Here is a 111,377-nt window from a genome sequence, read left to right as displayed (position 1 = left end):
TTTAAGAACTGTTCACTGAAGGGTTCTTTGGGGAACCAAAAATGATTCTTCTCTATGGCATTGTTGCGAAAAGAAAACCCCCTTTCTGAACCTTTACTTTATGTATACAGGCCTGTATGCTGTCTTGTTGCTTGGCACGATGAACTATATATGCTTATTATAGTTCTGTTCTGACAAAGAGATATAGAGAAATTCCTCTTGATTTGTATCTGTTTATGTGTTGTATCCCACATATCTGTGTTGGTATCTTTGATTCTTATCAGTTTATCAACTTGTGATGCGACTGCCAATAGATAACCATTCACTTTTCCTTTTAAACGATCTGTAGTTTTGGAAAATATATTATGCTTTGCGTGTGAACTGAGCTCAAGTAACCCGCTCGGCATCAAGCATTTATTTGGAAAAAGTTTTTTTTCTTTTTCTTGCTTTGGTTATCCAGTGTAATGCATAGTTTGCTGCTTGAGTCAAACCCTGGGAAACACCTGCTCTTTCTTCACAGCGGGACGGCGTTGTGGCTGCCCTAGGCCCTGCTTTCGAGAGAGAAGGAAACCGAGAGTCCTGCCAGAAAGTGCGCGAGTGAGAGTTTGAGACGGAATGGGATTCTGAGCAGGCCTTTATATACGCAACTATTTTTAACCCCACTCCCTCCCGCCTATCACAGGGCTTCCTCTCTCGGACGCTCAGGAAGCAAGCCTGGCTCGGCTTCCTGCCTTCATGCCGGGCTCTTCAGAGCCAATCAGGGAAGGATAGCGTTGTGATGACCAGGCACTGACTCAAAAGGAAAAAGAGTTAAAATCATGCCACATATTTGTGTGATTAGATTTCAGTGGAGCAAGTGGTCATCTGAGAGGGAGGGTTTTTTTGAACTTTCTAGATTAATGATGAACTCAAACTGAAATAATTTGTGTGTCATGCTGCCACTAACAGTATTTATTTCTCCTTAATCAGTGTTTCCCAATATTTTTGTCTAATGTACCTCCACAACCACATAAGTAAGTCCTCCTAAGAAAGAGCCTATGCATGTACAGTATGTGTACAGTATGTGTATATATAATAATAATAATAATAATAAACATTTATTTGTATAGCACTTTTCATACATGGAATGCAACGCAAAGTTCTTCACAAGCATAAAAACAAATTCACACAATGTCAATATAATATATATAAATAACAGATAAAATAAGAGACTTATACACAACTTCACATAATAATATTAGTGTACTGATAAGCAATTTTAAAAGGGTATGTCTTAACCTGCCTTTTAAAAATATGAATGCTAGTAGCCTCTTTCATTTCATTTGGTAAAGAATTCCACATTTTTGGAGCATAGTGGCTAAAAGAAGCACCATCTGATCGTTTATGAATAACTATATAATGTGCCGGAAGATTAGCATTAGAGGATCTTAATCTATGATTTGGAACATATCTTGACAGACAGTCTGAAATGTATAAAGGTGCCAGATTGTGTTGAGTTTAAAAGAAAGGGTTAGGGTTAGGGTTACCCTTAAAATCGATCCTTTGATGAACTGGTAACCAATGTAATTCCATTAAAACCGGTGTAATATGTTCTCTCCTTTTTAATTTCATTAGTACTCTGGCTGCTGCATTTTGTATCAATTGTAACTTTGCTATAGAGCCCTTAGGTAGGCCAGTGTATATAGCATTACAAGAATCAAGATGAGAGAAGATTACAATAATAGCGCATGAATGAGTTTCTTAGCATCATCCAAAGATAAAAAAGGACGAATCTTAGCTATATTTCTCAGATGATAAAAACATGTTTTTGTCACTTGATTAATATGAGACTTAAAATTCAGGTCACAGTCCAAAATGACACCTAGGCTCTTTACTTCTTTCTTAGATTGTAGGGCTAAGGGATCTCACTCATGTTTTGGGCCCACAATAAGAATTTCAGTTTTGTCTTCATTCATATATATATATATAGGCCTGCTATGTTGCAGCATATATCCAAATGTACAATAATGGTTATGTACCAATACTTAAGAATACTAATGAGTAAAAGTTTACAAATAACAAAATGGCTATTAACATTCAATCTGACTTCCTCTTAATGCTCACATTTCTCCGTCCCATCCTATCACTTTCAAGTCCTGCCATACATTCTTTTTTTCATTTGGAAATACTCCACATTATGAGTTTGCAAACAAATTCACATTGATTTTAAGTACCACCCTGGTGTAGACTGCAGCTAAAACACTTTCAAAACCAATTTGTTTACCGACGACACTCAGAAATGCATGTCTGTATATTCTCAGGTCAACATCAACAAGGAGTTTCATAAACATCTCGTCGTAGCATTCATCTCCTCTAGGATGGAGGAGGAGTTGACAGCGCAAGATAGATCGTATTCCGTGGGGGGAGTTTTTCCAATTCTGTTTTTTTTTTTCGGTCGGTTCATGTGGATTTAATTGGTTTGGTAATTCTCCTGAGAGGCGGCCAATTTATAGCCTGTTAACACTTGACATCATGCAGGTCGTGCGTTATGAGAGCAATTTGCGAAGTTGGCTGTGAAATATGTTTGCAGTGAAGATGTTTACAGCAATTAATCAAGAAACTTTTTTTTTCTCTCCCTTACAATGTCCAGACGACCTCCTAAGTGGTCCATTTTGGCTGTGAAAATGTAACGACAAACCTATCAGTGGCTTCTGGATAGCATGTTCCTAATTTTTGTTATTTTACGGCCTCAAAATGTTTCCAGGGTTTGATATGGTGTTGATTCTGCGGCCCTTGGAGAAAACGGACTACGTCCAATCTCATACTTTAGACCGGTCACAGCTGTAGCTTGACCAAAACATAAATTGAAGTCATGTGCGATTTCAATTAATCTCCAAGCAACTTTTCTTTTACTCCTCGTCAAAGTGATACCATGAGAACATTACAGAATTGTGTTGTGAGTGATGAATCCAGAGACGGCGGATTGGGAAATTATAAGCTTGGGTTGAAATGTTTTGCAGTCGAACCTGGCAGCGTTCGTGTAATTTCAACATCTCCCTGTTTCACTGTTATAAGTCTTAAAGCCACAGGAATTGCCATGGTGGGCTGCCAAAATCCAGTTCCTTTTTATGCAGAAGTAGGAATTATGGACAAAGAAAGCGAGGGAGTTACAATAGAGAGTTGAGTCTCTAAAACCAGGCGAGTTTTTATACGCCAGCCTGACCACAAACGTGTCCGCGTTTCCTTAAATCTTGCCAGCTGCGTAAATACACCAGCCTGCAGTTACACACAGGTCCCTTTCTATTCCGGCTTTGAACTCCGTTCGTCTATGTTGTGACTGTAATGTCATGTATACACCTAAAATGGAAGGCCCAAACCACAAATTCGCCAGACATTCCTGAGTCACATGACCCTCAAGGTTACTCGTACTGTAGAAGTTACTAAAGTACAGAAATATCAACAATGTTTTCATGATAAAGGTACGTGTTACGAATTAAATATGTGCACGTTATGTGCCCAAACACTAGGCTATTTGTCCGTTGGCGCCTTGCGAACCGTTTATTAAGTTCAATTAAAGTACATTGTGTGCCACCATTCATGTTTACTGTCTTGCCTAGTTTCTATGTCCTATGTAGGAATGCAGTGTGGTATGTCTTTCCCTCCCATCAGAACGTAGTGACACACATTCGCCTCACATGAATAATAGCTCTCAGGCAACATAAACTCTTCGTGCACAATCGTGCGCTGGGGAACAGCAAGTTCTGCGGTTTTTCTCCCAGGCCATTCCTGATGATTTTCCAGGATTGTTGTTGAGGCATGCTCTGTTTGAAAGACGACATGCCAAGGCTTGTGTTTTTAAATATTCTCTTCATTGACTGACGTTTTTTGGACTGATTCAATATCTAATGGGCATGTACCGATGGGCATCCCTTATCGAACATTTTCAACAATGTAAACAAAAATATGGTTTAAACTTAAAAAGTTCCAGCTCTTACTGAGAAATGCACTTTTTGGATATCTCTGCTCTACTAAAGAGCTGATGATATAAATCAGGCCTTGTGGTTCACCAGGACCAGGATTGAAAACCACTGCAGAAGACGCACTTGATACTCTGTTATCAAACGATACATACAACCATCTGAAGAACCTATAATGAAACAAAGAAGGTTTTTGGTCTGCAAAAAGGCAATTTAAGATTATTTATTAGAAAAAGGTTCTTTACGGAAGGTGCTGCAAGGTAGTGTTAATTTCGTCAGCCATTTTGTTCTTAGTCTTGTGTCAAATGTACTTTTTAGATTTGTCATATTTTGGCAACCTTGTGTTTTTGTTTAGTCAAGTTTTAGTTGACTAAACATCTGGGCCTTTTAGTCAAGGAAACATTTCCATCATTCTGCGTAATGTTTAAATTAATAATCTTGATTATTTTATTTGTCTGTGTTTTCGGATCATTGGTGGCATTTCTGCAGTCCAGAGAGTTGCCAGATTGCAAGGAATAAGTAAAGTTCTTATGGCAGATGCATCTTTTTTAACAGAAAAGCTCTGGTGGATTTTAACTCTTGACATTTGCTTTGAAGAGTCTGTAATATTTTGTCTTCTCTTTTTTTTTTTTGGTAAAGTTTTTATTTTACACCTACATTTTAATCTAGTCTTTTTTCCTCAGCGATATTGCATGTTGTCATAGTCACAGTTATCGTTGATCGTATGACCTTGGTGTCATCTCGTCATCGTCTCGAGTTTTTTAAAACTTGTTTTCCAGTAAAAATATTTTTAAAAATTCGTTCTATCTTACAGAGTGTTGCTTTTAAAGTAAATTCGTCCTTTAAAAAAAAAATTCCTTTTATTGGAATGTAAAAATGGAAACATTTTTTTGTGCAAACAAAAGTTCAAAACAAGGTAAATAACTTTGCATAATCTATAAAGACTTGTTTTCATGGATTGCATGTGTTGCTTCTCAATTCAATTGATTTTTAGATGCTTTTATTGGAATATAAAACTGGAAAATACTTATTTGCCGTGTAGGAACTGTGTGCAAGCAAGTATGGATCGACGCAAGGCTTCGCATAAGTGAAGGTCAATCCGGCGACTAAAAGTTGTTGCAGAATAACACTGATGTAGAAGCACCTAACCCTTGCTGTAAGCCTAAACTTGACATCAGCTGTAAGCTTGTCCCATACATCTGATTGGTTGATTGGAATGTAGTTTCAGGATCAACAAAGCCGTTAATCCAGGAACATGTTGTACCTGGTGAAATCAGGTTCTCCAAACGTGGGTCAAATTGTGCTTTCAGAATTCTAAATCGGTGTTCCCCACTTCAAACATACAGTGCTTTTCCACGCCCTCTAAACTGTTTGTATGTATTTTTTAACACCCAGTGCTCAGTTCTTTACTGCATAAACACCCTTAAGGGGCCATTCACACCGAACGTGTTTTTGCATTCCACTGTTCTGCTTTTCTGCATTTTTAAGGATTTTTATGCATTGTGGGTATGGTGCGTTTCAAGGATGTAGAGGATTGACGCAATGCTTTGCAAAAGTGATGACCTCAATCTACCAAAATAACTTTTTTCAGTAAAACAAAATCAGAAAATCATTAAAACTAGTTAAAGTATGCAACAAGTCTTAATATCTTATGCAGTGTTGCTTTGCAAATAAATGTATCTTGTTTTAAGGATTTTTAGATTCTTTTACTGGAAAATACTGGGGAAAAAAACTTGTTTGCAGTGTGGGAATGGTGCATTTCAAGGATATAGAGGAACGAGGTGATGCTTTGCGAAAGTGACGACCTCAATTCGACTACCAAAAGTTGTTGGAACCGCACTCTAACATCCATCGAGGTGGGTCCATTTGTGTTCCCGCTTGATTTCAAACAAACAGGGCATTTGCACGCTCTAAAAGGAGTTCTTACGCATTGTTATCCATCTTTGAGATTTCTCAATCACATTAATAAAGCTTCACATGCACGAGCATTAAAAGGAAACCAAATCATGACAATAGAAGAAAAAAGGGTGCATCATGCTTCATCACATTAGATAGCGGTTAACAGTTATCACCTATTCACATATTTTGACTCATGTTTTTTTGGAATCAGTTGGATAAAGCCTCTCAGTGAAGCATATGTGTGACAGTTTGATTCTCACGAAAAGCTGACGGGGTGTAGTAAACAGATCGAGCTCTTTTAAAGCTGTGTTTTTCATTTTTAGTGTGAGCCAGGTATACCATTTGTGGTTTTGCACAATGCTTGATCAGATAGACTAGGCCTCCCTGTACCATTGGTTCACACTTCAGCCTGGTGCACTCGCTGCGTAGTGTGTGTGTGTGTGTGTGTATGAGCGAGGGTTTTCAGCTTGTGCATCTACAGGATGTGTGGTCTGTTAAACCGCACCAAGTTTCAGTACAGACCAGCTCTCGTAGCAACCATGTGCCCCACACCCAAAGCTGCACACTCTCAGAGAGATGCTAATGTCAATTTTTGTCACCTTTGTAAGACAATGGAAACATGATCATGCTTTTTGTCGTCTTGTTGTGTCAGAGAACTCATCTGGTTTGGGTTTCTGTAAGGGATTTGTTGCAAAACACTTCCATTCTCCAAGCTTATACTTTGAATGTGAAGGAAATAAAAGTATGATAAATAACAAGGAGGAGTAAAATGATAAACACTTCCTCTGTGGTTTGCATAAAGGCCTGATGTGCTTTTGTATTCTTTGAATTCACTTCTATCTCACTTCATCTGAGGAGCAATGTTTGCATAATGTATAATGGTGTTGCCTGTAATATTTAAAATAATGAACCTTCAGTAGATCAACCGTGATACCAGGCGTGCTGCGTAAAAGCGTAAACAACACGAGGAATTAGCTCGGAGGCTAACAGCAAAGTGCTGCAGTAGAAAATCACATCAGACAGCAGGTGAGTTGGATTAATGCTTTTTAGCACTGAAAAAAAGGTTCAGTGGTTCAGTCCCCTTCACTCACTTCCCATCATGCACTAGGGCGTGAATAATTAATATGGCCCCATTGAATGTTTGCTATTTTTATTCACACTGTTGTTGAGTTTGTTGTCATGTTAAGGAACATATTGTCTTCTGATGTCAGGATGATCTTGTTTCTCTACTTAAAAAGAACATATTAGTTGGTTGTTGCCAATCGTGTGTTTAGTGTTGAGGGTTGTGTGTCGCATTTTAAAGGGATACTCCACTTTTTTTGGAAATAGGCTAATTTTACAACTCCCCCAGAGTTAAACAGTTGAGTCTTACCGTTTTCGAATCCATTCAGCTGAACTCCGGGTCTGGCGGTACCACTTTTAGCATAGCTTAGCATAGATCATTGAATCGGACAGGACCATTAGCATCTCTCTCAAAAAAATGACTAAAGAGTTTCGATATTTTTCCTATTTAAAACTTGACTCTTCTGTAGTTACATCGTGTACTAAGACCGACGGAAAATGAAAAGTTGCGATTTTCTAGGCTGATATGGCTAGGAACTATACTCTCATTCCTGCGTAATAATCAAGAAACTTTGCTGCCGTACCATGAGTCCAGCAGGAGTAATGATATGACGCAGCGCCTGAAAATAGGTCTAATAGGTTTGACAAATTTAGTCCCGGTCACGTTGGAAGCTACCGAACTGGGGAATATTTTCAGGCGCTGCGTCATATCATTACATATCAAACTTTTCATTTTCCGTCGGTCTTAGTACACGATGTAACTACAGAAGAGTCAAGTTTTAAATAGGAAAAATATCGAAACTCTTTGGTCATTTTTTTGAGAGAGATGCTAATGGTTCTGTCCGATTCAATGATCTATGCTAAGCTATGTTAAAAGTGGTACCGCCAGACCCGGAGTTCGGCTGAATGGATTCGAAAACGGTAAGACTCAACTGTTTAACTCTGGGGGAGTTGTAAAATGAGCCTATTTCCAAAAAAAGTGGAGTATCCCTTTAAGGTATTTTGTGTTTTTATATCTGGTGTTTTCTTAGACACATATTTTGCTCTATAAGATGTTTATCCTCAGAACTTTTTTTTTTATTACTTTATTGTATTTACTTTTTTACTGTTTTAAAAAAAATCTAATTTCTAATACATTTTTTAATCTTTGTTTTATTTAACCTTATTGTATCATTTTATTATCTTGTTTATATATATATATATATAGTTTATATATATATATATATATAGTTATTTCTTATTAAAAAAAATCCGTATTTATATCTTATTTTTTCCTGTATATTTTTTTCCTGTATTTTATTTTAATTTGTCAATTTCTTAAATATTTTTTCTCATTTTATTTTGTCCTATTTTGTATTTAATTTTTTAGATTTAATTTTATTATTATTTCTATTTATTTTTTGTATTTTTATTTTATCATCTCATTTATCTAATTTGTTTTATCCTATTTTTATTTTATTTTATCGTATGGTATTTTTATTATCTAAACTCTTTTTGTGGTTAGAATTTTTTTTGAATTAATCTAAATATTTCATTTTTGCAATGTCGTCAGGTTTTAAAGGGGAACTTGGCAACTATTTCAACTTAATAAATCTGTTTATAAATCATTTGGATGGTTAAATAACCTGTTCTGGTGAGAATGGTGACTTTCCCCGCACCCCCCAGCGTTCCCCGGCGGAAAACCAACCTTGCAACATGGGGACTAACGTCCTGGTAAGTTGGAAATATGAAGTCTCGTGAGAAGCGAGAACGAGCGAGAAACACAAACTGCTGTATGGCAATTCAACATAAACACACACGCCACATGATACTGTGTATGATGTATTACCCACCTCGGTAGACATAGCTCCACACGATAAAGTTGGCCGGCTCCCATAATAACAAATGCACATGAGCAGCGGTAGAAAGGGGGATGAGGGTGCCGCAAGAGAGATTTTTTACTACAGTGTTGTGAAATACACGGCCCACAGCAGTAGGGGGAGCTCGTTGAGAAAACACGCGACAATAAAAGGGAAAATCAGCGAAGAAATGGCTACACTTGCCATGTTCCCCTTTAAGTCATTGCAGCTTGACCTTATGGTCAGTCATGACATTTAAAAAAATCAATATTCAAAAGCTATATGCAAACTGTTTACCTTCATTTTTTGAACATCTACAAACTCCATTTTTACAGTGTCGGTGTGTCACAACTGTATGCAGCCATTTGTTCAGCAATACCACTAATGGCCTACAAGTTACAGGGGTTGATGTGAAGGCTAGAGCGGCGGAGGGTCTAGCTGGGTGTTCCACGTGCAAGCACCAGGCGGCCATGTGTCTTTAAACCCAATAGCTGTTTTATTAGTGCAGTAATTACACGTCAGCTAGATGGGGGGTCGGTCGGGACCTCAAGGCACTTGCAGCCACTTATTACAGCTCAGATCAACGTCTCGATATAATGGCCTCAAACCGCTAGCGTGGCCTCTCTCGGGGGGTTTGGGCTTTGAATACGCAGGTCCCACTTATCTGGGGTTTGACAGTGCCTTCCTGCCCCGAGCCGACTGTCCCCTGATCTGTGATTACACCGTAATTAAGCGTCTGCGTGATGGGACATCAAACAGAACACAAAGTGTATTTTTTGATATTCTCTTCAGAAGATCAGAAGAGGAAGATGTTTCCGCAAAGAAAATCGGTGAAAAGTCACCAAGTCATTCAAGTAACTGAAGCTGTGACTGAATGACTCACAATATCACACAATAAGATGATTCGGCAACAGAAAGTGTCTGAAATTGCTCACTGCACTAATGAAACGTGCACAGATGTGGACCTTTTATACTCCCTCGGAAACGTGGTGACTTTCAGAAGCGGTAATTGCTTCCGTTTAACTGTTAGAAGAAGGAAGGTAGAAAACGCAAGCTTGATATTATTCATATCACTTAAAAATAAAGGTTTATGGTTCCATGAAGAACATTTAACATCCTATTACCCAAAAAGTTATTTATTGTGGATAACGGTTCTTTAGATTTATGTTTCTTTTAAGAATTGAAAGGTTCTTTGGGGTGGAAACCCCCTTTTGGAACCTTTGTGTTTTTAAACCTTGTGCTTATAATCTGCACTTTTAGCTCCCAGCAGGCGGTTCTGCTTATGCTAACGTTGATGTAACGCTTTCAAAATGTTTGGCTCGGACTGTTTATGTGGGATCATATGCTTTTCTCTTACATCAGGGCCAGAGCTTATGTCTTTCATTCGCTTGGTAATTATGTCAGCATCCAAGTGCCTGCACAACATAGTAATAAGTTGCCCATGTGAGCATGGAATGTTTTTAGATTCACAGTGTAGTTGCTTAGCAACACCAGATGTTTATAGGCTGATGTTGGTTTTGTTGCGTCAAGAAAATGCATGTTTTTAGCCTTGTGTAAGTGCAGTGAGATTACAGTGGAGCATGTTCCTGCTGAACTAACTTGTGCACAAGTTGAACTTAAGCCGAGATGAATTCCTCCATGGTCACTGTGGTCGCCTTATCTCAGAGAAAACATCTGGCAGAAACTCAAAGCTCGTAAAACTGGATCATCGTGATGAGGACCAGTGAAGTGGACAATCTTCATTTTCAAAATGTTAATTATCTGATCCATCAACTTTGTTCATTTTATATATCTGCCTTTAATGTGAAGATATTAACCTCACCATCCAAAGAGTTTTAAAATACAAACATATTCATCTTCAAGAAAAGTGCACTTTGTATTTTTGTCTTTATTAAATAGTGAATTTAATTGTCCTATAATGTGCATAACCATTACAATCTTGGCAAGTTTTTCAATTAATACTAGACGTTGAGTGCTTCCTGTTTTTCCTCAGCCTTTTTTGTTTATATTTGCTCTGGCTCGAGATTTAGTGAAATCTTACGACTCTGCTGTCAAGCTTCAGATTTCAACCAATGATAAGGCTTTGTTTTCCTTCAAAATGTAAGTGAAAGCAGGTGTGTATGTGTGTTTTCCTTTTGAATTGTAACCACTTCCCTTTCACTTTGCGTTTGCAGATATCTGAAGTCCGTTCTTCTTCTGAACGTCTCTTACACCCATTATAACCAAACAGATTGTAACCAACAGCGGTGCTAACGTATGTACGGAAACACCCATTCCTGTCAATAGGGCCTCTAACAGAGCTGGTACACATATGTAAAATAACACTCATTCCCATGTACTGTATTTGTTACTTTTAAATAGGGCTGCACAATTCATCTAAATGAAATCTGAAATGCTTTGTTTCATGCTTTATTTCAGTGGTCTCAGAGTAGTTCATACTATATACAGTAACTGTCCTACATGCTTAAAGTTATTGTGGTTTACTTCAGTTGCATCTGCTTTATTTCACTTATTAGTTTCTTCCTGCTGCCAAACACCTATTCAAATCTACTGACAACATTTCACTAGATTAGGAATGAGAAGATTAATATATTGAAAATGCTTGTCAATTACAAACACATTCCTTAAAGCTCTTCTGTTTTCTTATAAAAAATAAAGGCCAGGTGGTTTAATTTGGACCATTTCAGCCTGAAGGAGCAAGTGGAAAGGGAAAATATTGAGACGGAAATGTATTACTAGGTTCCAAAAAGGGTCGAGGTACAGTGTGAATGCACAGGAAAGTGGGTTCACTTGGTTCACTATTGGGATACTGGTCAATTTAATCACAAGTGGACGATGCTAAACACAGGTGTAAACGGGGTCTTAGACGTTTTGATCTTGTCCACTTTCTGCCACTTCCAGAGGTAGTCGAAAACGCATTTAACCGGATTACTTTTGTAGTGTAGACACTTGTGGTCGAATGTGTTCGAACAGCCAAAAAAACTATTCTCCACCTACTGACCTAATGTGTAAACATTATGAGAAGAGCGCTAGCCCGACAGGATTTAAACTTACAAAAAACTTACCAAGCACATTGTTCTCTCAACATTCCTGATTTCTAACACGTATTCACCACGTTCGTCGTGGCCTTGCGTCTGTCAGAGCTGAAACCAAAGCTGATGCTCTCTGTGTGTTTTTCCTTCGTCTACAGTCACGTTAATATGTAAATTGCGCGAGCTTATTTCATCCATTAGATTGAAAGATTTGAAAACCTCATACATTTACCCACCCATAAACCCTCGCCTCGAAGAAATCAAGACAGAAGGTCGAAAGTTTCCCTCGTCTACTGATCCAACCAAAACGCATCTTAAAAGCGCATAGCGTGGTAGTGAATTTGTGGGCGGAGCTATCAAGATAGGGGTGTGATCCTTTTGGAAAGGGGTGTATGTTTTGGTGATTTCAAATATCAACAATTTTTCAGAAATCGCTTACTGCACCTTTAATAAACAGGGCCTTAAAGGACAGAAGTTTCAGACTCTTTCCATTGGAAGTAGTGTGTGAGGGAAACATGATTTAGCTTGAAGACAAAGGCATGTTTTGTATAGCCTGAACATGAAAGCTGTTGTTTCATTGTGATTTTATGATTTTTGTTCTTTTAGCTTTGATATCGAAGCAGCAATATGAGATGTTAAATGTTTATCAATGTTCATCTGCTTGCACGATTGGATGAAATGAAACACAATCTCTTTTGTTTTCTTTAGAGCGTTTGTTTTGGTGGCTTGTGTCTGTGTGGATGGACATTATTTTGGAAGGAAGTGGGCCTGACAGATGTTGGTGTCTCTCTGGAAGCATGGTGACACTGTGAATCTCCTCTGTGGTAAGATCTCAATCCACAGTCATGCAGAAAAACAAGCATTTCTCAAAGCGGTTCTGCCTAAAACCCAATTCACTAAGAGCTCAACCTCCATTTTCCCTTTTGCTTCACCACGTCACGATTGATAAACATCGCAAACTGCCGTGAAGGTTTTGTACGCACTATATACACACATACTAAGACTTGTGTTGAGTGGTTAGACCTTTTCAATGAGTCGATGTGAGTGCTGCAGAAATGAAACAAGACTTTATTGCAAAGTGCTGATTAGTGGTTTCATTCAGTCAGCAGCACCTGCTGTTTTCTGTGATGTTACTGTGAAGTAGAAGTTCATGCCGTTTAGACCCTCAATTATGCTGTATTCTCGGACTACAGGGAACTGAGCAGAAAAAAATGGGAATATTACAAAATGTAAATTTTTGTAGGCGGTGATCTCACTCCGTTTAACGCCATAGTATATATCAGGGATAGGCAACTTCGGTCCTGGAGGGCCACTGTCCTGCAGAGTTTAGCTTCAGCCCTGATAAAAACTCACCTGTCTGTATCTATCTAGTAATCCTGAAAGCATTGATTGCCTTGTTCAGGTGTGCTTAATTAGGGTTGGAGCTAAACTCTGCAGGACAGTGGCCCTCCAGGACCGGAGTTGCCTATCCCTGGTATATATGGTAATGTATACTATAAGTAAGCCATTTGTATAGGTTCATTTCCCAGAAGTCTGTAAACCCTGCTTTCAATGTTTCTCTGTTTGTTTGAGCGTCCCAACCAATGTTGTCTTAAATACCTGTAGAAAACTATTCCCATTCATCTCAATGGGAGTTGCTCTGCTATAATGGGACTTCTATAATCCAGAAGTATATGATTTGATGGCTGCTAAGCAGATGGAAAAATGCAAGTCTATTTAATTTCTATTTCAGCCCCAAAAGAAAAAATGTTGGCAGCAAAATGTTACAGTTTACGGCATCTATACTAAATGGCTCATGCTAACCACCCACACAGTGTTTGGCTGGACAGTATGGGCTAGTTAGCTGGTATTGATCTCGGTATAGAAACAATTAGGGTGCTTTCACACTTGGTTTGATTGCCTGATCCGAACCCCAGTATAGCCGCGTTTCCACCGAAATTATCCATCGCAGTCTAAAGTAACGTGAAGATTAGGCAAATTAGTCCGTTGACGTAGGACTGCGTGCGACTTTCCAATTCCCGCTGGATTTCGTCCTCCGCATATAAGCTTAATAAAGCCAGAACCTCGTTGTTGGTCCATCGTTCGTATTTTTTAAACGTTCGTATTTCGAATAGCAAACAACTCTTACTGCACGCACCGCAACAGACTTTTAAAAATGGTGGTTGAAATAAAATGCTGCGTGGAGTCAACCAATCAAAATGCTGCGTGAACTCAACCAATTAGCATGTTCAGCTCCCAAGTCCCACTTCCGAAAGTTCCTGAACTTTGAAAAAGTACTACCTCACAAGCAGGGACTTTCTGAGGGGGAAATTGTTACCCGGAACTTAATTTAGACCCTGGTCCCTGCGGTCGAAATGCGGCTTTAGATTGTTCCCCTCTCCCCTGCCCCCCACTGGATTGTGTTCACATTATATTATTTGGGTCCGAAACGGAGTGAATTTGTGTCATCAAAGCAGCAGCTGTTTCCCCTGTTGGTTGGTAACAACAATGTAAATTATTTTGCTGCAATTAATAATAACTTAAAATATGTTGAGATAACATAAATATCCAACTAAACAAAAGTTAACTAAACTTAATATTTTAAGTCAAGCACGAACACATACTTTAAGTTGAAACAACACATATTATTTATCCTAATGTTGAATTTTAAGTTGTGATCAATAATCACAGCAATCATTATTTGCAGTAAACAAAGCAGGAGAAGGCAGCAAAATGCATAGCGTTGTTCACCTCACTTTTATATTTTGGTTTTTGATTACGGCACTTGCATCCATCTGCCACGAATGTACAGCAAATTTTCTAAAGAATGTGGGAGTCCATTTCTTCTCTCTGCTTGCGGTGCGTCAGACACGTTTGCCAGAAAAGGGAGTGAGAACACACAAACTCACAGTTTTATCAAATCATACGTCACTTCCACAATTCACATGAATTGTGAAGAGTTCACATGAACGTACGCCAGACCACCCTTTTTATTCAGACTCGGGTACGGTTCGGAAAGGGTGAGAAGTTCGGAAAACAGCGTTTACATCATCCAATCAAACCAAACTATGGTGTCAATCGAACCCAGGTGTGCACCAAAAATGCAAGTGTGAAAGCCCTAAGTAACAGAAATAGTATGATTTCAGCCGCACTAACTCTAAAAAAGCGAATTACTGCTTAATTCCAAATGAAATCAAACTTTTAAAGCACATGTAAACGAATCTACGGAAATATTACCATAGTTCAGTTTGCATTTTTGTAAACCAGCAGTACACACACATGCTTATTTAGCAACTATATTATTACCTTTGCACAAGTACAAGCATGGATTATTATGGGTAACAGCTGGAGGTTTTGCAATAGGAGTCTACCACTAGCTGGTACTAACTCTGACTGATTTGGCAGTCCCTGGTAGAATCGTTTGTCTTGAGACATTCCATATGCGAAGATAGCATGCTTTTCGACCTCAGCCAAACCGTGATGATAGCGATAAGTTCTGATTGGGTTGGCGCAGTGTAGAGTCGTGTGCTGTATATCTGTACCTCCATGTCACGTTTTATGAAATGTTCATGCGTTGGAACTACACGATTGATAGCAGAAGAATGCGTCCGAGCGGGAGTGTTCGCAAGCCCCTGCCAGGAGTTTGATAAAGCGGCATGTCGCGCACTGAAAGTTGAATCTTTCTTGAATGTTTTCTTATAACAGAGAGCATCACGAGTTCCCAAGAATGCTGAGAGGATCCGAACATTAGCCCGCACACAGCATTCTCCTAAGGGGAAGATGTAGAAGTGAGGGGAGGAGGGGAATTGCTCCATCCAGCGCTGTCAAAGAGCTGCCAACTCCTGTTGGCCACACATCTGCTGTGCATTAAGGCCTGGACTCTTCGGTGATGAAACCCAGCCTTGGCTCGCAGGGGGAAAGCCTGTGATTGGAGCACCGGCGCTCTGTCGACTCCGGGGCTCGGAGCCCAACTCAGTCCTACAGCTGGGTGGGTTTCCCCCTCTGTTGCCATGGTTTTCCTGCAAACACGAAAATCAGGCGCCTTGCAAAAGCATCTGGGCCCCCTCTCTTCATGCCTCAGTGTTACATCATGTGGATTCCAGCACTTTATCTTCCTCTGGTTGGTGTCCATCTCCCATTGCGTCCTCGGGCAGACCCACTCTGTTTTGATTGTTCGGTTTCTGTTGTGCTACTATGACTAAGCGGTAACACTGTATTTTACAGTGTCCTTGTTACACATGTTACATGTACTTACCATAGTAAATGTTACATGTACTTACCATAGTAATAACAGTAAATGATGCAGTATTACATGCAACTAACCCTCAACCAAATCCTAATCCTACCCTAACCCTACAGTAAGTACATGTAGTTAATTAATATTACTCAGTACTTAAATGTATAATTACACTGTAACAATAACCTTAAAATAAAGTGTAACCCTTACTAATTGGGATTTGGAAATTGCAAGGACATTTATGCTACGTCCACATTAATCAGGATAAGTTTGAAAACATCTTTTTCTTTATGTTTTGAAACAAAACCATCATTTTCAAATATATCCAGATAGCCTAAGCATGTGTAACACTCAAAAACATCTTGATTCCTGTGGTTTGACTCGATACACAATGTGTAACAAGTGTGTGAAAGGTGCTTCTACCCCAAGCAGAAGGTTCATGCAGCTGCGCATACCACTTTGGTATCCCACACCTGCCACTGCTTACAAAGAATCAGGTCAGTGTTAGCTGCATGCACCATTGCGGTTTTAGTAGAAGTGCTAACTCAAGTACTAACGTTATGGCAACCCCCTTGTAAAACAAAAGAACAAGTGTGCATCTGTGCATAAATGCGGTCTGGAAGCAACCAAACACTGGTACACTTTACCCTGCATTAGGGTGTGGAACTTAACCAGCTCAGAATCGGAGGACGAGGCTAACCTGTGATTCGTGGCCATCTAGAGTGTAACAGTTTGATAATACAACTTTTTAGATGTTGTTTTAGGATTGCTCAAGTGGGAAATATCCCTTTGTCCTTTCATTCAACTTTGATGACAGATACTCTTCGCATGACAAACTTCCCCTTCTAAGAAACTCTGAGGGTTCCTGCTTGATGGAAAGTTGCAGAATGTGAATATGACGCTGGTTTCAGACAGAATTTCAAGCCTTCTGCATTGACGCTGTCCAATTCTACATTCCCCCAAACCAACTACCTCAAAAACCCAGAAGGAAATAGTTTTCATTACATTCTTTACAATTAAATCAGTTACTTCATGTGACCCTGACCTTTTTACTGTGTTGCCTTGAGGTACGCCTCATTATATTTTTAGGAATGTCATTTTAGCTTATTGTTCTTTTTTTGCACGTACGTTTTACATGTAAGAAATGCTTTTAATAAGAAATGTTGGTAACACTTTAGTTTAGGGTCCAATTCTCAGTATTAAGTAGTTGTTATTAGCATGCATATTATGATATTGGCTGTTTATTAGTACTTTTAAAGCACATATTAATGCCTTATTTTGCATGACCTACATGCAAACATCATGGGACAAGGTTGTCGCAACAAGGGATTCTACATCCCTTAATTCTGTCCAATACCCAAACTTAACAACTACCTTACTAACTAATAATAAGCAGTAATTAGGAATTTATTGAGGCAAAAGTCATAGTTAATGGTTAGTTAATAGTGAGAATTGGACCCTAATCTAAAGTGTGACCGAAATGTTACTTTCAGAGCATTAAAGCTTGAAGTTCCACCATGTTTTTTGCTCTTCTTAAGAACTGTTGCTCATTGATGGTTGGCCACGCAGTGCTTGTAATAGCATGATTTAAAGCAATGTATGCAGTTCCGGTTTTCTAGTGAGTGAAAAAGTTAAGAATTATGCATAGGACTTTACATGACAATTACATGTAACTACAGCAATGGCATTTAACACAGATTTGGAATATACACTGTATATATATAGTGAAGTTAACTGAAGTTGAAAATGAACCAATAAATTGATGCAATGGAAAGAATGTAGTCTACGATGACTTCTGGAATATGGTGATGCAACCACAGATGAGACACCTTTAAAAAGACAGTTGTGAAATCCCTCATAAAGCTTTCACACTGATCTCTTTAACCTGCCCCCCCCTGTAAAAGGCAACAAAACAGGTGGAACATACTTCACAGTGTTAAGCAGGTGGACAGCTATGACACAAGAGGAAAGAATTGGGCACTGGTGTAAACAGATTTTAAGAGAGGAATTGCCTCATCAGATCCATAAACTGGTGAGCTCCCAGACCACAAACTGATCAAATCACAGGAACTACTTTGATGGCAGTCCATGAACTAGTGGATCCAGTTCCCATGTGTCTCTTGCCTGCATATCCCACATCAGTATTATCTTTATTTATTTTTCCAAACACCCCTTTTGATGTGTCTTTGCTATGGAAAAGCTGACACATAGCCACAATCTGAGGATTTATTCTGGATACTTTGCATGCTTCCAAAAGCCTGTCAGCAATAATGTGACTGAATAAATTATTTAATGTAACTTAACAGAGTGTTTTTTTTTTATGTAACTTTTTACAGTTTTTTTCATCCCCGTACACTGTAAAAAAAAAAGAAAAGTTTCTGCCTTAAATTTTAATCAACTTGGATCATTTGGGTCATTTCAACCTAAGTTACATTAACCTGACTTTAAAAATCAGTTGAATCTTGTATAGCTTGAAAGTTGAATAGTTGAAAATGACTTAACTTAATTTTGATGAGTTAAAGCAATGTAAAAAATATATGTTGTCATAACGTATTGATCATCACATTTGTTACAGTGTAGTCCTGACAGTGATTGAAAAGAGTTTGTGTTACTAAAAGGGATTTGAAGTATTTCAAAACAGTATATTTGTGCTACAGATATGAACACTAACTTGACTTATGTGGCTTGATGCAGTATTAGGGTGTGCTATTCTTTTTTAAAAGTGAATAGACTTACATTCTTTGTCTGACAGATGATAAAACGTCCAGAAATCTTATAAACCTCCTTGAATGAGGGTCTGGAGCCATATCTAGAGATCCCAATGTCATGGCGATTTCAGCTGGACTCTTTGCCAATTTTCTTTGGAAAATTTAGTTTTGCACTGTTATTTTGTTGTAGCAATGATTGGCGACTAGCCCACGCGCAGAAAGGGAACATCAAATAAACATTTAATCGTTTAGTATTTGCCCGGAAATTGAAGCACACAAAAGATCAGATCTTGGTCATGTATGTTTCACTTCAAGCTAGCTACCCTTCTCGACATGCTAAGCTAGGTTCAGGCTTAGCCAGGCTAGTAAAAATTCCTGGGTGCAGGTGTGCAGCAATAAAGTAAAAGGGCAAAGCCTATTTTCCACCACTGCTTTTCCACTACGGCAAACCAACCGTCACTTTCACCAGTAACCATGACTCACACAACTCTCTCAGACAACACTGCAACTTTTCAGCGTTGAGCCGCAGAAACAGGTGTCACAGTAGCCGATGACAAATGCCGTATGTCATTTCTATCAGTAACCACAACACTTAGAAAATTCTGTGACTCCTCAATGTGACAAAATAATAGTTAGCTCATGGCAAGATATCCATATGTCTAGAAAACACTTGATTGTCATTGTGAAGAAAAACATTTTCCACACAGAAAAACGGTTGCTAACACGCCCAGCGGATTTCATAGACTTCAGGGTTTATAGAGAAGCTTAAAATGTACTAAACAAATCAAATTGCTTTTTAAACTAAATTAACTTCAACTGTTGGTGTTTGCATTTAGCCTGGGTAGGAATTGGCAAATACTGCCATGGAGCGCCAGTAGCCATGTTTTGATTACGGAAACGTTGATAGTTGTTGTTGTAGGCACGCCGTTTGCAGCAACAGGCGCCAAGTAATTGTAATGTGCATTTTCAATAAAAGCTGCTTTTGTGCTCCTGATTTCTCACAATCTATATTTGTGTAAGTGTTTTAAGACAACCCCCGATAAGACAACCACTGGATTTCCCAGCACTGATAAAGCATTCCAGGCGTAATCTTGACCCTTAGTAGCTTGCTAATGAAGGGATTTCAAAGCTCATTGCTGGTGTTGTATTTACAATCACTCTCTTGTTGAAAAGCCTTGTGTATACACATTTGACTGTGATGCCTTGAGCTTTTTTTAAGCGCTCTTTGATTGATGCAAAAAGCCTCACTCTCTACTTCCGAATGAAAACATTTGTTGTGCCATTTGATGAAAATATGTGCTAATTTGGTCAACGGAAGTAGGCTAATGTTATATACGAAATCACTGTTAGCAAACACTATATCTTATCTACTCCTAATATTAGTACCTTAAAGATGCATAGTACCTAATATGTACTACTAAGGTACTAATATGCACCTTTTAGGGGAAGATAAAGTACAATGATGCTGTTTTGGTGCTGCCCCAGTGACATTATGGCCTTTACCATACAGGTTAAATCCTTTTGGACGTTATACTAGTAGTTATTCATATTTTACTTAAGAGCACAAGGAAGACTTTCAGAAAAAAAAGGTAATATTTGTACCTTTTTGGGGCAGTACCGTAAAAAGTACCCTTGTGTACCTCTACCTCTAAAATGGTTCTCTATAGGGTTCATATTAGTACTTTATATGCGCCATTAAGGTAATAACATGCAGTAACACTTAACGCAGATTATATTTGTTTAAATATAAACATTGTTTGACAGTTCCGAGCTGTTGATTTCATTTTCATATTTCAGTAACACTTTATTTTACTTTGCAACTACATGACAACTAACTCTCATTAGAGTATTAGTAAACTGTCTGCTTAATATCTGCTTTGTGTTGGTCCTCCAACAGACATTATACTGACTATAAGTAACTTTGCAAGTACATGTCAACTTATTCTAACCCTACCCCTACTAATACTCTACTAACACTCGAGTAGGTGCAACGTTACTTAAAGTCAACAGAATGTGGTAAAGGGACCATCAAGATAAAGTGAAACCCATATTTCTTTAAAAATTACTTTTAAATTGCATTTTTGTTTTTGGGAGAAAGCATGTCAATTTCAGCATCTGTTAACTGTTAAAGGATGATTATTTTTGGTGTTTTAGCATTGTATACCCCAATGTACACTACATCATAATACTTGACATTGGCATTGATTACCTGTGTTTATACCATGACATTTAGTTACTGATCCTGATTGACTGAGAAACACTGGAAGCTGTTGATTAATCTGAAAGTTTGCATTATAGTTTCATATCACTTTCCATAGCGGACTTTATGAGGATGGAAGTCAACAGAATGTGGTAAAGGAACCATTAAAATAAAGTGAAACCTAGGGGTAGATAAGATACAATCATGCAGTTTTGAGGGTATTGCCCTTGTGACAATGTTTGGATGGTATACTAGTAGTTCTCCTCTACATCTTTTGCTATGGAGTTTGAGAGAAGACCAGATTTAGCAAGTAAGCCATGAGCAATGAAAGGTCTTGTGCAACACTAACTTTATGACTGATTTGTCGTATGTAAGCCTTTGCAAACTCCCTTCGCATTACTCAGTTCCCAGTTTACCAGGAAACTTCTACTACCAACTACCTCATCCAAACTCTGCCGCATTGACTCGAAGCAAGTCTGCTTATATAGCCTCTCCCAAAATAGCTGCGCCCTCATTGGTGGAACAAAGGTTCTCACTGAATCACTTTGGACCAATTAGAGAGTAGCACTTCCTGTTCTGCGAAAGATGTTTCCTGTTGATAGCCAGGCGCCGAGGGACAAGACATTGCAAAGCTGGCCGTGTTTTGCTGACCTTTGTGAGGTCTGTAGAAACACAGTTGGTGATAGCAGTGTGCCGTGTGCAGGAACACATGGCTCCGTCAGCTGCGTGAGAGCCAATGTTTTGGTCCGAGTGTAAACACACGCGCTGATGAGGTGCCTTGACTGTAAGCACATGTGTCTACGCTGGCTTCCCGGTGGCTCGCTATGACACTAATGATACATCAAGGTCTTCTATTTGAGCTAGTAATGCATTAGCAAAGGATTACAAGGACTAAACAGTGTGTGGTTGTATACAATGGAGAGTTTGATTGGATTATTTGTTGAATCTTGATTCCCAAACTTGCTCATATTTTCCAAAGAGTCTCCCATTAAGGGTTGACAATGCAAGGTTAAAATGTGATGCTTTCATTCGTGATGTTTATGTAAAGTCGGTGCGTTAACATACTCAATTTATCACCAAGAAATTAAGAAGTGTTTGGAAGCTTAGGGTTGTTGATTACAAGGGTCTTCAAAAAGGATCGATTTCGAAATGGGTTTTCTAGTTTGACAGCACCAGACACCTGGCGTCCCTTTGGGTAGCGATCAACACTCAGCCGTTTTTTTTTTTTTTTTTTTTTTAAACCGAAAGCTTTTTCGAAGTCATCCAGAGCCAAGCACAAGACGTCCAGGATTCAGGAAACAGTGTAGTATCCTGAGACCGATTTCTTGTGGAAAATTCTCTGTTGTGAAAACATTGCATTTCCTTGTTCTTAAAACAGACAAAATGAATGGCTAAAGCCAACAATGCAACTTTCACAGCACTTTAAAAGGGAACTGCCACTTACAAAGTGCACTTCACACATTCTGAAATGCATGGTCAATTGTGTGGCGTTGTTCTCTGGATGTATTACGCAAGTTAGAGAATTTATTGCGACAAGCCTGTTGAACTGGTTATTAATATTGTAAACATTACAATGGTAACTGTCCCTAACGTTTATTTTTATTTTTAAGCCGATTATATTTGTCTAAATATAAACAATGATTGACAGTTCTGAGCTGCTGATTTAATTTTCATATTTCTGGCAACACTTTATTTTGATGGTCCCTTTTGAAAATTCTGTTGACTATAAGTAACTTTGTAACTACTGTCTGCTTAATATCTGCTAACTCTTTATTCTGATGGTCCTCCAACAGACATACTGACTATAAGTAACTTTGCAAGTACATGCAAACTTATTCTAACCCTACCAGTCTACTAATACTCTACTAACACTCTGAGAGTAGGTGCAACGTTACTTAAAGTCAACAGAATGTGGTAAAGGGACCATCAAAATAAAGTGAAACCCATATACCTTAAAAATTACTTTTAAATTGCATTTTTGTTTTTAGGAGAAAGCATGTCAATTTCAGCATCTGTTAACTGTTAAAGGATGATTATTTTTGGTGTTTTGGCATTGTATACCACAATGTACACTACATCATAATACTTGACATTGGCATTGATTACCTGTGTTTATACCATGACATTTAGTTCTTGATCCTGATTGACTGAGAAACACTGGAAGCTGTTGATTAATCTGAAAGTTTGCATTATAGTTTCATATCACTTTCCATAGCGGACTTTATGAGGATGGAGCGCGCACATAATTCATTTTCCATAATTCATCGGTCTGTCGTCCACACTTGTTTATCCAGGCTACGATGGCAAAAAAAAGAGAGACTTTTTTATTGATGTTAGTGATGATTCATTTATTTGTTGGGCTGTCGAAGGATTGAGAAATGTTTTTGTTTTGTTTCCAAAAGTGCACACACACACGTAGGCCTACATACTTTCACACACAACTATCACTTATATCCTAAGCATGCATGCAATGTCCTTGCGGCTTCAACAATAACTACGTGAATGCATAATAATTATGCAGCAGTTTGTGTGTTGTGTCAACTCTGTTGAGTTTTATTCTTCATGCATGATTTTGTTATTATTTTTTGTAATTATTTATATATATTTTAGATTGTACTTTCATGGATGTACAAGGTGTGTATGCATTTCGTATTATAGATGTAGCTTTTTGTACGTTGTAATAAGCGTTTTGCAGTCACACTAGCTCGTTCCATGTTACTTTCTGGTTAGTTTACCTGCAAATGAGGCGAATATGAATGAAATGCTCTCCTTTTTATTTCCAAGCCGCTGTTTGACATAGGATTGCGTGAAGCAATGACGTCCTTTCTTTGTGTGCCAAGAACTGTTCTGATATGAAGCCAAATTAGCGTTAGTCATTGAAGATGGCTGAGTATTCCCGAAAAAGCTACGTTAAGCACAATAGGCCTTCCTTTTTTTATCATGTTCACAGGAATCACACACAGAGGCCTTTTCTTTTTTCTCAAACAATGGCTGATTGGCTTGACGTTCTCACATTGTGTCAATGTTTGAGTGTGCATTGAACTCTGGCGGTGAGGTAATATCCTCAGCACAGCAGCACGTTTGATGTTTGCTGCATTGAAACCGAGTCTGAACATTGACATCATGGCTAACTTTGGCTTGCGGGACAATACTGGGTTTTCTAGAGAGCTTACGTGGTGTAATATCATATAATTGGTCGTAACTGTGGCATCCCAGTGCAAATTAACCTTTGATGGCACTAGTAAGTGACTGTACGCAAACCCACACCGCTACTAAAAGCGACAGATGGTAAGTGAAGTCTCTAAATAGGCCTTTGAGAGGGAAGGATTGCTATATGTAAACATACCTGTACTGTTGACCCACACTACATAAAGGCACTTTGGACGAGTACATGTGCCATAAAAGAGTCCTTTGTGTTAAAAACAAAAGCTTCAGAGTTTTTCTTGCACCTTTACCTACAGCTTTACAGTTATTTGGTAAGATTAATGACTGTAGGAATAAAGAGTTGTGTTTACCTTAGTTGTGTCCTGCTAAATGGCTAAAAAAACACTAGCGATCAAAAGTTTGAGGTTGGGGTTAGTATGATTTTTTTTTGTGTGTGTGTTTTCTAAAAGAAGTCTCTTATGCTCACCAAAGCTACGTTTATTTGATCAAACGGAATATTGTAAAATATTATTACCATTTAAAATAACTGTGTTTTGGATTATGATTTGGTGCTCAAGAAACATTTCTTACTATTGTCAATGTTGGAAACAGTTGCACTGCTTAATATTTTTGTGGAAACCATGATATCTTTTTTCAGGATTGCTCGAAGAATAGAAATGAAAAAACAGCATTTATTTGAAATGGAAAACTTTTGTAACATAAATGAATTTGCTGTCCCTAATGCACCCTTACTGAATAAAATTCATTTCTTAAAAAGAAACATTGACATTTCACAGCGTTGTGAGTCCATTTAGTCTGTTACATAACCTGTCTTGCATCTTTAGACCTCAAATAACCTAAACTAAATAAGACATACTGTAATGTGGCTTAGGACCGGTTTGGTGAATGCACCTCAAGAGTACAGGATCAGAATGTAGTAATTATTGTGTTGACAATTATTCTTAGAATTTTGGAGCATTGTTATTCAAACAGATTGTCCTGTCCCAAACGCTTACCATTGGTTTCTCAACTTCCTCTATTATGCAAAAAAAAAAAAAAAAAGCATCTTTCAACCTAAAGACACACTGTACTGTACATTAAGACAGGTTTGGAGAATGTAGTTCTAGGAATTCCATATAATCACAGCGTACAGGATCAGAATGTATCTGAGCCTTATGTTACTCTAAGCTAAGACCATATTGTAGGACTTTTATTCTCAAAATTTTGACGTTTTGGAGCATTGTCAGTCCAACGGATTGTACTGTGCCACTCTCATGCCAACACCATTTTCCGGTCTTAGCTTTTGCCCAAAACCCCTTCTTAAACCAACAAACAGAGCAGAATGCAATATCAATTAAAGACCAGAAAACCATTGGTTTTAAGCTACTTTTTGACCTTTATTCCTAAAAAAACATTGACATTTTACAACATGTCAGTCCATTTATCCTGTGAACATCTTGCATCTTTAGATCTCAAAAAAACTAGCCTTAATAGGACACACTGTACTGAACATTAGGGCAAGTTTGGTGAATACAGTTCCAGGCATCCCAGGTAATCACAGAGTATAGGATATGAAGGTATCAATTATTTTTACGAGTGTTTGTTCTCATTTTGCAGCATTGTCATTCCAGCAGATTAATTTGTCCCAAACCCTTGTCACTTTCTCCAATGTCTGTTCATTATTATTTATTGTTATTATTATTATTATCAATAATTTATTATTATTATTATTATTATTATAAAAAAAATAAAAAAAGAGTCTTAAACCAGCCTAAGATGGCTTTCGGTCTTTTTAAAACCAGCCAACCAGACCAGCTTGCAAGATCAACTACGAGTTGAAATTGATCTTAGGTGGTTTTAAGATACCTTTTGGATCTTTGTTTTCAAAAACGTTGACATTTTGCAGCATTGCCAGTCTGTTTAGCATGTGCTCGTCGCTATGTGATTATCTTGCATTTTTAACCCTTAAATAACCTAAAGACACACTGTACTGTACATTAGCACAGGTTTGGAGAATGTAGTTCTAAGAATTCTAGATAATTACAGGATCACAATGTACCTATTGTGATATTGGCCAATCCATGTTACTCTAGAGCTAAGGCCATCTTGTAGGACACTTATTTGGGAATGATTATTCTCAAAGATTTCCTCCAATATTTGTCCAATTATGTCAAACCTGTAACATCAAACATTTAGAAACAAACCAAACCTTAAAATAAATATCTTATTCTAAGTGTGAAGAATATTTAAATGATCTAAAGAACCTTTTTTCCACCATAAAAAACTTTTTGTGAAATGAATATTTAAGTTATATATATAGGCCTATATATATATATAAATAAATAAAAAAACTCAGATTGTGTTTGACTGAAAGAAGAAAGTCACATAGGATGGCTTGAGGGTGAGTAAATTATGGGATATTTAAAAATGTTGAAACCCCCCCGGCTTAAACCATCCTAAGATGTTAGTCTTAGCTTTTGCCCAAACCCCATTTAAAACCAGCAAACTAGACCAGACTTCATAAACTTTGACATTTTGCAGCGTCATCAGTCTGTTTAGCCTGTGCACATTGTCTATCCTGCGTCTTTAGACCTCAAATAACTTAACCTAACTAAAACACACTGTAGCCTACTCTACATTTGGACAGGTTTGATGAATGAAGTTCCAGGCATTCCAGTACATGTCTGCATACAGGATCAGAATGTATTTTGCAACCTTAAATAACCTAAAGACACACTGTACTGTACATTAGACTATACACAGTTTTGGAGAATGTAGTTCTATAAATTCCATGTAATCACAGAGTACATGATCACATATCCGTTCCAGAACAGATAGCAAGATCAACTAAGACCAGCATTGTACACTTACAAGCCTTTTTCGTTCCCCAACGAACCATTTTTTTCTTAATGTAAAGAATATTTGAATAATCTGAAGAAACTTGTCCACTATAAAGAAGCTTTTGCACAATGGAAAGTTTCCATGGACATTAAAGGTTCTTCATTGAACCATCAATGCCAATGAAGAACCTTTATTTTCAAGAACCTAAGTAGCTTTTAAGCTTAGTTTTGGACCTTTATTCTTTAAATCATTGACATTTTCCAGTCTCGTCAGTCTGATTAGCCTGTGCACATCATGTACATTGTGTCTTTAGACCTCAGATAACCTAACCTAAATAAGACCTACTGTACTGTACATTAGGACAGGTTTGGTGAATGCAGTGCCAAGAACTCTAGTTCATAGATCAGAATGTATCCTTGCTTTGAACTGTTTGTTCTAATAACGTGTAATTGTCTGATCTGTGTTATGTGCCTGCGGCGCTTGCTGCTACTCCATGTGAAGACACTCTGAGTTCCTTGAAAGAATGATGAAATTAAACTCAGAGGTATCTGGGTCAACTTGAACCTGAACGCGTTTTTGTTCTATTCTTGTATTAGTCCGATCACTACAGTATGACTTGAACGTGATTAAAGACCACGTCGCTCAATAAAACGATCAAAACTCAATCAATGCTGCCAAAGCCATATCGAGCTCTTAATATCTAACTTGCTGCATGGCAACCACGTGTTTGTTTGGGTTTTGATCTGAAGCACAATCAATAAGGGAAAGAAAGGAGAGATGGACTGCGAGCTTTGAGCCTGGAAATGTATTTCACCATCCCTGCCGCATTCCTTCGGATCGTTTGATGAGAACCACTCACTGGGAGAAAAAAAGGCTCTTACTTGCAAGTGTTTGCTGAATGAGTCATTTGCGGTGTAAGTACATATTTGTAAAAGGTCTCATAATGACAACAGTGCGAGTGACAGGCTGAACAGGAAGCCCAGCAGGAACCTTTGCACAAACAGAGCAGCCGTTTTTTTATATGCTGACCTGATGGCAGGAGGGAAATAAATAAAAATTTTTTTTTTTTTTTTTTTTTTTAAGTTTAAGGTATAAAATGCAGATATAACAACATATAAATAACATGGCAAAGTTCATATTTTCAAAATTTTCTGTAAATTAATTTTACTAATTGAAAGATAAAATTATCTTTTGTACCATTGCCCATAGTAGTACAGACCTGCTATATGGCAATGTTTGCCTATGTATAAATGTTTTTGTTTTTTTTATCCATCCTAATCCAATCCATCCATCCAAATCCAGTCCCTTCCATCTGTCAAAAAATAAAAATAAAAAATTATTAGATCCATTTTGTGTCAAAAAATAAAATGAGTAAATTAGAGCATAATATTACATTTAATATTTATATTTAATATTAAATAATTTTATTGACTTGACTGCACTGACACTATTGGTTCAGAACTGAGCTGGAAGATGACATCACTTTTTTTTTTTTCTGCAGAACTGCTTTATAGACAAAATTAACAAATTAAATAATATTTTACAACAGAACTAAATCAACACTGAAATGACTTCAGCGGAACAATGACACTGTTTTCTTTTCGAGCTGCTGTACAGCTGTTTGCATCGTTGAATCATTTCCTGTTATCACTGTAAAGCATTTCCACTCGGTCTCAGATTTTTAGATCCCAGTACAAGCTAGCATGCAAAGACAGATAGTTGTTCTCACTAACGCCTCGAAGTGAAAAACAACATTCCTTGCTGTCAAATGTCCCTGGGATTCATTGTCGCAAGTTTAGGAATAACTTATGTGCCTTGGAAATGGCATTTGGGGTCTTTGTGTTTAACCGAGACCGTTCAAACAGGTCTGAGCAACTGGCGGATGTGTGAAGGTCACCGTGAGGGTAGGAGCCTGATGGGCCGCACGTGTTTACCTACTCATCAACAACAAAAGGCAACCATTGCGAGCTTAACCGTGCATGCTAGTTTAATGGAGTATGCAAAGGATACACTTTTGTCTGGCTACAGCCGTCATCAACTGTAAACGCTGTTTTTGCCCTAAATTACAGTGTTATGCCTGTGCCAAGTCAACAATTTTGCTATGCAAAGTCTTTGAGGTATAGTTACAGGCCATAAAACGTAAGACGCAGCTAGTTTTATTGTGTTGGAGCCGAAACGCTTATTCCTTTTGCGCATTAACATGGACCCAGGGTGTGTTCGGACTGAATTTTTTTCCCCTCTAGTGAAACACACGTCTTTGTTTTATCTGACCCCCCCATCTCACGACTGTTTTCGTAGGTGGTTATATTTATAAGCACCCGGGGAAAGCCTTCTAAAAGCACTAATGGAATGAATGTGTTTTCATTGTCATAATACATCAGTAAATGGGCCATCCGTGTGCGCGGTGCCCACGTGTCAAGAGTGAGTAACCTGTTTTGACTCAAGTTGGGCACAGATAAAGTGATAGTAGATCAACTGAATGGGTGACGTAGGAGGTCTTATCACCTAGACGAATGTCTGGAGCGCATAGTAGTCGAATATTTATGGAAGAAGCATCCGCGGCTTGTCTTTGAGTGTCTCCGGAGTGCAACCCCGCAGTTAATCTTTGTTTAAGCCCCTGAACGAGTTTCAACCATCTACTTATAAAAAAAAAAACTTTGTCCCTGGCAGTTTATTAGTGCTTTTGGGAGCTGTGGAAAAACTGTGATGTACCTGTAAATTTGATAGCCCACAGGATGAAAAGAAAATTATTGGAAATTAGCCTAAAGTTGCAGTTAATTTTACCATAAAAGACTACTGTTAAGCATTTTATGGGGTTACGCTGTAAAATATGGCTCTCGGTTCTTCCAAGAGTTTGAATTCAAAGAACGTCGTACACTTGTGTTTGCTGTGTAAATAATTTAATGCTCTGTGAAACATTTTTAGATCCCCGAATGAGTGATTGAGCTGGATGTGGATTACGGTGTTGATATACGATACGGAGATGCAGTTGCAATTGCGTCTAACAAGGTTTGCATGGTGTGTAAGTCCAAGAGGAGAAGTCTAAATGCTTCACATTTAAACCTATTCCATTTCAAGTTCCAATGCTTTTAGATACTTTAGACCACCAGGACTTTACTAGATTTCCCCCCTCAGGCACACATGACAAGTCTTCAAATTCTGGTAAACCTCTTTGCTTTAATCATCCTACTACGCTTAACCGCACTTAAGGGTTTAACGTTCTGTAGAAACGCTCAGCCTTGAATGTTGCAGTTGGTGTTTTGATCTCAAGTATCGCTTCATAAAAAGAAATGCAGAAACTCGCGAAGAAGATTGATCTTCTTTCATCTGCTTGTTCTGACAATCTCATTGAGTTTCGTTAATAACGCCTTTTTCACACTCTGTCCATCGTGCGCCCCTGGTAGATTAAACGTGTAAATGTGTCAGGCCGTGTGTGTAAACAAGATTATTCAAATGTCAAAAAGAGATCCAACACCCTGTTAGATAGTGAGCTTGGTTTGTTTACCCTCCTTTGTTTGCCTTGGTCATTTAAGAAAGATATTGCATCGAGCAAATACGGCTCAACTAATTAGAGTTTCACGACCACTCGATGAAAAGTGTGTCAAGAAAGTTCACTGCATTGGCTGACTTTGAGTATTGAGAGAAGTATTTGTGCAAACTACATGCTATGTTGTTTAATTGAAAGGATTTTTCAGCATAAAATGAACTCATATCGTTCCAAACCTGTATGACTTACTTTCTTGTGTGGAACAGAAAAGAAAATATTTTGAAGAATGTTCCAGCTGCTCTTTTCCATGCAATTACAATGAATGGAGGCTGAGGCTTTAAAGCTCCAAGCATGCAAAAATATAATAAAATTGTCCACGTTTATAGTACTTTTATGCATACAATAAAGTACTAAAGCCAGACAATTGCTTTGTGTGAAATTTAAGATGTCGTCAATTAAAATTTTGGTGTGTTCATGAGAGAAGTAATGTCCAATTCTTGAATAAATCGTTTATGATTCCTTTATCCTTCGAACTAATTTGTTCTTTTGAGCCTTGAGTCTTTTCAATCTTTTCAATGTATCAATTTGATAGATACAGGTCACAAAATATTCTAAACGATTCACTTGATTTAGTTACAAAATGAGAATATTTGCAATATGGTGCATGAGTAATATGGATCACTTTAATGCTGCTTTTGCATCTTTTTTTAAGCTTAAAAATTTCTTTTTAGTTTTTATTTATTTAATTCCATGGAAAAGAGCAACTACTGCAATTCAAGGTATCTTAATTTCACAGAAGAAAGTAAGTCATACAGGTTTGGTCCGACATGCGAGTAAGTAAATGATGACAGAACTTTTAGGTGAGCTATCCCTTTAAAACGTACTTCAACGACAATCAAATCCAAGTCAAAAGAAGCGTGAGCTATAGGTATTTGTTGACTTTTCTTTTTCTCATCAGAGGTAATGCTTGTCATTTTGTTGTTTTCAGGCCTTCCTTTTCGCATTGTTGAACCTCTAATTTGTGAAGGTAAAGTTCAAAAGATCACCAAGTGCATAATCACGACTGTTATGTCTATCTCGAAGATGTTTTGTTCTCCAAACTGAGCGCTGAGCAAACATTTCCATTCAATTGATCTGTTGCGGTGCATTCTCTGTCAGTTCGACTTGTTACTTTCAGCCGCAACTTTGGTGGGCTCCTGAAGCGCACGCACACATGCAAACACACACACCGTCCTCTGTTTCTCTTTCAAGTCAGGTGTAGACGCATAATTATGTGCTTCATTCAGGCCTTTAATACAGGCCCAATTTTCAGAGTTGAAATGGACGTTCAGAAGCTGTTAGTGTTTTTACCGTTTGCATCTGCAAGGGGGGTTGAAAAAGCGACTTGACCCGAGGTAAAACAGACAGTCATCTGACAGGAACAAAGACCAGGTAGACAATATGCCATGATTGGATGACTTTTGTCAAGTATTTTGAATAGTGTGCAATCTTTCAGCAGATTTACAGTCCAATAAAAATAGATGTGTTGAATACATATTCTTAAATAACCACAAAAAGGTGAAAAAATGCAGAAAAGTGCAGATGCAAATCTGTCAGTCATCGTAGTCTTGGTCTCTCATGTCTCTCATGAAGTCTCCATCAAGTCTCTCATGAAGTGCTGTTGAGTAACTTTGGATTTTTACACAATGTTACTGATATTGTTTTAATGCAAGTTGGATTTCATAAGGATAATGCATTCAGACAAGATCGACGTCAGTCATGCATATAGGTATTTTAACTCCAAGCATTTGTCGATTTGTCTTAAAATCTAGTTTCTAAATCTCCTGCTAATACTATGCTTTCAATAAACCTTAGTATTCATCCATGAATCTGGTATTTTGATGGTTTGGGTGAACACATATCAGGCTTCAATATTTTCTGACCAACATACTGTAAAAAAAAAAAAAAAGAAGCATATACTTAGCTAAGAAACATTATTTGTTTTGCCTTGATTTTAGTTGTTTCTCAGCCATTCTTTCTTTTGTTAGGGAGTTCTCATGTAGCAGTAAAAGAAAACTCCAGGATTATGAATGTGACAGAAACACTGCTGGAAGGGGTTGAGTTTCATGGGAATGAGGACAACTAAGGCGCCTGACCCAGTACACAAAATCTTAGTTATTTTGTTTTAATAGTTTGGTTTAACCGTTTTGGTTTAACCAAATTAGTTTGTGTTTATAAAAAATGACATGCCTTAAAATGCATGCTTCCACCTTCAGGAACTGTCAACATTCTTCTAATAAAACAGAAGTTTTAAGTAAAATAAGCTAATATTTTACAGCCTGTTATGTTGCTAATAACCACATAACTTGTTCTTTCAGTGTTTTGAACGCCGGCCCAGATGCAGAGATCCTGTAATAATCATATTGACTGAAAATTTACCCTGAGGGGAAGTTTAGTTGCATGGGAACACAGTGATCCCATGCACAACGTGACCCTGGTTTGGTCTCGAATGAACATCGGAGAAAGTACACTGGGGTTGTTAAGAATAAAAAACAAACTTATACGGTTAAATCAATTAGCAATTACAGTTGGGGAAATGGGCACTGAAAGCACATTCAGAGGCATCAAAGACATCTCAGCAATAGCGCAAAGTTCAAACACCTGTCTTTGAGCATTTGTGCAAGGGTGTACATGTAGTAAAATTGTGTAATTATGACTATTATCATTTGTAATCGCACATAAAAGAGCATTGGTTTTGTGATATTAGTAGAACAGGGGCTGAAGGTGCTAAAACTACAAGTCAGAGTTTCCTTTTCATGTGGTCAGTAGTGGTTGTTATACCTTTTGAGTGCCTTGATAACTGTGGGAAACATGTTACAAGAGATGAAAATGATGTTAGCTAGCGTGTGAAAACCTCCTTTTCTTGCCGGTCCAACAATCTGCGCCAACTATATTTGCATATACATGAGCGACTTCCTTTAGCATAGCATTAAGGTCTGCTGATCGATCATGAGGCCCCGTTTGCTCCACAATGTGGTTATGATTAGCAAGATCAGTGACAGAACCTGGGGGTCGGTATCTACCTTGGAGCCTCTCCTGATGCCCACCTGCACTCACAAGGCAATGTTTTGCTGATGGGGAAGAAAAATTCCCCAAGCTTCTCCATTTCTGCCCCTGTAGATCTTGGCCCGTCAGCGGCTAGGGTGAGCAGGATTTGAATGCTAATGCTAAGGCCTGGGGAGAACAGAGAAGGAGATGGGTTATTGTTGCATGTTCAGGTTAAGACAATAAACTGAAGAAAGACGAGAGAGCAGGCAGCGCATTCCTGCTGCTGTAAGCTCCGGCAGTTTCCCACAGGCTCCCACTGAAAACCTGCGGAGGGGAAAATATTTAGCTTGGAGGTTCACACGGCAGCAAAGGCAGGCCAAGCTAAACCGCACGTATGATGACTACGGTTGGGAAGGTGGAGGCGGAGACGCCGACAGACGGTTGCTACGGTACGCGAGAGAGTCTGGAGCCTGACCTGACATTCCGGCCGCACTGTCAGCATGTAGACTGGAGTAACTTAATAAGGTACGGTGAAACTCTAGTAAGCCGGTTTTCCACACAAAAATGGCCAAAAAGTTGACCAGAATTGAGTTGTTACAGGAAAATGAAGGTCAGGAGGGTGAATCACAGGAGTTTGGGTATTTGGTTTTGGTTGATTTCCCTGTACACGTTGACAGCTGTTTCACAAGGTTTTAGCTACTGTGCACTCAGAAGAAAATTGCAAAAATGTTACTTGTACCTGCAGTGACCTTTTAAACACATCTTTGCGCCTTATTTACCCCTAAAGAATTCATAGTAGTACCTTAAGTAGAGATGCATGATATATCAGCCACCATATCGGCATCGGCTGATATATGTTCATTTTTGATGTTATCGTTATCGGCCCAATAAAATAATTTGGCAGATATATTAAAGGGTAACTAAACCCTAAACCAACTTTTTTTAGTTAATGATCTGTAAGAATGGGGCTTTATTAGTTCTGTTCATTGATTCGAGTAACTTTTTAGACATTTGGGTATAAAGTGTTTTAATTTTACAATATATGGTGTAAAAACGTCTGAGTGCTGCCCTCTTCAGGTTGAACGGTGGCTACTGCAGTTGAATTTTCCTATTGGATGTTTACGGTACTGCGTGACGTAAGCGGTACTACGTGACGTAAGCAGGTTCCAGCTCACCACGCCCTTGGCGGTATAAAAACCATCTTCTTTCGTCAAAACCACTGTAGCGAGTCAGGAGTTGGAATTGCGAGTATTGAAAACGATCAGGATAGAGTAGAAATGGGCTTCTCCACACTGGCACTGCGCGCTGAAAAGCGACGCAGTGCCAAACGCTGCTCCTCCTGCATGGACTCCACCACCGCAGCGGCGTCTTGATGTGAGTGATCACATATATTTAAATCACAATTTATGGTTAGGCTAAAGTTAATCCTCTGGGGTCGACAAACGCGTCAGCGCATTTTGCTGGATTTTTTCACATAGCGGCAAAATATGAATATGCCTACAGAGAGCGCACGCCATTGACATCAACTCGATAAAACTCATCAGATGCATGTACTTTACATCGTCTTGCGACCCTGTGAGGAAGTATTTATTTTCACTCAGACACTGGCCCCATTCTCCCTTGCGCGGCTGCTTCGCTAGCATCGTCGGATGGTGATCGCAATGCGGGAGTTAAGACCGCAGTTTGAGCCAGCGGCTCGAATTGATATGGATCTGGCCCTGTGTCCACAAACAATCCACCCTCCTCCACTTCAGGTGAAGGTGTGGGAGAAAAGTCCTCGACTTCAAATGACAGCTCTGTTGCAAAGCTACTTGCGTCACTCCAGTCACTCTCCATTTTAGAGTCTGACAGCAGCTGTCAATTAATCCGTCACTGCGGGTCTCAGGTGCACGCCCTCTATCTCTTCCAGCATTTTTCAAATATTGCCAGTGGGTGGAGTCAGGCTCTGACCAGGGGTTTAGTTACCCTTTAAAGCCGATAAATAATGGATTATTTCCTTCAGCTGAGACACTTCAGATATGCAGCCATAATGGTTTTGAATTGCTTGAAATATGATTGGAATAACTTTAGTTATTATGTGGAATAACATGTGCAGCGCAAGTCTGTCATATAGGCTACATAAAATTATAATGAGAAGAACATTATAATTGTGTGTTTGGAACATGGATTTTAATGGTGAGACTTGTTTGTGGATTTAGATTTATCGGCCAATATATCGGTTATCGGCTTTCAAATATAAAGAATTATCGGTATTGGGCAAAATTTTCATATCGGTGCATCCCTAACCTTAAGGATTCGTATTAGTATCCTAAGGTGCTAATGTGCACCTTTTAGGGCCCAAAAGTTTGTCACTGGGGCAGTAAAGAAATAACTTTATTTACCCTTAAAAGTGTCATAGTAGTACCTTAGAGGTGGTATATATTACTATACACCTTTTAGGGGTACAACATCTGTTCACTTAAAAAGGTACCCTATTTACCCCTAAGAGATTTATAGTAGTACTTTAAGGGTACGTATTACTACTCTAAGGTACTGAAATGCACTTTTTAGGAGTAGATGAGGTACAAAGGTTTCCTTTTAAGGGTACTGCCTCAGTGACAAGCTGTTGTACTCCTAAAGGCACAATTTTTTTGAGAGTGTAAGGGACGAAAATAGGTTGAGTCAATTGGACATTCTTTTATAGAGTCAACCGGTTCAACGCTCCAGTTCTGGTCCATTGTATTTCAAGAACCTCAGCTACTGGCTTGTCTTTAGTGCATGGAGCCTCATCAAATCTTCCTGAGATTTGGAGGAGAAATGATTTGTAAGGGAACTGTAAAACATTGTGAAAGCTTGTTGACGGTCAGGTGCGGGGTCGCCGGAGTCTACGATCCATGACTCCCCCTTAACCTTGGCAGATAAATTAGGTTTATGTGAACCCGGGGTTCTTCAAAGAATCCTAATGGAGATTAGCAAGCAAGAGTCTGACCTGGTTAATTACCCCTGCAACTACTGCAGGTATAAATGCAACCCCCCTTTTCTTTTTGTCCACCCCCGACGCATTGATAACATCTCCCTCCGTCATGGACCTTCAGACTAGCTTTAACATTGTACTGCTTCCCTAAAGAAGGCATTCAGACAGGCTGGAGACAGCGCTCACTAAAAATGCCTCTGTAGAGCTGAAGCCTTCTTTTATTAAGCTAATTAGACCTTGTGGAATAAGGAGGCTGGTGGAAAGTGCACCCAGCTGCTAATAAAATCAGCGCCCTGACATCTTTAAACACCCAAATGCTATGTGTTTATCCTTTTTCTTTAATTTATACACTACAAGAAGGGATGCAGAAAGGATTTAGCATTTGAAAATAAGCCAATTGCAGATTGTCGCAACCAGTCTAAAAGTGCAACCCTATGCAAGACTGTTTGTTCAACCAAAGGCATAAATAAATAAAAAATCCCCATTATTTTGAAAACCTATACTGGACAACTTTTCTTTTGAATATTGTTTTTGAATATCAGCCACTCTGCTTTCTAGATCAAGCACTAGCAACATCCACTGGAGAATAATTTAAAATAAGGCCAAGAATGTGCACTGAGAAAGTAAATGGAGAACAATTTGATTTTACTTTATGTTGATAATCCAGATTATCACTATAAAAATGATCAACACTTTTTGATTTCCCCTCCAGCCTAGTTTTTCACTGACTGTTCTCTACTTCTCCCTGTTCCATTCTTTGGATTCATTCTTCCAAGCAGAAGAGTTGCTGAGAGTGCAAGGTCTGTATTCTTTATCATCCTTCTTATTTTCCCCTCTCGGTGTTAAGGAAAAACATTTGGGAATGTTTGAGACTGTCCATTTTAGAGTGTAACTGAGGACTCTTCTTAAATCTGTCAGCATCTAATTTCAGGCATGAGACCCCAATTAAACCCTGTGCCAAAACATTTACTGCATACGGCACAAGCACCTGCTGATTATTAATATGTCCAGTTGTATATCAGAGGATGTGTGTCTGAGGAATTCATTCCCTGTGGACTTCAGGAGCAGACAGGTGCTTCACAGCTGCAACAATGGAATTCCAATTGCTCTGACAAAAGAACTTATTTAGATCACAGACGAATGGAATCGCTGCTTTTAGTTCTGACCTACTCAGCTTAAAATTTACACCCCATGATTCCCATGTAGCTCTAAAGGAATCCCATTGTTTTCTGCCGTAAGAGATTTGAATAGACCTTTCTTCGGGACCAAGCTCTTGGCCGTTTTCCCAAACCCATTGTTGTGTGTTTTACATTTGATGTTTCTTCATGTCATCTTGGATTTCAATTTGGAGTTGAAGTCATGTTAAAGAAAAAAATCAGCATTTGACTTAGAAATGAATGAAATATTCCATTAATTTCAATAAAGCTCTAGTGATGGGACCTGAAACAGCATGCAGAGCTCAAGTGTGGCTGAACGTGACGGGTGTGAGGCCTGAATCCATTACGACAACTTTCCTGCTGTTGACGCTTGTTTGCTGGCAGTCAACACTGAAGTGTTTTGGCAGTCTGATGGTCTCAGGTTGCACTTATTTTCTGTGTGAGGTCTACAGATGGTTTTGAAACGTTGCCCGAATCCTCCCCCGTTGAAAAGCAGCGATATTATTTCGGCGAAGCACAATTCATCCCATTCCTTACGTCTAGAGATGTTGCATCAGTGTCTCTTTGGGATTGCCTAGCTTTGCAAACCTCATTGCAAAAGATTTAATGAGAAGGATTTAGTCAACCTCAAACGATGGAGTTGAATTTTCCTATATTGTTTATGGAAAACAATTGTCTTGACATGTTTGAGTCATCCAAGTGATGTACACAGGATTGTATTATTGTTTCATGTTACGCAAGTAATGCAATGCGATGAATTTGAGCAATTAGTTTGAAGTAATTGGTTTAAAAGTTTAATTTGTGAGTCATGTGAGATATTTGTCATATTTAAACCAAATTATGTTTTACTCAGTGTGGCTGTTCTTATAGTCCAAGTGCCTTTGTTATATAACTATTGATCCATGTACAGATCTTTTCGACTAATATCTTTCTCATACCCTGCGGATGCTTTACGTGAATGCTAATAAACATTTCCTTGGAGATCAGGCAGGTAGTATTTTAAGAGCAAAAATTACCTGGTTTTGATTTAACGGATATGGATGTTGTGTAAGTGTATAAGGCCTAAAATATTACATCATAAAAAATGTATTAAATAAAATATTACAAATGAAATATAATTCTAAAAATGTACATTTAAAAATGATTGAAAACAATTACATTTAAATCATAAAAAATTTATTCAATTTGACATTGAAATTAATGTTATAATTTAATATATATAATTTAATGTTTTATCAAACTAAAATGGAAAGCATAAATGTATTGATAAATGTAATATGCATGAATGCATTTTTATATTTTTATTTTAACTGTACTACAGTATATAGTATTAATTTATATTACATCAGTTGTATATTTTCATATTGTATAATTCTATTTTTAATTTTAAATAATTTTTGGGGATTATTTAATTTAATTCTAAATTATATTTTATTAATTTTATTTTTGAGTTGAAAATGTATTTGTGAGCTAGATTTAAAGATAAACATTTGAGGGAAGTATGACAAAATTGAAAGGGATAGTTCACCCAAAACTGTCATCATTTACTCACCCTCAAGTTGTTCCAAACCTGTATTAAGTTTCTTTCTTCTGTTGAACACAAAATAAGTTATTTTGAAGAATGTTGGTAACCATACATTTGATGGCTAGTGAACTGTCAACTGTTAGTGTTAGATTACCAACATTACCAACTCTTTTGTATTTACAGCATGAAGGTAAGATCTTACAGATTTATGAATGAACCTCTCGTTTTTAAATCTTCTAGTTATACTGACATTTGTTATGACATCCACTTCAAACATTATAATATCCATGATAACCTCAGTTAACTCTACAATAAGTAAATCAAATTCACTAGCTAATTCTTCGACAGTGATGCCATAGAAATATACAGAGCTACCGCAAAATTTGAAAGTCAAAGACAAATCTAAAGATAGATGCGTGCTTGTTTCTCTGGGTCATAAGGTCTATAGCATTCAAACAACATTTTTAGCATAGAGTAATTAACCTCAGCAAATTCCTTATTTGGCTGATAACTTCAACTTCAAGTTCTTTACTATTTCCGTTCAGCTTCCCACAGCTGTAGGATGGCGTGTCTAGTCCTGACTCATCTTTTGATGAGACTCTGATTTCCTGGCTATCATGGCCTACAGGAAATTCGGTCTCTGCTCAGTCCATAGTAAGTGGCGGCCATTTCCTCCCATCCACAGCTTGGCCTCGGGGTCTTGGAGAGCCAATGGGCCGTCACCACAGGATATGTGTAATCAGCTGATAGGGGACCATCAGAAGGTTTGGGCATGGAGGATAGATGGGACATCTGTCCCTGGCACCCTCAAACCCAAACAAATGTCACCGGAAATGAACACTGATGACAGTCGTTGAGTTGGATCATGCGAAGGGAAAATGAAAGTTTTACAGCCGCTCATGTAGCAGTTCAAGGTGAGCCACCGAGTTATTTTTATCTACATTTCCAAGTTAAAAGGAAAAAACTCAATCGACAACACTTGTGGCATTAATGTTGATTACCACAAAAATTAATTTCCACTTTTTCTTTAAAAAAAATAAACTGGTTTACAGTGAGACACTTACACTTAAACATTAAAATACTCACTGATTCAATAGTGTAGCCACAAAATGTTAACAATATGAGTGTTAAAATGATTTTATTGTTAAAAATGTGAATTTATATCAAGTTTTAAAATGTTGTCAACATGACGACACTGTAAACCCCAAAACACTTGTAAACATTATGATGTAAACAGCTTTAAAGCTCACCAAATGCTGTCAACTGAGATTAACTTGTATTGAAATATTCCTTTAAATGACAATTATTTGCTCATTCATAAGTAATTTCAACATTTTACAAGAAACCGCCATTAGTACCTACAGTTTCTTTGTAATTATTTGTGAAATTTACTAGCAATTTTGAGTTGAAGTAAATCCTACCTACACAATTTTTTTCTCTTCAGTGAACGTGCTATTAATTACCATCATGAAACATATAGCACACATTTCCCCTTCAGCTCCTTTCTTATAATCTCGGGTGCTTTGGTCGGATGGGAAAACAAGCTTGTTTCATGGTTGCCACGGAGAGAGGGGCCCAAAACAGAGGAGATGTGATTCGATACACGTTTTATTTTCTCCCTCCTCAACAGGGGCGCGCTTTCGAGCGGACGTCTTGCGAAGGACAGGCGTGTCCGTGACTCTCTTCCAGGGTATTTTCCAGCCGCCATGTTAACTTGGCCTGACGACAGCAGAGTCGACAGCAAATGAATTTAGAGCTTGTTACGGGCCAGCAATAATCACTGGCATGTTCGGATTTCTGTCTCTCGAACCGCAGAGAAAACACTCCGGCTGATCAAGAAAGAAAACAGGGAGAGGATTCCCGCCTGACGGACGTCAGCGATGGCGTAACCTTGGCGCGCGTCTTTGTGCATGCGGAGTGTCGTCAAGATGACTGAGGCTCATTTGGAGACGCTCCAGGCCTGGCCCAGAGCTCCAAACTGGTGTACAAGCTGGTGGAGAACGCGGGAATGTGTTTGGATGGCGACCACACCAGAGGGTTGCCAAAGTCCACCTGCAGGTTGTCCTAGTGGTCTTTAGGGCGCAGCGGGACAATAGGCCGCCCCCCCCCGTCAGCGAGAAACCGCTGATCTAGTCCAATGGGGGTCACCACAGTCAGCCGAATGCCGTAATGAAGCCCATATGTGCACGCCACAAGCATCTTGATCAAATTGGCAGCCGTCCCTATATTCTTTCTCTCTGGCTTTCTCTTCTTCCCCCTTTCTGTTAGGCTGCTGAGAGCAATCTTTCCCCCACCTTTCCAATGCAGCAAGAGTCCTCTCAGAAAAGACATCACTTCCTGTCTCATCTCACAGAGGTCTTAGGAGCACCGTTTTCAACTAAAACGAGAAACTTTTTGTGCGTTTTGGCCCTTCATTTACACGACAACAGCGTTTTGGGGCCTGAAAACGTGAACTTTTGAAATCAAGTTTCAAAGTGCAAGTTTTTGCAAATATACCGGTAACGTCTCCATTACCAAAAAGCGAATTTGTGAAAACAGTGACATCATGCGCATGTCTATTAAGTGTTCAGTCTATAGTTTCTTTACAAAGTGACATAGCCAACTACTGGCCTGGCATGAATAATACAGATCAGTGTGAATGGGGATCATTTTGACAACGTTGTCGTCTGTGCGCAAAATAGAAAAGGAATATTTTTTTTTTTTTTACATCGTTGTTGTGTAAACATACCAAGAGTCAATGACAAATAATAGTGTTCATGATAAAGAAAACTCTAAGAAACTTCTCAGAAGTATGATTTTGAAAAACATTTAAATCATTTTCCAGGAAAGTGTCATTTTAAAAATGTCATGTAGTGTAACCAAGAAAAAAAGGAACAACATATTAATCATTATTTTCGAAAGTAAATTTACATGTATTACATTATTTTAATACATTTCGGTTTTTTTTATAACAATTATAATGAATTATTAATTCATAAAAATCTAAACTTTTTGGGGAGTCAAACCACATGACATTTTACAACCAGAACTTCTCATAAAAAGGTCAAATTATATATATTTTTTACTTTTTGACCTTGACACACAGTCATGAGGGTCTGCTGGGGTCCTCTCTATGATGTCACTTCCTGTTTTACTTTGTTTTTTGTTTTCTACATGTTTCTGCATCACATGGCTTTGATTTGCTGGACTTTGTTTAGAAAGAGAGAGAGAGAGAGAGAGAGAGAGAGATTTGGACATCTATTTTTAAAATAAATTATATGTAGGTATTATTTAAGCAAATAGATTTGGACAAATATAATTGTCATGTTATTTTTGTCCCATCATCCCAAAACATACGAAAGGAACTGCAACTTTTGTCATTTTGTATCCTAACTAAGCAGATTTCCATAGCCTTCAATAGCTTCAAATCCCAATCCAAACTCAACTCATTCCCCTCAAACCTGAAGTTGTGAAGTTTCAACTCTGTAAACAGAACCTGTGTGCCTGTATAAGTGTGTCCAAAAGTCAACAATGAAAATCATTGTGAATGTTTCTCCAACTCCACGTACGACCAACCTTGCGGAGTAAGTCGGCACAGCTAGTTCGTTCTGTAATTGACGTTAACTAACCTCGTCTCTTACCAGGCTCTCTTCCAGGAATACAATCATAAGTCCTGCCGGAGGAATCGCTCCTTTTCTTTCACTGGAATGTATCGTTCCTTGAATATGGGTCCTGGGGGAGTAATGGAAAAATATGGGCATATTTCAATAAACAATTGCAGCAGATGCAGAGCACTGGCCAACTTTATTCCAGCCCCTTGTTTCATGGATGACGTGAGACATTAATAAAAAACAGAAAGACTTGACGAGCCACCATTCAGAATTGTTTTCAGGTGGTCTGTTTGGGCACTTAACCTTTAAATGTTATTGTACTGTTCTGTCCGTTGCTCGGCAATTGCTATCGCTATACAAGACAGCGAAATCCCCAAACTAGTTCCGCGGCAATAAAACTTCCTATGACTTAAGTGACGTGATGCGCTTGATATTGTTTTAGAGGCTATTGTAAAATAAAAAATCCCATCATTTTAGTGCACGAGAGTATCTTTTCAAAACCGGACTCCTAAAAGAAATTCAAGACCTTTATTCCCATGTCTGACAAGAGCTTTGCATCTTCGGAAAAAGTGTGGCTTGCCAAATATGTGGATATGTTTCTTAATACCCCTTTTAATATAATCCCTGTTGGCTGCCTGTTTGCTTTAGTTGGATTACAGTAAATGAGCTTCAGGCTGCTATCAGGTAATAACAAGCTTTAACATCTAATAAGCACCTCATGGAGAGCCTTGGCTCACTGTTCATGCGGGCCAATTATTAATGATTTCATATCATAACAACTATTACATTTCAGAGAGGTCATAATGCCATGATCTAAGAGGTCATGCTAAAAATGCTCATTTTAAAATGGTTGGTTAAAGGGACACCATCCTTTTTGTGTAGAAATCATCTTGTTAATTAATGAAAAGTTTAAAATATATTTCTCAAATATATTTGAGGTTTTTTTTTTTCTTACAAATATTACGTCATATATAAAATGTGATTTGAGAAATATATACACTACCTTTCAATGGTTTGGCTTCTGTAAGATTTTTTTTGTTTATGAGTCTCTTGAGGCTCACCAAGTCTGCATTTATTTGATAAAAAAAATACAGTAAAACAGCAATATTGTAAAATGTTAAGAGATACAAATCTATCCATTATCTATCTATCCATTCATCTATCCATCCGTTTATCTAACTATCCATCCATCCATCCATCCACCCACCTACACATTTGTCCATCCATCTACCCATTCACCTACATATTTTCCATCCATTTATCGAACCATCCATCCATCCATCCATTTATCCACCCACCCATTTGTTCATCCATCCATCCATCCACCTACTTATTCATCCATCATCCATCCACCCATCCACTCATTTGTCCATCCATGCCTAAAAGCCATAAAAAGCTACATTTAGCTGTACTAACTATATTCAAATAAATGAACTAGTTAAATTTAGTTGGATTAATCAAACTTATTCATATATGTAGTGGGTGTGTGTATGTAATGGGATGTGATTTGCATCTCTGAAGTGTGTTTTATAAGCCACAAGATGCTAATAAGGTGTGGCAGTGGTTCAGGATGTGGGCTTACAGCTCAAAGATGGTAAATTCAAACCCAGGTAGAAATGACTCAGAAACAAGAGAACTACAGAGATTGAACAAGTTTTTTAGCTATTTAACTACATGTGCTCCGCTGAGACTCGCCTCTTTCGTTCGTGTGTCGCTAAGTTTTCTTCTCCACAAAGTATATACGTGAAGCTGCCTTGGAATTTGGCCAAAATCAGGTACCTTTTTAGCATAATTATATTGGCTCCATAAGCAGCATTTAACTAGGTTTTACATTTTGTTTGACTAGCTGTCTGTTATTTCACCATCTTTACCTGCTACCAGACTGTTTAAATTTCAGCAATTTTTTCAATTGAAATTTGAACAAAACACACGTCCTGTAACAATGACACCTTAAAATAAAGTGTAACCTTTATCAAATAAAGACCCAGCAACGTTCTTGTTGGATCCAAGGCTCCATGTTTCCAAGTTTTTCTCATTTCCATGGCAACATCACAAAGCATCTCAAATGAGGTACAACAGGATGGGCATATGCACTCCATTTTAAAGTTTACCACAAAGTAAACATACAGTAATCTTCATTGTACAGCCCTATAGCAGGTGTGGCGGCCTTTGTTGCTAATGTTTCTCAATGCAGGTAAGCCTGACGCTGTAGCGAATGCAGTGAGAACGTTTAGCGTGACAGCTGCCTCAAAATGTTCAATATGCTAGCGGCTGTATGATCTATAGCATGTTATCATGATGAAAACATATCCTCTTCGTGCATTTTAGCAAACAGATGTGAGACAGGACCTGCTTGGAGGAGTGCACTGCATTTACAGCTCTGAGAAGAAGAACGGTGCCAAAATCTGCATTCGGCATGAGGTTCTTGTGAGTCTTTGCGTGCAAGTGCTTGCATAGCTGTAGTTTATTCTGTTTTAGTCCTTTTTTTAAAAAGTACGGCACGAATGTATCTCAAATGTACTTTGTTCTGACACACTGATTTGATTTTCATTGCCTGCAAGTTTTTGAGCATGCGAGGCATGCTGAAAATAAAATTCCATGGAGTTGTTTAAGAAAGCAGATGGAAACAGTGTCACATCTAAGTTTAATCTACATTTTTAAAACTAGAGAAAAATCAAGGCAAAAACACTGTAATGCACAACTTGGAGTGACTTGTTGCCTTTATAAAATAGCGACAACAGCAAGGAAATATATTTGAAAGTTCATCCACCTTCCTTTTGGGGCAGTAATTATATTTTAAGAGCTTGAAGAATTAAGAAAATAATTTAAAAGGCATTGAATTTCGATATTTTAACCGGTTATGACTACTAATGTTATCACTTCATTAATATTCATGAACCTGGCTGATAAGGTTTATAATCACTTCAAAATCACTTCTCAGATCCATGCATCAATAACAATTATAAAACGGATAGTTCCAGTCCTTGATTCTGATTGGTTGAGCCGCGTTCGAAGCCGTTGTAAATTACTCTACAAACATACACCTGAGACCGCATTACATTAGTATTACTGCGCAACTGCCGTTCGTGATTCTTTGTTGCTGCATGTGTTGCTTGGCAACCTATTTGGAACTAAATTGCTTGGCGGAGGAATAAATGTGTTATAACGTTATATTTTTGTTGTTGCTGATGTTTATTTTATGAATAAAATAAATATTAAAATGAATATTTTTATGGAGTAACCGTTTTATAAAAGCAATAAGCCCCTTGAAGCCATGTTTTACAGTGGATTTAGAACAGCTAAGGGGGTTTTAGGCACTCAGTGGAACAACGGCCCTTAGCTGTTCTAAATTCACTGTAAATCACGGCTTCGCGAGGCTTATTGCCTTAATAAAGTGACTCAATTTAAGTTTAATCCAACCAAACTGAACTAGTAAGCATATGGATAAATGAATGGATGGAAGGATAAACAGATGGAAGATAGGATAAACGGATAGATGGTTGGGAGGATAAATGGATGGAAGGATAAACGGATGGAAGGAAGGATAAACGGATGGATGGATAAACGAATGGATGGATGGGTGGATAGATGGAGGGATAAACTGAGGGATGGTTGGGAGGATAAATGGATGGAAGGAAGGATAAACGGATGGATGGTTGGGAGGATAAATGGATGGAAGGATAAACGGATGGAAGGAAGGATAAACGGATGGATGGTTGGGAGGATAAATGGATGGATGGATAAACGGATGGATGGAAGGATAAACGGATGGATGGTTGGGAGGATAAATGGATGGATGGATAAACGGATTGATGGAAGGATAAACAGATGGATGGATAAACGAATGGATGGATGGGTGGATAGATGGAGGGATAAACGGATGGATGGAAGGATAAACGGATGGATGGTTGGGAGGATAAATGGATGGAAGGATAAACGGATGGAAGGATAAACGGATGGAAGGAAGGATAAACGGATGGATGGTTGGGAGGATAAATGGATGGATGGATAAACGAATGGATGGATGGGTGGATAGATGGAGGGATAAACGGATGGATGGAAGGATAAACGGATGGATGGTTGGGAGGATAAATGGATGGAAGGATAAACGGATGGAAGGATAAACGGATGGAAGGAAGGATAAACGGATGGATGGTTGGGAGGATAAATGGATGGATGGATAAACGGATGGATGGTTGGGAGGATAAATGGATGGAAGGATAAACGGATGGAAGGAAGGATAAACGGATGGATGGTTGGGAGGATAAATGGATGGAAGGATAAACGGATGGAAGGAAGGATAAACGGATGGATGGTTGGGAGGATAAATGGATGGAAGGATAAACGGATGGAAGGAAGGATAAACGGATGGATGGTTGGGAGGATAAATGGATGGATGGATAAACGGATGGATGGTTGGGAGGATAAATGGATGGAAGGATAAACGGATGGAAGGAAGGATAAACGGATGGATGGTTGGGAGGATAAATGGATGGATGGATAAACGGATGGAAGGAAGGATAAACGGATGGATGGTTGGGAGGATAAATGGATGGATGGATAAACGGATGGATGGTTGGGAGGATAAATGGATGGAAGGATAAACGGATGGAAGGAAGGATAAACGGATGGATGGTTGGGAGGATAAATGGATGGATGGAAGGATAAACAGATGGATGGATAAACGAATGGATGGATGGGTGGATAGATGGAGGGATAAACAGATGGATGGATAGATGGAAGGATAAACAGGGATGGATGGATGGAAAAACAGATGGATGGAAGGATAAACTGAGGGATGGATGGATGGATGGATGGATAAACAGATGGATGGAAGGATAAACGTATGGATGAATGGATGAATGGATTGATGGAAGGATAAACGGATGGATGGATGGGTAAACGGATGGATGGATGAACGGATTGACAGAAGGATAAATGGATGGAAGGATGGAAGGATGAACGGATGGATGGAAGGATGAACAGATGGATGGATGGATGAACAGACTGATGGATGGATAGAGGGATTGATGGCTGGATGATGGAAGGATAAACGGATTGATGGATGGAAGGATAAATGGATGGATGGATGGATGGATGATGGAAGGATAAACAGGAATGGATGGATAAACGGATGGATGAACGGATTGACAGAAGGATAAATGGATGGATGGAAGGATGAACAGATTGATGGATGGATAAATGGATGGAAGGATAAACTGAGGGATGGATGGATGGATGGATGGATGGATGGATAAACAGATGGATGGAAGGATAAACGTATGGATGAATGGATGAATGGATTGATGGAAGGATAAACGGATGGATGGATGAACGGATTGACAGAAGGATAAATGGATGGAAGGATGGAAGGATGAACAGATGGATGGATGGATGAACAGACTGATGGATGGATAGAGGGATTGATGGCTGGATGATGGAAGGATAAACGGATTGATGGATGGAAGGATAAATGGATGGATGGAAGGATGATGGAAGGATAAACAGGAATGGATGGATAAACGGATGGATGAACGGATTGACAGAAGGATAAATGGATGGATGGAAGGATGAACAGATTGATGGATGGATAAATGGATGGATGGAAGGATGAACAGATTGATGGATGGATAAAGGGATTGATGGAAGGATGGATGGATGGCTGGATAAACGGATGGATGAACGGATTGATGGAAGGATAAACAGATGGATGGAAGGATAAACGTTTAGATAGACAGACAAACGGCTGGATGGATGGATAAATGGATAGATAGTCATACAAGGTATGAAATTGTATAATCTGTTTGATGTCATCTGTCAGAGTGTGAAGATGTGATGTTGAAAGCTGTGATTGTTATTTACACGCTCGAGTTGAGCTCATTTTGGAAGAATTGTTGCATAAAAAGCTCCGCAGGCGATGTATTTTACATATCAAATTATTACCACTCAATCACACCGCTGACAATAGATGATTCAAAGTTGTGCGAATTAACACAAACCTTTCAATTGTGCGCCAAACCACCGAAGAGATGAAAGCTGAATGTTTATTTCAGAATCGATCCTTCAAAGCTCTTGCTGAAAGACAGTTCTCTCACACATTTCTCACGGTAACCAAGCGGAGCGCTATTGTTGCTGAAGAGCCAGCTTTTATTCCACTGAGTCACAGACAGATGGACACACAGCTACTCACATAACAAACCTGTTGCTCTATTGACCCCTACACACACACACACACACACAATCTCTGCTACTGCCAGCAACAGGGGGCCGCTGAGGTGTATTCAGGTGCGTCTGGGTCTTACTGAAGATAATGCATGGTAAAAGACACGTGGGACGAATGATTAGGACTCCCACAATCCCCTGCAGAGCGCCCGTCTCAGGTGTGTGTTTGGGGATAAACAAACACACTCTTTGTTTCCCAGCAAATGTTTATTTGGCTAAATCAAAGTCTTGGACCTGCATGACAATGCTAGCATCGGTAGAGCGCTCATATTCTCATTTCGGCTGCAACAAAAGCAAAACAAAACAAATAATAAACATGAATTTACATTAAGACTTTCAAATAGATTTTGAAATGCTAATGATTTTTTTTGTTTTTGTTTTTTTGCTGTGTTTTCACTGCATGCAAGCAATTTAAATAACCAAATGAAAGTTAATTTGTGTTATTTGCATAGTTCACCTTAGTCATTTTATTTTCGTCCCATTTTTAATGTATAACTAGGTTTTTTCTTCTTCTTTAAATTAGGTTTGTACAATAATGCTGGAAACCAGAACAAATCTGCTATTATTTTATTTATTTCTAATTTGTTTGTTGTTGAAAAGTCTGAATTACATTATTTTCTTCATTTTTATTAACGTTTATATTGTAGTGTAATCGACTTTAGAAGCCTCTTTCTTAAAGCAATGGCTGATTTTGTTATTTTATTTATTAATTTAAAGTTATTTAATGTTGGAAAGTATGAATTATTTTTTATTAACATTTTCATTTCTAGAAACCTCTCTTTGTTATTTTATTCATTACACATTTTTTTTTAGTAAAACGTTTTTTTGTCAAGTAAACTTTCTCTAAAACAATCACTAAATCTATTGTTTTATCTATTCATTTTGTTTGTCTCAATTATAATTTTTTTTTTAATCAACATTTTTTTTTGGTGTAATCGAGAAGTCATTCAATTTAAGATATTTTATGCTGAAGTCTTAATTACATTATTTTGTACTTTTTTATTAATATTTTTATTTTGTGTAATCTAGAAGCATTTTTCTCTAAAGTTATCGCTAAATCTGTTATTTTATTTATTCTTTTTTTTTTTAAGTCTCAGTTACGTTATTTTTATTATTCCTTGTTTATTTTTAACATTGTTTTAATTTTTAACAGTTTTCTTCTCTAAAGCCACCACTGAATCTGTTTTATTTTTCGAACAGTCTCAATAATTAATGTTTATGACCCTCTTATTTAATTTAATAATTGAGTTTTTGAGCTGAAAATGCTCACATTATTTTTATAAAAAATTATCTTTATTAATATTTTTGTGATCGAGACACCTCTTATTAAATGTATTATGTTTTTATGTTGAAAACCTCAATTACATTATTATGAAAAAGTTTTTTGTGTAATCTAGAAGCCTTTGTCTAAAGCAATCAGCTGTTATTTTGTATATTTATTTTATTTATTTATTTTGTATATTACATTTTTTTAGTGTAACCGAGAAGCTTCTTACTCCAAAGCAATTGCTGAATCTCTCCGATGACTGAAAATAACCCAAAACACCTTTGATTAAATCGTTTGGACCACCATCGTCTCTGATTCATCTCCAGAGTCATCCGCCGGCCTATAAATCTCCCCGAACCCCTTCATATGTTCCCGATGTATTAAGCAGTTACTGTTAACCTTTGCAAAATGAATGGTTTCAATGTTTCAGTGTGATTTACTCCTTTGTGATGCAATGTTTTGCAATTGTGAAAGGTTAAAAACTTCGCAAATCATGTACAAGGTAACTGCTCATCGGGGACTGCCTCGTCCTAAAAAAATACTGGTGTGATAAAGACGGTTGGCAAGGCAAGGTGAGTTATATCAGCATTTATCCTGCGCAAATGTTGCACAAAGCTCACGTTTAGAAGGAACGGCCTGCTGTTTCTTGGCTCGGAGGAGTTTAAAGTGCTTCTCGATCTCCAAATAAGATCGAAAGGCTTCACCTAACATCTGTAAAAACCGACACACGAAGAATTACCCGCAGTTAAACAAGCCAGCCTTTTCATCTCCGCTCCTGACCTGCTTTAACCCGTTTTTTTCAAAGCCCAAAGTACGCAGGCCAAGCTTTTCATTTCTTGCCTCGCGACGGCCCTCAACTCGCGCCTGTGACGTCAGCTAGCCTTTTCATTTTAGCCTAGCGCAGCACGGCCTAAATGCACCGACAGCAGCGCTCGTATGTGATTTTCCTTCAAATTGCAGACTCCGTCAACTCTTCAATGGCGAGTTACTAACCTAAAATGACATGCTTGTCTCAAATAGTGTAATTAGATGATTGGGGGGTTTGCGTGTGGTGTTTAATGTGTGGCCTGTGAGTGTGACAGGATAGAGGGGGACGCTGGGGGGTTTGTGGTCGGCTGATGTTGACATGTGGCGCTCCAGCGTAGAGATGGACCATCTGCCGAGGCCTGCCGGAGCGAGAGCACTCGTGTCGGATCTCTGATTCACTCCCACATGTCTTGCTCAACAGCGACCTTAAGCCCGCTGGGATGAGTCGCTCTGGAAGGAATGCAGGTACGGCACCTTCGTCTAGACGCCAGGTTCTGCTGATCCCACGTCTGCTGCTTTCCCAGATCTCCTGCAAGGCTTCCATTCCCGGGTCAGCTCGATCCTCCAAGGCCTCGCAGACAGGTGTAGCTATTACAGCCTCTAGCTAAGATTGGGACCCACTAGCAGACCTCGGTAGACGTTCAAGAGGGGGCGCAAAATATCTTTCAAATAACGTTAAACTGAATTTCTTCATTTTTGATTATTTTAGATTAGCATGTGCATCATATAAGAAGATATTTAGAAGAATGTCGATAACCAGACAGTTGATGGGCCCCAGCATGGGAAAAAATGCTGTGGAAGTCAATGGGGTCCAACAACTGTTTGGTTAACGACAATCTTCAAAATATCTTCTTTTGCGTTCAGCAGAAGAAATAAATTCATACTGGTTTGGAACAACTTGAGGGTGAGTAAATGATGACAGAATTTTCATTTTTGGGTGAACTATCCCTTTAAGTTACGAAGAGTGTACTTCGTTTTTGTAACGATGATGTTGCATTAATCGCGATCAATTATTTTAATGTTTTAACAACCCTACGTTTACGTTAATACCCTCATTCACTATTCTTTACATTAGTCTATTTATGTAGTTCACTTGAGGGAGTGAATGAAAATGAATGAGTGAATTGGAACAATGAGTTTTGCATTGCTTGCTGTTTAGTAATTATTTGAAACTGGCAGCTCCAGAAGTAAGATGAAAATATTCATCCTGAACTCTGTCATGGAAACCTTAATTAAACAATTTAATAATCAATTAAAAAGGAATTTATACCTATATGATATCAAGCTGTAGCCACATTGGACCAGCGGTTTGGAAAATGGATGGATGAATGGTTCAACTGAGGCGCCTTCTTCTGGTCAGTCGTGGGTATTCATTCGGCGCGCGACTCTCACACTGCATTATGGGTATTCTCTAGCCGTTGAGCGTACATCGGTTGTACACTCGTTATTGTGGGTGCATTGTGGGATTGAATGAGTGCACTCGATTACGTCCACTATGGTTTCGGACACCACTACAAATGGCTGTCCCCTCAAATAGTGCCCTATTTAAAGGGATACTCCACTTTAAAATGAAGTTAATTTTTAAATTAGTGGACAGTTTCTGGTACCATTGACTTCCATAGTAGGAAAAAAAATATACTATGGAAGTCAATGGTACCAGAAACTGTCTGGTTACTGACATTCTTCTAAATATCTTCCTTTCTGTTCAGCAGAAGAAAGAAATTCATACAGGTTTGAAACAACATGAGGGTGAGTATATGATGACAGAATTTTCATTTTAAAGTGGAGTATCCCTTTAAGGGTATAGGGGGCAATTTCGGACACAGCCACATTACGACATCAGCAAAAATTGACTAATTCATCACTGTCCAATGGGTTAGTATTGGATTTACAGTGAATCCATGAAGCACTGTAGTTTGGTACTTTCATGACAGTCTGACGTGAATTACCTTTGCATATAGTTTAATTTTCAAATCGGAAACGTTCTGAGTTGTTGCACTTCACTGAAAGCTGATATCTGCTACACACTTTTGATTCGAGGCATTTGCGTAAAAATACTACGCATCACGTGGCGTGAAGTATTGACAAGCTAACACGCCTGGAGTAATTCCAGACGTAACAAGGCGTTCTGAGGGTTAATAGCATGACAAAAGTCAACAGGATGACAAAACAAACGAAATGGTGTGAATATTTGTAAGTGTATGTTTTGGTCGGTGGCCCATGTGATTAATGCACACTGTCACTGGAAGAACCAGAACAAGATCAAACAAATGTAACAGTTTCTCGTGGGAATCTTCAACACGGCGGCCGTACGTTCTGGTCTGTCCTCTCAGTTGAAAATTGTACTAATACAGTTATTGGTTTGTGCAGAGGGAATAATATTATTTTTTTGGCTCAATAAAATCAGTTTGTTATTTCAGTGATGTAAGGTGAGGTCTTTTCGGTAAGATTATGTCCCGTTCGTCGTAGAGCGTTCCTTTGAAGCGCGCAAATTTCTGAGGGAAAATCAAACACGCGCGGAATGCTCCTCGCCGGGCCGTGTTATTTTTTCGATGTTCTTAGCGAGAGCTCATGTGTAGATCAAACTGGAGCTAATTCGCAGCTTCAGATCGTAGCAGAATTTGGAAAAACAAACAGAACGTATTCAGGCCCCCTCGTACCTACTGTTATATTCCTGGTAGCAGGTCAAATGCCCACTGAGAGCCGCTGGATGCTGAGGGCTTTGTGTTGTTGCTGTAACTGTAGAAGTAACAGGCCTCCGACATACAGGTGCAAGATCTGTCCATCTTCAACATTCATTTATTTTCGGCAGCCTGTACCCAGTCGTCCTGGTATCTGGAGAGAATCAAACGCAGATCTCAGCTATTACAGGAAAGACGGAAAACATGCTAACTGGATTACTCAATGTCAACATGATTTTATCTTTTTTGATGTCTGAGATTGATTATGGTGCATAAAAAGAAGACGGCATTCCAAGCTGATGCACAGTCATCTGGTAAACAAAACATGCAAAACTAATCCGAGACAAAGCTCCACGGGGAACATCAATTTGCAATATTTGAGCGTTTGCCTTTTTTTTTTTTGCAAAGCCAGCTGTGTGTATGAACTTCATTATTAACCGTGTTGCCAACCACAAAAACATGATTTCTTCATGACTGTGGGCCTTCTCTCTTGCTCACGACACTTACTGGACTTCTCTGCATGTTGAGAAAATGTTATGAAAATTAGTCAATTTATACAATAATATTATTGAGCATTGGTTATATATATATATATATATATATATATATATAGTTTTATTTAATATTGAAATATTATCATATTTATTCCATATTACTTATATATGCATATTTTATATATATCAGAATGAATATGTATGTATTAATATTTGTATTGTAATGTTCATCTGTTTCTATAAATAGATTATATTAAATAGAGTATATATATATATATATATATATATATAGTTTTATTTAATATTGAAATATTATCATATTTATTCCATATTACTTATATATGCATATTTTATATATATATATATATATATATATATATATATATATATATCAGAATGAATATGTATGTATTAATATTTGTATTGTAATGTTCATCTATTTCTATAAATAGATTATATTAAATAGAGTATATATATATATATATATATATAGTTTTATTTAATATTGAAATATTATCATATTTATTCCATATTACTTATATATGCATATTTTATATATATATATATATATATATATATATATATCAGAATGAATATGTATGTATTAATATTTGTATTGTAATGTTCATCTATTTCTATAAATAGATTATATTAAATAGAGTATATATATATATAATTCTCACACACACACACACACACAAACATTACACATTACTTATATAGGCATATTAAATTAAAGTATATTTATATATGCATATATAAAGAATGTTATATATAATATATACTTAACATTAGAATATATAATAAACATTTAAAAATTATTTTAAAAGATATATGCACACACACATATGCATTTATTAATATTAAATTACATTTATACAATTTACATTCATTAATGTTTGCAAAGTTATTTCTGTTACATAGATTTATATATTATAAATATATTTATTATTATTTACAGTTTAACTACACCGCAAAAAGCTGAAAATCTTAATGCACCTCTAGAAAGATTTGTTCGAAATACTGTTGAGATTTTTGCATTTTCTGTGCATTTTTCAGATTCGTCATTCCAAGACAACCATCTCTGCAGAGAACCGTGAGAGTTTTGTCGTATTTTGTGCACCTTACAGCTTTGACAGCTGCTCGCCCAGAGGGAGGGAAAGACCTGCTTTCATCCATGGATGTTCACCTGACCCGTTTTGTAATGTAATAAAGCCCCGTAATGTTTACAGTATTGGTTTTGCTTCAGAGAATCCTAGAAATTTGTCTTCCAAGCAGGAGGTTGTACTTTTGACCTCATATAAGGTAATATGCTATGATCAGTTTCACATGTGCTCTTTTTTTTTCTCTCTCTCTTTCTGTTTGGGAACAGAATAATTGAAGAACTTTGGAGATTTTTTATTCAGAAACTATTAAAAACAGTCTGTTTGAGGCTGTTTTTTCAAACAGGTGTTTTTTGTACCAGTAACCCTGGTGCTATTTATAATGGTATAACTACCTGGTTTATTTTGTCATTTCGGAGTTATACAGGACCAGAGGTTTTCCTAAAAGCTGTGCAAGCAAAACATATGGACCACAAGGGCAAACTTAACAGTGAACATTGGTTTGGCTCTTAAACCCGTGGTGTCTGTTAAATAGCTGAGGAGACCCATTTCTCCCATTCTCATGATATTTTGGAACAGACGTTCCCTTAACGTTATCAGGATGTTTGACTTTCTTTAACACAGCAACTAGTTTGGATTAAAACAAGCCTTAGTTCTAATCTGTTTTGGTTGAGATTCGGCCTACATCAGTTTATCACATCCAATCTCGAGCTCTCATTCAAATTGGGGGTTTAATACAAATCGGGCCTAAGGGAAGATGTTCTTGTTCTCAACTGTCCCAGTTTAGTGGGAAAACAGTGGGAAAATGTAAGCCGTTAATCCTTGCCAAGGGCTCATTTGTAGCTGGGATACACCTGTTCCCGATCTAGTTGATAACAATCTGGAATCCAGCTCACAGAAGCTCTAAAAGGGACATTTAACCCGAAAAAAGAAAATTGTCTTCATTTACTGACCCTCATGCCAATACAGAAGACTGTTTTCACCTCAGGGTTAAACAAATAAGAGGAGATAAAGTTTAAAATTTAGAAAAGTCATAATGTGAGAAATAAAGTGTATGGAAGTCAAATAATGCCGAATGTTTTTGAATCAAAAAAGCCTGTTGAATAAAATGGACCGAAAATTGCCTGTTGAATATTATAGGTTGTATTTTTAAATAGTTTGAATATTTTGGAAGTGAAATATGAAAGGTGAATATGGATTATTGAATTTGTATTAATACAAATGTGTTTGAAATGTTTTGAATTGAAATATTCACAGCTTAAATATTCAACCATGTTGAATTTCAGCCCACAAAAATGCAAGCCCTAAAAATACAATGCATTAAAATGCAAGCATGGTTAATGTAATGCATCTTTTTTTCCAAGTAATTCAACAGGCTTTTTTGTTTCAAAAACATTTGGCATTATTTTATTTCCATAAAAAGTGCCATTTTATGTGATATAAAGTCGCAATTACAAGTAAAAAGTTTTACTTTTTTACTTGTATACATACAATGTGTGTGTATATACATATTATATTGTTTAATATCAAACTTATATATATATTTATCTTTATGTGTGTATATATACATACATACATATATATATATATATATATAATTATTAAATTACATGTATACATAGAGAGAGTGTGTTTAAATATGTAAATATGAATTAACATAAGTAAATATGCATTGAGAGATGCAAAGTCGCAATTACAAGATACAAAGTCAAAGTGTAAGATTATGAATGAATACTTTAGTCCATTTTGGACAAAGGAATTTGGAACAGCTTCAAAATATCTCCTTTTATTTTCCACAGAAAATAGAAAATCATTAGGGGTTTGGAGCGACATGATGGTGAGTAAACGATGACAATTTAAATTTTGGGGTGAACTAATCCTTTAACAGCCGAAGTTTACTTTCATCTTGCTTTCGACAACACGATCTTGGTTTTCCAAGATGGACAGTGTTTCTACTCGACTGCAAAGTGTGTGGATAAAAGCTGCACCTTCAATGAACTGCACACTTTGTCTTTTGATTGTTCCCAGCTTCTAAAAACTTGTTTGGCGAGAGAGTTAAGATTAGAAAATGAATTGGCACACGGCTGCTGCGATTACCTGTCTCAGGTAAGAACTGTCTGTACACAAATTCCACAATGCCCCGCGGCATCCGTGGCACGGCCTCGCGTGATCTCTGCTTAAAACTGTACGGAACAGGATGTCCTTGCTTTCTTTAGGCCGAATACATGAATGAGCATGTCAGACGTTATGCGAACAAGTTCATCTAGTTTTGTCCTGGTCTTTTGTAGTCTGCATATTTGGATTTTGCATGCCAAACGTCCAATGCTACTCTGCTCTTTTATGTTAGCATATCAAATATAGAGGTTAATTTTTTTTAAAAGAGAATATACTTATTACATTTCTGTAGTGGTTTAACCATTTTTTTGTGAATCGAAGATGCCGGAATGTTGTTCCGGATTATTCTGGCCTAATTTAACCCCTGACCATATGTCAGTACACAACATTTTTGAGACGTTATGTTTACACACCATTTGTTGAATGGTAATCACATTTATTGTAGTGCATCAGATGGGAAACAGTGTCTTCCCTTAGAATCCCATAAAGATTAATCATTAGTAGTTAGGTGGAAGCTACTATCACTGTGTTGTCTTAAATATTATCTCTAAATCCCCTAGTTGGCGTATAGCTTAAAGATAAGGCATGTTCCCTCCTTAGTCCAAGGATATTGATTAAACACTTAGTTTCTTTATTTGAACACTGAGTCACTCATGGCCAAGATAAATGGTTAAAGCAACAATGTCTATATGCACTGCAACATTTGACTTGAACATGAGATAGCAGTGTTTTGAAAGATTAATCGATTAGCAATCCCTAATGGCATTTTATAGAATCCTATCATAAGTGGCGCTTGCTAATGCGCTAATAGTGTTGTTGACACTTAAGAGTGCTAAACTTTGTTGTGTAACTTACTGCGATCAGACTTACGATTTTCAAGTGGATGATAAAATGGGTGAAAAAATCCACTTGCCCTAGAGTAAGCAATCGCTCAGAACACTCTAGCAAATATTAAGAGTGGCCTTAGCATAATAATGTGCTAAATACACTCAAAACGTCTTAGAAACCACCTAGCAATCACTCAGAACATGTTAGCAACATGCTAGCAGATATAAAGAACAGTCTTAGCATATTAATGTGCTAAACACACTCAGAACTTCTTAGAAACCACCAAGCAATCACTCAGAACATGTTAGCAACATCTTAGCAGATATCAAGAACAGTCTTAGCATAATAATGTGCTAAAAACATTCAGAACTTAACCACCTAGCAATCACTCAGAACATGTTATCAACATGCTAGCAGATATCAAGAACAGTATGAGAGCGTAATAATGTGCTAAAGATCATTCAGAATTTCTTAACCACTTGGCGATTGCTCAGAACACCTTTGCACTACTCTAGCAAACAACAGAACACACTTAGCATGCTGAAAACCACACAGAATATTCTAAAGCAATCACACAGAACACTAGCAAATATACAAAATTCCCTTAGCATAATAGTGTGCTAAAAACTATTTGAATTTCTTAACCACCTAACAGTCGCTCAGAACATGCTAGCAACACTATATCACAAACATGGTCTTAGAATAATGATGTGCCAAAAAACCTCAGAACCCCTAGCAATTGCTCAGAACACGCTAGAAACACTCTAGCGATCAACTACACCTTTAGAACAGCAACATGCTAAAAACAAACACTCGGTGCGTCCCAATTCTCTTATTTATGCACTATCCTTTGTCTTTTTGTAGAATAAGAAGTGCGATTAGTGTGTTCTGACTGGAAATTCCTACATTCTCTTATTTATGCACTATCCTTTGTCTTTTTGTAGAATAAGTAGTGCGATTAGTGTGTTCTGACTGGAAATTCCTACAAGAAAGTGCACTTCATTAACCGAAAATGTGTGGAATGTTGAACACTTCATGCACTTTCTTTAAGAGCGGGAGGGGCTATCATAATATTTTGTTGGATGATTATAACATTATACACTATTCATACACTAGATGGTTGAGTACACAGTACATAGTATAAGTGCATAGTGTATAGTGCGTTATTTGAGACACAACTTGAGAGCACACTAGCATTGTGGTGGGAGTTTTGCACAGGCAAGCACCACTTATTTTCTTTTTAAAATGTATTAAATGTTATTTTATATTTGGTGGGTTTTTTATTTTAAAATTTTAATTATGGTTATATTCTACATTGTGTGTGTGATATTTATAGGGATGCCGAGAGGGTGCATTTCAATTAGCATGTCATTTCAATCTTTTGACAGAAGTTAAACATATGTATGATTTCCATATGATGTGCTATACCATTGGTTTATATACGCTATTTTGGGCTATCTTCATGTGGCATATGTTATATTTAACTTTTCTTTCATTGAAAAAAAAGCCACTCCCCCCCCATTCACTCATCTCGGGCCCTTTCTTGTGTCGAGCGTACCCTCTTATTTAAAGGGAATAATCTGTAAATTGCATGCTGGTTTAGACTTAATCATAACAACTCAAAGTAAATAGGTCACAATGAGTGCTTCTTTCTTTCTTTACCACCACCCCCCCTCACCTCCTCCTTTGAGTCAAATGGAAAGCACATGTGTCTCCAGGGTTTATTTTTACTCCCCTTTAAAGCAGTTAGAAGGCCTAGAAACCACTTCATGGCTTTAAAGGAGAGTGGTCGCTACACAGAGGGGACGAAATTATGGGACGGAGCGCACATGTCACCCTGGCGGTTTTCCTGCATTCCACCGAGGGAAGTATTAAAAAAGGCAGATGGGGACGTGGAGCTGCAAAAGCATGAGGATTTGCATTGGCATTAGTGACATCCTCCAGGTGTGCACCTGGACTGTGACCTTTTACCTGAGCCAAGCTATGGGAATTGCAGTCACAAAGAACACAACTAGAAACCTTTCTGGCAGCTAAGGGAAAGATAATAAAGATTGGCTTCACTAAACAATCCTAGCATGCAATGACATTCATCTATTTGTTCTAAATAGTGCTTGCTGTCATACCTTTTCATGTCTCAAAATAAACCTATTTATCTGTTAACAGGACAGCAGTTGCTCCAGGGCTTTGTACATGTTATGATTACACAACATCAAATGATAATTGATACGCCGCATAATGATGCTGATCTCCAGCACATGAGACACATTTACAAAACTTAAAGGCTCAATTGAATGTACTTAGTTCTTGTCTAAAGGACACCATGTTTACCAGCTATTAAAAGCAAGCTGTACGAGCTGTACAAGCTGTAATTGCTTTTAACTTATCATTTGATAAGAATTAAAGTATTTATCAGACCCTAAGAGACATACTTATTTCATATGTGTAATTTCAGATGCTATTACTTTGATCTGGTGGTAATAAAACTCAGTATTCAAGGGGGCAATAAAGTTTCCTTCAAATGTCTGTGCCTTTAAATTACGCCGCTATGTGTTTTTTACTCAGCTAGCTTAAAACGTGTTGACTTTAACTAACTTGTTGAGCAAATGTGGTTGCTAAGATGTCGAGTCTTTTGAGCATGTTAATATGCAAAAGGTGTTTTTTGCTGTTTACTAAACTGTTGTAGGTATTCGCTAGGTGGTTGATAAGGTGTTTTGAATGGTTATTAGCATGCTGCTATTGGTGTTCTTGTGTTTGCAAGTGTGTTCTGAGTAAATGCTAAGTGGTTGATAAGGACTTTTGAGTGGTTTTTAGCATGTTGCTATGTTATTGCATAGACATAGATGTTCTATGTGTTTGCTAGTGTATTCTGGGTGATTGCTAGGTGATTACTAGCATAGATATATATACATAGATTCCTTATAAGCAGCTGTTTCTATAAGCCGCTTTTCGTTACTTACGTAAAAAAATCTGTCATAATACTGAGTTAATAAGAAACAAACTTCATTCTCACCAATGATCCCGTTTCTTCTGGAACGTAAATCTCGACGATTTTTCCAACCAGAGGCTGCACAATGTTTTGGCGTCTTGGAAAACGTATTGATTTTTACTGTGAGTGACGACATCATCTGAAATGTTGACTATTCCAAGATGGCGAACGTGTTGATGTTTCTGGAGCGGTCGAATTTGGAATCTACATATCTATAGATGCTAGAGTATTCTGAATGGCTATGGTGTTTGCTAGGTGTTCACTAGGTGGTTGCTAGTGGTTTTAGCATGTTGCTGTGCTAAATGTGCTATATTTGCTTCAAGCTCTTGCCTTAATTAGTTGACTTAAAGGGTTAGTTCACCCAAAATTTTTAATTCTGTCACCATTTACTCACCTTTATGTTGTTCCAAACCTGTATGAGTTTCTTTCTCCTGTTGAACACAAAAGAAGATATTTTGAAGAATGTTGGTAACCAGACAGTTTACCGGAGCCATTGACTGTATTTTTTTCCTACTGGAAGGCTACTGTCAACACCACCCTTGAAAAGTGTTTTCTTGTCACAGGTGAACATCTATTGCAGTCATCTGAGGTGAAAAAGTCGATGACTGATGGCATAACTTGACTGTGTCTGAGATTGTGTCAGTGCTGTGAGACATAGAATGCGGTTTATGATCACTGAGCCATCATCTCACAGCCATGATACCAGTAAGCAAGCGTGCATCAGTATGAAACCCGAGGGCACAGCAAGCTTGGGACATGCACAGATATTTCCCAGCAATGAGCTCCAGGCTACTTCAGACTGAATTCTGAGCAAGGTCTCTAGCCTTCTTCTTCACAATACATTGTCGAGTCAACCACACATCTATGTCATGGATGAGGTATTCAAATAGGATCTGTTTAAAATCTTTTCACCAACCCTACACTCCATAAACTCTCTGCTTATTACTTTATGACTGGCATCCAACTGTCCCACATCAGTCAATACCACTGTGGTGCTCTCGCCGAGGATTGACTGCCTGCTCACGTCACACAACCAGGTGTGCTCACACACACACAAGGATTTCCCTAAAAAAAAAAAGCTGGTTGCTAGGCAACAGCGTCAGAGAATAACAAACAGCAGGACTCCCAAGCACGCAACACACCTATAGAGAGCCGAGATGTACTCGATGTCCTGTGCAACTCAATACATCGGTAAATATATCACGTCAAAGGCAAACACAGGGCCACGAGAAATACCAGCACATTCGTAATTGGTATTTTATGACTTTTTTGGTTTCTAAAACAGACTGGTGTTTTCCACAGGGCAGGGTTACGTCAGCTAGCCAAAATTATATATGCTAACAAAAACAATGAAAGCTGATATAGCTGCAAAAGTTGTTGATTTTGTACAATTACCTCAAAGGTAAAGAAACAAAAAGGATTCTGTAATAAAATGGACTTAAAAACATTTTACGGCGATTATAACCATCACATTCTTTTACACCCAATCTAGCATCTAGCTCAAGGCCCTAATGTGATGCTAACATGCTAGTAATATAACATTAAATGTTATGCTTGGCTTACTAAGCTAAGTGTGCTGCCTGCAATGCAATATAAATTAAGAAACGAGCAAACTGCTTTAGCATCTCCAGCTCATTTATTTGGTCTGTGCTAATCTCACTTGTTTGGGCTACATTAGGAAAGCCATAATTTAGAGTTTTCAGTCATTTCATTCACATAAACATTTTTCTTGGGGTCTAATGTGCCTTTTTTTTCAAAAGGCTAATCTTGCCGCTAGCTGCTTGTCACACCAACCTGAATTGGAGGGAGATTTCATGTAGTGTGTGGGGAACAGTGACCTCTACATGATTGTTTTGGTTATGACATGTTATTCCAAAAGCTTCTTTTGCAGTTTGTCTTCCCAGATATTGTACATAAAGTGCACAAACCCTAACCTTTTGGTGCTAAAGTAAGGCTAACACTTTGTTTACTACCAAAAACGACAAGACACATTGCTATTGTCTTATGTGTGGGCAACTTGGAGTTGGGAAACTAAACGTGTCTCACTGTAATCCTCTCATTACTCCGAAGTGTCAGACAAGGCGTTTACTGAAATCTCCTCATCCTGTCTCTCTTGTGAAGAAACACGGCTAGATATCTGTGCATGTGCGCTACAGCCGCATTGACCACAAGCACCTCACATACCGAAGTGAGCCGCTGAGATTAGATAACCACACAATACTTGGGGGGAAACGTCTGCTTGACAAAGTTCTACTCAAACAATCATAATACCAGTATCAGACAGGCAAACACTGGGTCCTGCTTCTGAGATTTCTTCAGTGCTGCTCCTTGGGGAATATTTTCACAAGTTCAAAGCATCAAGTGCAACTTTGGCTTCTTTTAAAGGGATAGTTCAGACAAAAATGAAAATTCTGCCATTATAGATTTTGGTTTATCTCAGTATTTCTCAATATTGGATATTTAATTGCACTGTTTTCACATTTAGATTGGATCTAATGCTGCCTTAAGGTATACGTCAAAATGAATATCCATTTTTCATACTGTATGTTATAATGTTGTGATGCCTAAATTAATTCACCTAAATCTTACAGCATTTTGAAATTAAGTTCTTACTAGTGATTCATTTCTATTCAGTTAGGTTTGGGAGTTAATAAATAAAATAAATAATATAAATTGTAATGCATTTTAATGTCTTGATTGGTTATTGGCAATAAGATGCTTTTTTGGTGTCTCTCACTACTTGGAATTTATCAGTATCTGTCAAAATTAGAATCATTTCCCCTATGTTTACATTTAGATTAACATAGCCATTATCTAACACTCGCGCTAAAATGATTTTAATTGTTAGTTAGTTTTATATAATTCGATTTTATAAAATGTAAATAAAATTTCAAATCTCTGAGTTGATTGTTATTAGTCATAACATGCTTTTATAATGTTTTTTTTTTTTTTTTGTGGTGAAGATTTATATTTAAAAAATATCTATATTTATCCGTCAATGTTTGATATTTAATTGCATAATCATTTCCCCTATTTTTACATTTAGATTTTAGAATGAATAAATACATTTTAATGTCACAAATTATTGAATTATTGACCATGACATGCTTTTTGGGTGTTTTCTCTCATTTTTGGTACTTCACAACAACTGTCGTTTTATGGAAAATAGCTCTGAGCTGTAGCCATAGCTTAAAAAAATTCCTTCTTTTTTCAACGAAAACATAGCATGTGTTTTGGAATGACATGAAGGTATGTAAATTGCTAGTAAATCATGAGTAAAATGTTTTTCAAAGAAACTTTTTTCTCAGTGTACTGCTCCGCATGCTAGCTAGAACCAAACTCTTGGACATTCTCAAAAATTCTACTATATTATAGTAGAAGAAAGTTTCATTTCTTCGCAATAGCATATGCAGAAGATTAATTCACATAGAAATGTGCTAATTTCAAACCCTTTGTGTCTGGACAGTAGACCCCCATTCATTGTGTCCTGTCCATACTTTGTGTCCGAGAAGAGCCTGGCAGACAGTAGCTTTAAACCACTTCCTCAACCACATTCCAGCGCTCCTAAATACGCCACTTCAGAGCGCAGGAGGTGACATCAACTGAATGAGGCCTGCTGACCTCAGCTCCTGAAATAGCCTTCCATGGTTAGCTGGAAGGAAAGGCGCTCGTAGGTCATTTTCCCCCAATTCATCCTTGCACATTTCAGTTTGGATTCTCTCAGACTTAAACAAACCAACTTACGGATGTGCTAACCTTTAGCCGATTTGCCCATACAGAAAATATTTTTATTTGGGGGAAAAAATGTGCTTTAATCATAATCAACAGATTAACTCGCTTAAGATCACTTTATGGTCTTGGCGACATCTTGCACAGAACTGCCACGGCTGGCTAGCTAACACTTTTGGACGCAATGTTAATTGCAGTGGAAGGATAGATTAGGGAGAATCAGAACATTATTTTGGATCCAAAACATATGTAAATAAGAAATTAACGTGTACAGCACCTCATCAGAGCCCAAAGCAACAATCAATCTCTCAGCAATCAAGCCAAGATGAAACAAGGCCCAGATGGAGCTTAGCACAGGGTATTCATCATGTAGTTAAAATCCAAACTTGTCATTAGCAGAGACAATAGCTGGAAGCGGCAAAACAACTTGAATAGCTTTAAATGCCACATTTTGTGGTAGTAACTATGTGAAATTTATGAATTTTGAATAGCTTTAGCCAAAGGAAGTTCGAAAATCTTCTGTCAGAATAGTCAGGCTTGTCTAGTTTGATGGTTGTAAAGGGATTTTAGGGACTTTTTGATTAGGATATTGTTTTTTTTAACTTATTTTAGGCTAAACAAATGAACAGCAGCTAGCTACGAAGACCATTAAACCACCTTTGTCTACCTGAAGATGTCCTTTTCAGCATGTTTTATTTTTTATTTTATCTTTTTTTAGCAGAACCCCAATCCAAAACCTCTGTGCGAAGTCTTGCTTACTTGGTTAACCAGATAACCTTTAGGAAACTTTTAGGTTAACAAAGGCTATTGCATCTAGGCCTACCTAAACATTTTTACACAACTCAAAAAAACGTACATATGAATACAATTCACTGCAGTTTCCAGCTAAAATACACATTTTTGTCAGTAAAAGACCAACAACTTTTATTCCTTTTCACATAAATTATAAATTAAAGCTACACTGTGTAATTTTTTTAGTTGATTCTTAGTTCTTTCAAAAATATATGTGCTCATTAATGTATATTTACTTCTTTCAAGTAATAAAGTATTCTCGTAAGTTTATAATCTGCCATTGAAAGTACATACGGGTGAGGGGTTCGAATGCCGGTCGCCATGTTGCCCCTCCATCTTGAAACTACATTAGCCAAAGAGGGACATACCTGTAAATTCAAGCTTCGCCTTTCGTGCTTTACACTCAGTGACACAGAGACGAATGCGAGGGGGAGAGATTACTCGCGACTGCCGGCAGATTTGAAAGATTGCTGATGGAGGATCACGCCTATTTTCGAGGACATGTAGCAGAGTCGCCAAGGAAGTGAAAGAGAGAATTAAAACGTCAACGCGACAGGCAAATCAGCAAGACCAAAGTCAATACTGGAGTAACTTTTCCCAGATGGAAAGAGCTCATGAGGAGCAAAGATTTTAAAACGGACGCCGAAGTTGCCTGCTTTCCTCTCGAGAGGTAATTCAGCCTATTTGTGTAAATTCGAAGTTTTATAGTTGCTTGTCTAACCATAGCATGGTTGTGCATAACGCCAGAACGACCTCTAGTATAACTTGCGTTACTTTTCCTCACGTCAATGGTGAAAAAGTATTGTTTACCTTGTAACATAAATCTGTGCTGCGACGGATCACAGGTGATAGTTTTAAAGGCGCAATTGGGCGAAGTCGAACTGGAAGCCATGTTAATCTTGGAATAATACGGCCACCGTAGGAGTTAAAACGCCCTCGAAATTGAAAGGAACAGAAACTAATATTCACTGGGTAGTCATATACAATTTCACCGCTAGATGGGGGAAAATATCACACAGTGTAGCTTTAAGGATTAATAGACTTTTCATGCTGTTTCTTGCACAATATGTTTTGATGACCTCAAAACACTTTTACCACAATGCATGATTTGTAAACGAGTAGCCTACATTTTAATGTAGCATCGCAACTAGCTCCATATGGCTGTTAGTAAACTTCGGTAACTCACCTCTCGGGTACGAGTCCCGCGAAACACGATCACAATAAAATACTTCACCTCAAAGACTTGTAGAAACAAACTAAAATGCTTCAGCAAATACGTTTTATCTCATGTTTGCTTTTTTGTCAACACTATCGATTAGGTTTGGGTCGGGTTTAGTGTAGGTGGCAGTACGTTATTTTTAAACGCGAAAGAGCGTTAGTCTTTTAGCGCCACTGACCGGACTGTCGCGATAAGTACAAGAACCAAGCATCGCGAGTTTCACGTTCATCTGTTTCAGATAAAACCGAAAGCGCTTTTAGCTCCACTCAAGTTGACATTTTTATTTGAAAATGTCGCGAAATGTGAAAGAAGCAACTTAACAGTTTGCAGAAAAGCGCCTGCTAGTTTTGGGATACTTATTACCTTCCGTTTTTCAAAGCTAGCGTGTCCAGCGACATTATTATTATCTGTATTCTCAATAATGCTCACTAGGATATTTAGTCTAGTTAGATACACTCTTAAAAATAAAGGTTTCGATACAGGGTTTTCACATGATGACATAGAAGAACCATTTAGTTTCCCCAAAGAACATTTCAGTGAATAGTTCTTAAAATAAAAATGTTTTCTTGCATGGTGTGAATACAATTTTAATAGGCTAATCAAAAGAAACTTTTTCCACTATAAAGAACCTTTTGTGCAATGGAAAGGCTCCATGCATGTTGAAGGTTCTTCATGGAACCATCGATGCCAATAAAGAAACTTTATGCTTAAGAGTATATGCCAACAGTCCATGTTTGACGCTAAGTTTTCTTAGCATAAACTTATCTGGCTAACCACATAAACCATGTCTGGAGATTTTTCAAAGACGGCTTTTGTTTTGTATCATCTTGTAATCATATTTGAGGACATGTTAGCAAGATCTGCTCGTAAGAGCTCGGAAGGAACAGCTGTATTGAGTTTCAGGCTTCACGTTCGAGCCAAGTTGTTAGCTCTATCTGCACTGGGATCTGGAGACCAGCGGTGGAGGTGAACCTGATGTCCGGCCCAGGCTCAAACAATGGTCCGCGTGCGCATGTTTGCCATTGGATTTGTCACAGTGAGAACAAACCAGCTGTTGGAGGAGAGCATATGGGGAAGGTTATGCTTCAAGAATGTGACGATTTCTGTATAACAATAACAACGAAAGGTTGCCATTAGGTTTTATTAGCGCTGTAGTGTGGAGGATTATGTGTTGACAGTTAGCCATTCCCTTATAGCCTTATGGATAACTGGCTCTCGCTTGCTTTCAAAACACGTGTTTGAGAACAATTAAGGACATATGTGTATTCTAATGCAATGGAGATTTTAAAAACGACTCATAAATTCATCATGTTCATAGAATTACATCAGTGATTGCGTACATTTCTTGATTTTAAACTAGGCATTTCTCCTCATTTATGTCTAGACAATGGGTCTAAATTGCTGTTTCCTCTTTCCCAAAGGATCCTCTCAAATGACTGTCTGCTGAGCCATCAAACAATCCGGCTTCCTGGAGGGGTTGCGAGACAAGAACATTAAAAAGCCTGAAACAGGATGGTTTAGCGTTCAGGGGGTTTGTAGCTGTAATTGGAAGGTAGAGTTTAGCAGCCTCAACTATGATGGAGGAAGGTTTGTAATTTGGCCCAGTACCACAACCCTCCCCTCAACCCATTACTAAGCTTTTATGGGGAAAATGAGAGATGGGCCAGAAAATGCACATGCAGATGATGATATTTTGGTCCAGATCTAGGCTAATGCATATTGTGTTTTTCTTATTTGTACAATCATTTTGTAGTTTATTAGGTGTTAGGGCTAGTTCAAATAAAAATTAAGATTCACTCACCAATGTAGTTCTACACTTGTATGACTGACTTTCTTCTGTTTAAAAAATAAATAAAAATCAGTTCACTGTAAAAAAAAAAAAAAGATCAGTAAGTTATGACAACATGTTTTTACATTGCTTTAACTCATCAAAATAAGTTAAGCATTTTTCAACTTTTTTATGTTACAAATTTTCAAAGTTAGTTTAATGTAACAAGTTTAAATGACTATACTCGGCTATACTATAGCTTTAATGCATAAGCTCTATACAAGAGATGGCTCAGAAAAACCTGATTATTCTTTTGAAGATTTCAATTTTAGCACCAGAATGCGACAAAAGCAATACAGGCTGATTACAGTGTTAAATCAAGTTCTGTCCTCCTCAATCTCCACTATTGGTCTGCAAAAGATTTGAGAACATGTGGTACTGTAGTTGTCCTCATTTCCATTGAATTAGTGCCGATAGTAAATTAAAAACAATTAGAGCCACAAGCCATGGTTTGATTGTTGCATGTTGAACTATTATGTGCAGGAGGTTTGCCATAAATCAAAGAAAGACGACTTTAATGGCTATTTATGCCTGCCAATGTAAAACTTTATAGAAAGTGCTTTTCTCATACGTTTATTATGATATCACATGAGGCAACCTTGAGGCATGAATCTGTAACATAAACAGTCAAGTGTTTGGAGTCCCTCAGGGCAACGCAACGTTCGTCATCAATGACCCTTAAGTTGTAAAGTTCATTACTATTGGCAGACTGCTCCGTCTGCGCGAGGGGGCAAAATCACGCCCTTATTCCCCCTGAGCTTTCTGCGTTTTTTTCCCTATTGTTTTCTTCGCTTAATAGTTATTGCAAGAGATAACATCAACGGCTGCTTTTCGAGTGTTTTCGTTTGCTGCGTGCATTTGGTCTGTTCGATACTGTCCTGACCCCTCGCTCGATGTCACAGGGTTAACGTCGACTCCGGTAATGAATTATGTAGGTAACTCACCGGGTCTTTCCTCTCTGGTCACTTAAATCAACTTTTATCAAGGTTGGACACTGACAGGAATTCCATTGGGATTATTTTGTCTGAAAAAAAGAAAAGAAAAGAGAAATAACAAGTCGAGACTTTGGGGTGTCAGCAGTCTGATTTATGTGCTGCCCATACGTAGCATAATCGAAATAGTTAAGAAGTTCAAATGTCGGTGTATTCAAATTGTACAGTTATTATAAATACAATTAATTTTATTTATAATAGCCTAACATACACGTACGCCTATTATTGTATTTATTGATATTTTATTTATTTATCTGTAAGTAAATAATGCATTTATAAATAAATGTATTTATAATTATCTATAACAAAATAACACATTTATTATTATTATTATTAATCATTTATTACTTTATTTTATAAAAAATGAATGTATTATTATAGTAGTATTATTTGTAATACATATAGGCCTACATAACATATTTTTATGATAATATATTTTTATAATATATTTATTTAGAAGTGTTTTGTTGTTTTTATCAATACGTAAATAATACTTTTATAAATAAACGTATTTCATTACTTTATTATTTACTGATAAATCAACACATTTATTAATTTATTATATAATACATTTAAAATGAAGGTATAAATTCTATGACAAAACAACACATTTATGATTTTGAACATTTGTTACTTTATTTTTATAAGAAATAAATGCATTTATTTATCGGTTAAATGTATTTATAAAGTTTATTATGACAAAAAAAAGTATTTATAATTTAGAATATAATTTATTACTTTATTATTATAAGAAATAAATGCATTTATATTTATCAGTAAGTAAATAATAAATGTATACTATGACAAAATAACACATTATTTTTAATAATTATATATTTAGTTTCATAATACATAAACTTATTATTTATCAATAAATAATAAATGTATAAATAAATGTATTTTATTAAAGAAAATTTATTTATTTTATAATAAATGAATAAATGCATTGGTTTTTCAGTAAATAATACATTTATAAATCAATGCATTTAAAAAATTATTTGTAATATACATATAAAAAAAATTATGATATAGATTTCTTTTCTTTTAATTATTACGTTTTTTTTTTTTTTTTTTTTTTTTTAGAGTTGTCCTGCCATGTAACACCATAAATCGTAGGTCTCCATTGTCAATGAAAAGATAAATAAATAAATAAGCTTGTACACCACTATACATAATACATTATTTTTTCCCCAGATTTGTTTAAACTTCTGATATACAACTTTCACCATGCATCAAAATGGCTCTGCATATGGAGCAGAATATTGTTTAAACTATCCTAAAATCAGACGGCGGCACCCCCGAGTCTGATGTGGATCGTGCTCTGAAGCCCGTCTGTTTTTCATTGAGGCTCGTATCTCAGTTCCAGCACTTTCATTATGTCTGTGGGTTGGAGCTCTGCGTTTAGACATGTGGCCCGTGCAGGCAGTGCGCTCATGATTAGAGACCATCTTGGGTGATGAGTTTTGTGGGCTCATCGGAGGTTAAGATTAATCCTTGAATTGCAATGGTGGGACAGGACAAGTGCCCAAAGAGAATAGTAGTACACTAAAAAAGTCAGAAATGCTTAATGTATAACACAGTGAAGCACAAACAGCTTGGGTTGTACAAACTAAACCAGTTTTGCTTTAGCAAGCTGTAGCCTACTTCTCTCTACTTTTTAACTGTAGTCTCGCTAAAATTACAACTGACAGTTTCAAATGGGAATTTCCATTTTGATGTTCTAGACAATATGACTGTGTAGATTGCATAATTTAGTAATAACTGAAATAGCTGGAGCCCTCCCACACTGCCTTCAGATCTTTGAAGCATTTAATTGAATTGAAAATAAATACATCACAAAATGTACTAACCAAAAGGTAACTCGTGTATTAAATCTTAAAGATAAGACGAGTGCAATATTGGACTAAGAATTACATCAGTCAGATGCTAGATAACATTAATACTTTACATTCTCATCAGAACCATATGTGACATCATTCCAGTGTCACACACACAGAGAATACACCCTGCTCGCCACAGCAACAGTAATTTATGACTAGCGTCTAATTAAGTCTGAGGTTTTGTGAATATTGGCTCCGGGGAGAGTTTAGTGCATACCAAACTTAAATAAACAAAACTAACATAAAGCATTGCAAATGATGTTATTGATATACATACATATATATATACACACACACACTGAAATTTATGACTAGCATCTAATTAAGGAGTAGTCTTTGGCTTTGTTATTGTATTATATTGTATATATATGAATTGTAATGCTTCATGGAATTGGAAAATGAGTACATTTACCATGGTAATAGTGAAATTTCGTTTTGTATAATGTTCCAGTGAACAGGGATTTGTCAACATGCCATTTCTTGTAGTTTCTAGCGGACTTAATCTATATCTCTAATATATTTATTCGCAATTCGGGCTGTGTTTTATTTTTTAGATGAAAAATTAAAACAATGTTCACAATGTTCCATTAGGAATCGTATAGTCAGTGAAACCTCATGTCACAAGCATCTTCTTACCATATGCCTTAAAGGGTTAGTTTGCCCCCAAAATGAAAATTCTGTCATTAAAGGTGGGGTATGTGATTTGCAAAACGGCCGGCAGATTTTGAAAATACACAACTCAAATGGTCCTACCTTCTTTCCTTTGACTCCACCCATTCAAAGAACATGGACATGGATGGGGGAGGGGGGGATGGTACAACCGTTTGACGCACTTACTGTCCAATGATTCAAGGTGGTCTTGGAAATGATTGGCTGGAGTTTTTCGAGTCCTGCCCGTTCCACAGATGATTAAATTGCTTAATTTTTATTTCAGTGCTTCTAACTCAGTGGCTGTAAGTGGGTTAGGAATAGGATTTTAAGTGATTTTGAAAAAATGGCCAAAAAAGAGAATTACATACCCCACCTTTAATTACTCACCCTCATGTCGTTTCAAACCCGTGAGACTTTCATTCATATTTGAAACACAAATAAAGATTTTTCTGAGAGCTTTCTGTCCCTCCTTTGACAGTCTACGCAACTACCACTTTGACACTTCAAAAAGTTCATAAAGAGATCATAAGACTAATCCATATGAACTGAGCGGTTTAGTCCAAAATTGTCTAAAGAGACTCGATAGCTTTATATGATGAACAGATTGAATTTAGGCTTTTATTCACATGTAAACATTGATCAGCGAACATAAACAGAAGCTCAACCAAAGCGTGAGCTTTCGCAATGAGGTTCATTCTCGTGTTACGCAGAACGTTTGAGCTTCAGCAAGAACCAAAGAGGTTCATTCTCATTAACATGAAATCATGCTTAAACCGATTTGGTTTATTGCGATTATGAAATCGCAAAGGCTGCGATTATTTTTTATGCGCAGCTTGTCATTGATGTACGGCTCTGTAAACGCTGCTCCATGTGAAAGCACTGTGAGTTTGAGTCACTTATTCATGGATTTCATCCGGTCCCTTTCCACAGGTGTATTAATCAAGCACAATGCAGTCTGCATTCATAATCTAGGTGCTTGATTTTATACACCTGTGGAAAGGGACCGGATGAAACCCATGAATAACGTGAATTTGTAAAAGCAACACGCGTCAAACGTCTTTCCAAACATGAGAAGCATTTACGAACCTCTTGTCCAACCAAAGACAACATTTAAAAACTCAATCAAAATGTTTCAGGGGGGTTTCCTGGAATGATGTGTGTTGTCTACCTCTGCAGTGGGGCATATTTGTAGTGTTTGCGTGAGAGCGCCCTCTGGCGTTCAGATGGAGCCGCATTTACTACTGATCACAGATCCGTGTTTCACTGACAAGCTGCGCATAAAATAATCGCAGCCTTTGCCAAATCGCGTGCGGTTTCATTTCGATTAATTGTGCAGCCCTAATTCTCATGAATTTTTGTGTTACGCAGCACGTTTGAGCTTTCTGCAATGAGATTTGTTCTCACGCGTCAAGCAGTGGTTGCGCCGTAGACTGTGAACAGAGGGACAGAAAGCTCTCAGATTTCATTAAAAAAAAACGTTGTGTTTCCGAAGATGAACGAAAGTCTCTCGGGTTTGGAACGGCATGAGGGTGAGACATTAATGAGAGAATTTTCATTTTTGGGTGAAATATCCCTTTAATTACAAGGTTCAGGCCACTTGTGCGCGTGCACGTGTACTCTGAACACACACGGGATGAAAACACATAAAACATGGAAAACCACATAATCACCTTGTTAATTACACCCTCATAAACTGACTATCAAAGCTGCACCACAGGGTATAATCACAGATCAGCATGACGTGTCCATAGCATCAAACAAATATTTCATATCTAACACGAATGGGAGTTATTTTCCAATGTGCAGATTATTTAGCCATTATAAGCAATAAACAGTGCTGAGTAGACATGCAAGAAATATTTGACTGGCTGTGTATCTAAATAACACTCAAAATGTCAACTAGTACGTTAAACAATGATTATACATAATGAGAGGTTCTTTCGAAGGTTGCTGTGTGTCATGTCAGAAAACGTAACTTTTAATTTCGCCTACCTGCTAGCAACGCCAAGGTCAAGGGTTCGATTCCCTCGGAACGTACACTGGGACAATTTTTTTTTAGAATAAACACACACGCTCTGGATAAAGGTTATGATTATTTGTGGCATATAAAATATACCTTATAATTCACACGTCTCAGCTTTTGAAGACACTTTTGAAGACGATGCGTGATAGCGTGAAAATATTTTAGTTCAGTCACTAAACCAACAGCGCCTTCTGCTGGAATTAGTCTTGCAACAACAGTCTTGCGAGTACAAGCAGTAGCATTTGGTTTTCTGTGCCATTATACTTAGATTGTACATCAAATTACATTTTAATTATTTCAAAAACATTTATGAAATTAAATAACAGCAACAACGATTATAACCTTTGTCAGGTCAGACGCCATTTTGAATTTAACGCAGAAGAAAACGAGGCTGTGAGAGATCCCAGACGTTATACAGTCTTTACAATGTCACGCACTGTTTAAAGGTCCTAGATCACGTAATTTTCACAACTTTTAAAACGTTTTTTTTTTCCCGAGAGACTTTTCACCAGCTGAACAATAGGATTGTTGTTAAAAAACAGTACAAGAATCCACTGAACACACTGTATTCTGTCACTCACAGCCTCGTTTTCATTCCTGTCAGAAATGAAATATGACGCTATACCCTGACTAAAGTCTATACCCCGTTTCACAGACAAGGGCCAAGGCTTACTAATCACAGACTAAAATTCATGTTTAACTGTTTGGTTTTAACTGAAAGCAATTTGTCTTGAATATGTCAGTGTCATTGTTGTCTCAAGATGCACACTGGAATGTAACATTATTTTACAAGGGTTTTTGGTAAAGGTTACAGGGCTGACATTAAATCAGGGGACACGGATACAATTATTTATATTTTATACAAAATAATGTATACTTATGCCAAAACATTGCTTAACAATGAGGCTAAACTTAATATATTATGCAAATGTGATTTTTGTATCATTTTGCCTTCAATTTGCAAATTAAAAGTCCTGCTGAAAAGGAACAATCATAGTGAGACAGGCCAAAAACCTTACCAGCATAAATGCTAATGCTATTTTAATTATTTAATATAATATTAAATTGACTTTAATGTTATGTAATTTTGAGGAAATAATACATAGTATTATGTTTTTAAATCACAAATTTATATTTTGTTATAGTAATATAGGACACAAAAGGCACCGATTTTATGGAATGACCCAGTAATGCTTTTTTTCTAAGGGACATTTGTAAAAGCTATAAATGTCCTAATTGAACTAAGGCCTACTCTGAAAGGTCTGTTAAACCAGGCCATAGTGTATTATACATGAGCTTAGTTGGCACAACATTGTCTTTGTTTACAGGCAAGTTAGACTTGGACTCAGAATGTATTTGGTGCAATTTAGATACATGAAATATTTGTATTAAATGGAAAATTTTTGTTTTATAGTTTTCATGAAACTAATAACTAGTCTTTATTTGAAATTATTACACAGCTTCTAGTTTCTGTATGCAACTCTGATTGGCCAATCATAGACATTTAATGAACACAGAGTGAATATCTTATGGAAAAAAATAAATATCATCCACAAGTTTGAGTAATACAAAAAAAAGATAAAGATGTCCATATGCAACATAAAACAAGTAATGTGTGAAATCCACTGGTCTCAGCTCAGTCACTCTTAAACCAACAACTATTACTAATCATTACAGCATGCAAATAATACAAAATAACATCCTGTACTTATATGCCATGGTAAAGAGGTTTTTTTAAAATAGTTTAACCAAAAGTTAACGATCACTGCAGGCAGACAAGTGGACCTTACTAAGCAATTGCAGGAAAATGTAACTTTTTAACATACAGTGGTCTGAAAATCTATCACAGAGTATAACAGAAACATGTTAAAATCACTCTGGACCTTTTTTTTTTCAGTACTCATTGTTAGAAAATTAGCATTATAGCAAGTGTGTTTGCTCTGAAAGCATCCAGCTGAAAAGCCGTTGACATTTATTTAGTCCAGCTGACTTTGGGAATGTCGTAATGCTCTGTCAGTGAGTCCAGGTGTCGGTTGAAATCCTGTAACAAAGAAACATTCACAAATTAATTAAAACACAAAAACATATACACACGTAACTTAAAATATGAATATAAACATCATTGACCTTACCTCAACTCTTCTCTTATGTGTTTTGGAGGCCTTCTTCAAAATTCTTTCCATTTGCTAATAACAAAAATGATAAAGAAAGAATGAATATCACTTTATAATCCAATAGCAAGGTGAAACTAACAAATTATTACTTAGAATTCAAAATAAATCACAGAAAACACACTTAGTATTTGTATACGGCACTAAAACAATAGATGACAATGTTATAAATACCCTTTTTTCTTGTATTTTGTCGAATGACATCTGTGCTGGCGTCCTTTTGTCGACATAAACTTTCTTAGTGCCGTTTTCATTTTGACTGGTCATAGCCTGGTCCTCTAAGGTCATAGCCTGCTCCTCTAAACGCTTCCTTTCCTTTTCCTTCTTCTTTTTCCTATAGAAAAAAACCCCAAAAGAAGTAAAACTGCAAACATAATAACACTTATACAACTGGAACAACATCAACACAAAGCTAGCATAACAGCTAACGGCTGTCGTGACAGTTAACGCCAACATTTTCCCTCAACAAATAACAGCTAAAATGTTTTGATATTTAGAAAAGCATGACAACAAACAAATACATACTTTTTACTAGCTAAAGAGACTCCTTTCAGGTTTAAAGACCCTTTCTGGACAGATTTGTACTCCGACATGTTGGCTTGCTTTCGTCTAAACAACAGACGGTCGGTGGTGTTTATAACTTATCCTCGGTCTTACTGCCCTCTACAGGACAGGAGTGACAAGGTATAGATTAATAATCTGTTTTTTACATTTTATTTCCTTATATTTTGCAACTTTGTGGTTTGTTATGTGACACTGAATGTTAGTTATAATTTTTTTTTAAGAAACTGAAGTTTCTAGACTAGACCGTACGCAAAACGCGCATGCGTGTTCCAGAGTCATCCGGAAGTACGTCTCGCGTACATGTACACTTCAGACAGCATGGTGGAAGATCCGATGAGGCACAATGGCACATATTGTACTACATTCTATGAAGAGGATAAACTTGCCTGTTCTTAATGCTTATAACGAGCATTTTGTCAACACTTTTTTTATTCAATACCGTAGTTATGCTAAAAAACCAGGTAAGGTTTATTTTGTACCTATTACATATGCCTTCTGACCTTGGAGGAGCAATTTTCAAAACATTTCTTTTTCTATAATATTATGTTTATATTGGTTTGCATTCATATTTTAAATATATTTTCTTAATAACATATTATTTTGTCTCTCGTAGTAATGAAAGGAAAAGGTAAAGGAATGGTAAAGGAAGTTCTTAAGGGTCCAGAAGTGTGCAAAGACCCAGTGAGACTTTGCACACATGCAGTTGGAGTCAACATCTTGAAACAGGGCGAGGACCCTCTTATTAAACCCAAGGAGGAGTATCCAGAATGGTATGATGAGGTGTATTTTACTTTGTGCTTTATAATGCATTTATTGCATCTCAGATTAGCTAGAAAAATAACATGTTTGTAATTCAAGTTGCATTTGTTGTCCCGTGTCTTCAGGCTGTTTCAGTTGGACCTCGGCCCACCCAAAAAACTCAATGAACTGGAACCGGACAGTTGGGAATACTGTAAGCTTTTAAGGAAGGAGCATATTTGGAGACATAATAAACTGCATAAAGGCAAAAAGATGTAGAGGGAATGGACAGAATGCTTATATGAATCATGCTTCTTTGAGAGCAAAGCCTGGGTGAACCTTTGCTTTCCCAGCAGGCACAGCGGACATTGCCAAATTTGCTGGTGTGTTGGTTCTCCTGTTTCTGAGGATCAAGTGGTTGTATTTTTGCTAGTTTTGTTGTCATTCTTTATATTACTATTGTTGTCGTTTTGTTATCGGTCTCATTTCAGTCACATGAACAAATAAAATGCTGATGCCATCATCAATGTGCAATGTCAGAAAGTGTCTTTTAAAAAAAAAAAAAATATTGTGGAAATATTTATCTATAAAAAAATCATTATTATATTTTCTAGTTATGGCCTGCATCTGTCTGTCGGTCTGTCTATCTATCTAGCATCTGTCTATCTATCATCCATCTGTTTGTCTACCTGTCTGTATCATCTATCTATCGATTATTCGTCTGTCTGTCTATTCGTCTGTATCTATCATCTGTCTGTATCATTCGTCTGTATGTCTATCTATTCGTCTATTTCTATCTCTGTCTTCAGAGATGGGCATAAATACATGGAAATGTATTTAAAATACAAATACAAAATACTGTGTGAAAAAATTTATTTAAATACAAATACAGTATTTAGTATTTTGAAAATACACAAATACATGTGAAATTGGCCATCCAGTGCAGATATAGGTCACAGTGAATGAAGAAACTACATAGGCCTGCTGACTTTTCATTCCTAACCTCATCTCTGCTCTTTCTTTCTTTCTTTCTTTCTTTCTTTCTTTCTTTCTTTCTTTCTTTCTTTCTTTCTTTCTTTCTTTCTTTCTGGCAATTACAAATAAACTTATGCAAAATAGCAGCCATTTATATACTTATTTCTGGTTACAATGTAGTCTGTTACTTGTGGTGAACACTATTAAAAAATTCATACTGTATGTAAAACTGGGGAAACTTTTTCTGCTATCTAGCAAAGAATATGGATGGGCGATATGACCAAAATCTCAATTTTACTTCACAGTAACAATATTATTCTCAATATCAGTTTTGATTCCACAGCATAAACTGAATTTCAAACTCTTTTTATTTTTATTTTATTTTTTTTTGCAGGTAGTCTCAATGCGTTTTAAGTAATTTTATGTTTATTTTATGTAAAACTTATTTGTTTCTATAAGTTTATTAAAATTAGAAAGTGTATCTAAAATTAAAAATTTGAATTAATTTAGATTCTTTTGACACTATTTACCCCTTTTTGATTATTATTTTTTATGTAGGCTACAATAAAACTAAAAACTGAAGATTTTTGTAGAGTATCATTCATCAGTGCTTCTTTTTCCACTCCAATGTTCCAATAATTCCCGCCCTCTAAAAGCTGCACGGATATTTGCTTACCCCACAAATAGGCCCATCTATGTAAACTATTTAGAAAAAGTTCCATCAATTCAAACTTTATATCATCCCTATGATAATGTAGTGTCATATCACCCAGCCCTAACATGCAGTAATGCTTTAAACACATTTGACAAGATAGTTGATAAAAATCAACTATTCTTTCTTTTATTCTTTCATGTTAACTGAAGTGAATAATGCACTATTTTAACTTTAATCAACAAGTAGAATTGATCATAGCATTCTCACCTTAAAAAAAAGAAAAAGAAAAAAAATTCGCTGATCCAACGTTGAGCTAGTGAATGTCTGAACTAGTTGATGAACAAAATCAGTACCCTGATAAAGAGGTTGACTGGCAAAAAGTATTTTATGTATTTTGAAAATACAAAAATACTCATCTTAAATGTATTTAAATACAAATTACATTTGATTTTTTCCAAAGGCTTTAAAATACAAAATAGTATTTTGTATTTCAAATACGTATTTTAAATACATGTATCTGAAATACTGCCCATCCCTGTCTGTCTTTCTTTCTATCTTTCATCTATATCTGCCTTTCCATCTATCATCCGTCTGTCTGTCTATCTGTCTGACCATCTATTTGTCTGTATCCATCATCTATCTCTGTCTGACTGTCTATTCATCTGTATCTATCATCTATCTCTGTCTATTTATCATCTGTCTGTCTATCTGTTCGCCTGTATCTGTCTGAATGCCTATTCTATTTTTCATCCGTCTGTCTATCTATCGTATCATCTGTCTATTTGTCTATATCTAATAATTATAATCTATCTATCTATCTATCTATCTATCTATCTATCTATCTATCTATCTATCTATCTATCTATCTATCTATCTATCTATCTATCTATCTATCTATCTATCTATCTAACTATTTAATTATAATCTATCTAATAATTATAATTTATCTGTCTGTCTATCTATCTAGGTTATGTGAGTTAATATGTGAGGGTTGCACCTCTTCTTCAGCAGGAGTGACTTGTCATGATGTCTTGCTGCTATAGGTCGAGAGAAGGTGAAAGTAAAAAGCTATTGCTGCGCGTGGTGGGGGTGTGCATGCAAATACATGTTAGAAAGAGGAACTACTGACTGAAAAAGACAGAACTGCTGCGGATGTTTACCATATTGATTTGCGGATCCTAAGTATTAGTCGCAGTAAATCACATTCAGGTAAGTTAAACGGACATTTAGAGACCGATTGACTTTAGTGGTAAATCAAGAGTGAATTCAGTGAGATCTTTAATTATGAGTAGTATTTGTGCCTCGGTCACTTTACAATTTGCGTTTTACGAACCCGGTATAAACTCACTTCCTGGAGTCTAGATTACCGTATAACAGGTAAATATAGCCTACTTTTGTTTGCCTGTTAAGATGAAATTTAAGAGCCTTTAATTTTTACATATTTCGTTTTCAAATGAAATAAAATCTACTAAAAGCTATAATGTTTTTGGAGCTTTGCTGATCATGAATTGCAATGATATCATAGAGCAAATTTTATTTTATTAATTGCCTTTACCATTAGTTATTTAAACTTACATTTCTTGGCGCATTGCCAGCTGTGTTGTGAAATTAAAAATATATATATATTTGGTTCCGTATTTTCATGTTACTAGCTATGTTGATTGGCTTTCACTGTTTTATTAACGTACAGGAACAAAGAACGTTTGTATAAAATATATATTGAGATTTCTTCTGTTTGAGATTACGGTGTTAATATGATTTAAAAATAATAATGATAGGCCCTATGCCTATATTTGGAACAACGACAAATAAGGATTTCAGAGCTGATAAAAAAAGAGAAGTTGTTCACAAATCGAGAAGATTAAAACACGTGTGCAACATTACAGAGATGTACATTTATATTCATGTTGATTTAATACATTTTTGAAAAACGTGTAGTATTGTCTACAAAATTTTGATTCAATTACTTTAAGAATGTCAAGCAACGTATACGCAAGCAAGCAAGCAAGTTTTAAGATTTGAACTAGTTCCCAGGTAATTTACTGTTTTTATTATTATTATATCACCCCAACTTTCAATTTGGTGGTCAAAAGCTTTTCAAATATTAGTAATATTTTAAAACATAATTACTCAGCTCAAAATAAAATATTATGCATAATACAATTAACAGTAATTTCATACACCATCTGGGACAAAGTTCTGTAAAGGTTTGGTTTGGAAAGCTGATTTATAGTTTATTCTGAAAAAATGAAAAAATTACAAAAGATGAGCAGTGGGCTGGGGCATTAATATAATTTTTACTCTAGGTATCATACCTAGAGTAAAAATTATATTAATGCCCCAACATTTTACTGAATAACAAAAAAAACAAAAACAAAAAAATTTGTCTGGTGATAAATTTAAATAAACCTCTTGTCATTTATTTCTCAGATAATCATTGATCAAATTATGGAGGACAAGAATTTGGGTGTAGAAAACCTGAGTGAGACAGAGCTAAACAGACTTGGTTACATGCTAGACAATCTAGAGTGTGGTTGGAAACAGCTGGCAAAGACAGTGGCTGAGCAGCCACAATTCTGCTATAGGTAAGTTTGTTATAGGCTAAATTGTGTAGAATAACTAGCCGATATCGTGCATGGTTATGACCGATTCACAATTACAGAATCTCCTTCTTTGCAGTGACAAAGAGCTGACTGACTGCTCAATCAAAGTACTAAGTCCACATGGCAGTCCTGGCCGATACCTGCTTGCCCTCCTCGCAGATAGACGGTGTTCTTTGGCTTTCCTGCTTCAATGCCTGAAGAAAATTGAGCACAGAGAGGCTGTTGGATTTATTACTACACATGGTAGCTAAATATACATATAGGGACACATCTAATCTAATCTAATTCGAGGTGGTAACCCAAAGGGGTGGGTCATATCACCCAGGTGTTATTTGTGTTTTTGGGTAGTGATGGAGCATATTAACATCACACTGCAGCCAGAGAGTCAGCGGGTACCAGAGGGAAGTACCGTGGTTCTGAGCTGCAGAGCAGTTGGACCTGTGGAGCTCACCTACCAGTGGTTCAGGGGCAAAGATGAGGTCTGCTGCACTACATTCTGTAACTAAGCCTACTGATTTGAAATGTCATCCTTAGTCTGATTATTTATGTTCTCGGTAGATGCCAGGAGGCAGTGGCCCAGAGCTGGTCCTGAATCCTGTAAGTCCATCTCAACAGGGCCATTACATCTGCCGTGTAAGTTCTGGGGACAAGTACGTCTTCTCCGACTGGGTCCATGTACGTCTACTGAGGCCTGGAGGTGCAAGTGCAGGTGTGTGAATATTTCACCTTAAAACTTACTTTAGACTTGAAGGAATCAAACTTCCTTCAACACTGATACATTGTGTCATCTGCAGGTGCCAGCAGTAGCTACTTCCCTTCTTCAACTAGTGGGTTGTATATTACTCAGCAACCCAGGCCTCAAGTGTTGGTGGAGGGAGACACTCTCTATCTCGAATGTGTTGCTCAGGCCAACCCGCCTCCACAGTTCCAATGGTTCCTTAACAAACTGCCAATGCCAAAGTGTACTAGAAGCTTCTTAAAGGTACTCATTAAGTTGAATTTTAAGTATCACAGTTGAACGTGTAGAATAACTTATTAGAAAATGCAAAGGGTTATGCCAAAGTTTGGTGTACAGTGTACTTAATTGGGCATCTACATGGGCTTGTCCACAGATTCCATGCATTACTACAGCGGACAGAGGTACATATACTTGCAGGGTTTACAACCTCTATCATGAAATATGGAGCGATCAGGTCCAAGTAAACATCGGTAAGGAGCTTGAGACAACATGATCCATAATCATTCCCTTAAATATAAATGATTTTTTTTTTCATAGCATGGCCTATTTTCCCTCAGGTCCTGGTTCTTCTTCTGATGTCTCATGGGAAACAACTGAAGTGGGTAAGAATGATCTATATAATTGTATGATTAAGCATATGTACTGATGCTTTCTTGTCACTCACATGCACCTTATGTTTTACAGGTGCTTCTGATGCGGGTCCAAGGCAAATGGGTGATTGTTGTGGTAAGTGATAAGGAAATTACTCTTGGGATTTTTTGCATTCATAGGATCTGCTATGTCAATCTTGTCACTTCACAAATTTATAGCCACTGACAAGGTAGCACTGCTTATGGGAAATATGAACTACCTGCATCACCGGCAGCTGAGAGCTCCCATGGCAGATGTTCATGAGTTGACAAACCTTTTACGCCAGTTGGACTTTAAAGTCGTCTCTCTACTGGACCTCAACTGTCAGGAGATGCATAGTGCTGTTACTGAGTTCCTGCTGCTGTTGGATCGAGGTGTTTATGGTTAGTTCCTTGTTGCGTCAGTTGGATTTATGCAGCTGTAGTGTAATGTTACGCCAATCCTGATTGTTTGTTTATTAAATATGTTTGGATCATCTGATCTTTCTTTTCCATGTCTGCCTTTTCAAGGGCTGTTGTACTTTGCTGGTCATGGCTATGAGAACTATGGAAACAGTTTCATGGTACCCATCGATGCTCCAGCCTCTTATACCTTCAAGCACTGTCTCTGGGTGCAGGACGTGTTGCAGCGCATGCAAGAGCGCCAGACGGGACTTAACGTTTTTCTTTTGGATATGTGTCGGAAACGGTGTGGTTTGATTCATAAGTTTATTATTTCTGAATGATTGTACTTAAAATATTACTTGAACCTGACTGCAGTTGTGTTGTTCATACAGAAACCCAAATGATGAGAGCATCCCACAACCTGGTCCCTTAAGAGTGACCGCAAACATAGTGTTTGGCTATGCAACGTGAGTCTAATGCAATGACATGTCATTTTATTGATGTCTAGAATTTGTGATTGCAATCTTCGCATTCTGGATTCAGGTGTGTTGATGCCGAAGCATTTGAAGTAAATAAAGACGATCTGTCTAATGGAATCTTCATGAGCTTTCTTAAGAAGAGACTGATGGAGCCAGAGAAGGTCACGGTCCTACTTGACAAAGTAGCAGAAGGTTTGGGGTTAAAGATGTTCCCTAGTTATCCACAATTCATTGTTGGTATCAGTGTTTTGTTTGAATTACTTTTCAGACAAGATGTTACAAAATGTGCAAATACTTTTAAGCCACATCTACATCATAAACTTCTCTACAAATTGAGAGTGTTGATCATTTTTGGAAATTTTCACATTTGAACTGCTCTGGGCTGCGTTTCCCAAAAGCATGGTGAGCCCAAGTTGATCCAATTACCACTAGTGTTCTCGACGATCATCTTGGCTCTCAATGCTTTTGGGAAACGCAGTCCTGGCTAGCAGATAGAATTATTAGATGAAATTCTTTAATGTCAAGTGTGAATGCACAGTTTTACAGAGTTTATGTCCATTGCAGACATGGGAAGGTGTAAAATCACTCGTGGCCGGCAGGCTCTGGAACTTCGCAGTAATCTCTCAGAGCGTCGTGCCCTGACGGACAGCATTCAAGCTCCAACATGCCAAGTCACAGCGTCAACACGGAACTTACAGTGGGCCATCGCGCATGGTGGGACCTGTTCATAATAAAAACCCTTTAGTTTATATCCTTATGCAAAGTACAATGGCTGTAGATAAAATGCAGAAAATATTGAAACATAATGATTTTGTGTAAATGGTTCCAGTCATCCCACAGAGCCGATGTCTTCAGTTTAAATGTGGTGTCAAGGTACAGCTCGGTTTCGCTGCAGAGTTCTCAAATATCATGATAATCTACACTCGGATATTGGAGACTCCTACAGACATTTTGTCATGCTCTGCTCAGCTCTCTGACTTTACAGAGGTAAACTGACATTCTTGTAGATCTGCAAATAATTTATTGAATTAGTCATGAGAAAATAACATAAAAGATGTATCATTAATTGATTTCCTGTGAATAAGATTCATTACCTTTTCATGCCCCACTTTCACTTGTGTATCTTTGGTAGATTGTCAAAAACATAGCCCAAGATGCATTGTTTTGTATTCAGTTTCGACTGATATAATTTCAGGGACCCGAAATAGACCTGAAGCACAGCAATCAGGAGAGTCTTCGTGAGGCTGGCAGCTTAGTACTGAACCTAGATGATCTACTGCCTTTGGAACAACCTCGGCTCTTTACTCGTATTAGTGCCCTGCAAAGGCTGAAGGTATTGTGTCTCATGTTTGTACAATATGTGCAAAGTATATCTAAGGTATTACTTATATGGAATGCATATTATAAGGCATATCTTACTTGCTTTTCCCCTCACAGAAAGAGCTCTCGTTTACTGTGTGTCTACACTACAAGTATGCTAATCTGGATGAAGAGGTCTTGGAAGAGCAAAGGGTTACTGTAGGCAAGCCTCTAGTGTCAAAACTCAACCTCCACGAGCCACGACTCTCACCTGCTTCCTCCACTGAACTGCAAATGTCCAGTATAATGGAGTCTTCATCCTTCAGTGAAAGCTTCAGAGCTAACCTGTCTGATTCAAACCTTTCCTACACTGGATCTCCATCTACATCCTGGTCCTACTGTCAGGGACCCAGGGACTCACCCACATACACTGGTTTAAAGAATGAACCTGAGGAAACCATAAGTCCAGAGTTTCTTGAGTCTGAAGAACCTCCTGCCATCAAGAGTTTGCCTAGCGCTTCTTCTGAGGAACTCCCATTTAAATTTAGCAACTTACCAAATTCCATTTAGCAGGAAAGTGTTCAGGGCTGTGCGTCGGATGCATTACAAACTGTTACAGTTTGTGTATATAATATGTATGCAATATGTTAAAGTGTAATTTTTCCACTCTATCTAGTATATGTTACAGAAGCCTAAGAATGTAATATAATTGAGAAAGTTGATGTACTCTTACAGCTTACAGTATTGTTTTGTTGATAAATCTACCAGTGCATTAAATTATCTTATTTTGGATTTGTTTGATTTTTCATTAAAGTACACCACAAATGATTCTGTCTGTGGAAATTATTGTAATGTATCTATCACTTGAATTTCAATAGAATGCAATACAAATTACTAATAGAATGTTTTTTTTTGTTGTTGTTGTTGTTGTTTTTTTACCCACTAAAATTGCAAGTAGCCTACCTTTTATTTTTGGAATAAAAGGCTAAATATTATATTAGGTTCCCGCACTCCTGTCATAGTGTACTTAAACAATATATTGCATGTGTGATTGTTATGTATCTATCATATCTGCCTAACGTTAATTAAATTAAATAACTATAGGCTATTAAATAGGTTATTTTTTTTCAACAATTCTCAGCTGTTCCAAAACTGTCAAAACCGATCTCGCACCTACAATATTCTTTATCTATCGCCACCTGGAGTGTATTTTATCAGCTAAAACTTTCTTGGAATTAATTACAAAATAATAGCAGCAAAAAATCTCACATTCCCGCGCTGGCACACTCCTGTCAAACTGACCGCGAATATTATAACGTTTATGCGCATGCGCCAAAGCTCCCAAGGCAGACGCATGCGCAGGGCTGTAGTCGACTGCGCCATTTTGCTTCGAGTGAGAAACGCTGTATATCGTGCTCTATCTACAATCCGGTGAGTGCTCGCGGGGTAGAAAGAGACTCATTGGTCTATTTCCAAGATTATATTCACAACCCGAAAACATGTCAGACTCTTCGACAGCAGATGTGGGGCCTGTGGAGGCGGGGGTTCGTAAGTTATCGGAGCTGAGAGTGATCGATTTGAAGGCCGAGCTGAAGCGCCGAAATCTCGACATCAGCGGTAATAAAAGCCTGCTTTCAGAGAGACTCAAAAAGGCAAGTGGACCCCGAGAAATATCCATATCTCATCATTTATCAACTCCATACTACATATGAATAAACATGCTTTGCATGGTCTGAGATACTGGGGTGCATGCTTACCGCAGTTCATGCGCTGTTAAATATTCATACTCTGGTTTTATTGTTATGAATGGTGTTTTGGATTGTTACTGTGATTTTGTTATGCGCGCCCTATAAGTTTATGTATATAATTCTTTATGCACGACTGTCTAACTGTTTCAGAATTGAACCGAATTGGCCTTGCATTATGTTTTGAATGCAAGGCTTACGTAATATGCAGCGAATACAATAGGTTGTCAGTGTAGAATAAAAATGAGTTGTTGTGTGACGCTGTAAAAACAATAGGTAATGGATGGCAATCATTCTTGTATTTGACTGTGTCATACTTTCGTTTCAGGCTATTGAAGAAGAGGGTGGAAATCCAGATGAGATTGTTGTACACCTTGAGATAACGCCTAAGAAAACACCTAGGCGAACTCCAAAAGGTAAAAGCGAGATGTATTCTTGTAGATGTACTGATATACTGTGTTTTAAGATTTTTCATTTAAATATTAGGGGTGTAACAATACACTCGTGTCATGATTCGGTTCTATACACAATACTGATCTCACGATAGTTAAAGGGTTAGTTCACCCACAATTATAATTTTTAAGTAGCCTATATGACAGACTTGTGCTGCACATGTTGCACTTAACTGTACTTTCCTTTTTTGAAGTGATTCCAATCATATTTCAAGCAATTCAAAACTATCATGGCGAACAGTGCGCATCTGAAGTGTCTCAGCTGAAGGAAATAATCCATTATTTATCTGCTTTAATATATCGGCCAAATTTTCTTACCGGGCCAATAACATAAAACAATTAACATATATTAGCCGATTCCGATATGGTGGCCGATATATCGGTCAGTTTTGATTTCATGTGGATTTTAAGTTGGTTTGAAATGGTATGTTTCTGTCTATAGGAAAGAGCAAAGATGAACCTGATGAGGCTGAAGATGGCACCCTTGAGGATGACTCTGTTGATGGCCAGGTGCTCTGTAATATGAAGTTGTTGATGGATATGATCTGAACTGGGTTGAGTTATTTTGCATAGTCTTATCAAAACTAACAATTTCTGTATCTTCGTTAGGAGGACCCAGATGCTATACCAGATAACATTCATGATATGGATATCATGGACATGAATGTTCTGGATGAAGCCGATATGGGTAATGGAGGTGGGCCTGATGAAGACGAATATGACGAAGAGGTCCTAGATACTTTATCAAATGAAGAAAACGCAGGCTGCCTGAGGGAGGATGCCGCAAATAACTACGATGCGGAGGATGCTGATGAAGCAGTTATGAGTAAATCTGAAGTGGAGGAGGTGAGGTTTTAATATTAGCTAATGATACCGCAGCTCAGTTCTTATCAGTGTTATTTTAGTTTTTATTATTGTTTTAGTAATATTTTGAGCTAGCTTTTGTTTTAGTTTTATCGTTAGTCTTCATGTTAATTTGTTTAATATTTAGTAATTTCATTGTGCTTTTGTCTTTTTTTATATATATTGCTATTTAGGTTTAACTTATTTTAAGTTTCTTAGTTTTAGTTATTTATTTCCTTATAATAATGTTAGTGCTTCAACTTCAACTTATTTCAGTTTATTGGCAAGGCAGCATTTCTAATTTTCGTTTAGTTTCTTTTCCAACTAATATTTATATTTTATTTTATTTCAGCTTTCTATCAATTTACACTTTTTTTATTATTGTAAAAAAAAAGAAGAAAAAAGTTTTAGTTAACAATAATAACCCTGGTTCTTATTGCACATTGAGTGATATTTTCTTTGGCTTTCAGGAAATAAAGGCTATTGACGCAGACATGGATGAAAACCAGGAAGTGGCTTGTCAGGTATTCAAGGAAGTTGACATTTTGACATTTGTTTCCGTTGGGTTCAGCGTAGGGATGCTATCAATGAATCAACGATTGATTAATTGTCGTTAATAGTTGGTTGCGCATCGATGGTTGATTAAGCAAGGTCATCATTAGAGTGCATAGTTTTGAGGTGCGCATGGCTTATGTGCAAAACACGTGCAGAGACACGAGGAAAAATGAATTGTGCACGCCGTAAGGGTGGGTTGCACCAATAAGGATTAATCTTAGATCTAGATTAAATCAAGGTTTATCTAATAATTCTGTTGCACTAAACCTTGTTTTAAAAAAAGCAGGTTTAAATTTAAACCATCATTTTGATCCTGAATTTAATTTATATTTAAGATCGATTCACTTTAATCCTGTTGCTCCATAACTTTAAACTCAGATTAAAATCTCAATCAGGGATTAACTTCAAAGTTACAGGTGAGGAGGTTTAGATAAAATAAAGTGCACCTACAATTAAAATATGTGGCTGATTGAACAAAGACAGAAAGAGTGGTTGTGTCCTCGGGTCTCTTTTATTACAAATAAAAATGAAAAATAAAGCACGTTGAGTCGGCAGAGTTTGAGGGTTGTTACGCCTGCTATCGAGTCCAGGATACGGATCCGTCGCTCGCTGTCGGGCAAATAAGAGGGGAATATATTTACTCAAACGGAGAGTGTGGCGCTGTCAAGACCGGAGATTGTCACTCTGCGAATCATACCAGGTTTTTTTCTTATCGTGATTGTTTTGTCATATGTTATATGCTGCCTTATTACTCCATTAATTGATACTATAAATATATTTCCAGGTTAATGAAATCTCGTATGCGCTGCCGCAATATTTTCATTACCTGCTTTATCAGTAACGGTCTCTCTACGTAGCAGTCTATTAAGACAGCTGACATTCTACAAGTTTATTTCCTTTATTGGCAAGGGCTATTATCATCAGAGAGAGTTTCTGGTGTTCAAAGAAGGAAATGGAATATAAACATTGTTACTGTTTAATTACAATGGCGAATCCATCATGACGGAGAAAATTAATCGTAAATGGAGGTTTTAATCGCAGGATAGAATTCTAATCCCCAATTTGTTTATCTGTGTTTAAAATCAATTTAAAATAAAGCCCAGATCAACAAATCCTAGATTAGCTTTAAACTGTGCTTAATTTAATCCTTATTGGTTCAACAATATTTATATTGTTGCTTTATATCAAAAGCCATTTAGGGCGGCTAAATGTATCTGGCCTTGTTTACACTGTCAGTGAAATGTGACCCAATTCCGATTTGTTTTTTTTGCTCATATGTGACACAGATCGGATGTGTTCTATGACCGTGTAAACAGAAAAAAAACGCATGCATTCGGATATTTCGAGATCGGTTCCAGGCCTCGTTCATATGTGGAAATAAATCAGATATGTGCCAATGTGACCGTCATGTAAACAGGCAGATCGGATTTTCTGAGGCATTAGGCAACGTCTCCACAGTTTAATGACGAGAGATATCATATATCAACATATCAAAGGTTGGCTTGCTCGTCCTAAAATTTTGGACCCACTGCTCCTCGTTAAAGCCAATATTTAAACACAATATCCTCTCACCAGTCCTGAGATCTCTCTCGCACACAATAACTGAAGCATATGCGCAGGCTTCAATGATGGCCCTTTTCGTCGTCCTCCGCCTCAAAATCATGGTGATGTTTGGCGAACTTCGCATATATCGCAAAGCTAGCATCAAGCATATTTCGCGTTCGTCCATCTGTGCAAGAACCCCCTTTAAGCATGCGCGATGTTTCAGATAGTATGGCAAGTGTAAACGCATGAATCGAATATGGGTCACAATTGAAAGAATGTGTAAATGGACGGTCAAAAAATCGGATATAGGCAACAAATCAGAATTGGGCATCAAGACCTGCAGTGTAAACGAGGACTTAATGTCTCCAAGCCAGTCACTGTATTAGATAGGCTAGCCATTTATTTCTAATCTTAATTAGCCACGGGTCCAAAAAACCCTCCAAACAAGTGATTTTACTGAACATAAGAACTACTTGAGTAAACGCCACAAAAAAGTTCATAAACGATAAGATCCTGGTGGATGGATGAGTGATCTTCCAGCGCTGTTTCAGCTGTGCGCTTCTATTCTATGGCGCATGGTAAATCAAGACCTTTCTATCTGAGCGATCAAGCACGCTACAGCTGTGAAAGAGTATCCGATTGGTCTCCACACATTGTGCCTACCCACTATATCCACCCACCAGTTTCCATCGGTTGAACTTTCAAATGACGTAGGAAAACACTGCATCATGATCGTGATGCGATCAGATCCTGGAAGTCCTATAGCTTCAGCCAAGCAGCATGTCATGTCACTGTGATCGACACATTGTCTTATGTTGTATTTGGGCTAGTTTGAGACTACCTGCTCTAAAAAAAAAAAAGAAAAGTGATCTACTATGGTTTACTGATGTTTTGTTAAGTTACAAAACATGGCTGGTACAAAAGCTGTATACTGTTTACACATGCGTCATCGGCCTTTTTTCACACAAATACTTGGTATAGTACCATACTCTTGGCTAACTGAAACAAATGTTCTTGTACTCTGCTAGTTAAGACCTTTTCAACAATATATGACTCAAGTCTATCTGTGATGCACAATGATTTTACAGATCACATTATCATGTAAAGCAGTTTTTTTTTTTTATGGTATGAAAATAGAGCACTTAAATTTAGGGATGCACTGAAATGAAAATTCTGTTTCATCCTTACATCTACTGTAATACATTGTTGTTAGTCTCAAGAGTATTTATTTAGTGAATAAATATTTGTGTGTCCTAATGGACTGGTGGTAGAATTTTTGTTGATGTTCATCAGTGATTGTATATCAAGAGCAGGGATAAAGTTGTGTGCATTTTTTTGTGATTTCACCGGAACGAATAGAGAGTCTCCACAACAGCGTTGAGCAATAGATTGAAGCGCTCGTCTATGTGAAGTAGGGCTGCACAATTAATCGAATTTCTAATTGCGATTAAGGCGGGCATACACTGTGTGATTTCAACAAGGTTACCTACGCGCACTGAACGAGTAGATCGCATGCGATGTAAAGCCAAAGCTCACATTTTATGTGCTCACACTATGCGGTCCGAACGTCGAGCTGCGACTTGACTGCTCTCACTATACGTGTGAAATATGCGCAATAAACAATCAGCTATCAATATCAAGCATCAGCTATCAATATCAAGAGTATTTAGCATTTCCAATATATGTATTACATTATTATTAGTGTTATTGTATTATTATTAGGGAAGGCCTACTTTTATTATAAAATTGATAGGCTATTATAGCCTAATTAATTTGCCATGTAATAATTTCATAGCGCATCACCGCATAACCAACATGCTGCGAAGATTACATAGAAGCTTACTCCATTTAGGTTGATTACAATAAATTATAGGACTATAATTAAAATTATTAACGGTCTATAATATGTCAGAACACTGCAATAATCAGTCATCAGTGAAAATTAAATCAGCTTTATTTAAAAAACAGCTTGTTTAACATGAACATTGTTTAACAAATTAATAAAAGAGGCACGTGTAGCTACATCGCAGGTGGCTTGGAAGACGTAGGCAATATGGTTTATCCATTTTGCAACACGAACTATAGGTAAGCAACAATAATTTGCAGCCAGTCTGATAGCTAGATCTCCCTCTTTTCGTTTTCTTTCTTGCATTAAAGATGAAATGGTTAAACTTTTGTTTTCGCACAGGCGCATTGAGGCAAAAACACTGAGTTTAGGGCAATCGTTCGTTCGTAGCTCTGCTTCAAGCTGTGCGATACCCTCACGAGGAGCGGCCAACATTTCTGACATGCCAGAAATTCATCGGACCATCCGATTGCCGGTCGGGAGAGGTTTATCGCCTCTCGTTTCCCCTGTACACTGCACGACAAAGCTGAAAATCAGCCTGACCTGAAAAAGAGTCGCACAAGTCAGAATTCGGCACAAAGTCTAACGAAAATCGCACAGTGTATGCCCACCTTTACGGATGCCACGATTATGTAGTCGTTCAAACCCGCGATTACAAAAGAAAATCCACTCTTCGTTTTAGAGTGTTTAGAGCATGTTATGTTATGAGAGGCGAATCACGACTACTACAGAGAACCCAGCACAATAGGAACTACCAGTGTACGCTGAAATAAAAAGTCTCTCACCTCAGAAAAACGGACTTTCCTGTCCTGTCAGTCGTTATACTGTGCACGTAGCGCGCACTCTTCAATTGCACATGCGAATGCAGCGGCAACACGCTGTATATCGCTTCACTGTATATAAAGTGCAAAAGAAACTACGAGCATGCAACGTCGTTACATTGTAAATTAATTAGTAAGTCACGAAATAAAAGTAAAATACCAATAAATCACGTTATTGGTACGTCGTGTGTTAACTGAGAAGGATTTGCATGCAGGTATGATTTTCATTTTTCATTCTATTCACCTGGAGTGATTTTTGTCATCGTGCAGCCCTAATGTGAAGACTGCACGAGAACCAAGAGAACACTGTTGCCTTCCATCATTGATAACAGCGGCTACGAACACTCAGCATGATTTCAAAAACAACACATTTCAGCGCCAGATCGCCTCTTATTTAACATGAACAAATTGTTAATCAACTGGAGTATCAACTTTGTATTAGATACATCTGTCCTGCGAGATGTTTCAAAAAGCGGTGGGGACAATATTGACCCAGGCAAAAAGTCAATACCTGCAAATTACGCCCGTGGTTGGGTTTCTTTTGTCCGTCTTCACTCATTTTCTCTCTTTAGCAGGAGGATGATGGAGATCCTGGATGCGAGGACACCAAAAGCGAAAAAGGTACTGTATAGGGTTCTGGAATTGCTCTTAATGTCAGGGTGAAGCCTTAAGGTCCTTTAGTGTAAATGTATCAGGTTATTCAGGAAAAAGAGACTGGAAATCCAAAGTTGATTACTGGCTTTCTGCATTGCTGACATGGGGCATTAGTATTAATTTAGAATGACGTTATAGTCACTCAAATGCTCTTTTGTATGGCACAGTTATGCAGAGAGTCAGTAATCTGTTTCAGTCAGTACATTGGTTGGTTTAAATGGTTGTTGCAGATGCAATTTAGTGTTTCTAGGTTGCTTAAAGAAGACAACGAAGAGAAGACAAGAAGAACTGGATCATGCTGAAGCAAAATCACTGTAGGACTCAGTTTGTTAATTGGAGATTTCACTAATGGACCATTTGCTTGTTTGAAAAGAAACAAATTTCCTGTAAAGACAGCACAAGCTGCTTCTTCCTTATCATGGACACTTCAAGTACTAAAGTCGACGATGGACACTCGGTTGTGGTGGAGGTCTTGTGGCTTTCCATAGTCAACAGTGCGCCCTCAGCTTCAGGGTGCAGGTGAACTGAAAAGAAATGGCCTGTTGTCTGGAAGCTTGTTGCTTGTTCTTGCTTTGGTTTTTCCAGTCTCTTCATAGGGTAGCTTGCCTTTGCTTGTGTATGAGAAAGCAGAGGGCCACGTCCTATTCCAGTTCCACGATAACATTGCAATGTCTCAGAAGTGATTAAACTCTGTGCCATTCTATTCCTGTTAAATCCGTAGAAAGTGAGAAAGTAGCCGGGTCTTGTATATCAGAGCCGCTTAAGGAAGACTTCGCTGAAGAGCCGACTGAAGACGAGAAATCTTCAGTCTGGGATTCTCACAAAGAGGAAGACAATGTGCACGACCTTGCTAACGCAGAGGAGGCCGCCAATTTGGAAGCAGAATCGCCAGCCTGCGAAATGGACGTTGACGCATCAAAGCAAAGTGAAGTCGATTCAACAAGCAAGGACCAAGAAAACGTTCAGGACAATTTGGTGGACTCTGAGAGCACTTCCACTCAGGCTGCTAATGCTAGCGAAACATGTCTGCGCGATATCGAAAGCGCAGTTGATTCGGAAATGGCGTCTAAAGGAGAAGCGGACGAGGAATGCAAGAAGACTGAACCTGCTGAGTCTTCAGAAGTCAAAGAGTCCTCTGTAGAGGGTGGTGATGATCAGAAAAAGAGGTTTGTTGTTTTCTGTCTACTAGAACAATGGCTTTCTCTGTTTCATTGGCTCCTTTGTTAACAAGTATGGGTTCTCTTGGGAGGTGTAAACGACTGCGCATTTCGTCAACCATTTTGTCTTTTTTTTTTCTACCATCAAAAAGTAATGTACCAGAAATTTGGTTTGCCATCTTAGTCCCAAGGTATGTTTAACGTAATTGGGCTTCACGTGACTATTCAAGTTGTAATATCCAAATCTTTGTTCATTGACTATGGTTGTGTATTTTCACTAGGTGGGTATTTGTTAATCAACACTGGTGATCCCGTTCATTTTGCCCATTCAGTTTCTCATAATACTATTTTCTTTTTCTCTAGCGGTGATGAGGATACTTCAACCAAGCCTGAGTCAAAAGATGATAAAGGTGGGTGTGCAATGAAGTACTACTTTTGACCAAGAAATTGTTTCTGGACATTGTAAATTGATCTTGCGCCTCATCAGGTAGTGCTGCTGCTAGCGGAAGGAACCTCTGGGTCAGTGGACTCTCTTCAACCACCAGAGCGACAGATCTAAAGAATCTGTTCAGCAAATATGGCAAGGTCTGCATGTTATAGAAAACTACACATTGGAAATGTTGTTCTTAGGTTTGAGGGTGTCTTGATCCATGTTTGCTTCTACTTGCAGGTTGTTGGCGCGAAAGTAGTAACAAACGCCCGAAGCCCAGGCGCTCGCTGCTATGGGTTTGTTACGATGTGCTCTACTGAGGAGGCCACAACGTGCATCAGCCATCTGCACAGAACCGAACTGCATGGCCGGATGATTTCAGTTGAAAGGGTATGTGATTTTTGTCTAGTGTGCAAGTGCCCTTATTTCTAAACTCTTTTGCATCAGAATTGGGTGGCTGGCAACAGTATTGACGTGAGGTGTGGAGTCAAAGCTAATTGATTGATCTGTATCTGTATTTAGGCCAAGAACGAGCCTGCTGGAAAGAAGCCTGCTGAAAAAAGCGATGCCAAAAAGCCTGGCAGTGACAGAAGACACTCCTCGGACTCGAAGACCGAGAAGTAAGTTGTAAATCAGTGGTATTTATTTACAGACATCTCTGCATGCCAAATAACTAACGGTCTCATCATACGGTTTCATCCTTACAGATCTGAGAACAAGGATGAGAAGTCTGAAAACTCTGATGGAAAAGGTAACAAGATTAGCTTGCGTTCACATTTTTAACTACCTTCAGTAATATGCAAGGGTATCCAAATCTTAATGGTTCAATCTTGCTGTTACAGAACAAGGAGGAGAGAGGACTGTAGTGATGGACAAGTCAAAAGGAGAGCCAGTCATCAGCGTGAAGACAAAAAGCAAAGAACGAGTATGTTTTGTGGTTTTAACCATTTTGATTCAGAATACTTTGTGTGGTTCTGAAATACTTTAAAATGACACACAAATCTTTGTTTCAGAGCACTAAGAGTCGTGACCGTAAATCCTCTAGCAAGGATAGGAAGGACATTTTGTCATTTGACCAAATTAAGGAGCAGAGAGAGAGAGAGCGTCAGAGGCAGAGGGAACGAGAGATTAGAGAGGTGGAGAGACGCAGGCACTCTGGGTAAATGATGCTTCTATCTTTTGGCCCTGATCTAGTCTTGATCTAAAAATCAATCTAGCAATTTTCCAACTGGGCTTTATTTACGATGCAGCGAGCGAGACCGCGACAGCCGTTCGGAACGCGAGCGCATCCGCCTCTTTCGGGAGCGGGAGGAGAGGGAGAGACTGCTGAGGAAGCGCAACTTTCTGGAGGTGGAGAAACAGCGGCTGGATGCCGACCGCAGGGAGCGCGAGTTCCTGGAGCGTGAACGTCTCCGCATAGAGTATGAGCGGCGGCGCGAGCAGGAACGCATTCATCGGGAGAGGGAGGAGCTGAGACGGCAACAGGATCAGCTACGCTTTGAACAGGACCGACGTCCCGTCAAGAGGCCTTACGACATGGATGGCAGGTATGCATAAAGTAGGGTTGCCGAACAGTTTTGCCAAACCAGTAAAAGACAAGGTTTCCACACCCACTTGCAACTCTACTTGATTACTTGGGTAAGTTCACGAAGCAGGAGCACCTTGATTTGTCAGCTTTGACTGGTAGGGCTGCACCATATTGAAGAGATATGTGATAACTCGTTAAATTCGATAATGCTAAGAATTTTAAATAAATGTGAAATTAAAAACTGAACATGATATAACAACATGCGTTTCACATTCTATTTAAGCATCCCTTCAACTTTTGAAAGTAAACAGCAGTGTTTTACTGTAGCATTACATAAAAAGTAAGTGTCATTTTAACGTCAGTTTAAACCAGGGGGTTTAGGGTTTCAGGTAGGCCTACGTTAGGTTTATTTAACAACAGAAATTGAATAATCAAATTTTTAAATAAAACACTGCTTAGTTTTCACTGTATGAGTGAAATATACACTGATTCTTATTAAAGCCACAGAAGTTATTCAGTCAAGAGCAGTGAATTATTTTCTCTGTCTGTTATTGTTTGATTAACATTAGCACACACACAGAAGCAGGTTTATTAGGCTGCTGTCACTTTTGGAACCAGTATATTGTGACACGCGCTCTTTCTTTCTCAACTGTTTAGTCCACTCAAGACACAATTGACTGCGTTGACGTGAATACTCGCCAAGACGGGCATTTTGACATCATTTTGTGTGTATTTGGTCATTTAAGCTGCGGAAGAGAACTGATTAGGCGTTGCTTATTGCGCCTAATAACATTACGCATGTCACACGTATGGAACAGTCATGTGCCCAGTCTATTCTCTACTGTCTGCGTCAACCTAAAAATGTGACTTTTTTCATAATCTGTTGAAGTATTAAAATTATTCTTTTATCGTAAACCATTACGATATGCATATCACAATATATACTTTTGCGATATTTTGATATATCGTGCAGCCCTAGACTGTGGGATGCAGCGTGTCTGTATTATAATATTTTATTTTTTACTTTCCAAATATACAGAAAAGATGACTGGCAGATGAAGAGAATGACAATGGATGATCGCTATGGACGGTCGGATTTTGGACGACAAGACCGCTACCAAGACTTTGACCACAGAGACCGCAGCCGCTATCAGGATGATATTATGGACAGGTAATGCCAGCTCTGTCTAACATGTTTAACAGCAGCCAACTGTCTAGATATTTGTCTATAGATTTTGCTACTATATCGTAATGATTTACATTCCCCTTACGAACAGGAGAGACAACCGAGGTGGTTTGTCAGGAGACAACCAGGTAAGAAAAGCCCTTCACAGTCCTTCATTAGATTTGATCCTCGGGTATTGGAAAACATCTGATCCTCCTTTCTCAATTTACAGCACTTTTCAGATCGGGAAAGACATGGCAGGGACAGTCGTGACAACTGGGGTGGCGGCTACGACAAGCGTGGAATGAATCCTATGAGGCCGGTGCCAGGCAGGTAGGTCTTTTTGTCTCATCTAGTCAGATGTGCCGCCTCATTAAATGGCAAATTGTCTTCACTCAGTTGTTTTGCTCTGCTTCTTGTTTGAAGTCGTGACAACAGGGACTGGGAGCCTGGGCGTAAAATGGACGGGGACAGAAACTGGCAAGGTATGTCTACAATTTTTTTCTATTATGTTCAAAAGAAGTTGCATGTTATCCTCTCTTTTAACTTACTACGTTTCTTTTTAGGAGCAGACCGAGGTGTTCCGGGACAGGGTCACATGGCACGAGGTGGAATGGCAAGGTATCAAGGTTTAGGCTTTTGTTTGACATGGCTAGACATAACGGTGTAAATAGAGTATCATGGGAAATGTCTTTTGTTGCACATAAAACTAATATTTGTCTACTCTACTCCATAGCCGAGGTGGATACATGCAGACAGGGACGTCCCAGTCACTCTCTGGAGCCTTAAATCGACCGAATCAAATGATTCAGGGTAGTGGTATACAGGGTGGCGGAGCCTTTGGTCGACGCTATTAACTTAAACCCCTTGTGTATCTGTTATGTGAAAAGAAACTTTGCAGCTTGTACATTGCCAATCGTGCTTTGTAATTGTATTTTTAAGTCCACTTTTATTTTGAAAGGTGTAAAGACAAACAGATAATTGTGTAAAGTTTGAGTTTTTTTTTTTTTTTTTTTTTTTGTCCTCCCCTCCATTCCACATCTTTAGATTTTAGGCTTTTCTGTTTTTCACTTGTTGAATGCTCAGGAACGTTTTGCTAAAATGGAACCTGTCTTTAAAACCAAGAAATTGTTGTTCAATTGTTTTTGATGTTTCAATAAAATAGTGCAGTTTTCTTTACATAAAGGTGGTACTCTCATCTTCCTATGATGTACACACTAGCATTCTGTTGCCACTAGGTGGTGCTCTTAGTCTAAGCAAAATTGGAGGAATTGAAGAATGCTTGTGAGAATGCAAGTAGATTCTTACATTTTCTAAAGAAACTATGCTAGTTTCTTTGTGTGTTTCATGTCTTCCAATCTGAACAGGTTCATTTAGTACTTTGGGTTAATGGCATAGTGATGGTTCCCTTAGCAAACACAGCTAATAATATGTGGCATCTCTATAGTCTTGGTTACAGATTGAGATGTTATTTTGGCATACTGCAACTCTAAATTAAGCAAACGGATGGCATTACCATTATGACCTCCAGCCAATTGCTCAATACATCTTGATTATTCAGAGCGTGACTTCCATGTCGTAGGAGGACTGTGGCTTTTAATCTAATAAACAGTCAAAAATAAATGCACTTGTTACATGGTTTTAAATGTCAGAAGATCAACAGTCACATTGTGCAAGTCTATTCACTGGAGTATTAGATCACTTATATATCTAATAATAACCCTCAATTTCCTCACTAAACCTTTTGGCTTAGGGAAAACCATTTCTTGAATATTTTCTTGGTGTATTTTCTGAACCCATGTTGAAGTTCCTTATAGTTGTTCTCAGGATTTAATTTATAAGTTAGGGGGCGACGTTGTCCTAAATTTGAGGCTCTGAACTCACTCCTGAATCTGTTTTCAGTTAATCATTATGACAACAAACTGACTCCACAGGGGATATTGTGCTTTGCTAGCTTGAAATTAGCCATGGTAATGTGGGACGTTGTTTAATACTTTGAAACAAACCACTGCAGTGCAACTTTTGTTTGGGGGTGGGAATTCATAATTGTTATGGTTATTACATATGATTAACTCTTGTAGTAGAGTAATTAGCTGTCAATAAAGATAAATGATACAGTTCAAAGGAACTCAGGAGAACTTTTGGTAACAGACGACATCCTGGGAGGTGAAGTTGGTGTGCGGTGTATCAGTTCCACAATGTCCTAAAGTAACCTATGCCTAAATTGATGCCTTCTTGGGAGGCATCTTGAATGATGTCACTAACTTAGATCAGGTCGTGCATTGGTGGCCAATCACATCCAGGCTGAAGGTTTTGTAGGTGGAGTCAGCATTCCTAGAAATGTCTGGGGGTCATAAAACTCTCATTATATATCATACTGCTGAAATGTGCCAAGAAATTCTTGATAAATGAATGCTGTCTACAAGACCAATATCCTAGAACTGCTGGTTGTCCTCATTCCTAATAATACTGTCCAGCGAGGTTTTGCTGTTTGAACTGGCACATGTTCTCTTTGCAAATACGTTGACATGTGGACCAAGCCATTTGGAACAAAACCTGAGCAGAGCTGGAATTTCAATTGCTGTACCACACACCCATGAGAATTTCTGTTCTCCCCCACAGTCAACTATACAATGAGATTTATGGAAGTTTCCCAAAAGAAAAATCCTTTTTAAAGCCTTGGAAGAACATGGATGTGGGGGACCCAACATGTCATTGTTTCCCATGTGTCCCTGAGCAAACCTCATTAAAAATTCTTGTTATACTTTAGAAACTGAATTTAAATTGTGGTCCTCCTTCAAAACAGATCAACATGTCTGTATATGCCTAGTTAGTGTAGTTCAGGCATGTGTTGCCAGAAACATTCCTCTCGGCATAGGTTTCAAGCACCTAGTGAGCTAAGAAGACATGGTAGCCAAACTTTTGAGTGCTTTTAAGATTTATCTGCTGATTTATATTTTATCTAGAGGACATTTTACAGGTAAGAAATCTCTTCATGCTTTGTCTTGCAGCAGGTGGTGGGCTTATCTGAGGTCAATATAAGGACATTTGTCTAAATTACTGAAGTTGTTTTGGCCTCTTTCATTGTAGTTTGCCTCAACTTGCCTGAATCAAAATAAGATTCGGATATAAGAACACTTTTAGTCATAGTTAGAGGTCTTGTTAAGGTATGTTACACTATTGCTGTTCATACTTAGGGTTAGTTATTTGGACAAACCTCAAAGTATAACACTTTGGCAAGTAACTTGACCTGCACCGTTTGTGCTACGGCTTGTGGTGGTGAGGTATGCTATTACTTTTTTCTTTTTTTTTTAAAGCAAAACGATTTTCATTTGATAGACGATAAAATGGACAAAATAAAATATTTGTGTCCAAAGATTATTATCAAGACAGGTAGGTTCTTTTAACTTGAGCCACTCAAAACACTGTAGCATTATGTGAGCATTAGCTGTTCAAACAGAATACGTTCTTGCGTTTAAAATGTGACAAAAGTACACCACAGAACAGGGGTGTCTAATGCATTTTATGTAATACGGAAAAAAATAAGTAAATAGCAGATATGGCGGACAACTGACAGTTACAAAAAAACAAACACAAAGAAAACATGCTTGAACAAGCCTAAGCTGTTTTGCTGGTCTCCCAGCCAGGCTGCTCCAGGTGTTTAGCTGGGGGCGAGCATGGTCTCCCAGCTTGACTAGCTGAAAAGTTCCCCAAACCTCTCTAAAACCAGTCAACAGGCCAGCAAATCCACTTTAGGCTGCATCCGAAATCGCCTACTACTAAGCGAATAACGGTATATGACAAAATAATTATGTCCAAATTCGCCCTCTTAAAAGAATAGGCAAAAAGTACACTGATGACCTACTTTCTTCAGCCAGATTCTGAAATGTGCATACGATGGACACTTTACTGTCCCATGTGGCCACTGGAGAGGATTTATGAATGGCAGTGAAGAGACACAACTGACAACTAGGTCACATGATAATGACAAAATGGCGAATGTAGGCATGTCATACTTTTTTAGCGGTCGTAAAGTAATACTTATTAAAATAAGATTTCGGATGCAGCCAGCGTGCCTTTGATGCCCCAGTTTCTTCTGATTGGGCCACTATTTTGATATCGAGGAGCGGACACACAACTTTTAACTTGACATTTAAGTATACAGTATTTATTATTTTAAAGCGTGTGTTGTATTATTTCAGCCCCCCTTAGTGTTGGATTTTTGTTTTTATTGTTTCTTTTATAAGCCTATTAATTTTAGGTACTTAAGTTACTTATTTGTAATGTAGGCTATGTGAATACAGAATATGACTAAATATAGAATTATGTGAATTTATGTATATTTATGTTTTTATTTTGTTTTTGTTTTTATTGAGTTGTTGTTTCTTGAGTTTGTAAATGGAAAATGTTAATAAAAAATAAAAAAACTTTTAATTTGACATGGCGTCTCTCGTGCGCAAGCAAATGCGCGAGACGGTGAAAAAGCAGACGCCGTGTCACGACCGTCTAATCAACGGTTGTAACGCAAAAACTCTAATATTTTGTGATTTTCTCAATTTAAAACAGCTACGTTGGGGTTTAGTTGTCTGTGGATTTGTGGTGATAATTTAACACTATATTTTGCTCCAAATATTTCAGAAGCTTTACAAGACATTAGCAAGTACATAAAACACTATGAAGGCCTGTCTTATGACCGAGAGCTCTTAAAACAACAACACCAGCGCATCAGACGCGAGACACATTTGAACAATCAAGAGCTTCATCTAGACTTCAACGCCTTTCAGAGGTAGGTACCTATCTATGATGTCCACACATCTTCATTATCCCACCATACTTTATTGTCCACTTACAAACGTTTATTAAGCACTGATTTCTTGAAGGGCATTCCACCTGCGTCTCAAGCCAGATGTAAATGGCTTCACAGAAGATTTTAAGGTCCAGTCAGAAGATGAAACTCAGATGGTGGATCTCTCTCACATATATTCAGGAGTACTAGAAGGTAGGACTTGTTTTGGCAGCCACACAGTTTATCTATAATTAATGTTAATACACTGTAAAAAGAGATAAGTTGACTTAACTTAAAAAAAGTGCGGAAACTCGTTGCCTTAAAATTATTAAGTAATAAACTTCATGCGTAATTGAAAAAATTAAGTTACGTTAACTTGACAATCCACATAACTTAATATTTCAATTACGCATGATGTTTATTCATAATTTTAAGGTAACGGGTTTCCTCACTTAAGTCAACTGATCACTTTTTACAGTGTAAGATAAAATGTTTTCTCTCTCATAGATGACAGTGGATCCTCATGTCAAGGTTCTGTTGTTGAGGGTCAGTTTGAAGGCTCCATCACAACAGCCAATGGGACGTTCTACGTGGAGCCCACTGACAGATACGACACCCCCAACTCTGACCACCATTCCATTATTTATCATGAGGATGATGTGGGTAAGTGATTATACAACGCATTTCTTACATTTAAAGGTATAGCGGAGGATCTTTCCAATTTTTAGATAAGACCCGCCCTCTCCACTTTTTGAAAAGTTTGATTGATTCACCAGAATGATTGACAAATAGGAGGACCAATAGTTTAGACTACCCACCAGGAAGTAAAACATCCTCCGCTATACCTTTAAGCTGTGATTTAGTCCCAACAAAACTTTCTCATGTCCTTTCTTGTGTGTTCACCGTTGTATTGATCAGTATTTTTTGTCTTTTTCCGATAGACTAACAAGCCATAAAACAAGATTAATATACTGGTTAAGTTACTGGTCGATATAATAAAACTTTCCCAACTCGATCTCATGAGGTGGCGATTTCGTATGAATTTGTATGATGCAATTTGTGTGGAAACCTGCAGTTTTTTGGGGGGAAAAGGAAGCATGAAGGTCCACCCCAAAACCTAATCATCAATGGGGCATAAGCAGATTTATATGAATTTGTATGAATTGGCCACCAATTTGTCAAAACTTAAAATAATTTATTATAATAATAATTTTTAAGTTTGTTTTTTAACCCTTTTGGAGAATTAATATTTTATTTTTTATTTTAATAATAAACCTCACTACAGTTTGGTTATTATGCTATATATATATATATATATATACACTATAGCAATTAAAAATATTTGGTGGTAAAAACATAGCTACTTCTGGAGATAAACTGTCATATTCATCTAGAAAGTTAGTTTTAAAAGTGAGACTTGTACTTTCTCTTTGTCCAACCATGAATTCAATGAACTGCGTGGGGTATTTTACCGCAGTTCAATGCCCTGATAATATGCTAAGTTTTGCAGGCAGAGGAGCTGGACGTGTTGCACGTTTTATTGATTGTTCAAAAAATTATAAATATTATAAATCTCACAAGTGAGTATGTTTATACCTGAAACTACCATGATAAATGTAACAGAAAAGGCTGATAATAACCTTAATGCATTTGATCAGCCAAGTAATTTTTAAATCCTAGTAGTCTTCCTTCTTTCTCTGCCAACTGACATGGAAATGATTGTTTTAAGTAGCAAGCCTAGAGAGCAGAACCAGTTTACAAGGATTAAAGATATCTGTCATTTATTGTAAGTAATAGACTTACATTTACTCAATGTGTCAGTCTGAGACCACATTACATTTTTTTTTTTTTGGGGGGGAAACTTTTGTACAAAAGATCAGATTTGCTTCAGATGAAACTCAAGAAGCTTGATATGAATTTATACAGGAAAACAAAATAGGTGCATTTTCATAAGTGGTCCCAGACTTTTCTACCCTGGAGTGTTTTTGATGTCATTTCTGGGATTTCCATTTGTGTTTGTGTACTTCCTTCACGGGGTTGGTAAAAAAAAAAAAGTAAGAAAGAAAAGAAAGAAAAAGAAAAGGAAAAAGAGGGGGCTGAGGAACATGTGTTCCTGTTTTTGTATAGCATGGAGGTAAACATTGGCAGAGAGACAAATGTAGGTATAGTCTGTGGAGATTGTGGTCATGTGATCTCGTGGTTGAAGTCACACCATTCCCATGTGGTTTCAAGGTTACAAGGTTTCAAGGTTTCCCATGGGTCCAGGGGCAGGTTATTCATATATGTAAAGCTTTGGATATGTTTTTAAAGGTGCACCATGTAACTATAGTATGCCTAACATCATAATATGTAAGAAATATGAACAGAATTAGCATAAGGTGAATCACTGTTGGAGTAAATAATGTTTGTAATTTTAACAAAAAAAATAAAAATGATGCTACAGTAAAAAAGCTATTTATTACCTGTAGTTTACCATGGTGAAATTCTTTATTTGTATTTAACTGGATTAAAAATGTAATAATTTTTTACTATAAACTACTGTTTAAAAAACAGCAAAAGTATTAATTACATCAATGTCCCTTTAAGGCAAGTCATTTGACTCGGTGGGCTTCTTTGAAACGCCTAAGCTATTCTCCTAAGCTGTTCACCAAGCATACGATTACATTTTATATTTGAAATCACCATTGAAATCTGACAACAACTGTCTCATAAATGTAGTTTCTGAATGCTCAAACCATGACAAAAAAACTAACCAACACATTTTTCAGGCTGGACCAGCCAATGCACAGTCATACGTGTGTCTCAGAAAACACTTCTATATAGGAACCTTTAGAAGGAAGCTTCTAAAGGGCAGTTGCAGTGACGCAATGACTTTACCAATTGACGACTGGCTCCTTTATTTAGAAAGTGGGACTTATTTAGCCATATTATGCCACTTTCTTCCATTCATTGTAATATTTGTCTAGTAAATGTCTTTGATGACATATGATTAATGTGAAAATTGAACAAAACAAAGCTAACAGTAAAATACCAGTAAAAGAATGTGCTAGAAAAAGTTCTAATAATAGTGAAAATGTGACCTTTTTTGTTTTATACAGCATTATTATTATTTTTAAACGGTGTACTAATTTGCACCGTAATTTGGAGCAATTTTAAGTGACGGATTTCCTGTTTGAGTTACTTGATGACTAAAGCTGATTGTACAGATCTGTTATTTATATACCGATTCATCTCATTTTTGGACAATGCCCTGGTTTGTCTGCCATCTGGAAGTTAAAACTAACAGGAAGAGGAGCAGCTTTGATTAGGTTTCACTGCAGCTGGCTGAATAAAGGAAACAACCAATCAGAAGCAATGCATGAGAAACATAGATATAAACACAGAATTAGGATGGTTTCCCAGTTGAATTTCATTTTCAATTTATTGTCAAATCTTAAGTCAAATCAAACTTGTTAGTACACATAGCAGCTTTACAGAAAATAAAATCATAATCTTTAAAATCTTAATTTTAGCAACACCAATGTCTGTTTGATTCCTAAGGAACTTGCATACTAATGAATTGAAATGACGTAAAAAAAAAAATTCTAAACTCCAGATTAGATTCTGCAAGTGTTCTTGGATAAACATTCATTTTAATTTCCGCTCCCCTCTGGTATGGCTTATTTCTCAATAAATTCAGGCATACTTTCCTCAAACAACTCCTGAAACCTTTCTGCCCTGATCTCCACATGCACCACTTGAAAGAGAGGCACAGGGTGAAGCCAAAGTCTGGAAGTAATTCCATCAATGGGTCAATGTCCGACATTTGCCCTTCCTTCTCACATGCTCCATTTCTCTCTACTCAAACTCACCGATCCAGGAACGACTCTACTAGCCTTATTGTTTATAGAAACTAATGATCACGTTCCAAAGCGTGATCTGAGACCAGCGGTGGGACCTTGTTGTCCACCTCATTTACATTAAAGAATTCTTATTGGTTGATTCTTGCACACCAGCATGGTGTGATCCAATCATGTTGCTTCACTAGTTAAAGTCAAGGAACATCCTGACATTTACTCCCAGCTAAACTCCCAGTCATTTTACAGTGTAGGTAAAACTTAACCAGGCTGTTGTGGATGTCAACCACCTGACTTTGCATGAACTTCTTTTCTTTTTTTTTTTGCCCTCAACTTATTTCAAATTAATGTTTAATCTGATTTGTGTTATTCTAGGGACCGTCCTGAATGTGAATTCATAATGTAAACCTTGTTTTTGAGTTTTAAGGTCATACCACTATTGTTATGTCTGGTTGGGGTCACGATGCACTGCTATCACAAACAATCAGTGCAGCATAAGACCAAACATTGCCTTGCTATTCTTTGTAGTTGATTGAAGTTTCCATGTGAAAGTTATTCTTTAAGAAGAAGAATATAACAGCATTATCAAGGTGTTTCTTTTCGTGAACGACTTTAGGAGCACTGTGGCTTGAGTCTTTGAAGGTGAAATGTTTTTAATTCTGTTCATGATACGCATGCGCTGCAGTTATGTCGTCCGCTTTAAATGCTAGAGCTCTTTAAAGCAAGTGGATTCTGCTTGGCTGACAATGTTTTAGCTGGAAAAAAAATTCCAATGATATCGTTCCTCTGTGTCCTGATCATCATAGTTGGTATCTGGACTCCACTATTCTCACAGAATTAAAGCTATTATTAAAACGTTATAGTTATCATCCTTCATGTGAAAGGGACTCACTCTTAAACCGAATTAGTTGACTTAACTCGCAAATCGCGTGGAAACACGTTGCCCTATACCACTTTAGTTTTTACACAAGCTGAAACTAAACATGTTGAGTTGTATTAACATGGAATCCTAACTTTTTACACAAGCTGAAACTAAACATGTTGAGTGGTATTAACATTCATATCAATCATATGGAAAGACCCAGACAATAAGAGATTAAACAGACGAAATGAGGTGCTGATGACTTATAGGGCCCTATCTTGCACCCAGCGCAATTGACTTTGTACACCGACGCATGTATCATTCCTATTTTGCACCCGCGCAAAGCGGACTTTTCCCTCCACAGAAGCACGTCGGTTAACTAAGAAATACACTTGCGCTCCCGGGGGCGGTTCAGCACAAAGAGGAGGCGTGTTCCGGCGCAAACGTTTCTTCATGCTATCTTGCAGGTTTAGAAAACAATTGCGCCACTAACCAGGAAAAAATTGTTTAAAGTCAGTGGCGCGTTGCACATGTTATTTATATGCTATTTTAAGGGCGCATGCTTGGCCATAATCAATGTAGCGTGTGCACAACGCGCACTTTGATTCTCTCATCTACACAGAAGCAGCAGTTTTCATTTTTGCAAATCATACATTATTACGATAGATAGATAGATAGATAGATAGATAGATAGATAGATAGATAGATGGATAGATGGATAGATGGATAGATAGATAGACAATTTATTATAAAAGCATACATCTAACTTACACATTTACCCAAATTATCATACGCCTGTTTAACCAAAGTTAATTTGGGTGTGTTTCTCCATCCCCAATGTCCCTGACGAGAACGTCGGTCTCCTCGGCTGTGAACCGCTCCTGGCGCGCGCCTGGCAAATCCGCCGTTATAATAGGAATCCGCTTTAGAACAAGCGCGCCTGCTCTTAAAGGGAATGTGAGATGTCGCTCTGATTGGTTTATTTCGCGTTACGCCCAAACCACACCTATGAATAATGAAGCTACTTAAGACCAACCCCTTTTAGATTTGCGCCTGGCACAAGAGGCATTTATCCCGCCGGGAAAATAGCAATAGCGCCGGAGATCCGCCCACAAAGTTACTTGCGCACTTGCGTTTCAGATCGTTAAAATAGGGCCCATAATCTTTATAGATGACTACATTAATATGCAGTCTTAGTTACTGGATCACTATACTCTTGGCTTTTTTGCTATAACAATTGTGCCTTTTAAACACACAAGTAAAGCAGCCAAAGAAAAACTAATGTTCAATTGTCAAGGGCAAGAGCCCAACTAAAGCCAACACTTATCACCATTATGGTGACTACAAATTAAACAATAATTCATCAACATCTAAACCTCTGTTAATTCTCAATACCGTCTGCTTCTCAATACTCAATACAATTCTCAATACTCGTCCCGCCAGGTGTAGAGCCCCTTGGACGCACGTTAGACGCGGGTCTTTTCACGTGACCAGGCAGGATTTTGATTTGGCCCCTCCCCTTCCTTATGAAACTAAACATACAAAGTTATCTCTGCTAAACCTGATTAGTGCAATGAATCTTTCAGCTAAATAGTACAAACAACTAATGTTGTTTAGTAATGATAGCAGGTTTTTACTAAACATAAAATAATAAGTAATGATCACTCGTAAGTTTAATTAGAAACTAAATCTGGGTTTACAGTACTAAATAACTCATAGTGTACACCCATTTGCTTTTATGTTTCTAAGCATTCAGACTTTCTCTGTCTAGCAGATGATAAAATGGGTGAAAAAAAACAAAACAATTGACTAGGCTAGATGTGGGGCTGAGCAATTTTGAGTTGGCCCAATTAGAAACCTATAAATCACCCTCAGCACCACCAAAACCCCTTAGCAACACCCTGGCAACCACCCACAACACTTTTGCTTGGTCCAGCCAGCCCCACTCATGTTTTCTCCAGGAAATGTACAAATCTTGTTCTTCCTTTTAAATTCAGACTGTGATAAAACATATAAATAACATAAAAGGTTGGACTTTTTATTAAAACTTTTTCCTTCATTAGTTGCAAGTTGATGTCACGTCTACCAAAGTTTAGTACAGTTAGTAATTATGTCACAATGAGAGTTTTCGACAGGGGTCAGAAAAGATACAATCGCTCAAGTCTCTCTTGAGCAAGCACCTCGGTTTTGCAATGCATTCTTAATTTTAAGGCTGTACAAGTGGGTCCAAGATTTTTGCAATCTTTGTCAGATTGTCTGTGCATCATCTAGTCCTGCATTTCGCTGGACACCAATAAGAAGTATATTGGGCATCATTAATGAATTTTTCAAATGTATGATATTTATATATAAAAAAAAGCTTGTTTTGTTTTTTATCTGAGAAGGACCTAATTTAAAGAAAATTAGGATGGTGCCAGAAACCTCCAAAAGGTCACTTAGAACGTTACTAAAACTAATCTGAACGCCTTTCTTTTTCTTATCAAATCTTGTTATTTTAGTATTATTTATATACTATTATACTACTTAATATCTTGAATCAGCTTTTATTATTACATTTTCAGTTTTCTATTTAATTTTAATTTAACTTTCAGTAATTTTTTATGTGCTTTTGTCATTTAAAAAAAAAAAAAATTTCTATGTAGCTTTACTTTATTTTATGTCAGCTTTATTTTTTAGTAATTTTAGTTAGTATGTCTAACTTATTTTAGTAAGCTGCCAAAGAAATATTTTTAATTTTCATTTAGGTTTTTTAAGTTTGAGTTTTTCATCTATATGTTTTATCTTATTTCAGCTTTATTTCAATTAATGAAAACGACTATTAATAGTTTTAGTTTTAGTAATAAAAAAAAAGTTAATTACAGCATTTTTATCCCTTGGTGACTCCCATATTGTAACCCTTTAATGTGATTTATTTCCATTTTTTTTACACAGACACCACTCCCTTGAGAGGCGATCATGTTGGCTTCTGTGGTGCCGAGCGGCTCCAGCATCTTGTCCAAAACCACCAAGAGGTCAGACATGACCTCACCTCGTTTTCAGTTCAGCCCTGTAGAGTGTGTCTTTACATTCCCAAATCATTTCTTTTAGAGGTCCACTAAGTCTGGAAATAATTCAGAAATCAGATGTTCAGAGCTTTCTGAAATCGGCTGTCATTACATCAACGGTTCGTAATGTCATTCAGTGATTGTTTCGCCCTACCACCATGTCCTGTTTTTAAGAGGCGACCCAAGCTACTGCTTGGGATAGAGTACTATCTGCCTGATCTATCTATTGTTTGAAGGTCCTGATTGGGTTAAAGCCATGTGTTAATTTACCCAAAATGGGTGCAAGGACAACCTGCCGTGTTTTTAAATCAGATAACATGCTTCTGTTTTATTTTAAGCTCATATTTACTACAACACATCATTTCCAGTTGTTCGGTGGCAGGATTGAAAAACCAGATGTGAACCTTCTCCTTACATTGTTCCTTCACGCCTTCTCAACGTTCTCCATCTTGTGACCCACAACAGGTACCGGTCTCCAGGTCAAAGCGGAAGGTCGACCAGTCCAAAACCAGCTGTCTTCTGCACCTCCATGCAGACTACCGCTTTTACAAACGCTTTGGAAGTGTTGAAGCTGTTGTGGCTCAGGTGAGTTCCCATAGTGCTCAAAAGATTCATTCAACTTTGATTTAAAGTCTATAGGG

The 111,377-nt window shown here is 37.6% G+C and overlaps 5 protein-coding genes and 3 long non-coding RNA genes across 11 annotated transcripts in view; 6 read left to right on the top strand and 2 right to left on the bottom strand.

The window, feature by feature from the left end:
* The first annotated feature begins 5,389 nt into the window (after nucleotides 1-5,389).
* On the top strand, nucleotides 5,390-68,621 carry LOC309475471. 2 transcript variants are annotated; one of them, XR_014197664.1, is made up of 4 exons: nucleotides 5,390-6,860; nucleotides 12,475-12,590; nucleotides 55,145-62,308; nucleotides 68,279-68,621. It is a non-coding gene; the product is annotated as an uncharacterized lncRNA (long non-coding RNA). The 2 variants fall into 2 exon arrangements; XR_014197665.1 differs by lacking the exon at nucleotides 68,279-68,621 and adding an exon at nucleotides 62,878-62,948.
* On the bottom strand, nucleotides 42,603-61,615 carry LOC309475472. The gene is made up of 3 exons (XR_014197666.1): nucleotides 61,512-61,615; nucleotides 53,571-53,745; nucleotides 42,603-42,735 (listed from the first exon to the last, which is right to left on the bottom strand). It is a non-coding gene; the product is annotated as an uncharacterized lncRNA (long non-coding RNA).
* A 3,624-nt stretch (nucleotides 68,622-72,245) lies between the features above and the next one.
* On the top strand, nucleotides 72,246-72,590 carry LOC309474983. The gene is made up of 2 exons (XR_014197452.1): nucleotides 72,246-72,371; nucleotides 72,437-72,590. It is a non-coding gene; the product is annotated as an uncharacterized lncRNA (long non-coding RNA).
* Nucleotides 72,591-75,645: 3,055 nt separating this feature from the next.
* Nucleotides 75,646-77,079, bottom strand: fam32a (family with sequence similarity 32 member A). Its single transcript, XM_082138263.1, has 4 exons — nucleotides 76,928-77,079; nucleotides 76,577-76,736; nucleotides 76,364-76,417; nucleotides 75,646-76,272 (listed from the first exon to the last, which is right to left on the bottom strand). Exons 1-4 carry the CDS (start codon nucleotides 76,993-76,995, stop codon nucleotides 76,204-76,206), a joined length of 351 nt encoding a protein of 116 aa, XP_081994389.1. The 5' UTR covers nucleotides 76,996-77,079; the 3' UTR covers nucleotides 75,646-76,203.
* Nucleotides 77,080-77,247: 168 nt separating this feature from the next.
* Nucleotides 77,248-78,231, top strand: mrpl54 (mitochondrial ribosomal protein L54). Its single transcript, XM_082138262.1, has 3 exons — nucleotides 77,248-77,427; nucleotides 77,580-77,736; nucleotides 77,851-78,231. The coding sequence occupies exons 1-3, from the start codon at nucleotides 77,310-77,312 to the stop codon at nucleotides 77,981-77,983; spliced, it is 408 nt and encodes a 135-aa protein (XP_081994388.1). The 5' UTR covers nucleotides 77,248-77,309; the 3' UTR covers nucleotides 77,984-78,231.
* A 2,168-nt stretch (nucleotides 78,232-80,399) lies between these two features.
* On the top strand, nucleotides 80,400-86,295 carry malt2 (MALT paracaspase 2). 2 transcript variants are annotated; one of them, XM_082138223.1, is made up of 17 exons: nucleotides 80,400-80,543; nucleotides 81,765-81,919; nucleotides 82,014-82,180; nucleotides 82,286-82,416; nucleotides 82,496-82,646; nucleotides 82,732-82,919; nucleotides 83,050-83,146; nucleotides 83,234-83,278; nucleotides 83,361-83,402; nucleotides 83,486-83,689; nucleotides 83,816-83,993; nucleotides 84,082-84,156; nucleotides 84,233-84,360; nucleotides 84,733-84,882; nucleotides 84,998-85,155; nucleotides 85,364-85,501; nucleotides 85,606-86,295. In XM_082138223.1, exons 2-17 carry the CDS (start codon nucleotides 81,783-81,785, stop codon nucleotides 86,035-86,037), a joined length of 2,421 nt encoding a protein of 806 aa, XP_081994349.1. In that variant the 5' UTR covers nucleotides 80,400-80,543; nucleotides 81,765-81,782; the 3' UTR covers nucleotides 86,038-86,295. The 2 variants fall into 2 exon arrangements, with proteins under 2 accessions (XP_081994349.1, XP_081994350.1); XM_082138224.1 differs by having other exon boundaries at nucleotides 80,467-80,711.
* A 538-nt stretch (nucleotides 86,296-86,833) lies between these two features.
* Nucleotides 86,834-99,393, top strand: safb (scaffold attachment factor B). Of its 2 annotated transcripts, none has more exons than XM_082138222.1 (21): nucleotides 86,834-87,119; nucleotides 87,541-87,628; nucleotides 88,107-88,174; nucleotides 88,274-88,510; nucleotides 88,978-89,031; nucleotides 93,850-93,895; nucleotides 94,650-95,094; nucleotides 95,449-95,495; nucleotides 95,573-95,670; nucleotides 95,756-95,905; nucleotides 96,038-96,135; nucleotides 96,223-96,266; nucleotides 96,358-96,440; nucleotides 96,529-96,674; nucleotides 96,766-97,062; nucleotides 98,083-98,214; nucleotides 98,321-98,357; nucleotides 98,441-98,541; nucleotides 98,635-98,693; nucleotides 98,775-98,829; nucleotides 98,945-99,393. In XM_082138222.1, the coding sequence occupies exons 1-21, from the start codon at nucleotides 86,967-86,969 to the stop codon at nucleotides 99,063-99,065; spliced, it is 2,559 nt and encodes an 852-aa protein (XP_081994348.1). In that variant the 5' UTR covers nucleotides 86,834-86,966; the 3' UTR covers nucleotides 99,066-99,393. The 2 variants fall into 2 exon arrangements, with proteins under 2 accessions (XP_081994348.1, XP_081994347.1); XM_082138221.1 differs by having other exon boundaries at nucleotides 93,847-93,895.
* Nucleotides 99,394-100,966: 1,573 nt separating this feature from the next.
* The window catches only part of LOC309475439 (disintegrin and metalloproteinase domain-containing protein 10), a 24,967-nt gene continuing 14,556 nt past the window's right edge, over nucleotides 100,967-111,377 (top strand). The window contains exons 1-6 of the mRNA XM_082138225.1: nucleotides 100,967-101,188; nucleotides 102,847-102,994; nucleotides 103,089-103,207; nucleotides 103,502-103,657; nucleotides 110,624-110,703; nucleotides 111,202-111,321. Coding sequence (XP_081994351.1) covers nucleotides 101,116-101,188; nucleotides 102,847-102,994; nucleotides 103,089-103,207; nucleotides 103,502-103,657; nucleotides 110,624-110,703; nucleotides 111,202-111,321 — 696 coding nt within the window. The 5' untranslated portion in view covers nucleotides 100,967-101,115. The remainder of the gene's footprint in view (nucleotides 101,189-102,846; nucleotides 102,995-103,088; nucleotides 103,208-103,501; nucleotides 103,658-110,623; nucleotides 110,704-111,201; nucleotides 111,322-111,377) is intronic.

Source organism: Leuciscus leuciscus (assembly GCF_965113295.1).
Source record: "Leuciscus leuciscus genome assembly, chromosome: 15".
In the NCBI taxonomy this organism is placed as follows: Eukaryota; Metazoa; Chordata; class Actinopteri; order Cypriniformes; family Leuciscidae; genus Leuciscus; species Leuciscus leuciscus.
Note: the sequence above shows the minus strand (reverse complement) of the source record. Positions and strands in the feature narration are given on the sequence as shown.

What these genes read in the sequence shown, in the direction of transcription:
- fam32a (XM_082138263.1), bottom strand. Translation starts at nt 76,995, where the DNA reads ATGTCGGAGTACAAATCTGTCCAGAAAGGGTCTTTAAACCTGAAAGGA. An exon ending in ACAAAATACAAGAAAAAAGG is followed by an intron (nt 76,418 to 76,576) that starts GTATTTATAACA and finishes TTTTGTTATTAG; the next exon opens with CAAATGGAAAGAATTTTGAA. An exon ending in CACATAAGAGAAGAGTTGAG is followed by an intron (nt 76,273 to 76,363) that starts GTAAGGTCAATG and finishes TCTTTGTTACAG; the next exon opens with GATTTCAACCGACACCTGGA.
- mrpl54 (XM_082138262.1), top strand. Translation starts at nt 77,310, where the DNA reads ATGGCACATATTGTACTACATTCTATGAAGAGGATAAACTTGCCTGTT. An exon ending in TAGTTATGCTAAAAAACCAG is followed by an intron (nt 77,428 to 77,579) that starts GTAAGGTTTATT and finishes TGTCTCTCGTAG; the next exon opens with TAATGAAAGGAAAAGGTAAA. An exon ending in AAGGAGGAGTATCCAGAATG is followed by an intron (nt 77,737 to 77,850) that starts GTATGATGAGGT and finishes CCGTGTCTTCAG; the next exon opens with GCTGTTTCAGTTGGACCTCG.
- safb (XM_082138221.1), top strand. Translation starts at nt 86,967, where the DNA reads ATGTCAGACTCTTCGACAGCAGATGTGGGGCCTGTGGAGGCGGGGGTT. An exon ending in ATGACTCTGTTGATGGCCAG is followed by an intron (nt 88,175 to 88,273) that starts GTGCTCTGTAAT and finishes TATCTTCGTTAG; the next exon opens with GAGGACCCAGATGCTATACC. An exon ending in GTTTGTCAGGAGACAACCAG is followed by an intron (nt 98,358 to 98,440) that starts GTAAGAAAAGCC and finishes CTCAATTTACAG; the next exon opens with CACTTTTCAGATCGGGAAAG.
- malt2 (XM_082138223.1), top strand. Translation starts at nt 81,783, where the DNA reads ATGGAGGACAAGAATTTGGGTGTAGAAAACCTGAGTGAGACAGAGCTA. An exon ending in ATGGGAAACAACTGAAGTGG is followed by an intron (nt 83,279 to 83,360) that starts GTAAGAATGATC and finishes TATGTTTTACAG; the next exon opens with GTGCTTCTGATGCGGGTCCA. An exon ending in ACTTGACAAAGTAGCAGAAG is followed by an intron (nt 84,361 to 84,732) that starts GTTTGGGGTTAA and finishes TGTCCATTGCAG; the next exon opens with ACATGGGAAGGTGTAAAATC.